At 41.2% G+C, this 144,179-nt stretch overlaps 1 protein-coding gene across 1 annotated transcript; it reads right to left on the reverse strand.

Moving 5' to 3' along the window:
- Window positions 1-26,129: 26,129 nt before the first annotated feature.
- CWC22 (CWC22 spliceosome associated protein homolog) lies at window positions 26,130-74,750 on the reverse strand. The gene is made up of 20 exons (XM_065413156.1): window positions 74,693-74,750; window positions 69,980-70,100; window positions 67,009-67,076; window positions 63,829-63,942; window positions 63,387-63,638; window positions 62,129-62,257; window positions 54,223-54,391; window positions 53,614-53,667; window positions 52,644-52,779; window positions 52,337-52,543; window positions 52,152-52,214; window positions 51,069-51,161; window positions 48,689-48,770; window positions 46,125-46,185; window positions 35,711-35,788; window positions 34,255-34,407; window positions 33,808-33,935; window positions 32,768-32,869; window positions 32,470-32,666; window positions 26,130-27,383 (listed from the first exon to the last, which is right to left on the reverse strand). Exons 2-20 carry the CDS (start codon window positions 70,004-70,006, stop codon window positions 26,791-26,793), a joined length of 2,706 nt encoding a protein of 901 aa, XP_065269228.1. The 5' UTR covers window positions 70,007-70,100; window positions 74,693-74,750; the 3' UTR covers window positions 26,130-26,790.
- Between the last annotated feature and the right edge of the window lie 69,429 nt (window positions 74,751-144,179).

Here is a 144,179-nt window from a genome sequence, read left to right on the forward strand (position 1 = left end):
AAAGCAGACACACAGAGCTCTTGGTTGGACCAGCCACTAGAGGGGAACAATGAGTCACATGATCATAGCGTAGGTTTCATCAGTCTGTAACATAATGAGAAAAAAGCTGTGATGTAGTAAAACCAGTGTAAAAATGTGATGGGTTTAGCTCAGCATAGAAATCGGTTACCTTCAGTTTTAGGGTGTGAATTGAAAATAGGTTACAGATAATGGGACTAAACTTGCATTCCTTGCACACCCCAAACAGCCATTGGAAGTATGGTCTGACTGTTAAAACAGAAGACTTGGTGTCAGGAGATCTAGATTCTATTGCTGGCTCTACAGATTAGTTATGTGACCTTGGGCAAATCACTTAACTTCTCTATAAAATGGAGATAAAAATACTTAGCACTTTGTTAAAGTTCTTTGAAATCCTTGGATGAAAGTGGAAAGTACTGATAATTATTATTAGGCCTTCAGTGAGATTTTTGGGTGCACAAGGTATATAGGATCTGAATCAGACTGTGTACCAGGGACTATAGACACTGTAAGTGAAGTCAGTTTTGTAGATATCCATCTAACTTAAAAATGTAATGATTTGCCATCACATAATGCAAATACCCTACTTTGCTGCTTTTAAGAGATTTATTGCAATGAACTACTTCACTTAAGGACCTTCACTCCAGTACCTGTACTATTTCATTCCATTATTACTAGTGGAAAACCCTGATATATCTGGCAATGCATTTTGCTAGATGTACAGTACCTAGCACATTCAAGAAGAGCAAAATGAACAAGGTCCTGGAGCTCAAGCCAGAAATAAATAGAACTGTAGATTGTATGGGGAGGTTTCTGTATGGCTCATTGGAGTTGCTAGCTTAATTAGCTTTAATTGTACCATGGCTTATTCCAAGGAGGTGGGTTATGTATAGCCCTTAAATATCCAGGGCTTGATCTGCTGTGAGCTATATTAGCTTTATACCTAATGGGTCGTAAGTATGTGAGAAGGGAAGATACAGATCTTGAGATTACAAGGCAATCCCGCCAAGCACACGTATAATCAATTACTTGGTCTTACTTGCATTTATATGTGTCCAGGAATGATGAATTCTCAATTAATCTAAGGGCTTGTCTACCCACCATGTTTGTGCAACCCCTGATGTGGACACAGTTATATATACATAAAGATACTGGTATCACTTATTTCAGTAACTTGTGTGTAGAGAAGCCCTACAATTGGCTTGTCAGAGGATCTTATCCTCACCCTCTTTTGCTTCCCAGAATGATGCATAAGGCATGTGAAAAGGGAGAACAAAGACTACCACATGCATTTTAACACAGACCCTAAATGCCCACTAGTCCTGAACAAAGCAGAAATTCAGACAGGCAGAAAAGAATGGCATAATGCTTTCAAAACTGAACTTGAATTAATTATGTTTCTTAGTCTTCCTGTATTGCAGTGATATCCATCTGATCAAGTAAATCAGCCTAATGACAATTTACTTCAACATTTCAATATAGTTCCAAAGTGTGTTTTCTGAAGTGAATTTGTCATGCAGTTAGTGTTCAATGAATGCTGTTGTTAAAGATCTTTGGTTGTCTAATTTAAAGGCGGATGCTCTCATTGCATATTTCGTAAACATGGAGGAAATAGGGGTACTGCTCAATAACAGCCCACATCTGTTCCCACTCAGTGAGAATAGGCTCTGTCCCTAAGTGCAGATGTGGCGGTATCCTGAATGGAACTACTAGTAAGGGTTTGTCTACACACAACATTTGTACTGCTTACTATAATCAAAATGGTTGAAGCTCTCTAATGTGGATGCAGTTATATCAGTATAAAGGTGCTTTATATTGATATAGCTATTTCCATACATAGGGGAATAAGCTATAATTGTATAAGTTACCTTTATATGAACATAACTGTGTCCACACTGTAAGCTGTATAGGTATAACTATTGGTTAAAAAAAAAAAATCTCACTCCTAACTGAAAAAAGTTATCCCAGTACAAAAACTGGTTTGTAGAGCCAGCCTAAGAATATTTAGAATACAGCCTGCAGCTGTGCTTGTCTCATTTCAAGACAAGCTGGGGTGACCGCATCACAGGGGTGGTGTCCTTGAGAGAGTCAGGCTGAGTCATATGAATCAGAGCCTCTGGGGCATGGTAACTGGACACATGTGAAAGAAGTTTGTAACATACACTAAGAACGCTACACTGTATGCAGCATGAAAGTAAATCAAGAGCAAGTTTTATATGGACCTGATTCTCTTCAATTTCACTAATTTTACACCTGCATAAATTCACTAAGTTTAGTGAAGTTATTTCTGATTTATAGCAGTGTGAGAGAGGTATCAGACATTATATATATATATATTTAAAATTCGTGAAACTTTACTGGGTATTGCTCTAATCAGATTTTAATATTAACTAAAAGTCATATTTTAACTACTGAATTTCAGACATATGTAGTAAAATCATGGAAAACATATAACCTTAATGCACTGAAAAAGCATTCCTTGTTTTAAATGTTCATTTTAATACATATGCATGTAATCACCTTGTAAATTTAAAAACCTACACAACAATCTACAGCAGAAATATTTATATAACTTCCTCCCCCCACCAAAAAAACATTATACCATTATAACTACATTATCACCTTGCCAATAAACCCCAACAACATTTTAATAAAAGATTAATTCCTTTGAAGGGTGTTAGTTTAGTAGAGGTAATATTTGTACAGATAAAAATAAAAAATGTGTCAGCGTTTCGATTTTAGAGCTTGTTTTTCCAGTGTTTGTAACTTAGCCAAAAAAGTACATTTCCAAAAGAAAGTATGCACACTAAATCTCGCAGAGCAAGTTTTATTCTTTCATTCAGTTTTAGTGTAATTAATTAATGTAATTTATTTTTGTAACTCAGGTCAGTGACAGAGACAACTGAAGCATACACTTCAGCATTATATAAATCAAAAAATGCCTACATGTGATGACCTTTATCAAAACAAAAACAGCCACCAAAATGGTATGAGATGAACCAAACAGCATCTGGTGTAACCACAAAAAAACAAAGCAAGTATCACATACAAGAGGCATAACATGAACAGAAGGTGTAGGCACTCTGCACCCAGATGAGTTTCACCCAAAATAACTAAAGCAGGAGAATTTGAGGATCTGAAATAGCAGGGAGGAAGCCAGAACTGAACTGGCTAGTGCCAACATAGGGCCAATTTTCCACTTCCCCCAGGGTCTCCCAGTGGAGAGGAGTATGTGTGTGTAGGGGGATTGTCCACACATGGGTATCCCCAAGCTAGCAAAGAAGTTGTGGGACCAGGAAGGAATGCTGTCTTTGTGACCCCATCCCTTCTGCTACCCTGGACCTACTGCTGAGCCCTCCTTGGGGTCAGGGTCCTCTGCATGGGAAGTGGAAAGGCCAGAAGCCCTTGTGTGCTACATGCATAGTTCTCTCTGGTAACTAGTGGGGAATCTACTATGAAGTTAATACCACCTGAAGCTAAATTAATTTTTGAGTGAAGCCTCTCTGGGCTGTGGAACAAATCCCTTTCATGGTGTTCAGGGAGCTGCTGACAGTGTACAGGGAAGTACAGCGGGTGACCAGGGAACAACAATGGCATACAGAGCCTCTGGTAGATCCTTAAGATCTGTTTGGGTTTCAGAGGGTCTGAGGGTTCTGCCACCAAACCTACTGCCCATGACATGGAAGGGAAACAAATTCCTTCTGGGCTCCCAAAACAATGGTTTGATGAAAACTCTGAGGGAACATTGCTGAATATTCTGTCCCCTACTTGTATTTCTCTGCATAAGGGAAAGCTCTGGCCCATGGTTATGAAATTATAATTTGTTATACCCTCTGTCAGGATTAGAAAACGTGCTTTATAGTAATAGATTCAAGGCAATTGACCTATTTAGCTTAACAAAGAGAAGATGAGGGGGTGACTTGATTACAGTTTATAATGACCTACAGCAGGAACAAACATTGATAAAGGGCTCTTCAGTCTAGCAGAGGAAGATATAATGTGGTTGAAGTTGAATGTAGACAAATTCAGACTGGAAATAAGGCATGCATTTGAAAAGAATTAAAGGTGTGTATTGTAATTAATGCAAATCAACCTGAGTTTATGGGAAATAGATCCTGTCTCACTAACTTGGTATTTTTTATGAAGTTATAAGTTTGGTTGTTAATGGTAATAGTGTTGACATAATATACTTAGACTTCTGTAAGGCATTTGACTTGGTACCGCACAACATTTTGATTAAAAAACTAGAATGATATATAAATTAATATGACACATTAAATGGATTAAAAACTGGCTGACTGATAGGTCTCGCAATGTAATTGTAAACAGTGAATTATCATCAAGCACATGTGTTTCCAGTGGGGTTGTGCAGGGACCAGTTCTTGGCCCTATGCTATTTAACATTTTTATCAATGACCTGGAAGAACAGAAAGTCATCATTGGTGAAGTTTACAGATGACACAAAAATTTAAGGAGTGGTAAATAATGAAGAGGGCAGGTCACTGATTCAGCACAATACAGATTGCGTGGTAAACTGGGTGTAAGCAAACAATATGCATTTTAATATGGCTAAATGTAAATGTACACATGCAGGAACAAAGAATGTAGGCCATACTTACAAGCCAGGGGGCTCTGTCCTGGGAAGCAGTGACTCTGATTAAGATTTGGGGGTCATGATAGGTAATCTGCTGAACATGAGCTCCCAGTGTGACACTGTGGCCATGCGATCCTGGGAAGCGTAAACAGGGGAATCTCAGGTAGGAGTAGAGATTTACCTCTGTATTTGGCACTGGTGGAACTGCTGCTGGAATACAGTGTCTAGTTCTGTTGGCCACAATTCAAGAAGGATGCTGATAAACTGAAGAGGGTTCAGAGAAGAACCACAAGAATGATTAAAGGATTAGAAAGCATACCTTATAGCTGTGGTTTTCAACTGCAGGTTGCGACCCGGTACTGGGTCGCGGAATGAAAGGCACTGTGTTGCGTTGGCTCTGGTCAGCACCGCCGACCGGGCCATTAAAAGTCCCGTCAGCGGTGCTGCCTGGCTAAGGCAGGCTAGTCCCTACCTGTTCTGACCAGCAGCAGGTCAGGCTCCTAGGCGGGGGGGGCCCTGGGCTCTGCGCGCTGCCCCCATACTGAGCACCAGCTCTGCGCTCCCATTGGCCAATGGGAGCTGAGGTGGGGCAGTACCCCCTAGGAGCTGCACCCCAATCCCGTGCCCCAATACCCTGCCCCAGCCCTGAGGCCCCCCAAACCTGGAGCCCCTTCCTGCACCCCAAACCCCTCATCCCCCACCCCACCCCAGAGCCTGCACCCTCAGCCCAGAGCCCAAAGCTCTGACCCCTCTGGGAATGCCTTCCTGGCATAGTCCCTCTGCAGCACAAAATACAGGTCTGCCTCTCTCCACCCACCATCCTGCTGGGCTGAAGAGCCTCCCTTTTAAGTCCCTCCTCCAACTGGAGCCTGCCTAGCAGACCTATGGGGGTGAGGCTTCCCAGGCCCAGAGTTGTTCCTGCACCCTTAACTCTCTAGTGTGGGGTTTATCCACCCTATCACAATGCCCTAGGCAGGGCCGGCTCCAGATTTTCTGCCACCCCAAGCGGGGGAAAAAAGAAAAAGACGAGCAGCGGCACTTCGGTGGCAGCTCAACGGCGAGTCCTTCCTCTCTTCCTCTTCAGCAGCAATTCGGCGGCAGCTCAAAGAGGAAGAGAGGGAATGAGGGACCCGCCGCCGAATTTCCGCCAAAGACCCGGACATGCCGCCCCGATACCGGACGGAGTGCCGCCCCTTTGAATTGGCCGCCCCAAGCACCTGCTTGCTAAGCTGGTGCCTGGAGCCGGCCCTGGCCCTAGGAATTATTTTGGGAAGTTATATAGCCTGTATTATACAAGATGATCATAATGTTCCTTTCTGTCCTTGGAATCTATCAGTCATGTTTATGGGGCACACTGCACATTGGATCCCTTTAGTCCTTTCCTTTAGTGACAGGCCTGGCTCCCTGCAACTCGCTCTGGGAGGAACCACAGTGTCCAACCACTTTGGGACTGGGTCTCTGGGAACTTCCCAGCTGTGTTAACACAACAGGCTTAACTATGTTTGGCTTTTATACTGCAGGGACCTGTGACAGCAGATGATTAAAGCAACTCAAAAACAGTGTCTTCAGAACAAAGCACTATTTACTCATTCCCCGAAAGATACGAAGCTTAAAGGGTAAAAACACCAAAAGTTTTAACAGGCATGGGTCTGTCTTACAAAAGCTGCCAAGGAATGAGTATGGTGTAAGGTCCCCTCAGCCCGGCTAACCTTCTTCTCTAGCTGAGGAAGCAAGCTATCCTGCTCACAGCATGCTGTCTCTGAGCTCCCTTGCCAGCCTGTCAGTTCTTGCTGGTGCTCCCTGGGCAATCTCTGTCCATTTACTCAATTCCCACCTTTTTCTAGGCCTTGATATCCTCTAATATTTAGCATCCGCCTTTTGATCTGAAATTTAGCCTTGGGATGAGTACATAGTTCTTAGCCTGGTTGGAGCCAATAAAGAGCTTCCCCATTGTTTCCTCAAGGACGTATCTGTCTCACTGTTTTACTTTCCCTGCTTGGTTCATTTAACAAACTCCATTTGCTCTAACTCCAAAGTAAAGCATCATAAACACAAAAAGGCATCAAATTCATAAAAATAGCTACTTCCCAGTTCATCACACCCTCTTCAAACTATTTCTAGTCTTGTGTGGGGTAGGTGAATTGCATGAAAGTTGGTCTTTCTGTCCATTACATGAGGAAATACAGTTTAATAATTTGTTTCCCCACTTGGGGGATGACCATAAGTGAGTGGGCTTCCAACTAGCAATGCGGGATTTCTTATGAACTTCTCCCATGCTCTCTCTCCCTTCCCACAGAGGCAAAAGGACACACATATTACTGGTGAGGAAGCCAATCTCCTTTGCTGCTGTAGTGTTCACTGCCGCTATCCTCAGCACAGAACAATCCCAGAACACATGGAAGCAAGAGCCTTGTGCCTCTGCACAGCAAAAATAACTGGGGAGGAACCAAGTACCATATTAGAAAATTTTGTGCTTACCTGTAAATTTGTCTTTCACAATAGGAAATCTATGGCTGCAGTGTACATTTCTTAGAGAATGAGAGGATGAAGCTTTATCAGCTTGAGGAAAAAGCCCAGCTGACAAATTCTGCTCTGATTTACATTCATGCAAAGTCTCTGTCCAATACCATTTTTAGATCCTTCAGCAATAGCTTTTCAGATTTATCTTTTCCCTTTAGGCATATTTTTCTCCTGAAAATATTTGACAGTTTAGCAGTGGCATGGCACAGACTGCTTGTCATGTCACAGCTGATGAGACAGTAAGTGACACGTCCATCACTTCACTGACACGCATCATGCAACATGCCACAACATGCTAAAAATCCTACTGATTTCTTTTGGAACTTAACCACTCGATGCCAGTAAACTTTACTTGATGACGGGCTAAGCATAGGAGCCTCAATCCAGTCTATGTTTGGCAAGTGGATCAAGGCATCTTAAATCACCAGAAAAAAAATATATTTTACTTGTCTCCAGAAGTAGGTTTGTAGCTGTTGATCTGACACTGACCATACGTAGAAATTGCCATACTGGATGGTAGTACAGCAATTCCTGCCTGTGATCTGTGTCAGATTTTCTTCTCACTTACACTTAGCAAATCAGGCAGTAGACTCATTGAAGTCAGTGGAGTTTCACTTGTATAAGTGAGACTAAAATCATCTAGCCCCATCTGCATGAATAGTGCATATCTGGAAAAATACTCTATAGCCAGCCCCACAGAGCAAGATGCAGGCAAAGAAAGATTCAGAATAATGTCCACTATCCTGCTTGCCTAAGGAGAATCACCAACACTTGGGAAATTTGCCCACATATCCTACTGAAAGTAGGATTTATTCCTTTGGCCCAGTACTTCTCTTTTGGGGTTATGGATATGTGTCCCTGAGTTAAACACAAACAATATCCCTCAGATCCCAGGCTGCTTAAATTATATGGTATTTTCCTATATGGTGTAGTAAAGTGCAACCCAATTTAAGACCATATAGGAGGAGATTAGGTCAGGGCATATTTTATGAAAAAACCTAAATATAGTCAAGGAGGAATACCTGTTGTATATTGCATGGAGAGGGGTGAAAAATATCCCAGGGCTAGACCATGACCGCTCTGAGTGAGAGGCAGCTCATGGAACAGTGTATTCTGTGCTAGGTGCAGACCCAACACAGTGTGCTCTCCTGTAGCAGGCCAAGAAGGAGACATCTAACCTCCCTGTTCCCCTGCTGCTTCCAGGAGGGTGTAAGTGGGGGGGGGGGGGGGGAAGAGGGGGAGGGTTCTACTTGGTGTACAATAAACTGCCCAATATGCTGGCATGGTTATGTAATGGAGCGTTTTTCCCCACCCACCTGCACACTGGCTTTGTGGAGCCTGCTTCTCTTCCCACCCTTCTACTCAAGATTTGAGTAGCTGACTCAAGGAAGTAAGAGGGCACTTTGGGCCCCCTTACAGCCCTTTGCCATATGCCATAATTTGGTCCCCAGTAAGTACAATATTTTACTCAGATTTTTATTCTGCCTCTTGGTATGAAACAAAAATCAAACGCTGTTTCCCAAACGGTTTTAAAGGAAGTTCTTAAAACACAAAGGAGCCAAAGAAAGTGAGGAAATTTTTCTGGAGCCAATTTATTTTTAATTCATTTTTACTGCCTTGGCATTTGGGATTAAAAAAAAAATCTATTTGAATTTAAAGTCCTTGAATTAACCCCTTGGAAACACTGGCATTTTGTTTCCAATATCTTTCAAGTTCTCAGTAGTTTAGATTGCATTCAATGGTTTTGGGGGGATTATAATGCATATTCTTGATTATACAATATATACATGTATCAAATACTAACTTAATTGTAATTAAAATGTAAGATCCTCCCAAAGATATACCAGTGCAAACTGTTCTGGATAAAAAGCCTTTGACAAAGTCCCTCACAAAAGGCTATTAGGAAACTAAGTAGTCATGGTGTGAGAGATAAAGTACTGTTGTGGATCAGAAACTGACAGAGGCAGAAAAACAGAGTAGGAATAAAGGGTCAATTTTCAGCATGGCAAAAGGTTAACAGGGGGATGTCTCCCAGGATCTGTATTAGTCCAGTACTGATTAATAGGATTATTAATGATCCGGAAAGGGGTGAACTATGAGGTGAAAACATTTGTAGATAATTAAAACATTTAGGTTACTGAAAACTGAAAACCAGAGAAGACTATGAGGAACTTTTGACAAACCTAACCAAGTTAGTTGAACAGGCAACACGATGGCAAATGAAATTCACTGTTGTCAAGTGGAAGGTAATGCACATTTGAAAAAATAATATGAACCACTCATACACATTGCAGGGTTCTATATTAATGGTAACCACTGCAGAAAAAAGACACAGACACCATTGTGGACAGCTCAGCAAAAACCTCTGCTCATTATGCCCTGGTAGACAAAAAAGCAAACCAATTATAAAGAAGGAGAGAGAAAATAATACTGAAAATATTATAATGCCAGCCTATAAATCAGTGGTATGCCATCGACTGAAAAAAACAAGTTTAGTTCTGGTCACCCTATGTCTAAAAAGATACAGTAGAAATAGAAAGACCAGAGAGAGGTTGGGATGAGGGCCAATAAAAATGATTATAGCTATGGAAAGTTTTTTCTCTGAAGAGAAATTGAAAAGATTGGAATTGTTTAGAGAAGTGATGAATAAGGAGGAACATGACAGGGATGTAAGCAATGATGAATGGTATAAAGAAGGTAAAACAGGCATTTATGTTTGAGGTGTTGAGATACCACGGTGATGATGAGCACCACAGAAAAGCCGGTATATAAATGAAATAAATATTTTAATATTGTAAAAAAAAATCTGTTCCAATAAACTACCTTAAAGCACACCTAACCCTAAATTATCAGATACAAAGAGAATGACAACTGAATATAAGATGTATGTATAAGGAACTAAAATATGAAAAAACAGAGATGGAAGATCCACATTGCAAAACAAAAGGATAAATTAATCTTTGGTGTAAACTTGGCCCAATGTTTTTAGGCCTTTGTCTGTACAAGAAAAGTGGCAGTAGTTTAACTAAATTGATCTAGTTAAACCAGTGCAAGTTAAACTACATCAGTCTAAAGGATTTAAGTTAGTTTAGGTGTATTTACATAATTCACTTGATTTTAAATCAGGTTAGTTAAACCGGTGTAACTTTGGGATATCAACGAGGCCTCACTGAAAGAAGTGGGAAAAGCATAAAACCAGACTATTTAACAAAACTCAGCCAAATATTCAAATGAACACAGATGGAAACGAAGCAGAAAATCAGAAGCCTATTATACCATTACTAACTTGGCTCTTCCTTTTTGTAGACTAAGGCCCCAATCCTGCAGCTTGTTCCAGGCCAGACCCTGAGTCCAGTGGAACGCCAGTGATGTGAACAATGCTCTATGGAGCATGCTCATATTGAACAAATTGCAGGATTGGGGCCATTGTGCCTGCCACATTGGTTGCTTGCTTGGGAGGTGGAAGACCTGGGTGAAAATCTCTGCTCCACATCAGGCAGAATGGGGACCTGAACCCATCCTAGCAGGCTGCTCTATCCACTGTCTATGAATCCCTTTTTCAGTCATCTAAACTCTCCACATGCACTGCACAGCAAGCCTAGCTGTGCACCTACCTGGGGTTGTGAATTCCACTAGGCAGCAGGGCATCTAAAAGGCACGGCAATGTGTAGACAAAGCCTATGAGCACCATTAAAGCTTCTTAGGGTATGTCTACACTATGAGAGTAGTTCGATTTTACTTAAATCGAATATGTGGAATCGATATTACAAAGTCAAACGTGTGTGTCCACACTAAGGACAGTAATTCGACTTTGTGAGTCCACACTAACGGGGCAAGCGTCGACATTGGAAGCGGTGCACTGTGGGCAGCTATCCCACAGTTCCCGCAGTCCCCGCTGCCCATTGGAATTCTGGGTCGAGCCCCCAATGCCTTCTGGGTAAAAAAATGTGTCGAGGGTGCTTTTGGGTAACTGTCGTCATACAACCGTCACTCCCGCCCTCCCTCCCTGAAAGCGCCGGCGGGAAATCAGTTCGCGCACTTTTCTGGTCAGTGACAGCGCGGACGCCACAGCCCTGCGAGCATGGAGCCCGCTGCGACCATCGCTGCAGTTATGGCCGTTGTCAACACCTCGCACCTTATCATCCACCTTTCCCAGAGGCAGATGCTGAGAAATCGGGCGAGGAGGCTACGGCAGCGCGGTGAGGACCTGAAGTCTGAGAGTAGCACAGACCTGTCACAAAGCACGGGACCCCGCGCCGAGGACATCATGGTGGCAATGGGTCATGTTGATGTTGTGGAACGGCGATTCTGGGCCCGGGAAACAAGCACGGACTGGTGGGACCGCATAGTGCTGCAGGTCTGGGATGAATCACAGTGGCTGCGAAACTTTCGCATGCGGAAGGGGATTTTCATGGAACTTTGTGGGTTGCTGTCCCCTGCCCTGAAGCGCAATGACACCCGGATGCGAGCAGCCCTGAGTGTCCAGAAGCGAGTGGCCATAGCCCTCTGGAAGCTTGCAACGCCGGACAGCTACCGGTCAGTCGCGAACCACTTTGGCGTGGGCAAATCTACCGTGGGGGTTGTTGTCATGCAAGTAGCCAACGCAATCGTTGAGCTACTGCTCTCAAAGGTAGTGACCCTGGGAAATGTGCAGGTCATCATAGATGGCTTCGCCGCGATGGGATTCCCAAACTGCGGTGGGGCTATAGATGGAACTCACATCCCTATCCTGGGACCGGACCGCCAGGCCAGCTAGTACATTAACCGAAAGGGCTACTTTTCAATGGTGCTGCAAGCACTGGTGGACCATAGGGGACGTTTTACAAACATCAACGTCGGATGGCCGGGCAAGGTTCATGACGCTCGTGTTTTCAGGAACTCTGGTCTGTTTAGACGGCTGCAGGAAGGTATTTACTTCCCGGACCACAAAATAACTCTTGGGGATGTGGAGATGCCTATAGTCATCCTCGGGGACCCAGCCTACCCGCTAATGCCCTGGCTCATGAAGCCCTATACTGGCGCCCTGGACACTGAAAAAGAACTCTTCAACTACCGGCTGAGCAAGTGCAGAATGGTGGTGGAGTGTGCTTTTGGACGTCTCAAGGGGAGATGGAGAAGCTTACTGACTCGCTCTGATCTCAGCGAAACCAATATCCCCATTGTTATTGCAGCTTGCTGTGTGCTCCATAATCTGTGTGAGCACAAGGGGGAGACCTTTATGGCGGGGTGGGAGGTTGAGGCAAATAGCCTGGCTGCTGATTACGCCCAGCCAGACAGCCGGGCGATTAGAAGAGCCCAGCGGGACGCGCTGTGCATCCGGGAGGCTTTGAAAGCTAGGTTCCTGAGTGAGCAGGGTAACCTGTGACTATTAAGTTTGTTTACAGAGAAGCTGAACCTGCCCCCGTTTCTTTACCCAGTAAATGTTCACTATCCTCTCCAGTTACATACCCCGTTCACCCCGTTCCCCCCCTTCCAATACACGTTTAAAAATAAAATCACTTGAATTTTGTTAAGGAACACCGTTTTCTTTATGACTGTTTTCTCGGTAAAGTGTTGAAACTGGGACGCAGACTGTGGTGGGGAGCGGGTGTAGTGTAGTGATGCAAAGGACGCTTCTAAACTCCAGGAATGACAGGCTCCGCAGTGGTGGACTGGTTGTTTCAACGGAGCCTGCCACCCCTCCTGTTCGGGACTCTGTGTGTGGGGGCTATGTGACTTTGTGGCGGGGGAGGACGGTTACAGATCCCCTGCTGCGTGGCTCTGTGATCCAGGATAAGGACCGCTGCATAAGATCTCTAACCGCCCTCCCCCACCACAAAGTCACAGAGCAACGCCCCCCCCCCCTCCAGAACATGAAAACCACCTCCCAGACTGACCAGGGTAACTAGTGACTGCAATGTGTGTGTGCCGTGCTGCTGAACCTGCCCCCGCCTCTGTACCCTGGTAAAGGTGACTGTCCTGTCCAATTACCAACCCCCTTCCCCCCACTTCAGACAGACTCTCCTCTAAAAGAACATGATGGAAACAGTAATTAACAGAAATGTATTTTTTATTAGCAACTACACATGAAACTGGGGGATGAAACTGGGACGGAGGCTTGGGTGAGGCGGGAAGGAAAGGACTTATCAAATTTTGGGGAATGAGAGCCTTCTGGTACTTGAGCAGTCTGCAGGGGTGGAGTGAGAGTTTTCACGGACTCTGCCGCCCCTCCTTCTTGGGACTTTGGGTGAGGGGGGTATGGGACTTTGTGGCGGGGGAGGGCGGTTAGAGATAGACTGCAGCGGGGCTCTGTCCTCCTGCCTCCGGTCCTGCAGAACATCCACAAGGCGCTGGAGCGTGTCCGTTTGCTCCCTCATTAGTCCAAGCAGCGTTTGAGTCGCCTGCTGGTCTTCCTGCCGCCACCTCTCCTCCCGTTCCATGTGTGATCGGTGCATTTGGGACAAGTTCTCCCTCCACTGGGTCTGCTGGGCTCGGGAGCAGCCCATAAGTTCCGAGAACATGTCCTCCCGTGTCCTCTTCTTCCTACGCCTAATCTGCGCTAGCCTCTGGGAGTGTGATGCCAGGCTAGGTCGGGAGACAGTCGCAGCTGTGGGATGGGAAAAAGGGAGTGAATTCCTCAGAAAGATAAATTTAGTTGTGAACAAAGAACATAGTCTTTCTCTGTGAACAAGACCATGCACAGCACCTATCACATGCGCACTCAGGACAAGGTCGAATTTTCGGCCTTCGCATTCAGTGCCTGGGGTCTTGCAGTGCAGATCAGAGAAGCGGGGCAGGACAGCGGAATTTGTGTAGCAGGCAGACATGGTAAGCCGTAGACTTGTGGCTGCTTAAAACTTTAATAATAGCACTGGCCTCCTTTCACGTTCAAAGCAATGCCAGTCCCTGCTGCCAGCAATCCGGCAAGCATGAACTCTGCCCCTGTCCCACCCCCTCGCGGCTGTCCCAGGGAAAGATCCCTGTATGCTGCCCCTCTCCCGCCTCCACCGCGTGGCTGTAAACCGTCGGTTACAGTTCTGTAAAGGAACAGGCAAGCAGTCCCAATACTAACATTCCCCTACCTAATTCAAAGCAGGTCACCATGAGCGACATCACTCTGATGAGGATTTCAGAGACCGAGAAAGAAAGGATGCTTCGGGAAAGCATGCAAAGACCAGGGCCGTATGCCGCCATGCTCTGCAAGGCAATGATCCCGGAGTACTTGCTTGTCTCCTGGCGTGGAAATGTTTCGTACCACGAAGGACCCAATAAGGCCGCTCTCCCCAGGAACCTGATGCAAAGGCTTTCCAATTACCTCCAGGAGAGCTTCGTGGAGATGTCCCAGGAGGATTTCTGCTCTATCCCCGGACATATAGACCGGATTTTACTGTAGCTGCACTGGCAGGGACTAAACAGTAGAGCGCCTAGGGCAAAACAATCATGCTAAACCGGACATTGTTAGATTTTTTTTTCAGTAGTTGCACTGCCAAGGACTGAAATGTTAAGCGCCTAGGGCAAACTAATCATGAAAAACCCATTGTTAATATTGTTAATATTCCTGTTCTGTTAAAAATAAATGTGTACATGTTTAAAACACTTACTGACTGATCCTTCCCCTGATTCTGTGTCCGGGTTAACGCCTAGGGACGGTTGGTAGGGGATCTCTGTAAGGGTGATGAAGAGATCCTGGCTGTCGGGGAAATCAGCGTTGTAAGCGCTGTCGACTGCTTCGTCCTCCTCATCTCCTTCCTCATCTTCCCCGTCCGCTAACATGTCCGAGGAAGCGGCCGTCGACAATATCCCATCCTCAGAGTCCACGGTCAGTGGTGGGGTAGTGGTGGCGGCCGCACCTAGGATGGAATGCAGTGCCTCGTAGAAACGGGATGTCTGGGGCTGGGATCCGGAGCGTCCGTTTGCCTCTTTGGTCTTCTGGTAGCCTTGTCTCAGCTCCTTGATTTTCACGCGGCACTGCGTTGCATCCCGGCTGTATCCTCTCTCTGCCATGGCTTTAGAGATCTTCTCGTAGATCTTTGCATTCCGTCTTTTCGATCGCAGCTCGGAAAGCACGGACTCATCGCCCCACACAGTGATCAGATCCAAGACTTCCCGATCAGTCCATGCTGGGGCCCTCTTGCTATTCTGAGATTGCATGGCCATCTCTGCTGGAGAGCTCTGCATCGTTGCCAGTGCTGCTGAGCTCGCCACGCTGTCCAAACAGGAAATGAGATTCAAACTGCCCAGACAGGAAAAGGAATTCAAATTTTCCCGGGGCTTTTCCTGTGTGGCTGGTCAGAGCATCCGAGCTCGGACTGCTGTCCAGAGCGTCAACAGAGTGGTGCACTGTGGGATAGCTCCCGGAGCTATTACCGTCGATTTCCATCCACACGTAGCCTAATTCGACATGGCCATGTCGAATTTAGCACTACTCCCCTCGTTGGGGAGGAGTACAGAAGTCGAATTTAAGAGACCTCTATGTCGAACTAAATAGCTTCGTGGTGTGGACGGGTGCAGAGTTAATTCGATGTAACGGTGCTAAATTCGACATAAACTCCTAGTGTAGACCAGGCCTTAGTGTCTTGTAACCCAACTAAAGTGTGTGTGGTGGTGGGGAAGTAAGGCAACTATATGGCACTATAGGCCAACTCTCCCTTATCCAAACTATTCTTAATATATACTTTTCAGGATGCATTTTGCTGGGTGTGCACACACCTAGGTGGAATACATGGCTGCATCTACTTGAAGAAGAATATACTTTTCAGGATGTATTTTGCAAGTGTATTTTTGGTATATGTTTTTCTTCCCCATCTTTTGAATGGTTAGCACACTGCATGTGGCAGAGAAAGAACAAAATAGTAGCTCTAAAAATAGGTCACTAAAATGACAGAATAAACTATAACTGGAGCAGGAGCAACAGTCTAATGAGAGTGGGAATGCTGAACAACCCAAATATAAGGGAGGCAGGAATAGCAAAGTGGCCATAACCACACAGATCAAAGGCCTGATCCAGCTCCCATTTAAGTCAATGGGAGACTTTTCAATTAACTTTAGTGAGATTTGAATCAGGCTCTAAGGCAGAGAGGGAAGCATGCACATTTCCAGCTATGTGGGGCAGGGAAAAAAGCTTACCATGGGTCTTAAAAGTAGGCGGCTATTTTTCAAATTAAACCATGTTTTAGGAAAAACAGTAAAGGTTCTATTACCCAAAAAGTTAAGAGAACCAGAATCTGGTCTTTAACTAGGATTCAAAAGTACCTTTCTCTGATTTCATTGCAATGACTTACAGTCAGATCATTCAGGAAGTAAAATACTACTCAGTGTAAGGATGGCAGAATTTGTCCTTAGATGTTTTATTTTTAAAAAATATTGTAGTTATTTTGCTGATGCACATACACATCAAGAGCAGAAAAGATCTTTTAATATTAAAATTACCAAACCAGAATGGTTCCTTTAAAATATAATACTGGGATTATTAATTTGTGTAATGGGTGCCCAATGTACAGGATGGGCACCTATTTAGACTTTTAGTTTTTTTCAGCTCTATAAAATATTTAATTTAAAATGGGTTTTTTACCAGATAGGCCCAAATGTGTGTCTTCAACTGGGTATCTCAAAATGTCAATTGGCAGCTGTTTAAGTATTAATGCAAAATAGTACACCTCTACCTCGATATAACGCTGTCCTCGGGAGCCAAAAAATCTTACCGCGTTATAGGTGAAACCGTGTCATATTGAACTTGCTTTGATCCACCGGAGTGCGCAGTCCTGTTCCCCCGGAGCACTGCTTTACCGCATTATATCCGAATTCGTGTTATATCAGGTAGTGTTATATCGAGGTAGAGGTGTAGTTTATAAGGCTATGTTTCAAAAAACCTATCCTTTAGAATGGGAAAGTCTATTCTAAAACAAAAATAATTACTAGTAATAATTCAAAGTGTTGAAATCAACTACCAAAAATCAAAGTGGTGGTTGAGGCATAAAGCACCTCCAAAGGCAGTAAACTACTGAAAAAAAGCCAAAGGCACAAAAATTATAAAGGAAAAATGCACATTTCAATTAAGCAAGTAAGCAGCAATTATAGCAGTCAAGTGAGCTAAAAATCTATTAGCATTTCACCTACATGCCTCTGTCAATGGTATCTCAAGTGGGAAAAACTTGTGAGCGTTCACTTTGCTTACCTGCCATGTGCACTTCTTAATTAAAAGGTGAGTTCTCTCTCTGTATTCTTGTAGTGTTGGGGTTTGTTTGTTTGTTTGTTTTAAATGTGGTGGTTTATTTTCTCCCCTCGGAGAGGTGGATGATCATCGTTTTAATTTTTTACAAAGATATTCAAAAGGAAAACAGATGAAATAGACATTAAAGGTTTTTAGAGTTAGACTCAAGATGTGGCAATTTTTTTAATGGCTTCAGTTATTTTAGCCTTTGAGAAACAGGTTTTACCAATGCATACCAAGGGTTCAATTTGCTTTTTTTAGCAGTTTGTAGAAAATGCATGATGATAGTCATAAGGAGCAAACAGGAAAATAAATTCCCTGACTCCACTCACAGCCAAATTACAGACTTGCTTAGGGAAAATATATAAAAGAAAACTAAATATAAGGCAGAATACCTAGGAAGTTACTTTAACTTTTCTAGTTCACAAAGTAATACATTGGTCATATCACTTTCAACCTAGTGAACAGTCCAAAGCATTTATTTAATCTAGAGTTAGTTTATATTACCATGATGCTTTTGCATTGGAAATCAAAAGTAATTTTTAACTATTAAGAATATATTTTAAAAAATCCTAATTAACTTAATCCTCCAAAAGGAAAACTATGGTGATTGAAAATACATGGAAGGAAAAGTTTCCCTGTTTTCTGTAAGTTACTAGATAATAACAGGAGTCAGTTACCTTTACTGATAAAATAACACCACTAAATGACTTATATCAGATTTATGCTTTAAAATTCTTTGCTGCATTATGGTTTGTTTCAAATCTTTTTCTGTTCTAAGAAAATGTATCAGTTTGAGAGTTGTAAATAAAGTTCTAACTGTTGACTTCCTTTATATTTATAAAGGTGCACAAGGAAACTTAATGATAGGGATGCACTTAAATCTTTTTTGGAGTTATGAAAAAATACTCCATGCTAACCAACATTTTTTTGTTTTGTTTTGGTGGTGGGGTCAGATGTATAATTAACTATTTTAGAAGGTTCATTGCATTCAAATGTTGAGAAAGGGATCATTCTCAAATCCAAAATGAATTAAATAGGACACTTTCAGGTTCAAAATCATGCTTTGGCATACCGATCTCCTGTAATATTAACAATTCTTTGTTGCAAGAGAGACTTTTCAAAATCCAATTTACTTTGAAATACATATGCAGTATGTTTATTTTATGCAATGCAGTGTAGTTATAGCTGTGCAAGTCCCAAAATTTTAGAAAGACAAGGTGGATGAAGTAATATATTTTATTGGACCAACTTCTGTTAGTGAAAGAGACAAGCTTTCGAGCCACACAGAACTGACTTGAAGAGCTGTGTGGCTCAAAAGCTTCCCTCTCTCACCAACAGAAGTTGGCCCAATAAAAGATACTACCTCACCCACCTTGTTTCTCTATTTGCACAATTTATTGAGCTTGGAATGGAACTAGAAAAGCCCTCTAGTCAATTTCACTTTTCCATGCAATAGCACAGTGATGCAATGTTTGTTGTTCAAACAATACAGGAATTACTTCAATATTAACCTGAACAGTTCTGAGTAAAATTAAAAAAAATTATTGATACATATTATATATATATTAGGTTTCTGAATTATTTTTAACAAAGTCTAAAGTATGGGCCTAAATTACCAGTCAGTTAAGTACTCGGATATCTTGATATGATAGTGATTTGCATAGTATGATAGCCTAAATAGAATGGAAGTGTCCCAGTATTTCAACAATGGTTTCCAGACTTGAAGATGGGGATCAATAACAGTACCAACAAGGCAGATCTACCCAAAACAGTGACACAAATTATGTTTAGAGGGCAGAACAGTGATCGTCATGGTAGCCATGAATTCCAGAGACAATCCAGGAAGAATTATCATCTGTATGAACATTGAATTGATTGGGTACTTTAAACTGAGGCACCTCTACTGTCACCACAGTGAGCAACAGGAGAAACTCAGCAAGGGCTTTTGGGGTAAAGATGTGCAGTCTATACCCCAGTGTTGAACCCATGTACTATCCTGGGACAAAACATTCAATTACAACCATTTTTGGAAGGTAACTTATTGCATGTAAGTTTAGATACAAAAGAGATGGTCAACACCTTCTACCTGATCCTCTTGGTTCATGCCCATTCAAAACCATCTGGGTCAGACTCAGTCCTGCAGCCTCATCCAAGTATTCTGTGCTTTGACATGTAAAGATTATCAGCCTTGATCCAGGCATGTGTAAAAATAATTAATGACCATGTATTAAATAGCATGAAGGATCATTGAGAGCCAACATCCAGCATGCCTCATAATTTTGACAAACTATGCAGAAGACCTTCCTGCAAAGGCTGATGGGATGGTTGAATAGGCATATACAAGTAGGCATCCAGGGCTGTATACAGGTAATCTTGGGAGTAGAGCTCCTGAATGAGAAAAGACACACATCATCCTGATGTGTCTGTTGAAAGTGGAGAACTCCATTGTAGTTAAGACTCCACTGCATCTTAATATCACTCCAACTACTTCATGATGTCTACGTTCCATTCCACAACAGGAATTGGGGAATGAGCCTGGATAAGTTGTGCATTGTTTCCACAAAAACATGTTTTCTTTGGCTGGATGGAAAGGAGGGTAAATGGAGAGATCTGAGGGGAGAAGACAAATTGTATTGGCCCTAGATCAGGGGTCGGCAACGTTTGGCATGTGGCTCGCCAGGGTAAGCACCCTAGCGGGCCGGGCCAGTTTATTTACCTGCTGACGCGGCAGGTTCGGCCGATCGCGGCCCCCACTGGCCAATGGGGGCGGCGGGAAGCGGCGCGGGCCGAGGAATGTGCTGGCCGCGGCTTCCCGCCACCCCCATTGGCCCGGGACGGCGAACCGCGGCCAGTGGGGGCCGCGATCGGCCGAACCTGCCGCGTCAGCAGGTAAATAAACTGGCCCGGCCCACTAGGGTGCTTACCCTGGCGAGCCACGTGCCAAACGTTGCCGACTCCTGCCCTAGATCCTCTAAGGCTCACTGATGGGGGTGGGGGAAACAAAATACCCAAGTCCCACACTAAGGCCAAGATTGGGCTGAGATTTCATGGGTATTTGGAAAGCTAGGCAAATACCACTGACTTACCCATGGTTCTCTGAATGGATAAGTTGCTACTGCAACAACAAATATATTTGGAAGAACTGAAACTGTTGTTTGTATCTCCAAATCAAGTTAGCAGTGGTTGATGAAACTCCAGAATAACTTCTCTTTCTTCTGCCATTTGGGTTTCTATACTTTCCTCCAGTTGGTGGCTTATTGATTGCTGTACTGAGTTCCACTGAGCAGCCAAAGGCTGCCAAAGTTATTGTTAGACCAGATGCCCTGCCTCCCCACCATGGCACATAGGAGAATCAAGAGAAAATAGTTACAAGAACCATCATTTACAAATAATAAAAAAAAAAACCACCCAAGAAAGCCATCAGGTTCTGATATCCCGTTTGTTAGATGTGATCAGAGCAGCATGATAGACCTAGATGTTATTACACAGACCACTGAGAGTTGAAACAGGTATCTCCTAATATTTTTGTAGGGACTGTGTAAGTGTTGTAACATATGCCAGAAGAACAACCTGTTTCTTGATGTGTTTGTCCTTCTGGATTTTTTATTATTTGTGGCCCATCCTGCTATTGGAATGTTTACACTATGGAATGATCCAATTCGACTTGTGGAGGGGCAGATTCTCATTTGGATTTATGCATTTTGAGAGGGTCCCTTTTCTGAACTGCAATATTTAGGATTAATAAGGAAATAAAAAGAGAATAAAAAATGAGGGAGCAGAAGCTCTGCTGGAGACAGAACATGGAGGAAAACAGGCACCAACGGTGACAGTGCCTAAAGAAAAAAATTTGCACGCATTAGCTCAAGCTGAAAGTGGGCTGACCCAATCAGCATGTGAATCAAATTGGCAGATGGATGCTCACCTGAGAAAGGCCTTGCTAAACAAATGTCATTGTTCTGAAAATGAACAGCTCCTTTGTTTACAGTTAAGCAAAGAACCAATACTGGCTGCATCTGAGCTAGAAAACTGGCCCACAAACACAGACCACTGGCTTTAGTGTTAATGCAATAGAAGTAAATCAGTGTATACCGTTGAATATTTAAATGTTTGATTAACCTTTGCCTTCCTTTTTATATCTTACACATCACCCAATTATCACCATTATTATATCATTTGAATAAATCTTGATGCATAGCCAGAAATCATCATAACCTGTGTAAGGTGATCTGAAAGTATACACTGAATACAAGTTTTATTAATATAGGCATTTCAGTTTCCCTGACAAAGAACCAGAACTATTGTACTATTACATAGGGTGTATTAGTTACAGTTAAACGCATAAACACTTAAAACTACAACACTTCTGCAAATGATCATCATTATTTTGAATTTAGGCCTGGAACTTCTAAGCCCACAGAAAATCACAAGAATAACTCTGTGATCCACTAACAGGGCTGGATTAACGCAGGAGCTTTAGGGGCTACAGCCCAGGGCCTCAGGCTAAGGGGGGCCCTGCAGGCTGGATGCGGCCCGCTGCTTCTTTTCATCCGGCCCACAGCAAGTCTCCGTGCCACGGGCTGGACACTGGTTCCCGAGCCTCGGCGCCCCTCCAGCCCCCACGGGCTGGAGTTGCGAGCGCCGGCTCACCGGCATGCCCCTGCAGCTCCTAGGCAAGAGGCATTGAGGGAATCTCTGCACACTGCTCCCCACCCCCAGTGCCGGCTCTGCAGCTCCTATTGGCTGGGAACCTTGGCCAATGGGAGCTACAGGGACAGTGCCTGTGGGCATAGGCAGCCTGCACTGTGAAGAGGTGCCTGGCTCCTCCACCTAGCGGCTGGACATGCCGGCCATCTTGGTGAGCAGAGCAGCGCAGAACCAGGGTAGGCAGGGATCCTGCCTTAGACCCACAGACCAGGAGCCTCCTGAGGTAAGCGCCTCCGGGCCAGAGCCAGCACCCCAACCCCCTACCCCAGCCCAGAGCCCCCTCCTGCACCCAAACTCCCTTCCAGACCCCGCACCTCCACCTGCACCCCAACCCTGTCCCAGCCCTGAGCCCCCTCCCGCACCCAATCTCCCACCCAGAGCTCACACCCCAAACCTCCTGCTGCACCCCAACCCTGTCCCATCCCTGGCCCTAACCCCCCAGCTGGAGCTGCACCACCACCTGCACCCCAATCCCCTGCCCAGTCCTGAGCCTACTCCCGCACTCCAAACCCCCAGAAGCCCCACAAAAATCTAATAGCCCCGGGCCCACAGGAGAGTGAATCCGGCCCTGTTCACAAAGCCTGAGTTAGGCACCTTGGCTCCCTAAACAATGAATGGGGAGAGACAGATGCCTCAGAATTTGATCCACAAAAGCCAGCATACTAGGTGGGGAGCCGCCAAAGCTAGCCAATGGGAGATCTTGATAAAAAGGAGTGAATCCCCAGCCCTGCCTCACCCCTGAAGAAGATGGGTAACAAAGTTTGGGTTGTAGGGAGGCACCTAATAGCCTATCTCTGCTAGCGATCCACAGCTGGAAACCTGTCTCCTGGAGTCAGGCAACTTAGGCACCTAAATTGTTTCCTGTGAGTATCAGTTGGATGCCTGATTCACTCCATACAAAGCAGGGGTGAGTGGGAGGATGGCCACCTTATTTTTTGCCCCAGTTAGAGCACTCACTTGGGATGTGGGAAAACCCAATTCAATTCCCCCCTCTGCTTGGGGAGCAGGGGGAAGAAGGATTTGAACAGGGGTCTCCACCTCTTACAAGGGTGCTCTAACCACTAAGCTATGGGATACTCTGATGTTGGGCTCTCAATCTTTCCTGTTGAAGGTATTCCTCTTTGGATAGAGTCCTTGGAGTTCAGGGACTCCCACCTCTCTGTGGGTGCCCTAACTACTGGACTAGTCTCTTTTTCTCTGGCGCAATTATTCTCATTTTTTGTACACAGTGGAACTTCAATAGGGGAGACTGAGGCAGTCCCACATCAGAGTATCTTATAGCTAAGAGATTAGAGCATGCTCCTGAGAGGTGGGAAACACCTATTCAAATCCTCTCTCCCATTCTGTTCAAAAGGGGAATCGAACCTGCATCTCACATCACAGGTGAGTGCTCTAACCACGGGGCTAAAATTTATAAGGTAGGCCCCACCACCAGCCAGATTTTGAATGAGACCCAAAGCCGTAAGCAGTCTCTGATGAGGCCCCATATGCGAGTTAGGTGGACAAACCCCTATCTTCCCCAGGTTCCTGGATCGCTCTGGGGCTTCAGCAGGAGATATGTGCCCAGATACCTAAAGCAGAGCAGCAGTTCACATGCCTACAGGCAGAAAACTTAGGTGCCCAAGGAACTTTATGGATCTGAGCCCTTGTGCCTAATAAGTGAATCACTAAATATATATCTTACACTACCTTTAATGGCAAAAAAAGCATAATGTACATATTGTTTCCTCTCTCTCCATGCATTGTAATGTATTAATAAGTTTTTACCCCACTCCACTTCAAGGTCTGGAAAACCAGCCATACTGTGAGAAAGTAAAAATGCTCAATCTATTCAGTTTATTCAAGAGAAGGTTAATAGGTGATTTGATCATGGCCTATATGTACCTCCCTGGGGAGATTTCTGATATCAGAGGGCTCTTTAATTTAGAAGAGAAAGTCATAATCAGATCCAAGGGCAGGAAGCTGAAGCTAAACTAATTCAGATTACAAGTAAGGGGCACATTTTAAGTAACCATAATTAACCATTGGAACAACTTACTTAGGGACATGAGTGGTACATTCTCTCTGTTGCCTGAAGTCTTAAAGCAAGACTGGATGTTTTTCTAAAAAATATGCTCAAACTCAACCAGAAGTTATGGGCTTGGTGCAGGAATCGCTTGGTAAAATATTATATTGGAACAGACATGTATTGGTTATGTTTTATTGTTTTTAACAGTATTAACCTCCCAATACTGAAATAAGGGCTGAATTTTAACAGTAAGATTGGTATCCTGCTTAAAGTTGCAGTTAACACAATTCCTTATCTAGTGAAATGGAAATAGCCATCTTTGATTCAAGGCCAGCAACAAAATGGTGACACCAAAGAGCTGACACATGAGTTATGCTCCAGCTCGCCCGTGAACCAGCTGCACTCCTCCACAAAATGGGAACACTTTTTTGTTTAATAAAAGCTGCTTGTTTATTTTAAAAGTAGAGAGAAATGATTTATGAAAAACACTCCCATAAAAAGAAACTGGAACAAAACTGAAGCCAAAGGGTCTTCTTAAAAAAACACATCTTTTGCGAGAGAGACTGTAAAATGTTCACATTTATGTTAAACAGCAATGAATTTCTCTTTGTAAAAGCCATCTTTATTTCAGATACAGACTGTATGTAACCACAACCATAGCTAATGTTACTCTAGCAAATTATTTTGCCGATAGCAAAAACAGTCAAAAAAAATTATAGCAATACCAGAATTTAGGCTGGCACTTCTTGAAATATGCCAGAAAGAGAGTTGTTAAAAAAAAAAAAAAAAAAAAAAAGAGTAAATTTGTTTTATGTATTAACCTTTATTCAAGTGCCTTTTCAAGGCGCTATTAACTGATACACAGTATGTAAAAGTTTATAATGTGAATGTTAGCAGACCCGTAACATAGTGGAGTAAGCGTTATTGCAAAATTTGGAAAAATATGGTGTGGTAGTAAATAAGCTTGTACAACACAACTATAATCAAAGGCTATTATGACTCAACAGCATACTGTGGAGAGTTGATGATGTAAAGAAAATCAATGGACAACCACCAATTGGAATTCTTCTGTCACAAGCATTCTTTCAGAATTAACCTTTTCAGTGGGATTCTTAGTTCAAGGCATTACAGGGAATAAAACAGAAAAGTTGAGACTGAATACTGAAAAATGAAAGTTTTCAGATTCTCAGCAATTTGCATTTTAGTTCATTCTGTAAAAAAGTTCAGGGAGAAAAGTCAGTCTTATATAGCAGTGAGGGCAAGCTATAGAACTGACTCAACTGTTACTTTTGTAAAAATCTCCCATTGTATATACCTACACTATTTCTTTATACACCTTATATCAAAGGACCCTCTATTTCTTTAGGTATTACTCATTACCCAGCCATATTTACCAGGTTATTTTGATTTCTCAGGTGACTAATAATATATTTATCTAACTGCCTCAGCTATTTTGGGTCTGTCAGATTTATACTAACTGTTTCTACAACTACTTTTTCTGGTCTGGTATAACATTTTGTGAACTTAATTATTCTCCTGTTGGCACTTCTGGAAGGAATTTTGGAGCATCTTCTGTACCATAACCCACTTCTTCACATAGTCCCGTGCCTACTGAGTAAGGTCCTGCTAAGGCTTGGTAGTTATAGTGACAGAGAGCAGAGCTGTATGACCTTCAATCAAATTCACTGGTTGAAAAAAATAATTGAGTGGGGGTGGGGGATATCTTTATAAGCAAGCTAAGACAGGCTGGTCCAAGAAACTAAAATCTTCCGGAAGATTAAAAAGTAATATAAAAACAAGTTTCTAAAACTTCAAACTGTGATGTTTACAGGTGCAACTTTTTAATGTCTTACGAAAAAAACCCAATAATTTATATTATATCAGATTACTAAGAGACCTGTGCTCACATCTGCCTCCAAGTTTAACTGAGAATCTAAATTGAAGAACATGCACTACAGGTCTCTATTGTTGGTTATGTACTTATACAGTCTGCACTGCCTGCGCTGATATGTTTATAAAAAGACTGAAGAAAATAGATTCTCACATAACACTTATCTGAGCCTTGCCTCTTAGGTTTGAAGTTCACTGAGAAGACGCATCACCGAAATAGGAAGACATCACTCATAGTTCCAGTTGACATTTTAAACTGTACTCATAGCATAACATTTTACAATATTTCAGCTCAGCTTTTTGAAAGTGTCATGTTTTTATACCGAATGGTAATCTGCAAATACTTGAGACTCCTTAATTTGTTTAGTCTGTTTTCACCTGAAGAGCATAAACTATGCAGGATGTCCATATGTTCTATATATAAAGGAATATGAAATTTCACACCTCTGTACAATAATCTGACTGCTCTGCTTGTCAACTACTAAACAAAACTAAAAAGTAGCATTTTCAGATACTATAACTCAAACACAATATTTACGAAACATCTGAAGTTAAATTGGTAAAAACATTCATTTCAGTGAGATCTTAACTATTTTATTCACAAAATATAAGCAAGCTTCTGTTTTTCTCTCTCTCAAATGTAAATGCTCTTCCAAGGAAGAAATTTAACAGAAGGGTTCTTCACATACAGTGATTATAAAAGATTCAATACTGAAAACCTTAAGAAGGCCAATGAACCTTACAAATACAAACTTGCACTTTGTACAAAAGCTCCTTTTTTAAAAGAAAGTTCAGTAATAGAGTTAAAAATACACAGTTTTAGCTGCACAGAAAAGCATTTATTTCAAACTCAGTGGCATAGTGTTATTTTCGCCTACGTGGAGAATTCTCCCTTCGTCTGTCCTCATTTTTCCTGGATTCTCTACATTGGTCAGAATATCTGCTATACTTCTCTGGGCATTTCTCTGCACCATTCCGATATCGATTCTGCTCCTCTTCCTCTCTGGGACTTGAATTATTACGGTTTCTTTCTCTAGATTTTGACCTCTCTTTTCTCCTATTGTGATGTACACTGTCTTTAGTGCAGTGTTTGTCCTTTTCATTATCAGAAAAAGAAGAAGTTCTCTCTGCTTTCTTCTTTTTGGAATTACCGTGTTTATTTTCTAAATCCATATTTCTTTCATGATACCTGTCCTTTCCACTCCGGTAACTGTTCCTGTCAGCGGCATCATCTCTGTCATAGGGATATTTAGATAGATCATCTCTCCTATTTGGATCTCTCAAATTTCTGTCAGCATTTCTTTCTGAATTTCTCTCAATATCATATCTATCTTCCTGCTGTCTCCTTTCTATTTTCTTTTCAAGTAGTTTCTTTTTACTCCCTTGTTTTTTCCTGGCAACTTTATCCAGTGCTTTATTTTTCTTTTGCATCTTCTTCCTTTTTACTTTAGCAGCATCTGAAAGTACAGCATACATGAGAGTTAACTATTTTTTAATTTATTCAGTGTCATTAATTATGCATAATTAGAATGTTATATTATATAGAAAGTTTTGAGAGAAATGTTTTGCCAAAATTTTATATTCTTAAATGCTTATCTTGCCACAGGGTTCAAAATAATGAGCTTAAGAGTTTTGTATTTCTTTCCCTCATGTGAGTCTCTCCAAAACATGCTGGGAAAATCTGCCCATGCTCTATTAATTGAAGAGAAATGACTTATTTTTAAATGGCAGTCTAAAACAGGTTTTTTGTTTAATTAATAAATAAATAAATAAATTCTCTAAAGGAAATCTAAGGAAAAAGAAATTTGGTAAACTGGCTATCACTCCCAAGATTTCTCCATATTTTATTCCTCATTTTCTAGGTTTTGTTGCTGGCCTATACGTCCACTTGTTTTATTAATACAACAACAACAACAACAACTTCATTTAGTGACAGTAAGATTGCATCTTGACACGCTGCATCCACCCACAATTTTAAAAGCTTGGAAATAAAGGGAGTCTTCTGCATTCCTTCCCATTTTATATTGCCTAAGTGCTGTCAATACCACACTCCATCCAACATAAGGCTTCCATTTGCATCTCCAACAGATAACAAAAAGAAATACATATTCCAACTTCATGAAATGCTCACTCTAACACAACCTTACGAGAAACCTCAGCATTGTTAAGGCAAAGTAACTTCCCAAATACAGGGAATTCAACAGTCAGATCTGCCAATCTGTTGATTCAAGAAATGTAAGTGTCACAATTAGTTTCCCTTAGCATCATATTTCCCTTATTTTAAGTTTACGAGTGTGATGGGAATGTTCTGATGAAACCTTACCAATCATTAAACAAAATTGTGTGCGTTAAATGGCTAAGGAACATAGGAGAAGCAAGAGTACAGAGTTATAGCCAAAACTGTGCAGATGTGGCTGCCACCCACAGAGAGGATAAACGCCTTGATGACATACCATGATTCTCCTTCGCCTCCCTGTATTAAAGGCTTGCATTTTTGGAGCTGACAGATCTGGGTTCCATCTCTGTTGGGGACCCCACTGTGCCCATACGTACAGCACGAGGATTTATTACAATGGTTAGAGCAATGCAAGCTGTCAGGGTGACTGGAGAGAGCAGGACCATTGCACAGATCCCCAGGTTCATACACAGAGTCAGTGGCAGAGACAGATATAGAATCCAGGAATCCTGACTCCCAGCTCACTATTCTAACATGCTAGATCACACTTCCTACCCAGAACTGGGAAGAGAACTCAGGAGGAGTCCCAACTCCTTATCCTTAATTAGATCGTCCATCTTCCATAAGCATACTCCTCCCACAAAATTCTCTCAGTCCAAAAGGGGCTGAGGTCCCTGCAGTAGTCTGCTCAAGTTATCCTGAGGGAAAGAGAAGGGATACTGGAGAAAGACATGACAGAGCTATGGGATAGTATTGCAGCAACATGATAGCTACTCCGAGACCCATTTCCACGATGTAACAGTGGTTGCAGCTGGTGGGCAACAGCACCTTGGCACAGGCTACAGCCACCAAATGACCCTAGGCACCAGCTTCAGCCTACCATAGAGAATGACCAGTCCCAGAAACTTTTCCAGTGATTCCCCCAGTCACTGCTCCTCCTCCATGCACAAGAGAGGGCAAGTTCATCAAACTCTCACTTTCATGCAGAAAATCTTAAGTGACCTCATATGCTCTTGTATCAACAGTTCAGCTCCCCTGCATATATTATTCTGTTATTCTGCATTAACATTGCTGGGGCTTTGCATCAGAGTGAGAGTTTTAAGAAGTGAGGATATCGCACTTTTAGTATCATTTGTGCTATAATTACTTAAGGGCAGCAAAGACAATACAGCTAAAAAAGTAAATTATGTTGCTAACTTAGAAGGGGTAGTTTTTTTCTCTGCATCCCACCCAAAAAATAGGTATCCAGGTTCTACATTTACCTCACAGAGAAGCTAAGCTTTAAATAACATCTAGATTTCCAAACAGACTAGTGTGGAACAAGTTTTATTTCCCCAACCTACTAATATCTGTCAATACAGAACCTATTTAGTATTCAATTGGGGTAACCAGACAGCAAGTGTGAAAAATTGGGACGGGGGTGGGGTGGGGGTAATAGGAGCCCATATAAAAAAAGCCCCAAATATCGGGACTGTCCCTATAAAATCGGGACATCTGGTCACCCTATATTCCATGGAATGAACAGACATGGTAGACGTTTCCAAAATCATGGATAGTGTCATTATGTTGATTGGTCACTAAAAGAAGGGCTTAAAGGATGAGCTCCAAATAAAATACAAACATTACATCAACAATATATGCTGAACATCCCCTAGAGTAAAAACCACCATAAAGAACACAGCTAAAAAACAACCTTCATTTCTTTTTACTCTAAGCATTGCGATGTCACATTGGCCAGCTCTATCTCTGCTTAATTGCCTTTAGAAAGCATCACAACTACCAAGGAGACACTAATACATTTTATTTTAGATCATATAACTGAATTTTACAGCAGCTGCCTAACCTCTGATGTGGAGAGAGAGGTTGCTGGTGCTTCTCTGATAAGATGTTTAAAACCAGCCCATAGGGAGTCACTTAAGTCAGATTTTACAATAGGTTTTTTTTTTTTTTAATACAGTTTCTTTTTCATTATTATAGCTCTACTGGAAAGTAAAAATAAGAGACTTTGTAAAGTAGTTTAATGGATAAAAAAATAACTGACTTATTTGACTATGAGCAAGCTTAGTGCTCCAACAGACAACACGGAGTCACAGCTGAGCTGGCAGGGGAGACATTGGGGGACACAGTAAAAGACAAGTTCAGTATTTGTTATGTGCTCAGTGCCCTCTTTCTCTGTTCCCTTTCTATGTTCAGAACATATTGCTGAAGCAATTTTAAATTTTCTTTTAAAGTTCACCCTGGAAATTTACCTAAAGACCAAGAACACCCTTTCCAGAATAAATGTTTTTAAATCTGGTTCACTTCCTTTCTGTTCTAAGAAACATGGAATTTCTTTAATTCCTGGCCCATATCCCATTATATATGCACAGAGCTTCCATCAGCACAGGAATCACAAATTCTTAGATTGTTCCTTAGCAAGAAATTTTCACCTAGCAACATTTATGTGCCAGGTTTAATTGCTAGACCAGTACTACACTGGTAAGAGAGTTGACAATGCATTCCTCTGGGAAATGCTTTTCAGAATACTACTAGGAAGTCCTCATTATAATCTATGGAAAGATGCAAAAATGTGAAGAACCTGAGTTACAACCAACAATTAGCCTTTGCTTTCTAGCAAAACTGTGACGTTTAAACTACTAGGGAATACAAAGTTACAAAAAAGAAACCTGATTATCTCACAGAATTATTATAGTTAACACTGTATTTAATTATTTTTGCCACATTCCTGCTTCTAGTGTACATAATCAAAGCATACTGCAGAGATTATCAAAATGCATATATTTATCTGTTTCTGAATGGAAAAAGGACAAAATAGTAGAAGAGTGTCCTTTTACAAAAAAGCATGCTCACATTGACAGACTGCAGAATCAGTTGGTTTTTCCACTAAGGACTTACCTCTCTGGTTCCTATCAAGCAGCTCAGCCAAGCTGCAGCTGTCTATGCAGAAGCCATCTGGCTCTTTGCTGAACTTACGCCTCTCTGACCCGGTTAAACTGTGCCCTCCACTAGTGCTTTGTCGTCATTAATGCAATAGCTTTATAGTGATAAACAATCAATTCAGACTTTGTAAAGTAAGCTTGCAACAGAAAACAAATGCATTTCTAATGCATGTGTAATTCATACTGCTTGTGTATTTATTTTATTAGTATTTTTTGCTACTAAAATCATAATAAATCAAATTAACTTTGAATCAGCAAGCTTCCTAACTACAGCAGTTCATGCTGTGCTATCATCTGCTCTCCCTCCACACTATATAAAAGACTAAATGCTCTAAATTAGAATAGCAGATATATTTTAGGTTAACAATGTTTATTATACTTCATGTCAAAAAGCAGATTTTACATCAGCAAGATAATCTTATTAAAAATACTAATTATAATACATGAAATTCTTGCATAACAAATTGTCAGCCAAAGTTTCATCTTTCTTGGAGAATTCTCAAGGGACAGGAGCCTTGGTTATTATAACAGCGCACCATACTGCTTCTGAGCAATAGGAATGGGAAGTGGATTCAGGAACCCAGACCTGCATAAGAAGCTAAATGAATTGCAGAAAACTGAGCAATCCCTTGTTTGACACATGAAATAGCACAACTGTGGCTACAGGGAAGTCAGAAGAAGAAAAAAAAAAAAAAAAAAGAGGATTGGAATCCAATGGACAGATCAAGAAGAGCCATGAGACAGGCCTGTACTAAAATAATAATAATAATAATAATAATAAAAAATCAGGTGTGTTAACCTTTACAGTTCACTGATAATCCTACCAAAAATGACACTGGTGCTTGGCCATTATTTATAAACAAGTATCAGGAAGTCTTAGATTAAATCTGAATATTAACTTTATGCAATGGACGCATCAGTTTAAGGAAACAGCACCCAATATAATACGTTCCTCAAAAACACATCTTTCACTCTCTGGAAACAGGACTCTCAACAGTTATAACTTCTATAATTAAAATTACTATGGATCTAAAAAACAACGAGGAGTCCTTATGGCACCTTAGAGACTAACAAAGGTATTTGGGCATAAGCTTTCGTGGGCTAAAACCCACTTCTCAGGTTTAGCCTACACAATCTTATGCCCAAATAAATTTGTTAGTCTCTAAGGTGCCACAAGGACTCCTTGTTGTTTTGGCTGATACAGACTAATATGGCTACCACTCTGAAACCTGTCACCATGTATGGACTGAAAGCAATTTCTTTTCTTCTAAGATTTCCAGAATTTTATCAAAATTACGGATAGGAATTTTTAAAGTACAGATTTAGCAATAAATAATTAAATATCAACTATTGCTATTTCCTCGTGGTAAGTGTATCAGTGCACACAGTAAAGAGAGAATGAGATAAATGAGAGATGTTGTTTAATACCTGAGTCACTGCTATGGCCACTGCTAGAAGAGAAGTCACTGCCACTAGATGATCCCGAGCTACTATTACTGCTGCCAGAATTGGAATCTGAGGAGTCAGACTCTGAGGAAGATGATGAGCTATCTGATGACTCAACATCTTGTTTCTGTGTCATGATCATCTTTGGTGCATTTTTCAGATGTTCCCGTAATTCATCCCTAATTAGCAACAAAAAACAAACAATGTCAATCCTTAAACAGAAAGTCAAGCAATGTCAAATCAGGATTAAGACCAAAAAAAAAAAAAAAAGATTTCTTACGTTAGTCCTCCAAGACCAATGGAAGTGAAAAAATTGATGGCAAATCGAGTGTTTCTTGGGTTGTCCCGAGGCAATAATCCTTCAAAAAAAGGTTGCAGTGTTCTGATAAAAACAAAACATTGAAGTTAAACCTCACGCAGCAGACTACTCTTAATTTCTACATGCATTTGTTGAAAAATACATCATAGGAATCCCACAGGACAAAAACAGTCTTTGTTCATGCATTGCTTTTTGTGGACACTGCAATGGATGAAAAAAACAATGCTTTTGTGGGCCTGGCAAAGTAAGAGTTCATTTAGCAGAATTTTAAAATGTCTTCATAAACCTGTGGTGGTTTTATAAAAAAAAGACAGCCTTTCCCTGTCAGATTATGATAACTTTAAGAGCCTGATTCTGTAGCAGCTCTCCATGTAGAAATTCCATTGAATTGGGTCCTAAAGTAGGTCAAAGTTTGGGCTTCAATGAGTTTTGAGTGCCTGTTTAATTTACCATCATACAGGATAATAGCTCCTGAAAAGGAGTAAGCCTTAGATCCTCAAGAAATAACCTGAACAATTGGAAGGATCCTCACTGTTGTGTAAGTACTGGAACACACACATAAGAGAATGTTTTACTTTTGTTGTGCTTAAAATTAATCTTATAAAAATACAAAGTTAATATTTTTGAGGTCTCTTTCACGCTCTGCACCCCCCCCCCCCAAAAGACTATTCTGCCCCACACCCTTCAGGAATGATGCTGATGTATACAAATAAATATGCTTCAGCTCGGGAAGTTACTATTCAAGTTGAAACAGCAGTGGAACAAAAACCAAAAAGATACAGGCCCTGATCCTGCAAATATTTATGCATGTTTAACTTTGACTAGTCACAGCACGTACACCGACATCAATGTGCACACACTCGTCTTTACAGAATTGGGGCCATAATTCGTTATGTATTTTCATTTAGTAAAAACTTTCACTTGAAAATGGAGAGTCTGTATGTACTCTTACAGGGTGAAAGCATTCAAAGGACAACGCTCAGAGTAAAAATTCAACTTACTCATCCTTTAATCTTGCATTAAGATTAGGAAGTCCCATATATTCACTAAGTTCCTGGAAGAATATTTTGACAAAAATTCTACTGGACGATGTAGTAGTTTCTTCACTCAATATTATACATTCAAGGACCTGAAAATGTTAAGAAAAAACACAGGTTAAATACACACACCCGGTTCTATTTTTATTTTTAGAAGATCAAGCTCATCCTTTGGCCCCTATATAAAATAGCATCTTTCCTCCCAACACTATAGCAATATAATTCGTAAGAATATCAATTAAAATAACACATTTTGCTTTTTTTTTTAAATCAGACAGTCTTAGTAGGCTTTAAAAACCTAGACTTAAAAAGGTATCCCTGACACAAAGCATGATATATTGTAATTTATTTCTGAGCACCACAGACTAACTATTGAAGAAAGAAGCTAGGACAAAGCCCTTTTCTACTTACACTCCAGGGAAGTGAATCTGTGTACAGAAGATGAGCAAACATCTTGGCTACATTTCTCAATTTATTTGTTTCCAAACGGTGGATAGTATCATACTGTTCTTTGAAAATAGCTTCAAAGGATTCCATGTATTCTTTTTTTAACATGCAGAAACGCTGAAATAACCAGATTAAATAGAACATTAAACAAAAATACATTTAGAACTAAACATTTTATACAAGTCTTTCCTTTTAAAAGGAAAGGAAAAAATACCTTTAAATGGAATATAAAGATCAATTTATTACCTTCAGCAGTTTCCCAGAGGAAACTAATCTTGCATTATGAAACAATAATTACCAATTTTGACATGTTACTAGATAAGGTAATTTCTTCTACCTTGCAACATCTTGTTTCTAATATTCTCACCTGGGGGGACCCCTTAATACAATACCACAGGACATAATATTTTTAATTGCATCATTGCAAGTTTATTTGAAACTAGAGAAGTAGAAAGGAGCATAGTTAGTGTCAAGACATTTCAGGCAGAAACAGCAATTCCAAGAAATATAAAGAACACACTTGGTTCCATAATAATCCTGAACGTTGAAATATTTTTCAGTGACGATCTGTAATAAAGTGCTGTAAATTTACTCTGTAAATTTCAACATCCAGGATTATTATGGAACCAAGTGCTTTCTTATAACCGGTTACTAGCAAATTATAAGGTAATTGTTAGTACTAGGTGAATAATAGAAAAAGGAAATATGGTCCTTTGTGCACAGCTACATCAGCTGTAACATTTTCTGAAATCTGATAGTCTAGAAATTAATGAAACTTCTGTACTGTAAGTAACCTTGAAAGAACATGAAAAGTTTTACTTATGTAATCTTTATTAGAGTCAGCTATACTGAGATTACAGGTGGAGTAAAAGAAAAACTGCTACTTAATAAATAATTGTAACAAATTACATACACACAGACAAGAAGAAGAAGAAGAAGAAAACCAGATGTTTCTTTTAGTGAGAGAGTGGCGCAGGAATGAGTCAAGTCATCCTAATTTGCTAAATTAACTAAGCAACCGTAATGAAGTGGAGAAACAACGGAAAACTCCAAAATACCATCTTTCCTGCTCCTGCAAGAAAATTGTTTATAACAAAGCATAGTACTTTGCACTTATGTAGTGCCATTACTGTTACTGCTATGCATTGGCCACTGGACCATCCTTCTACAAGATAGGAACATTAAAGAAAAAACAGGGAAAATGTGTGCTCCCATTCTGCATTTACTGTGAATGCTTATTACCATCTAATAGATAATCCAACCACCTCAGCTCATATAACCAACTTCAAAACAAAAGAGCCACACGTAATTGACGTATTTATCGTAAAATATCAGATGCTTATATGAAAACTTTTACTGCCATATTAAACGAAGCGTATGTTTCTTGCTGTAAAATTTGAAGTCTGAAAGTGGAACTCACCCCTGCCAGTAAACCAAAGAATTTCTCATATGTTCTTTGTTGAGCACAGCAGTCAAGGATCATGTTGCAGAGTTCTTTCTGTTTTAAGATAACACAAAAATTCCTCAACATAAATTCTCTGTAGTAGTAGAAATCAACTCCATAAATGCAAAAATATTAAAGAATGATTTTCACATGGATGCCATCTTTGAAACAAGAACTTAAATTTTTTCTAAAGAAAGGTCGGAGGGGTCAATTTCAGTAGTTTTCTGTATTTCCACTATTTTGGAAGGTATTTGGGGCTTGGCTATTAACTTTCTCTATCCAAACTTCTCCACCTGCCCAGATCTGTAGGGAAATTATAATCCTGTAGTTTTACTAAAGAAATGTCACCACAAATTCAACATTATGATTTAACTGCAAGATTAAAAAGACAATGCGCTGTAAAAAGGGAAACCACTTTTAAAGCACTGATACCTTTATGCAATAAGAAAAGGGTCATAGAAAGTGAATGATAAAGCCAAGCGTAAATGTGAAATTCCTTGAGTAAATGGCAGTTGAGAGTGCTCTGTGGTCTCAAGATCAGAACTTAAGGTGTTGATTCTACAGAGAGACTTATGCATGTGCTTAACTTTACATTTGTGAGTAGTGACTTCTTTAGGACTAGTCCTGTGCAAAGTTAAGCATAAGTGAATGGGTACATTTACACTACAGAGACGACACTAGCAGAGTTATGCTGGCATAACCCCATAACATAGATGCAGCCTAACTGACAAAAGGGTTTTTTCTGCCAGTGTAGGAAGACCACCTCCACAAACTACATTAGCTACATTGGCAGAAGCACTCTTCTGTTGATATAGCTACATCTATGGGGGGGAGGGGGATGGAAGGGAGAGAAACATTCATATCAGCACAGCTATGTTAGTCAGGGGTGTGTTTTTTTTCACACCCCGATGCTGCTGCTATAACTTTCAAATGTAGACCATGCCAAAAATCTCTGCAGGATTGGGGCCTAAATTACTCTCTCATTCACATTCATGTCTACTCTAAACCACAAAAATCTAATCCAAATAATGGCTAAAATTATTCCCTTTTTGTATTACAATCAAGGGACTGTTCAGTAATTCAGATACTAAACCCTAAATTTTGTAAGGCCCAATAGGAACATAAATCAAAAAGAACTAAAAAAACCCCAACAATTAAAATAGGTTTGGGATTTTTTTTTTTTTTTTTTTTTTTTTTGCTTTTGTTAAGTTTCTTTTCAATGCCAGAAAACCAAATATAAGATCTGGGCTAGTTCATTAAAACTAAAAAGACACCACATAAATGTTGAAAAGTACATTTGTTTCTCTAATTCTTTTATGTTTAACTGTCAAAATATAGTATAAGGCTTTTTTTTAAATGACACTTTACTTGACAGTTCCAGTTTAGATATTTTTATGCACATTCTATTCTGGTATGTAGAGAACTTTCTGGCATCATTGAAAGATGAAGTTCTTGAAGAATTTTACAAGTAAAATAATTTAGAAGAATAATTGATTAACAAGTGTAAGTTAAGTTACCTTACAGATAAAATCACTTTGAAACATACAATTTTTTTATCTGGACTTCCCTCACCTCAAATCAGAAATTTCTTACATTTTAATTACTGTACACCAAGAAAAGCTATATCAAATGATAAGGCTCAATCATGAATTTGCCACAAGCCCTAACAAGGGGAGCACCTTGTTGCATTGCCCCTTGGAGCAGACCAGGAGATCATGACTCTGAGACTGTGTCTATGCTAGAGAGCTTTCAGCTGTGCAGCTCTAAGATTTCTAGTGTAGCTGCTCTAGGCCGACGGGAGAGAGCTCTCCTGCCAACATAATTAGTCCACCCCAACGAGCAGCAGTAGCTATGTTGGTAGGAGAAGCTCTCCCGTAGACACAGTGCTGTCCACGCCGGCGCTTATGTCAGCGTAATTTATGTTGAGCTGACATAGGTGCCCCTGAGCGACATAAATTATACCAACAGAAGTGATAGTGTAGACAGCCTAGAGTCACAATCTGCTTTCCAGTTTCCCTCTGCTCCACTGGGGAAGGTACACTTGTGCAGAAGTGAGATGGGGGAATGGGATATAGCTTCTTTCCTCTCTGCATTGCTATCTGGGTAGCTGTCATACAGGCGTATGGGGACACCTTATACCTCCTTACTCCCTTGCACAATTGTGTAAACGGGTCCACAATCTGCCCCTGTAGCAGCAACTTAAAAACCATTTATAAAGAATAATTAATATTAAGACAACAGAAGCAAACATTTTCATATAAATGGACAGTGCATTTAACAACACTGCACTTCGTTCAATTTAGTTGACGCAATTTAGTTTTATTTTCCCATAAGATTTAGTTCATTAACAAAACAAAACAAAACAAAACAACAACAAAATAATGATAGTAGTTCCCAAATACAATATGTTTTAAAATGCCAACTTTGTAGACTTTTTCAGATGTCTGATCTAAATCTTGTTATGAAGGATCTCTCTAGCTGTTTAGATCATAGCATTTTAATAAGATGACTTGTCAGACTTGTTAAAACACAAAAAAAGAGATTGCACGCTAAAAGTAACAATTAGACTGTCAGTCATACCTCTTTAGCAATTAGTTTAAATATATTTGCCTCTTTAGACTAATTAGAAATCTTAGGAAAAATGGAACACACACATTTATAGTTATTTTCTCAAAACTGAGAAGTCAGAACAAAAATTTCCCCCAATCAATAGAGAATAAATATATTTAATACCACTGCAATTAAAAAAAAAGTCTAAACACATTTATACTTTAAATTTGGTAAGTCTTATATTAAATGTGTTGTAATATACTCCCATTTGTACCATTCCTTCTATCATGAAATCCTAAAAGAAACATTTTTGCCCATTACACAGCTCAAATACACAAAACAAACTAACAAAAATAAATAAAATAAAATTAATAAAGGCATCTATTCAGTGTTAAACAAATAACATTCAGCAAATACTGTACCAAAAAAGCTAACTTACAAATCTGTTTAAGGCCATTCTTTTCAACGTAGTCACATTGTGTTAGCTTGATATATTAAAATGCATATTAACTTTTTTATATTACCCTGTTTTACAGTAATGCTGTAATCAGTTTTCAAACAATAAAACAGAGCAAAGTGCTGATGCTATTGCTAATAAAGTCAGCACGACTTGCAAAACCAATTACTTTTTCCTCATATTAAATGCAATTACAACATTGATATCCCTTGTGGTTTACAGTAATTAAATATTTTAACATTTTAATTAAATATTACAATGATTTCTAGGAGAATATCTTGAATAACCACATGCATGAAAATAGATTTACCCACAAAGACATTCTTGCTAGTGTTATCAAAACAAGCTGAGGTTAGGTCTAGAGTAACTGTCTTCTAGATTAAAAATTAACAAACTCTGAAATGATTTAATTAATTTTTAGAGAGATGTGACAAGTTCACATAGCAATTTTAACTTCAATTATAGCTTTAAAGGTTACTTCACTTCTGATAATGCCTATGACACCAACAGTCTGCACTTTAAGTCCATCATTTGCTTTAAAAAGCCAGTAAATTTTAATCTTTATAGACAATTTATATACCATATAGCTCAAAGGTTTTTACATACTAATGCACAAATTGCATGCAAAAGTGACTGTCATCAACATTTAAATGACAGAATACACACACCTTTCCAATCATGATGTAACCAAGTATTTCAAAAGTATTATAGAGTTCTCAAGTCCCACACGTGAAGTGAATCACTTATTTTTGTGAAGACCTTTAGCTCCAGATGTGGTTTTGTATCATGGAAAAGTCACTCTACTTGGAAGTGTCCCTGTGTCTAGGTGGTTGAAAGATAAGTTAGAAAACTCAAAAAAAAGTGCACTCTCCAAAATGCCTGCTCCATTTTGGTTCCTACAGAACAGCGTTTCTTAGCCAGGGGTCCACGAGCAGGTTTCAGGGGGGCCACCAAAATACGTCGGAGAGTAGGGCTGCGTTAGACAGGCTGGGGCCCAGGGCAGAAAGCCATAGCTCAAGCCCCGCCGGGGCTGAAGCTGAAGCCTGAGCAACTTAGCTTTGCAGGGCCCTGAGCAATTGCCCTGCTTGCTACTCCCTAACACCGGCCCTGGCTTTTAGTTTACTGGATATGCAGAAAAACAGCTGCTGTGGGCTCTGAAGTTTTTATACCATATGGGGGGTGGAGGGGACTCAGAAAGAAAAAGGCTGCTGAGAACCCTTGCTATAGAAAAACCAACCAGAAAAGGACAACTGGGGCTAAGGAGAAAAAGACAGTTACCCTGTTCCATAACTGGTGTTTTTCAAGATGTGTTGCTCATGTCCATTCCATATTAGGTGTGTGCACTAGCCACATGCACCGATGCCAGAAGTTTTCCCCTCAGTGGTATCCGTAGAGGACCGGCTCTGGAGTGGCGGCCACATGCTGTGGTATAAGGGGTGCTGCCAACTCCCCGCACCCTCAGTTCCTTCTTGCCGGAAACTGACAGTGGGGAAGGAGGGCGAGTCATGGAATAGACATAAGCAACACATCTCGAAGAACACCAGTTATGGAACAGGTAACTGTCTTTTCTTCTTTGAGTGCTTGCTCATGTCCATTCCATATTAAGTGACTCCCAAGCAGTACCAATGGAGGCGGGTAGGAGTTCAAGGATGTGTAGATTGCAACACGACTCTGCTAAACCCAGCGTCATCTCTGGCCTGCTGCGTGAGGGCATAATGCGCCGTGAACGTGTGAACCAAAGACCACTTCGTGGCTCTGCAAATGTCCTGGATGGGAACGTGCGCCAGGAAGGCTGCCGAGGACACCGGAGCTCTGGTCAAATGGGCCCTCACGATTGGCGGCAGTAGGACCTGTGCCAGCTTGTAACAGGTCCAGATGCAAGAGGTGATCCAGTTGGAAATACTCTGTGAGGACACCGGAAGGCCCTTCATCCTGTCTGCTATTGGGTTGACCTGCGGAAGGGCTTGGTACACTGCAGGTAAAATGCCAGGGCACGTCTGACGTCCAGGGTATGTAGCCTCCTTTCCTCACTTTGCGGCTTGGGACAAAACACCATGAGGAAGATGTCCTGGTTGACATGGAAGGAAGACACCACTTTCGGCAGAAAGGCTGGATGGGGACGCAGTTGAACTTTGTCCTTGTAGAACACTGTATATGGTGGCTCCGATGTCAGGGCTTTAATCTCCGACACTGGTCTCACCGATGTTACCGCCACAAGGAAAGCGACCTTCCGTGACAGGTGGGAAAGGGAGCAGGAGGCCATAGGCTCAAAGGGCAGGCCCGTGAGCCTAGAAAGAACCAAGTTAAGATCCCACTGTGGGATAGGAGCCTGGACTAGCGGGAAGAGTCTCTTGAGCCCTCTCAGGAATCTGACCAACATATTGTGTGAGAACACTGTCTGACCTGGGATTGGTGGGTGGAAAGCGGAGATGGCTGCAAGGTGCATCCTGATGGAAGAGAGGGTCAGGCCCTGGTTCTTAAGATGAAGCAGGTAATCTAAGATAGATTGTAAGGAGGAGCACAACGGAGAGATGCTACCCTCAGATGCCCAGTGGGAGAACCTCGTCCACTTGGCCAGGTAGGTTGCTCTAGTGGAAGGCTTTCTGCTTTCCAGGACGATTTGCTGGACCTCGTTAAGAGCAGGTCCGCTCCTCCGGGTTCAACCACGCAGCATCCACACCATGATGTGGAGGGAGGAGAGGTTGGGGTGCAGGAGGCTCCCGTGATCTTGCGAAATCAGATCCGGTCAGTTGGGAAGGAGCCAGCAAGAACAAAGACTGTTTTTGTCCTGTGGGATTTTTCAGCCTACTAGCCTTGGTTTAAAATTCAAACATGCAAACACCACTTGTCCCATGAGGCTCCCCGAAAAGGTCACTGTTCCAAAGCCACTCCCCCCACAGTGAAAAGCATAAACAAGTTGTGTACTGTTATATTGTATCCCATACTGAACTGTAAAATAAATCAATTCTACCAGTACTAATCTAAATACATTTTTTCTGAGTAGTATTTGACCAACTATAGAGCTGGTTGAAAACCACAAAAAAAGGAGTAACTGAATAAGTTATTTAACTCATACCAGTAAAATTGATTGAATAATATATTTGCCAAGTACTATTCAACCAACTCCACTTATTACAGATCTTTTTTCCTTTGCTGTCTTAACTCTTTCTATATTATTTCTATTGTAAATCATGGCAGATCTTTTTCCAATTTGTCTTCAGTGTGTTTTTTCTTATTTAATCTCTCACCTTCATCTTTCTTTCACTTTCCGTGCATTGTGCTCTCCACCTCACCATGTATTTTCTGTCTCACTTTTGTTCTCTTAAAACCAATCTCTAAGGGTATGTCTACACAGCTACTAGACACCCATGGCTGGCCTGTGTTAGCCAACTTGGGCTCATGGGGCTCAGGCTGCAGTGCTGTTTCACTGCTGTGTAGACTTCTGGGCTCAGGCTGGAGCCTGGCCTCTAGGACCCTGTGGGGTGGGAGGGTCCCAGAGTCATGGGGATTTTCTTTGCTGTGTAGACATGCATTAAAAGAAAGTCAAGTACAATTTAGGGTAATTCATCAATCTCTCTCTTCCCCCCTTCATACCTACAGCGTTTGGAAATTTTACCAGACATCCCATAGCTAAAAGATTAAACCTACTAACCACTTAATGAAACAAACAAAACAATCAGGGAGCGATATTGTTTGGGAGCAATATGCAGGGAAACCAAATGCTGTCCCATTCCAGCGGCAGGAAAAGGGGAACATTTGGGATTCCTAACAAGGTGTTGCTCCCTGGGTCTTGCTTGGGAACTGCAACCGGAACGTCTGTTAGCCCAGTGTTTCCCAAATGGTGGGAAGATTCTAGATTGCCCGCCAGATCCAGGGCCAGATTAACACATAACAGGTCCTGGCCTAGCCAAACATACACTTTTCCCAGCCTGGTGCGGAGGGGAGGGTCCAGAGTGGGGGACCTTGAGAGTGAGCCCCGCCCGACATTCACCCTGCAGCCGCAGCTCCTGTCCTATAGGGCTGGACCTGACTTCCCACTCCGGGCATTGCAACCTGCTGTATGAGGTCACTGCGCCATTCAAATTTTGCCCAGCCATCCCTACTAGCCAAATATGAGTGGTGCTGCAATCCTATATACCCGGTTGCAATGCCCAGAGTGGGGAGCCAGATCCAGCCCCAAAGGATAAGAACTGCTGCTGCAGGGTGAGTGCTGGGTGGGCTCACTATCCAAACCCAACCACCATCCTCCAGGCAGGGGTTAGGGTTGTAATCCCAGGGCAGAGTGTGATGTGTGCGTGTGTATATGATGGTCATAAAAAAGATGAAATGCATTTGGTGGGTCACTTTAATAAAAAGTTTGGGAACCACTGTACTAGCCAGAGCCTGATATGAAAAATGGAGTCTCGTCAAACAACAAGTCTGGCTTCTGGGATGGAGAAGGGGTATTCTCCTTTAGTCTTCCTCCCCACACTTCAGAACTTCCTGGCCACTGTGGGGATATGGACTTCTCCTCTTTCCCATCTTTCTGGATGCTGAATGGGGAGCATTTTCCACTATTGTACCCTTCTCCCATCATTCATATTTTGAGTTGTCTTCCCCAGTAAACAGTTTCCGAGCCGCCTTCTGCTATTACTCAAAGCTTCCCCAAACTTCAGCAGAATGAACCTGACTTGACTCTCTTCAGCTTTACTGTTGCTGCAGGAGTCTGAAAAACAGCAAAAACTGACAAAATTTGTCAGCTTTTGCTTTGTTTCAGGCTGTGGAAGCTCAGGGCAGGAGCAAAGGCACTGACGCTGCCTACTGATTTGGGAATTCAGCACTGTGATGATTTCAACTCAAAAGATAACCTTCACATCAATGCAGGCTAGGACAGGTGCTTTTTAAAAAGATGAAATCTTAGATTCTGAATTTGCTCAGTGAAGTTTTCTACTCACCTGGCCATCATACACATATTGCATCTTTGGCAATTTAGGAGTAGGGTTAGGGAAGTCAGGATGCCCTGATGCACAGTATCCTCAGTGTCCTTATGTGGAGGAGATGGTATGGGTGCTTTGGATACCCAATACACAAATGTGATTTAAACAAGCAGCTGCTATGCCTGAACAACATCCTCAGTAGCCATGCTGCAAGGCCTTATGAGTGTGGTAGGGTTTTTTTGTAAATAGACTCTTATGAGAGGGTGCTGCTGGTGCCTGGACCATTTGCAGGTGGTTGATGGTTGTATGGAGTTGTTTGGTGATGCATTAAAGTTGGATAAATGGTTGTGAACCTTGGGGCAGTCACCTAATGAGAGTGGTATAAAAGTACACACTGTACTGTAAACTGTATTTTCTGGATTTGTTCTTAATAACTAAACAGATTTGCCTGACAACAAGATTTTTTTCTGTTCAGAATTTTCTGGTTATGCCTCTGGAAATCCCTGGAAATCATAATCCTCTACTGCTTAACATCACATTTATTCACTGCTGAATCATTTCCTACAAAATGACTTAGAGCTTCAGATAGGGAAATACACAGCAGGATCAGATAACCTCTTAGTCTCCTATTTATCTGCAAATAGCCTTAATAAGAAAACATAGTAAACAGCAAAAATAATTTCTAATGATAATATTTATCCAAGTTTTCCAAAAGGGCGTCAACAGTTCCTTTTTGTCCAGAGAAAAGATATTTATAGCATATCAACTTCACCTGCACTAATTGTTGCATTGATAAAAATGAGCTTCATGCATCTCTGGATCATATTTTGTTTCAAATAAAAGAGACTGTCAATAATCAACAGATAAGTGAGCTCTAGCTTAGGTATCGGAATTGCGACTTTGAAGTTCAATGCATGAAAGAGGTACAATCTCACCTTTGACTAAATACCGGTCTTGGAAATTACATGGCTATTTAGATCCTGCCCACCGCTTCAGGATCTGGTTTAAGTCATAGTCAAACAGCAATTTCCTTTTCAGAAAACATAGCAGTCAAATGGATTTTAGATGTACTATCTGCACACAAACAGTTAGACACTCTTCAAGCTTCCATCGAAACAGCCATACTTGGAGATGATTGCTTAATACAGTACATATTGTTCAAACAAGACTGTGAAAGCAACAAAACCTTTTTGTAAAGCATCCCCATAAAAACAGGATACAAATCCATCTTTTGAAGCTATTGTGTTGAATTTCTAGCTGAACAGATAAAATCAACAGCTATCCAGAAACCTACTAAAAAATCTTCCTTCAGAGACATTCTCTGGCCTCTAAGTTGTAGCTGTTCTATAGTAGTAGTTTTGTCATTGGTGGCAAATGACAACATTTCAACAGTTTGTATAACAAACATTTTTATAAATAGAATGACATCACTTTATAGTTAAAAATGTATATTGAAAAGAAGGAATTTCACCCAACTATCTAAACTGCTAACCAGTGTTCCCTCTAATTTTTTCTATTAATGAGCGGAATGAATTTTGTTATGTGCACCATATCAAGGTAATGTGCGGATGTGCATCACCAGTAGAAACAAAAAACCTAGATACAATATATATTTTTAAAAAGCTACCATAGGGATAATTACTCCAGCCAGGACAGGTTAGGGATTTTAGAACTCACTACTCAAAAGAATTACATTTAAGTATAATAGAGAAATAAAAATTATGAAATGCAGTCAAAAACTAAAACACTTTGAAAGAAGTACCACCACCACCACAAGTATGTGTTAGAAGGGGAGTGTGACAGAGAGAGAGAGAGACAGTGCGTGTGCGTGACAGAGAGAGACACACGCTGCTCCTTGAAGTAGATCGGCACTCAGCAGTCTGAAGCCCGCTTGTTGAGACACAGCAACAGCTGCCAGCAAGCTCCTTCCAGCCTGAGCCCTGTTCCCTCCACACACTATGTGGAGATGGGGTACTGGGTGGGGGACACCCTGACATCAGCATCCCCCCTCTTCCCTCCCTCTCCTACTCCACACAGCAAGCGGGAGGCTCCCGGGAGCAGCTGGCCAGGGGCTCCAAGGCAGAGGGCAAGAGCAGCACTCAGTGGGGGGAGGGACACCTGAAGTGCACAGCACTTGATAGCTGGCTGGGCGGCCACCCAGCCATGCAGCTTAGAGGGAACTTAGCTGGTAACTGCTAAATGAGAAAGAAAAAACAAAAACAAAAACAAAAAACAAACAAAAAAAAATCAAATGTCATGGTATTTGTCATAAAGATTACATAATGATCATTTTGAGAAATAATAGCTGTAATAGCAGTTAATTCCATTTTATAAGTAACATGATTGCATTGTAGGTGTATATCACGTGAATATTAATTTTGTTAAAATGTTAATGATCAAATTATACTCCCTCTCCCCCTCATCCACCCGAGAATCAGAAAGGGAATAAAAAGCAAGGCTTACTTACAGTTTGACTGTCAGGAAAGTCCATCTTCAGCAATTTGTGAGCACATTCTTCAAAGTCTAAGCTGCAAAGAAAATAGTTTTGTATTCCCCTTGAGTACACATTATGTTAAAAACACATACAGAATTATGCTGATATCAATGATGTTAAGCGTACAAACCAAAGTGTTTTAGCATGATAAAAGTATGATGTAATTGAACTTATTGCTGTTAAAATGCCCTAACAATGCTAGTTTCAGCTCCTTCCAAACATAAGGGTGGTTGAGAAAATCAGTATTTGAAGTATGATGACAAATGAAACAATAGGGGGAAAGCTGTCTAAATCAAGACTATGATCTGCATTTTAAAGAAGACTGAATAAATTCTCCTTTCACCACACTTTAATTACTCCTCAAAAGCACTGTGTTCAACAGCTTTCCTTAAAAAGTTCTCAAGCTTAAACTAAAATATTTCCAAACAGCATTCTATTTAACAATTTTGTATCTGAAAGTGAATCCAAAACCAATAAATGTGCAGACAGACTAAAAACAAGATGACTCTCTTATGAGACATTGCTATTACATCATACTAAGTGGAAATACACAAAGTCTAGTAACAAACTAATATGTTAGTTCATTCTGACTAACTCCTGTAAAATACCAAAATGTAACCTCTGTACCCATGCCCATATACTTTTCTGAAGTTGCTATCTGATCTTTAGCATCTCAGTTTTCATTTAAAAAATGCTGTTACTGTTATGCTGTTATGGTTGCAGCTGTTATGTTGTGAAGAAATTCTAAAACTGTTGACTAAGTAACTGACAATGAGGCTATATCTATGCTACAAAGATAAGCTGCCTACATTAGGTCGACTTACAGCCACCGCATTAATTATAGTAGTGGCTGATGTCCACACCACCCTCTTTCTGTCGATGTGTGTCCTCACCAGTAGCACTTCCACCAACTGAAGAGTGGCAGTGTGGGGACTGAGAGCCAGGGCTCTCAACTCCACGCAGTTCCCCACCGGGAGCCCCGCTGCCCCCCAGGCCTTCTTGCCTTTCCGCACCCGGCTCAGAGCGGGGGGAAGTCGCCTGGGCCTTCTCGCCTCCGTTGGGGAGATTCGCACCCGGAGTCTGGTAGACTGCTGTGCTCCCAGTGGGGGCATCAGGGCTCCCTGTGGCAGCCCAGCTTGGAGCAGAGACCAGGTAGAAGCCCAGTTCTGGAGCCAGCTATCAATTTCATGGCTCTGCTGACTTTTGTCAATTAAACTGTGTATCGTAGACAAGTCCTGAGGAGAGTCTGAAGAGAGCTTGGAACAATAGTTCTGAGAGGTATGAACTGCCTCCATTCATCTCTGTAAGGTGTTAACTCAGCTGCCCAGTAATAAATTACTGTTCACTATTTCATTCCTCATGTAGGAAAGGAGAAAGAGGATCACACATCTGTACAATTTACTTTGAGCGATGACTCATTTTGGTACCACAAGAGGCTAGTATTTGGCAGATACTACCAGTTATTTTTTAATTCTCATGAAAAAGCCAAGCCCAAGGAGCCTATCAGAGTTCATGGCATGTTCAAGAAACAACAAAAGGGAGCCAAGCAACACATGCTATTATATTTTGCATATTTACACAATTTGCTGTAAGACTGGAGATTCACATGGGTGAAGCTTCTTATGTGGGCAGAGTCTGAAAAAGTACTGCTTCCCCGTACCCCCAATCTGCCGTGACTGTACCAGTGCTCCATAAAACAGAAGCATGATCTAGTGTAACATTTTAAAAGTCTTCACCCAAAAAGGAAGTTTAGAAATGTAATGTACTAAATCATCTCTAAATTAAGAATTTAAGAATGGCCATTCTGGGTCAGACCAATGGTTCATCTAGCCCAGGGGTGGGCAAACTATGGCCCGGGGGCCACATCCGGCCCTTCAGATGTTTTAATCCAGTCCTCAAGTTCCCACCAGGAAGTGGGGGCTGGGGCTTGCCCGGTTTCATGCTGTGGCTCTGCGTGGCTCACGGAAGCAGCAGCATGTCCCCCCTCCGGCTCCTACGAATAGGGGCAGCCAGGAGGCTCCGCACGCTGCCCCTGCCCCAAGCACCGCCCCCACTGACCCCCGCCCAGAGCCTGCTCCCTTGACCCTCTCCTGAGCCCCAACCCCCTGCCCTAATCCCCACCCCCCACCCTATGAGCCCCTCGGTCCCAGCCCAGAGCACCTCCTGCACCCCTAACCCCACATCCTCAGCCCCACCCCAGAGCCCTCACCCTGTCCCTGCACCCCAACCGTCGGAGCCCCTTCCCACACCCTAAACTCCTAATTTCTGGCCCCACCCCAGAGCCCTCACCCCCTTCCACACTCCAACCCCCAATTTCATGAACATTCATGGCCCGCCATACAATTTCCATACCCAGATGTGGCCCTTGGGCCAAAAAGTTTGCCCACCCCACTCTAAAACATCTCTTCAATTTGTTTATAAGACTGTAATATAATGATAAAGCTATTAACAACCCTGTATTCAACAGATTCAATACAAATGCATTAATTTCTAGAGGACCACACACTTTTTTCAGTATGAATTATATTGCATTTTACCTTGACTGAATAGCAAGATAAATTGTACGACGAAAGGAGACCAGGTTAATTTCGGTTTGGTCATGGATAGTCACCTTTTGTCCTTGAAGAAAAAAAATTGGATATTTAGAAATTAAAGCAGAGACATACATTCTAAGAAAGTAGAGGTGTATGCATCTTCAGTAAGCCTTCAGTCCATTATGTAATATTGTGTATAAATACATTTAGGAGCATTTAGTAGGTGCTGTAAACTTTTACAAAACACTGGTACTTGCATGATATGAGACTACAACTTAAAAAAAAAATTGATCAAATTCACAAGTTATTCACAATTTTCAATGATACATGTATTAACGTCCTGATTTTGCAAAGGGCAGAAACCATATGCCTGTGCAGAATACAGACACCTGTTTATGATCTGGGGCTAACTGAGTGAACATTTTCTTTTCGTATCCTGGCTGGCTGACGTTTAGCGATCCAGAACTTGAACAGGGACTACAAAATTTATTAAAACAAAATGTTTAAACCAAAGTTTAATAAAGGCAATTACTTACACAATTGTGTGTATTTAGAACAAGACCCAGCTCCCATTGACATAAACAGGAACCTTTCCATTTACATCAATGGTAGTTGGATCAGGCCCATAGTGGATATTTGATGTCCACCAAAGGATATTTGATGTCATGCACTGGAACAGAATTAAAAAGGACTAAAATATCTAAACAGCTGCTCTGAAGGAAATTAACATCTATTTCATATGGGAGTTTTCAAATATGCAGCAGAAGTGATAACAGGCTTCTGTGAATTACCATCTTTTTCTTCAGCCTGCTACTTAAGTACATTTCTGTGTTTATTTTTTTTGTTGTACACTACTATAACAAGCTGGTGAAGAAACGATTCCCACTGCTCTACAAACAGAATAGAGCTTTCCTTCTAGATTTTGCAGACCTACAAAGTAAACATCTAAACTTATTCTCATCCATCCTATCTTTTTCAGTAATTACATAAGACATTCTACAAAATGCACAGACACCAATACGATTGTTTATTTGGAGTAAATAACTTGTAACAATGGTCTGTACAATAAATTATCCTGTCTTGAAACTCCTTTTTTAAAAAACGTTAGTTGAAAGGTAATTGCAAACTTGAATTTTGAAATTGACCTTAAAACATTCAGACAGAACACAAATAGTACAGTGAAACCCCACTATAACGCGATAATTGGGGTCCAAAACATTCGATCGCGATAAATGCAGGGTCGCGGTATAGCGGGGTTACGAAAATTTTACCATTTAAAGCCGGTCAGTTTCAAGCCGGTCAATTTCTCTTGGGCAGAGAGCAGGGGAGCTGTGCAAGGGGCAGAGGAAGAGTGAGGAGCAGCTGGGGAGGAGAATGGCTCTTCCCACCAAAAGGAGAAGCAGGGGTAGGGGGGAAGAGGCAGTGGGGAAGGCACGTTCCTTTTTTTGTTTTGTGCTTCGGCGGTGCTCCGGACGGGTTTTTTTTTTTTTTTTGTGCTTCGGTGGCGCTCTGGCCATTTTATTTATTTATTTATTTTTTGTGTGTGCGCTTCGGCGGCGCTCTGGCCACTTTTTTGTTTGTTTGTTTGCAGAGAGCAGGGGAGATGTGCAAGGGGCAGAGGAAGAGTGAGGAGCAGCTGGGGAGGAGAATGGCTCTTCCCACCAAAAGGAGAAGCAGGGGTAGGGGGAAGAGGCAGTGGGGAAGGCACGTTCCTTTTTTTTTTTTTTTTTTTTTTTTTTTTGGTGCTTCAGCGGCGCTCCGGCCAGTGGTGGTGTTTTTTTTTTTTTTTTTTTGCGCGCTTGGTGCCGCGGGAGCCACCTTATGATCGCGCTATATTCGAATTCGCATTATCGCGGGGCGCGTTATAGCGGGATTTCCCTGTATGTCCTGAACTGTTCTTAAAAATTCTTTCAGAAAAATCACAATTTTTCTACTCCCTGGTTTATATTTATAGGGATCTTTCGGGAATGCAACTGACACAATCAAACATACAAAGCCACAAATTCCTCCCTACTCCTGTTTCGCCTTCTATGGACCCGTACCCACTTCCTCCCACCTCTTCAGTTTTAGCCTTGCTGCTGCTATAATTGGTAAACACCCTCTTGCAGAGCCAGTGGGAGGACATGCACCATCAACAAAAATGAAACTTAATATGCACAAAGTGCTGTCAAAGACAAAATAAACAAATTGAAAAAAGAAAAATAAGCATATTTAATCTTGTAACAGTAAAAACAAATTTTAAATAGAAATGTGATTTTTGTTGACTGCACACTTTAAATCTCAATTGCTTCAGATAGCACATAGCAAGTTACATTCTGAGATTTTCTTTTCTTGATCTACCACAAAAAAGATCAATAGTAAATGTCTATAATCATACACCTACCTTCTTCATCCTCTTCATCCTCTTCTTCATCCTCTTCACTGCTTCCAGCATCTTGATCTGTTTCTGAGTCACTGTCGCCTTCATCAAGAATTTCTAGAAGCAAAATTCCAAAGTAAATATATGCCTAGGACTATATGCCTAGTGATGCAGAGATGTGGCCCAAATACCTCGGGGTATGTTTAGTCCTAAGGGAGGGAGAGCCTGACAAAGCTGGAGCATGAAGACATGCTGCAACCGAGCTTCAACAAAAGGAAAGTCATTCTGACACAGGGCTTAGAAAAATGGGACTCCAGAGGGCCTAGATACCATAGTAACAGGTATATTAAAATATACAGCAGATAGACAAATAAAAGGATCCCCCCAAAAATAGGGATGCCAAACTCAATTCAGGCATACAAGGATGAGAAACTGGTGGAGAGGGAAACTTGTTGGTACTTTTCCAAAAACCTATTTTAAAAAATTCCTTTCACAGACTGATTAGGCATGGGCAAGCAACGGAGGGCTCTGTGTTGAAACTCAACTCTGGGCAGAGGAAAAATAATTGTGACGAAGGCTCAGGAGGAAAAGCAATGTACTCAGTGCTCTCAGGAGATGTAGAGATCCCTGTTCTTGGGGAGAAAAAGCTGCCTTACATTTACTTTACAACCAATATTACTTTTAAAATAATAGATTTCATATTTGAAAGCAGGATTGTCATTTGGAAACACAGAAGTGTTGCCAAAGAACACACAGTAGAAAAATCTTTATTACACGTGTATTAAACTATTACTATACAAATCTTTGGGACACAAATGGCAGATTTAAAATTGTGCAACTACAACAAAGATGTAAGTAACTGACAATATTTATGGAGCATTGTAATAAAAAAAAGTGTTGTCTCTCTCATTGTGCATATGTGCAGTCTACATCATTATTTCAATAAGAAAAATCAGCTAAAATTAAAATCAGCTTTTACCTCACTAAATATTGTTGGAAATTTTTTTCTGCCACTACCCCCTACAAAACACTATCTATAAACTTGCTAGAATGCTATCATATGCTTCCTAGTTTTATACCCGACTTAAATGAACCTGATATACATACCCTTCTTAAGGGTTTTGTACTTCTCTTCATTTTCCATGAAGTCAGGATCCATCTTGAAAACATCTTTAAAATAAAAGAAAATCTTATTTAAACTAAGAAAAAGAACAAAATTATTGCATGTTTCATCTTAAATTTGTTTTTATACAGAATGAAATTGTAAAGTTAAATTTTTACTTCTCACTTACTAAGAACATCTTCTGGGTTATAATCATCTTCTAAAGGTAGCATATGAGTAAACTGATCCTCTTCTTCTACTAGGTCTAGTCCCTCTGGAATGATTGGGTGATCCTTGAATCCATCCTTACGTACAGCAAACATAACTTCTATCATGTACTGAACGCGCATGTCAATTTTAGATTCGTGAAGAACGTGGCGAAGGCGGTCAAAGATTGCTTTAGATTAAAGAGAAAAACTAATTCTAATCTGAAGTGATCAGATACTAATAAAAAGACTACAAATTTAAAGGTAATTATACCAACTAATTATACTCACCATTAATACCTCTAGGAGAAACTTCAGTTAATTTGAGTCCACATTCCTTCAGAAATCCAATTGCTACTTCAATACTGTCATCTGTTGGTCTTTCAAGAAGCAACGTGAGCATCTCCAAACATAAAACCTCATGAGCCTTCAGGGAGAAAGGGGTTTTATAAAAGCAAGAACCTCTGACTTCCAAAATTACAATCCATTTTATTGCACTATTGTTATAAAATACTAGTTGACCAAGAACTATGCTTTTTGTGACTGGTACACCTAATTTCAGTGTGGGAAGTTATATTGCCACTTCCACATAAACTAAAGTCAGCATTTCAAATAAGGGTTCAATTCTTATATTTGCACATTATTTGTACTGGACACCACTCTACTACTCAAATATGGCTGTCCTCATTCAGTCAAGCAATGCAAGAAAATCTTTGCCATCATGAAGGTAATGGAACACATTTTGAAGGAACACGAATATCAAACATCATTTAGGGAAATAAAATTCGGCATCTTCCTTTCATGCTCCTCTCCTTTACATTTAATGCTAAAGCTTATTTAGACGGGAGAAAAGGAAACAACTGCTGGACACCAATTTGTTTTTAGGTGCAATTAAAGAGGTTGATATTGATCTATAAAGCCCTACATTGTTTAGGTGCTGACTATTTTAGGCAATGATCCTGCAACTGTCTTTGCATGAACAGTGTCTTGTGCCTGTATAGAAGCTCCACTGCAGGCACTGGGGCTTTTTGTGAGCACTAGGATCTGCTTACGTAGTCTTAAGTGCAGAGCTAGACCTTAAGAGATCCCTGGTTTCCCTAAGCAAATATTATTTGTTTGTGGTCTTAGTTCCTTTTTTAAATAAACCTTTCTTTATTAAAAAAGTAATAAATTAAGCATCTTACTGTTCAAACATTGCTATAAGTGTAACCTGTAGTACAACCATAACGTGTGAAACCATAACAAATACAAAATTACGTACCACATTCTGATTGATTAGATGTGCAACAAACTTTGAAGCTGTCAGACAAAGTTGCTGAAAAATGAATAAAAAACGGTTAAATATTCTTCAGTTTCTTCACATATTGAAAGAGCTCTCAACTAAAAAACAGACCCCACAAACTGTGTATTTATGTAAATCACAATTTAAAATTCACCGGGAAGTCCTATGGCTTGTGCGATACAGGAGGTCAGACTAGACGATCACAATGCTCCCCCCTTATAGCCTTGCAGTCTATGAATCTATTAAAGCACTGCTGCAGGATACCGAAGCATTTATTTTAAGATTATTAAAAGGATTGTACACTTTAAAATAAAAGCCACTGTTGTTGCATTAACTGAAGTTAAAAAGATTTTCAATCTTCAAACTGCAGGGCATAAGATGTGGTCAGTTTAATAAAAAGACCACCATGATATACTACCACTACTACAACTACGATTAATATAGTGCATTATGCCAGGTTCTGGGAAGTCAGACACATTCCTTTGAAACATACATTATTGACCACTCGGTAATAGGATAAGACACTAGTGGGATCACTGGTTACAGTGTGGCACTGTTTAAGTTCTTACATAAGCTTTTCTTACTTACCTTATCATTTCTGCGATATCCTTTGCGAAAATTTAGAATTAGCCTCTTGAGAATCAGTTCTCCAATATTTGGAAACTTTGAATTGATAATTGCTACAACTGCTGCATAAACGTGTGTAAAGATTGGAGAGGCACTTTGTGCTTGCAAAATTGATCTAGACAGCAGTCCCCTGTAAATAAGAGTACACACAAAAGTATAAGTGCCAATCATGAAAATATGAAATGATTTCATTCACCATCTACATTGTAACAGAAGCATATTCTGTGTTCCAGATAGTTAAAAGGTAATTCCAAACAGTGGTTATTTTCATACTAAAACTATGGATTATGTTTGGAGTATCGATTCTAAACCATATTCATGTTAACAACAGGATTACAATTTACTTACATAAGATTTTTAAATCAGTGATTAATTGTATGATCTGAGAACTAGTATAGTTTGTCTTTGAAAAAAATTAATCTTTCTAGTTCTCTCTTTCTGCACCTCTATCTTCCTCTTAACTTAGCCCTAAGTTACAAAAGCCATTCACTTGCAGGTAGGCCACTTTAGAAAGGGACAAGTGTAAATATACAAAACACAATGGTTACTGTATATTGAGACCTCTCAATTGAAGATTAAACCTAGTTAAATTTCCTAGACATTATTTCAATGCTATTTCTACTATCTACTAAAAAACTAACTTTTTACTAAAGATTAGGAATGATTTACACTTCCAATTAGTCTTTAAAAAAAAAAAAAAAAATGAAGATTAAACGTGAAATCCTTTCGGAAGCCCCTCTTGATAACATTCTGGGAAAAAAGCCATTACAAGAAGAAAAAACTCTGCTTTTAATTTTTCAACTTAATTTAGAAAAAGTAAAATAAGAGGCAAGAAACTCACTTTATCCTTTTTATTAAAAAGTGAAAGATTAAAGCCGGTTTGGGAAAACGGGGGGGAGGGGGGGGGGCGGGGGAGGCGGGGAGGAGAGGGAATCTATAGTTAAAGAAAGTACAAAAAAATTACCCCAAATACAAATACAAATTCTAGCTAACAACATGATCTGAAAGCTTGTGGTAGGTATATAATGTAATTGAAAAAATATGAGAGCAGAAAATGTCACTAAAATTAGATGAGAATTATTTAATCACTACTTTTTATCTTACCATAAATTGGTTTTTTTTGTGTGTAATGGTTGATATTCAAAAGACCATTAACACCTTATAAAAATAATTCTGCTGCTACTGTTTTTTTTAATTACAGTAAATAAGAAATGTTTATGAAAACAGCATCTTTGTGGCTTAAGAGTTCATCTGATCTTGTTCCTTACTCCTCAACTGAATTAATAATATTTATTTGTGACAGAATAGCCATCTCCACAGCAGTTAATTATGATAAACACAGAATTATGACTTTTTAAATAATGAGTATAATCAAAAGCAAATGAACTTCTCAGGAACAGAAATCTTGCAATGTCATCAACCCAAAAAAAAAAAAAAAAAAAAACAACCCACAACCCAGTTTAAGACTAAGAAAATAGGATGTTCAGCAAGACCAGAACAGTCTTCAAATTGTAATGCTATGAATTTTCCCCACATGCACCAGCAAACTTTTAAACACCGTAATTATGCTTTGAACTGACAGCTGGGGACAGAAACATTACTTCTGAGAACATAAACAGTGAGACAGGGAGGAGATGATCAAGTGGTTATATTAACTACTTTCCTACCCACTAAAGACTACTACTGTTAACAACTTGGCCCAGTTCAGCATAATTGGCAGACTCAGATCAAAAGAAACCCAACACGTTAATTGGGGTACTGTTGCATGTCCGGATTTAAGTGCACTGGCAAAGCTTTGAGGAAGCTAGCAAAATGCCTGCCACTACCTAATTCTATGAGTTCCTCATTTTCAGGGACTCCAACTTCACCCAAATCATTAAATGACTAAATTAAGGTTTTGACATGAATCTAAAAGTTTAAGGCACTCCATCCCTTGCCACTTCACTAAATTATGGTGTCAAACAAATGCATTTATCAAATGCAGCACAATATTATTAGTACATGCTACTCATCTGAACAAATTACATAAAAAAAACTATCACGATTCATATATGCTGGACTGTAATAAAAGAGTTAATTTGTCTCACAGGACACATGGTGAGTACAATAGAATCTGTGTGTGTCCAAAGAATGCAACATCAGACCTTAAACATTTATTTCCAGGCTAGAATTTTGCATGCCAATTTTTATCCTAAATTTGCAGTTTTGTTGGAGCCGTGCTGGTCTCAGGATATTAGGGAGAGACTTTTATCCTGTGAATTGGTCTAATCATAAACCCCCAAAGATCAGGAGTAGCTGATTCAACCTAAACTGAAGTATAACTGGCAGATTATAATTTGTGTATAGTGGAGATATTACCTAATTAAATAATTATATAAAACTGGGCTCAATGCACCACATTTTCATTTTAAAATCTCCTTCCAGGTAGAACTGGCTGAAAATTATCTGATTTTTTTTCTGCTGGAAAATGTCAATTCACCAAAATTAAAATGTGATGGGGAGGAAATATGCTGATTTTAACAATATTGTCTCAAAAAAAAAATCTGAAATGATCCTATTGGAATGGAACATGTACATATTTAGTTTTTAAATGACTGTTTAGAAATTTATTTTAGAATATAAAATTTAAAATTGAAATTAAAAAAAAAACCATGTTGGCAGAGCCCAAACAAGATTTTTTTCATAAATTTCATTCTGCAGGAAATTTCAAAAATTATGTTTTTGTTCCTATTCAGAATGAAAACAAATTTCAAAATTGAAGAATTTTGCATGAAACTGAAATTCTGGTTCCCACACAGTTCTAGTTCCAGAAAATTAATGGAGTGGCAGAAGATTGTGCATTCTAGTCTCCTGGCTAGCCTAAGTAACACAGAAACAAAAGAATTCTTATTAATATTTACTCATTCTCTGTAGTATGTGGGACGTGGAACCTAAAAATAATGTAAAAAATTCCTTTATCTATATTATTACAAACGTAACACACAAAACTGATTTGCCCTCTAAGACCTAGATCTTGAAACCTGATCTATGCACCCACATGGAGCTCTCCACTCAATTGAGCTCTGACTGCTTGCATTTCAACAGAACTCTCCATGAGTGCAAGAGTTCACTTGGCATAAAGATTAGTCTTATGCTTTTTCTGGAACCATCTTAAATAGACACAAAGATAACTATCATGACTGTATGTTAACAGCTGAATAAAAAAAATTGGCTTTCCAATTTTGCATTCGCCTTTAAAAACTTGTGGGGGGTTTTTGTGCCAGTTTAGGAGTTACAATTTAATTAAATGAGATAAAGCCAAATGGTGCTGTCTTTAGATCTAAAATTTGTGCATGCAACTTACTAAAACGACATACAAAATCTTTATCACAAGCACACAAAGAACTCCCAGAGACTAGACAACTATTTTAATAAGTTATGTAACCCATATTTTAAAAATAATCACTGCCTGTAAGAAAGAAATACAGTTTTTCAGATATAAAATGCATAGAGAGGAAAGTGCTACAATAAAAACTGTTCTACAATAGGCTGTCAAAGACTTTACTGTCACCTCCTGCTAGAAGTGATGCCTGGGAGCTAGATAGTTATTTCTTCTTTTTAGATTCTTTGCAACAGTTGGATCCCTCCCCCACTTCAGATTAAAAAAAAAAAAATAGCATACCCAATACATCCCTCTTCTCTAAAGGTACATCTACACAGGGATAAAATCCCCACAGCATGGCATGGCTGGCCCAGGTCAGCTGATTTGGGCTTTAGGGCTAAAAAAAAAAAAATCACTTTGTAGACATTCAGACTCAGGTTGGAGCCTGAGCTCTGGGACCCTCCAACCGCGCAGGGTCCCAGAGCCCGAACATCTATACAGCAAATTTTCAGCCCTGTGAACCCAAGTTAGCTGACCCAGCCCAGCTGCGAGTATTTTATCCCTGTGTAGATATACCCTAACACAGGGGTGGAGAACCTTTTTTCTAAAGCGGCCACTGACCCACATTAAAAAAATCAGTCACAGACTGCACACAGCCCCATGGCAGGTGGGGGGGAGGGGACGGGACGGAGGCTCGGAGCTTCCCCCTGCAGCGGGGTAAGCTGGCGCTTGTGGCTCCAGCCCCACAGGGGTGTGTGTGTGTGGAGGCTCAGGGCTTCCACTAGGCTTCAGGCCAGAAATGAGGGGTTCAGGGTTTGGGAGAAAGAACGGGAGTACTTGTGGCTGGGACAGGAGTTTGGGGTGTAGGAGGTGAGGACTCCGGCTGGGGGTGCGGGCTCTGGGGTGGGGCTGGGATGAGTGGTTTAGGGTGCAGGAGGGAGCTCTGGGCTGGGGCCAAAGGGTTAGGAGTGCAGGAGCAGGCTCAGGGCTAGGACGGGGGTTAGGGTGTGGGAGGGGGTGCGGGGTCTGGGAGGGAATTAGAGTGTGGGAGGAGGTTCCGACCTGAGGGGCAGGTGGCTCAGGGTGTGGACTCCAGCTGGGCAGTGCTTACCTCAGGCGACTCCTGTTGCGTGGTGCAACGGGGCTAAGGCAGGCTCCCTGCCTGCCCTGGCTTCATACTGCTCCTGGAAGTGGCCAGCATATCCGGCCCCTAGGTGGAGGTGTGGCCAGGCGGTGCTGCACAGTGTGCACTGCCTGCGCCCGCAGGCGCCACCCCTGCAAGTGCCACCCCAGAAGAGGTGGCGCATAGGGCAGGGGTAGTGTGCTGAACTTCCCTGATCGCACCTGCGGGTACAGGCAGCAGGGACATGCCAGATGTTTCCAGGAGCTGTCGGGAGCCGACCGGACTTTTAATGGCCTGGGAACCCTAGCTTCCCCCCGCAGCGGGGCGAGCTGGCGCTCGCGGCTCTAGCCCCGCACGGGGGGGAGGGGTGGGGGGTGGGGGAGAAGGGTTGGGGGGGGGAGAGAGAGAACCGAGGCTCAGGGCTTCTGGCCTGAGGCGCGGAGGCTTGCTGTGGGCTGGATGAAATTAGGTAGCAGGCCAAATCCTGCCCATGGGCCGTAGGTTTCCCACCCCTGCCCTAACAGTACCATAACTGTAACATTTACATTATAGCAGGTGTTATAGTCTGCCTAGAGCAACAACAAAATATGTATTTCCAGGTATTTTTAAAATTATTCGTTCTAGACATAAAATAATTGCCTTTGTTCAAGGCAGAATGTGTTGCTCTTGGTTTTTCTGCTTCTCTTTCTCACCAACCTTAGTAGAAGACCAAAAGGCTTTTTTACTTCTCACATTAAAAACAAAGAGGGCATCTATTTTTCTGGATTAGCAGTTCTGATATCAATATATCTTTATTAATTTTAAGACTGCTGACTAGTTTAATATCTAATGTTTATACCAATCTGTAATAACTATTGCATGAGATTAATACTAGAAAACTGAGATTAACAATTTTTCTCCTTTCTCAAAAAGTTTTTGAGGACTTATCTTTCTAGACACAGAGGAATAAACACAGAGGAATAAACTGAGGGAGCTGAAGTGGGGGGGGGGGGGAGGTGGGGAGAGAGAAAAAAAAGAGGACATGAGCCATCTAACAGCAGCTGTTAGGTCAGAGATATTCTGCCCTGTCTATATGTCAGAGAGAAATGGACAAGTAGAACAGAGAGGAAAGATGGTTCAGCAATTACAGCACTACCCTAGAATTTGGAAGTCATGGGTTCAAATCCCTGCTCTGCCACAGACTTCCTATTTAACCTTGTCCAAGTCACTTCGCCTTTCTGTGCCCGTGGGAATAACAGTACTTCCCTACCTCACAGGGGTATCGTAAAGATAAATGCATTAAAGATTATGAGACACTCAGATGATTGGGGTCATAGAAATACTATTGATAGACAGGATGTGATTTTTGCTTCCTGCACTGTAAACAACCCAAAATCAGCACCTTATCTAAATTAACTTTTGTAAGGTGCAGATGTCATACATGCTAGATCTTTTGTTTTCATATGACATGCACTACTTTTACTCAATCTTGTTTTACTGGGAAGGTCATGCCTGCTGTCCTGACATATGAAACAACCTTCAACTTTTAAGTGGAAGCAGTGAAGATAGAGTATGTGGAGCCTATGCTGCTTGGGAAACTCAGTCAAATAGGCGTAGACTAAGGAATTCTTTCCCATTAGGTCTGCTACTTTTAGGCTGTGGTCTTCCAGATGCATGGGAAATGCCTAGTGATCAGGGATGAGAAATGAATTTGAAGATCTATTCTAATGCTTGAGATGAAATCATTTCTACTCAATAGGTTCTCCCATCCTGTTCCCTAAACTTCTCTAACAACAGTAGGACAACTATTATTTAACAGTGTAAAACTCAGATCCCGAGAAGCCCGCCCTTCCTGCCTCAGATGATGTTACTGCTACAGTGTGTGTAATCACAAGTATCATAATATTAATTTAGATTTTCTTGTTCTGCTTAGTAGAATTAATCGAAGTTGGGAAAGTAACAATGCTGAATATTTCTTCTCAACTGTACTACCGCCAGGTTTGTGTCTGCAGCAACATTTTTAGTCTTGGACAAAATCCCCTTTTAATCCTCACCAATTTTTATTAGACTCCTCTAAAAACTCACTGAGCAAGAATTCCATCATCCTCATGTTAGAGTATCCTCCTACAATATATGTACTTACTTCTTTTGATTCTGTAACTATACCTGCTCCCAACTATTCAGTGTGGTTTTCCCTTTTTATATTATGTTCAACTACACCTCTACCCCGATATAACGCTGTCCTCGGGAGCCAAAAAAATCTTACCGCGTTATAGGTGAAACCGCGTTATATGGAACTTGCTTTGATCCGCCGGAGTGCACAGCACCGCCCCTCCGGAGCACTGTTTTACCGTGTTATATTCGAATTTGTGTTATATCGGGTCACGTTATATCGGGGTAGAGGTGTATTTAAATCAAAAAAAGCAGATACTATATTAAGTGAGGTATAAAGGGTCAGCGAAGATATTACCTACAAACTGACCTTTCAGAATTGCTTTCAAGATTTTAACTCAATTTTTCAGTTTTTAAAACCATTTAACCATGAAAGAACTTTTGATGCTGTACAAAATACAAATAACCTGTTGAATAAAACAAGTGTTAAAAGTTATTTAAAACCTCTGTACAAATATAAATATATAACCATTAGCAGGCAAAAGACAGAAAGAAGAGATGGCTGTCGCAAGTTCCCTGGAAAGTCAGCAGAATCTGATGTTGGCAGATCAAGGGCCTTCCTTCATTTAAATTTGGAGAGTGTTAGCAAAAACACCCCAGATGACCTTAGGGGCAGGAATATTCTCATAACTAAAACCCAAACTATAAATAGCTTCATAGATCAACATATTGAACTATACCTGAAAACTAGGAACAAATCTAGTCTTTGAAAAACTGGTATACTATGCTACCAACAGCATCACAAGCTATGCATTATATATCAGCTATAGTTTCCATATGGCCTGGGAACACACTGCAGTAGTCCATTCAACAGGTTACAAAGGCAAGGATAATTATGGCACAGCACATACACATCAGACAGTAGTGATCACAAGCACACTACTAGATACGGATTTTTTTGAAAAAGTGCTTTTCTCCACTGATACACCTGGATTTACAGCCTGTAATTAGGGATAAAAAAAAAAAAAAAGTATTCCTAAAATGAAAACCACTTAGGCAAAGAGTGGGTAACCCCTTACTCTGGTCTCTCCAACCTACCAGCAGCAAATGTTTTTTCTCTGCAAACAAACCATTCTTATTTTCCATGCAGGTTCTTTTTATAGCATAGAAGAGTTTCAGAGCTATTTAAAAAACTGACTATTCTTAGTTTGTCTTAGTGTTAGTATTCTTTACATATTATAAATAGAAAAACTAAAGAATTATTTATTATGAAACAATCATTTGACACTTACCTTCCTCTGACAATATTTTCTTGAAGAAGTTCATGGATGATATTTTCTATATTAGAAACATTCACCTTATTGACAAGACCGTTGATTGACTTCTTCAGGGCTTCCCAACTCATCCTTTGATATGCTAAGCTATTATGAAAATATTACATTATTAATACAGGTATATCTAGGGACACCATAAATACACTTTAATATACCAAAAATGTGAAATTAATTTGTAGTCAATAGGAGCCCCAAGGTGCAATGCTTACAATATATTTTGCTGCCTTTTTCAGTTTTGGTTTTATGATTATGGTATACTGACTGTAACTCACTACTACTAAACCAATCTGATTTATAAAAACTCTCTCTCTCCAAACCCAATAAAAACTGTAAAGTTAATGCTGAAGTATGGTTTTCTACGGAGAAGAAAAGAAAATAAAACTTTATCCCACAAATCTCTCTGCTAATAGCAAGTACAGGAAATGAACCAGAACAAAAGAACAACATACAGGAATGTTAAACAGTATTATACTAAAATATTATACTTAAAAAAAAATTACCACAATATAGTTAAGACTTATCTGCAATATTCAATAATAGATTTTTGAACGACTTCCTAGGGAATTGTGAAAAACAATTGTTTGCAAAAAAAGGCATTTGATTTTGGCATATTTACAGTTCCTGCCATAACTAATTTGTAACACAGAAAAATGTCACAAATTATACAGACTCATACCCCTTTCTATGTAATTGTGTTTCTTATTTATGAATACGTATGATTAACATTTAGTGAGTGTAGATATGAATTAATTCCTCATTCTTAGTGACTAAAAAAAAAATTTCAGTAGTAGTGTAAGTACTTATAAATGAAAGGAACCCCCCCCCTTTTTTTTAAAAAAAGCAAAATTGGAAAATATATGTATTCCTACCCCTTTTTGCTGTGTATGTCCACCGTACTATAACTGTCACCTTTCTCAAAATATTTTGATATATTTTAATTAAAGAAGAAGATATTCCAAAGCTATTTTACAGGATAAAATATCAACATACACATTTATGATGCATATTTATACACTACTTTTTACTATTTACATTTCAAAGGTAGGTCACAATCCCAAAAATTACAGTACATGGCATCGCTGTTTCTGCATTTCATGGGTTCTGAACAACTTTCATGTTTGATCAGCCAATCAAAAATATTTTACACTTTTGTTTTACAGCGCTCTACTATGCCAGTAAATCTTGTTAATTGTGAAATTTGTTAACTTTGACTTACCTATTTTTATCAGTAATTTGTTCCTGCATCATCCTGAGCTTTGCTGGAGGAATGTATGCGCCACCTGTGCGGGTGAGAATTGGATCCAGCTCTTCTTTTCTCTTCTTTGAAAGGGGTTCATCATGAGCAAGTGAGCTCTGGGGTACTGATCTTTCTGGACTTTTTCTATCAGGTGAAGGGAATTTTTTTTGTTTCCTTCTATCAGATTCCTTCTCTCGCCCCTTCTCTTGGGGAGTCTCTCTCCCCCACCCCCTATCAGACAAAAGTTGGGAAGTAAACGTTAAAGAATTCCCATCTTATGGAGATGAAGGCTGAACATATTGTCAAGAATTCAGACCAAAGCAAGTGTAATGGTTTTACTTTTAACCAAAATACTAATTGTTGAAAACTATATTAAGCAGAATGAACACTATTTTTCATTTTCAAAATACTTAATATTCACCTGGCTTCCACAGTTTTGTCATCACGCCCCTTTCCTGAATATTCTTGATCATACTTGCTGTGATCAGAGTAGCTTCTGTCTCTAGGGGACCAAGACCTCTCACGCTCTGCATACCTACTCCCATCCCCAAACAAAAAACTTTTTAGTATCGCTTTAATAAACTTCTGGTTTATAGGAATTGTACTCTCTTGGGTTTGTTTTTCAGTCATGGGTTGATGCACACATACCAATGTTTTAAAAACCAGTAGGCCCCACTTTTGTACCAATGAACTGAGCCTCACTATTAATATACAATTCAGGACGGAAAGATGCACACTTTAATAAATCATATAGTCCTAGTGATAAACACAAATTAATCTGATAGGGGTGTGACCTTTAAAAGAAGCATTATAAAAGAAAACTCAGCACTCAGAGTTTGAAGTTAAATATTGAGTGTACTCAGCACTATGCAAGTCACAAGACAGCCCACTGAATGTATCCAGTCACTATATTTGTCACCTTTGTTTACTTGTGCAGAGCTAAGTATACCATATGTTCTGGCATAAAAGAAAACATACTTTATGTTTTAGTACCACAGAATGTTTCACTGTAAGTGAAATGGAAATTAAAAGAAAGTTACCCTGAAAGAATTCAGTTCATGCCTTATGTCTGGTAGACAGCACAAGAAATGGCATTTTTGAGTCTCCAGCCGACATCCATAACCTTGCTATAAAGTGACAATTGTGGTTAACAGCACTGGAGCCATGCAAGAAACTAGAATCCAATTTCCATTTTAAAGCTGTTCAGTATTCAAAATGAACATTGAAGAGTTTTAAAATCTTACTGGTTACGTCTATAACTATATTTTGCATGTTCACTTATTAGCGTAAGTGAAAAATATGGAACAAAAATGTGTTTTGTTGTACAGTGAAACCCCGTTATACCGCGATAATTGGGGTCCAAAAAATTCAATCGTGATAAATGCGGGGTCGCTTTATAGCGGGGTTACGAAAATTTACCATTTCAAGCCGGTCAGTTTAAGTCTTGTAAAAAAAAACCAACGGTTATCCCAGCGTGTTTTAAACACAAAAGTAGTAATTTAATTACATGTACATGAAAGAAACATGTGAAATTGACTATACTAATCATTGCGCAGAGTGCAAAGTCAATCTGGTTCATGACTCCATAATTTTAAATTTCATCACTTCTTAAAAAAAAAAAGCTATCTAGTGTGGTCTGCTTATTTGCGGCGGACTGTTGGCGTCTAGCAAAGTCAAGAATGCTTCTGAGTTGGAGGATTTTGATGCTGTCCACGTCTTGAGTTTCCAGCCACCTCCAACTGGCTTCTAGGTGCTTTACTGCCTCGGACACTTTTGGTGGGGGAGTTGAGGTGCCATCATCGTCGTCATCATTAGTGCCACTAGTTTCAGGCTCTGATGGTACAGCTTCATTCTTTCCGCTGACATTTGCAACAATTTTGTCATCTGAGATGTGTTCATATATGGGGCAGATGTCATCTGCTGAAAACCAGTTGAGGATATCATGATGACCGTGCTCATATTCTCTGAGTGCTTCTTCGGCTAAACGTACGTCATCTTCAATGAATCTTGTAAATTCAGGCTCGTCGTTGTTACCATCATCGTGTGTAGATGACGGAAAAGCTGGACCAAGATCCTTTATCCAGCATCGTTCAATGCAACGTGCAGAGATAGCATCCCAGGCTTTCCAGCCAAGGTGACAGACTTCTTTCAAGTTGAGTGACGACAGTGATGTGTCGACGGAGGAGTTGTTATCTGCTACCATCCGCTTGATCATTTCGCGACGATAGTTTTGCTTAAATACCGACATGATGCCTTGGTCCAGTGGCTGGATTTCTGATGTAGTGTTTTTCAGGAGATAAGAGACTTTAATCTTGCCGTCATGACTGGCAAGACTTTCCGCTGGGGGGTGGGCAGGGCAATTATCCAGCAGGAGGAGAACTTTTTCCTCCTCCTTGAGTTTTCGCAAATGAGCCCGAACGGCTGGCACGAAAGTTTTATGGAACCAGTCTTTAAATATGGAGCTATTCATCCATGCATTCTTGCTGTTGGTGTATTCAAAGGGAAGGGTCTTCATATTAACATGATGAAAACATCTGGGAGACCTCGCTTTTCCGATCATCAGAGGTCTGACTTTGTGGCTGCCAGACTTGTTGACACAAAACAAGAGAGTGACTCGGTCCTTCCTCGGCTTAAAGCCTTCTTGTTTGTGACTATCCGTCCCGGTTGGAGGGTGTGATCGGGTAACATTTTAAAGCATAAACCAGTCTCGTCGCAGTTGTAAACTTGACCAGCTGTGTAGCAACCTTCCTCCAGCAACTTTTTAAGCTCAACTGGGTAGGAATCGGCAGCCTCTTTATCAGCTGAGCGGATTTCCCCAGACACAAGAACTTGGCTTATAGTGTGCCTTTTCTTGAATCTGTCCAGCCAGCCATTACTCTCGCCTTAAATTTGGATTCATTTCCATTGATAAGGCGATCAAATTTTTCTGCTTGAGCTTTCAGAATAGGGCCAGACATGGGAACTCCTTCTGAGCGAGCCTGGACAAACCATTGGTACAAGGCTGAATCTAGGCTTTCGTCATTAGCAAACTTGACCTTTTTACGCTGTAAACCAGTTTCCGCTTCAAGAATGCAGGGTAGGCTACGGAGCTTTTCTTCTTTTTTCCACCCTCGCAGAGTGGACTTGCTAATTCCTAGATCTCTAGCAAGCTGAGTTTGTTGTTTGCCCTTCTTTAGTTGATCCAGGGCGTACAATTTCTCTTGGGCAGAAAACGACTTGCGTTTGTGAACTGGCGTATCCATATGGTAAAATATTATTAAAAATATAGGAAATCAATAACAAGTTCATAGGCAAACACCAGACACACGTACAACCCGAGAACTAAGTGCAATAGGCTTGCAATGGCCAGAAGTCACTTTATCCTATAAGACCGGAAGAATGCGGTTTATTTATAAATGTTGTAAAAAAAGTATTCTGGCAAAACGCAAACAGTATTACGGCCTTAAAGGGGAGCCAACTTATGATTGCATTATATCCGAATTTGCGTTATCGCGGGGAGCGTTATTGCGAGGTTTGACTGTACTTATCTGATTCACTCTGGATGAAGATTATACACAATTTTAATTACTATTAAAGGCAATTAAAACAAATACTTGTTTACCTGTCTTCTGGAGAGGAACTCCTCCGGCGAGAGCTGTGGCTCTCTTTTCTTTCATAACTGGAGCCATGCTTTAAAACAAAGTATTAAATTATTTTAAACCACAGTACATTTTATATAATAGTATATTTACTAAGCATATCTATCTTCTTATATGAAGGATTATTTTATGTCCTTCTCCCACTCTGAAATTTTACACCTGCTGTCATGCCACCCCCTATACTTTGAACAGACTCCTACTATACCCATTGTTTAACAAAGCTCTCCCTTTCTTTCTCCTCCAAATTCCTCTTTATAATACACTTTTCCCATAATGTCCTCCTAGCTCTCTCCTAAATTTCTATGCAGTTGCCTCATTTATCATATCTGTCCAAGTTACATTGTACCCTTTGTTTTACATTTTCTAAATTATACATTTATCATTTAAACTATTCTATAAATGTACTTTTCAAAGGTTAAAATTGCAATCATTTTACAAATCTGTCATGTAACAAAGATTTAACTGTAAAGTTAATACTTCTGTTCACAAAATGAACCAGAGCCACGCACAGTGATTCAGAATTATGAGAAGTACACTTACAATAAATCTACAAAAGAAGTTATAAATAGGTTCCTACAACTTACCAAGCCCTTTCACAATTAATTTGACTATGCTTAGCAACCATCTCTGTTGAGTTCTGCCCTTTCATTGTAACATTTAACTCCTCCCTCTGAAAAATATTATTCCTGATTCACCAGAACCACAAACTGATACCATCTGGCAAAAAAAAAAAAAAAAACCTATGAAGTAGAGTATCCCATCACCTTGATGCACAGACACTATACCAAGAGCTGTTTACAACATTCCTGGACTGAAATTCTGTCACCAATACTCATATAGAATATATATTGACCCTAACTCCATCTATAAGGATGGCAGTGTGCCCACTAACAAGCTGACATACTAGTTTCTATATCACCTTGGAGCCAGTCAAATATAAGTTTAGAAAGCTAGGCAGTTTAATAACGAGTCCTCCTGATGGACAGCAATACCAAATGATGTTTGAATATTCAAACAAAGGAAATTATATTTTTTATTACTTGGAGCAGGGTCTATTTGTGCTAGATGCTGTACAGAGTACAACTAGATCCTGATTCTGATTGAGGCTTCTAGGAGAAATAGTAATACCTGCACAAATTAAGACTGAAATATCCTCCCATCCAGGGTCCAACTGGGCTGACTCATGCTGGCTCAGTGAGCCAATACTTTGGTTTTTTAAGCTGCCATCATGTGTTCCAGAATCTCAACTTATTTTAAAAAGGCACATTTCTAGCCCTTAGGGTTGAGAGATGCCCCCCACTTCATTCTATAGAAAAATCTGCAATGGTGCAAAATGGGCCAGTTGCACCTGTGCAGCACATCTACAATGGGGTTTGCACTGAAAAAAAATCCCAGCATAGACAAGTCCTTAATATGATCAATGCATGAGTTTGCAGGGAATCTGAAACAACAGCTCTGAGATACATGAACTGCCACAAGCATCTCAATAGGTGTTAACATTAAAAATGTTAACTATTTTACTGCTAATCAAATCAGGTAAGAAAGCAGAGGGACGATCATATCATGAACATCTAGTTTACTGAGTGCTTTTTCCCTTTCTAATCTAATCGATGGAGCTGAGCCCTTTGGGGAGCCAAGCTCAGCAGAATATCCATGATCATATTTTGAACAGCTGCATGATCTACTGTGAGTGGTGTCTGACTTTTGCATCTCAAGCGGAAAGAGCATGGAAGAGACTATTCAGCTTTCCCCAACGCCCCATATATAATACCTGCTCCTAGCCCTAAAACCCTGTCCTTCCAGACCAGTGTTCAAACACATTAACAGAGCTGCATAAAGGTGTTTGCATTATTGATGCTTGTGCTGTGCTTGTTCTGAAGATAAATGCAGGATTTTTGTCTCCTGCAGACTTCAAGCTAATGATCAAGCACCTTTCATTAATAAATGAGAAAAAATACTCCTTGATATAATCTCTAAGCATAACATGCATTTCACGGTAGTCATGACTATGTGATCACCAGAAGACAAAACTCTAAAGTGAGCACTTCTATACTATAAATTAATTTCTAAAAATTCCATCCACTAATTACTTAATTATTAACATCTCATGCAAGAAACACTCCAAGATCTGGAAAGTAATAAAAAAATCTATTATTTCTGCAAATATTTAGCTTTTAGAGTATATTAGCTGGATCTCAACTGTATTGGTAACATTTCTCTACTTTGTTATCTGAAGGGAAGTTTTTATATACATTGTGTGTGAATGAAATTACATAAAAAATATTTAACTTCATAGAGATAGCACCATGAAGCCAATACACCAGAAGAAAGTCTATATTTTCAAACAGAAGTTTTGCTTGCTGCTACATTCCTAACAGTACTGCAACTGTCCCTTCTGAAACATACAACATTCAGAATCTGAAAGAGCAGGACCCTTCACTGTAAGAAATAAGTCTCTCAGAATTGTAGGAATCCAAATACCATACTTGCAATCTTGATTGCATGATAGTAAAACGAATAACTAATATCATAATCCAGAGAAAGATGCAATCAATTTCTCCTCCCCACCATTCTCATAACCCTCCATTATGCCTCAACTCACTCATGCTTTCTACTGAACTGTTTCCATCTTTTACCAACTTTTCTTCACACTTCATTCCCTTTTCACATTGCTGCCAGGAGCACTTGGGACATCTGTTGCTAAGAATATCTGTACATCAACCAGCTGCAGTTTGCTGGTTTAAGTAATAATACTTCTTGTTCTTAATTATGATATATGTATTCTCTCCCCAATATATGCTATAACTCCTGTTGAAGTTAAGGGAATTTGTATTCATATATGAAGTGGAAATAGGCCCCTACATACTAAACTCACACAAAAATCCCCAAACAATGTTGTACTTCTCCCAAAAAATTAAACTTCACAATACTTACGTTTATCTGTGCCACTCTACTCTTCATTTTTTTCTGTAGCTCACTTAAAGTTCTGAACTTGCAGAAATAATGATAATGTACTCAACTCAAATGTGAGGTCTCTTATGAAAAAATGTTTCACCTACAAAAGATAAGCAACACATTCTATAACTGATGAAACAATATTTAGATTTATTTTTAAAGGTAAAACAATCACTGGAGAAATGAGTTGTGATCTTTACAAAACTTTAAAAGAATCCATTTTAGGAATCATCTCACCAAGACATTAACTTGAATATTTCTTATTGCTTCACATAACTAAAGTTACATTATATTATATTTATGTTTTAATCTGCTAAAAACAGAAAAACAAGGATAACACCTACCAAAATTCTCTTAAATAAAAGAGAAATGTTATTCTATCAGAACATAAAAGCAAGTCTGTCTGAATTCAGTATTTTCTGACGGTCTGAGACTGAAATCAGGTGTGCATCCGTGTAAGACAAGATTCTAATTAAAATATAAAATAAAATTTTAGAATAATCAAGATGATCATAAAGATATCAAATCCACTTCCAAACAAAGGCAGTATTAATTTCCATTCTGTGAACTGGATATCGTTCATCGCAAAGACAAAATTAAGAGAGCTTTGTTTGCCAAAGCCTGCTTCCGGCTGCAATCTTGTCATCCTGTTGATTATACTTTTCAGTAAGACATTCCCTCAAACTCTCATCGGGGAAGGAAGGTTTAACCTCTTAACATAAAATCCACATTGGCAATGCTGAAAAGCAGCAGAAGGCCAAAGACTGTACCAGTTGCTTTTCATCTCAGTATTTTAACAGCATTTCAATTGCAAGATAACATTTGGCAAATCTGGGGTGAAAACTGGATGTTAGAGCCAGAAGAAAATCACTCTCTCTTATTGCCTTTTGTCTTTTCTAATTTCCTGATTTAAAGATCTTTCCCTTCTATATAAAGTTTATAGGACTAGTAACTGGGGAAAAAAAATCGGTGAACAAAAACAAACAAACAAACAAAAAAGAGACAAAGGAAAAGGAGTACCATCCATAACTTACCAAACACAGAATATACTGAATTCAGTCAGGTTAAGTATATTTTTATGTTCGGAGTAATTTTTATCTTACTTAAAAGAATTTTGTCAGACATTATTCTAGATTCCCTGATTTTAGAAATGTAAGCACAAATAGCTGTATTGCAAATGCAGATAGTCAAGTTCTGAAACTTGGCAGTTATGGGAGAGAGCAACGATTGTGGGGAAAAAAGGAGTTTACCAAATACACTTGTCTTTGAAATTAGGTGTTTTTTTGTTTTGTTTTTTTGAGTACTCTGGAAAAGGAAGTGCATCCTAAACAAAATAAAGGACTCTTGCTGGTGGCCACTCTCCCACTTTTTCCTAAAATACTTAATTAGCTTTAGGAAAAACAAAGAAACATGCATATATACACATCCAAATCGTAATTTATTTATTGCTAGCTAGTAAGTCCCTCGTGAAAAGGGATATTAACAAACATACAAGTATCTGGCGCCCGAAGCCCCGCGGCCAGAGCCTGTCAGCCCACCATCCCAGGGCTGAATCCCGAAGCCTGAGCCCCACCGCCCTGGGAAGATGGGGAGCTCATGGGGTGCCTGCTCCTCCAGCATTGTGCCCCAGGTGACTCCAGAGGGGAGCAGGACCCAACCCCTGCTGGCAGCCCGAGCAACCAATAGCAAGGCAGGGAATCCAGGAGCAACAGGGAGGGTGAGGGGCTGCTACTCTTCCTCTTTCCCCCCAGCCCAGGAGGCTGTGGCCTCAATAAAAGTCCCCGGTGGTTGCATTCAATAGGGACAAATGCAAAGTACTCCACATAGAAAGGAACAATCAGTTGCGCACATACAAAATGGGGAATGACTGCCTAGGAAAAAATACTGCGGAAAGGGATCTAGGGGGTCATAGTGGATAACAAGCTAACTATGAGTCAACAGTGTAACACTGTTGCAAAAAACGCGATCATCATTCTGGAATTATTAGCAAGAGTGTTGTAAGCAAGACATGAGACGCAATTCTTCCGCTCTACTCCGTGCTGATTAGGCCTCAACTGGAGTATTGTGTCCAGGTCTGGGCACCACATTTCAGGAAAGATGTGGACAAATTGGAGAAAGTCCAGAGAAGAGCAACAAAAATGATTAAAGGTCTAGAAAACATGATTTATGGGGGAAGACTGAAAAAAATGGGTTTGTTTAGTCTGGAAAAGAGAAGGCTGAGAGGGGACATAACAGTTTTCAAGTACATAAAAAGTTGTTACATGGAGGAGGGAGAAAAAATGTTGTTCTTAACCGCTGGGGATAGGACAAGAAGCAATGGGCTTAAATTGCAGCAAGGGAGGTTTAGGTTGGACATTAGGAAAAACTTAACTGTCAAGATGGTTAAGCACTGGAATAAATTGCCTACGATGGTTGTGGAATCTCCATTATTGGAGATTTTTAAGAGCAGGTTAGACAAACACCTGTTAGGAATGATCTAGATCAACGTTTCTCAAATGTGGCCACCGTGGCCAAATGCAGCCACCAGGGGCTTCTCTTACGGCCACAGCCTGCTGGTCAGTGATTGGGGGCAAAGCAGCTGTCCCTCCCTGTTCCTTCTGGATGTGCCACCTTGGTGTTGGTGGCTGGGGCTGCAGGCAGGGGTTGGGCCCTGCCCCCCTCTGGAGACACCTGGGGCACAACCATGGAGGAGCAGGCAGCCTGTGAGTTCCCCACCTTCCTGGGGGTTGTGGGGCTCAGGCTTCAGCCCTGGGCTGGTGAGATGGCAGGCTCCAGCCACAGGGCTTCAGGCTCTGGCCCTGTCTCCTGGCCACAAGGCCCCATATCGGGCTTCAGGCTTCAAGCTCCTTCCTGGGTTCCATCCCTCAGGCTTCAGGCTCCCCACTGCCTCCTCCACCCCTCATCGCCGATGGCCCCTGCTGCCTGTCCATCCACCTCCCCATCCAGGGCTTAATCTGTCCCCAGGCTTGCCAGGGCTGAGTAAATCTACTGTGAAAAGTGTTACTATCCCTTTTCACAGCAGAGACTTGTTAGCTAGCTGGGAGGTTGACTGTGCGTTGTGTGAAAAAATACTTCCTTTTGTTTGTTTTAAACCTGCAGCCTATTAATTAGCTCTAGTGTTATGAGTAAATAAAAACTTCCTTATTTACTTTTTCAACACAGTCATGATTTTATCGACCTCTATCATAGCCCCCATTAGTCACAGTCTTATTAATCTCTCCTCATACAGAAGCTGTTCCATGCCCCCTAATCATTTTTGTTACTGTTTTCTGAACCTTTTCCAATTCCAATATATCTTTTTTTAGATGGGGCGACCACATCTGCACACAGTATTCAAGATGTGGGCGTACCATGGATTCATATAGCAGCAATATTATATTTTCTGTCTTATTATCTCTCTCTCTTGATTCCAACATTCTGCTCACTTTTTTGACTGCCGCTGCGCACTGAGTGGATGTTTTCAGAGAACTATCCACAATGACTCCAAGATCTCTTTCATGAGTGATAATAGCTAATTTGGACCTCATCATTTTATATGTATAGTTGGGATGTTTTCCAATGTGCATTACTTTGCATTTATCAACACTGAATTTCATCGGCCATTTTGTTGCCCAGTCACCCAGTTTTGAGAGATCCTATTGCAGCTCTTCGCAGTCTGCCTGGGACTTAACTATCTTGAGTAATTTTGATTCATCTCCAAATTTTGCCACCTCACTGTCTACCCCCTTTTCCAGATCATTTATGAACATATTAAATATGACTGGGCCCAGAACAGACCCCTAGGGGACACTACTATTTACCTCTCTCCATTCTTAAAACTGACAATTTATTCCTACCTTTTGTTTCCTATCTTTTAACCAGTTACCAATCCATGAGAGAACTCTTATCCCATCACTGCTTATGTTGCTGAAGCAGCTTAAACTATGGAAGTGAAAATTGACACAGTGATTTGTGAAGCCTGAAAACAACCAGCAAACTCCAGGGCCTCTATTGTTCCTGCAGTTTTACTAGCTTTTTTAGGCTATGTCTACACTACTAGCACCACAGCAGCATAGCTACATAGGGACTGAAGGGTTTTTCCTTCGAGGTCATTAATGCACCTCTCTGAGAGGTGGGAGTCAGTTTGATGGGAAAAAATCCTTCCCTCCACGTAGCCGTGCCTATACCGTGGGTGAGGTCGAGGAAACTACGGTGCTTAGGGCACGACACCGTTCACAGCCCTGGGCGCGGTAGCTCGGTCGCTGCGATTTCGAAGTGTAGAGCAGCTTTTTAGTGACCGAGAGGCGCCAGTTCCCATCTCTGACACTCCCGGGCCGTGAGGAGCCAATTCCGCAGAGGCGGGTGCTGCAGCGTGGACCCAAAGACAGACTCGCGAAGGACCGACCTAGCAGCCGGTGCATTAACGTGGGCGGGCCACTGCGATGGCAGCGCCCTTTCAGGAAACGGGGGAGGGGGACTCAATGGGCGCCGAGTCTGTGCGGATACCGGGGAGATGGGGGGAAGGGATGGGCGGCTAGCGTCCGCCCCGACCGCTCGTACCAAGGCAGCCCCGCGTCAGAGCCCGCGCCATCCCCCGCCCCCATCGTGCTCCACACGCAAAGTGACAGAGAGGCCCCAGCAGGGGATAGCAGCCTCCGCGGGAAGTAGGAGTGGAAAAGAAGACAGTGAGGTTCCCCCGCGGTCGGAACTTACCTCAGTCTCCCAGACGCCGCCATCTTACCGGAAGTACCTTTACTTCCGGTGAGACGCGGGGGGGGGGTTCCTGCCGGAAGTGGAGTAACACCTCGTTGATGTTAATAATTTTAACGGTATTTATTTGGTGTTTAACCGAGTTAATAATAGCGAAAAAGAAATGCAGAAAATAACCCAACCCTCACCGATCCCCAAAGCAGGCGGGTGCTACGTCAGCAACATGGCGGCCACGGAGCCTCAAACGGCCGAAACGACGGCTCCCAGCGTCCAGTGCGACCTAGGCGGAGGAGGTGTTGCGCGCGAGCGGTTTCCCGAGGTGCTGTTGGGGGGCGGTCCGGGGACGCACTTGTAGCTCTAGGCGCCCTGCAGTGTCCCCACCACGCGAGGTCTATCACCGCCCCGGGCAGCAGCCCACGCCGAGAGGCGCGCTGTTCCCGGCCTGGGTCTCAGGAGCCCGCTGCTCTGGAAGGCTGATCACGTTTGACGCCACTCAAAGGCTGCAGGCCACGTGCCGACCTGGGCGTCACTGGCTCAGCATCAGGGAGGGGGAGTTTAAAAGCTGACCCCATTTTTGGATTATAATGATCCGCCTCCTTAAAAGTAGTAAGTAGGAGTATTTTAAGAATCAAAGGAAGACACGTCCTAGGTAAATCTACCCCGGGTAGCCGTGGCCCAGGATTTACTTTGAACTTTGGATGAAGGGTTATTGAAAGTTAGGCTTTTCATGAAAAACTAATTTCAACCTTAACTATGGAACAACTACTGCTATGCCACAGCAAAGCATGCTGGTGATTCAGTCTGTGCTACCGTTAGGTCACAAAATGCAAAAGTGGTGACTATATAGTCCAGTGGTTCCCAAACTTTAACAACCTGTGAACCCCTTTCACTAAAATGTCAAGTCTCGTGAACCCCCTCCTAAAAATGAATATTTCCAGGGATTTTCTCCTTTACCTGAGTATAAATTATAAAAGCAGCAATCTTGGCAATATCAAATTTGTTTTTATGACAATCTTATTACACACTTTATTAATTGTTTATCATTACAGTATTTTTATTACATTATGAAAACAGCAACACTCTTCCAAGATCTCACTTTCGTAGCTTGTATCACTTTGAATAAGCCTGTTATAAGACAATGCGCCTATGTTTCATCAAGGAGTATCAGATGTGAAACAGCATGAAGGTATTTAAGAAGCCAACTCAAAGAGTTCCTCCTACACAAGCATTCAGGTCTTGAGCAGTCCAGGCAAACAACATACATTACAACAAAGCTTAAACTTGTTCTTCATAATTTTAAAAATACTAGCTGCCTATTTAATTTTAAAAACAGCAAAAAATATCCACCTCCCTTTCCATTTCTTATAAGGAGTCTTGAAGTTTAAATCTCCTCAGTGTGATAGATATGCTTGCTTTGATCTGCTTAGCTCTTGGAAGTCCAGGGGCTCCAGGCTGCTGGCCCCGTGCTGCCCAGAGTCCCTAGGGACAGCTCTGTCCGCCATTAGGGAATTTTTTCCTGAGAACCCCCCTGTAACGTTTCACAAATCCCAGTTTAGGAATCACTGATATAGTCATACATAGTATGGTAAGAAAAGCAGCTGCCTCTCTAACATCCCCCAAAAGAAACCAATTCTGCTGACAATTCCTATGCTGCTTCCCAGGCCCAGGAGCAGAGTGGAGGGGAATCAGAAAAGATATTTGAAGGTATTTTAAAAATTTCCCTGCCATGTTTTTTTAAAGTTTAGTTTTATTTTATTGGTTCATTATAAATCACATATAAGTCTTTTGAGGTGGCTGACCTTCTGGGGGAGAATTGATGTTTAGGGCTTGTCTACCCCTGGAAGTTGATCAGAATAGCTATTGCTCATACATTACGCACATATCTATTCCAGAATAGCCCTAATAGCTTGCCATGTGGATACTTTATTCCAGAATCAAAGTAACTGATTATTCAGGAATAATTAGTGCACTTCCAAAGTGGAGGAATTATTCTGGAATAAAATCATTTTTATTTTGTAATAGCAAGCTATTGCAGAATAGCTTGTTCACAATAGCTCTTCTGATCACAATAGAATTACAAACAGCTGATTTTCTTTGTACATAGCACAACTTGAAAATAAAAGATTTAACATAAAAACATATTATAAATGGACTTGTTGCTGCGTCCAGGCACTACAGCTAGACTGAGCCAGAAAATATATGTGTGTATTGTGAAGTGGGGAGGGAGGCCGGGATGTGGGATTAGTAGGAGATGAGGAGGGGAAAGGAATAAGAAGAGACATGGATGGGTGGTATGTAGTGATGTGCTCTTGGATCTCCTTGGAGGGTGGCTCTGGGGGGGAAGGAGCACAGGAAGGGAAGCAAAAAGTAGACTGAGGAGGTGGTGGTGGTGGGATAAAGGTGAAGTAAGTAAATCATGCATGGACATGGTACATAGAGGAGAAAAAGGGCAGGGAACTGGGTGGGGCACAGAGGAGGGTGTAGAAGGGGGTGAAGGAGACTGAAGCAGGCATAAGAAGAAAGAGGAGAGCATGAGAAAGACTAGAAGAGGTTCATGGATGAGGCTTTGCACAGTTTTCAGGTACACAAGGAAAGGCATGGACAGACTCGACAGAGGTGTGCCGGGAACCAGGAAGAGGCAAAGTAAAAGCTACCAGGAACCAAAGGTGGCTTGGAAGGATGTAGGTGACAGTGGGAGCATGGGAGTGAAGGTCTGGACAGGCACAAAAGGAGAAAAGGAAAGGTGGAGATTTTATTCACGTTAAGGAATTTAAACACCATGGGCCGAATTTTTCTGAAGCTCATTACTCTGTCCCATTTCAATGGTGCAAAGCAGTCACAACTGACTTCAATTAACTTAAGGGGAATCCTTTTGTGGCACACAGCTCTGTAGTTGAATGGTGTTTAAATGAAAGAGTCATTAGCTTCACCAAAATTAATATAGACAAATATGTCTAGCTAGACTCAGAATAAGATAAAATTAAAGCTATCTTACATACCTATATGGCTCCCATTAGCATAATATCTGTGCCTCTTAATCATTTAATGTATTCATCCTCACAACAACTCTGTAAAGTAGATGGGGGAATTGAGGCACAGAGATCATACAAAGTATGAAGTGGTGCAGGGAACTGAAACTGGGTCTTAGTCTCATACCCTATCCACTGGATCATATTACCTTATCTTCCTACCTCTGTTTGTAAAATTTAGAAACTTTTGTTGAATACAATAGCTAAAAAGTTCTCTTAGCACTCAACAACCACAAAGCTGATCTGCAAAACTCTAGCATCCAAAGTCTGGCCTGGATAACACACCCAGAGGAGCCAAAACATATAAAGGCAAAATACCAACTTTACCTGTTTCACAGTAATCTCTTCCCTGAAAGCTCAATCTTATTGATATTCTGTGTTGGTAATTTGTACTTTCAATTGAACTCAGTCAGATGTACTTGTGACACCCTGTACCCCATGTTCACCACTTTTATATGGTTATGCTATATTTTGTACAAAGTATGCCTTGTGAGGTATCATTTGAAAACTCAATCTGCTGATTATTATACTGTTCAAATGTGTAAAAACATGGCATGTGAAATTATGATATTTTGCTGTATGATTGTTTCTGAAATATGTTGTAGTTCTGGGTAACACCCATGAGCCAATTCCTCAGAGACAAAGGCACACTGGCATGCCAGCAAAGTGCTAACAATCTATTACAGGGGAATTGTAAACAAGAAATTTACAAAAAGAACAGGAGTACTTGTGGCAAATTTACAATTCATCTGAAAGACAGTTTAGAGCTCACAGAGGCAATGGAACTGCCTACCCACATGACGGACCCAGCAAGGATTTTTCCAGCACACAAGAGTTTGGGATATAAAAAGGGGAGCAGGGGAGGGAGAAATGCCTCTAAACCACCTCACCTTTCCCTCTTATATCTCTGCTCATAACATCAATGAGTACCTGAAAAACAGTGAAGTAAGGGGAGTGGTCCAGGCTGAAAGGAAATCCAGCCTGAGACCTGTAAACTGAGAATGTTGCCTGCTGCAACTGGTGTGGTGAGAATGTTTGCTTCAAATCTTTATCTTAGTAAAGTTTAGTAATTGGCTTGCGGTTTTATCTTATTTCTTTTGTAACAAATCCTGACTTTTATGCCTTACCACTTAAAACCTCTCTTTAGTTAATAAACTTGTTATATTGTTTTATCTAAACCAGTGTGCTCGATTGAAGTGTTTGGGAAACCTCCACTTGAGACAACAAGGCTGGTGCATAATTGTTCCCATTGGTGGAATGACGGACTATTAATGAGCTTGTACTGTCCAGTGGGCTACTGAACAGTACAAGGTGCACATTTCTAGGGACAAGGCTGGGACTGAGGGATATGCGGGTGTTGCCCTATAGGTGATGCATGGATGTCTGGGCATAGCATTAATGTATTCAGCTGGTAGTGACTTTACATGCTAGTGGCTGTGAGTGAGGAGAGCCTGGAGGCATTGCTGTTCGCTAGCAAAGCACACAGTGTAAGAGGCCTCCCAGGCTGTAGTGCTACAGGGACGCAGCAGGTCAGGTTGCACCCTGGGGAATGTCAGAGTACTTCAATTGCTGTAATTCAGAATGCCTGCAGAAGCACTAAATAAATGGGAATCACAACACCTATCCCACGAGAAAAGATGATGCATTTTGCTGATAAACTAATGTGCACGTTTACAGCAAGAATGTATTGCACTTTGTTTCCTGTGATGTATGTCATCTGATGTAGTCACCTTAGAAATACAGTATTTTAACATAATTACATACAAAATAACTAAGTATGGTCAAATATTTTCAGTACATGAGCCTCTCACCTCATGTACACCTCTTGGGTGTAGGTGTGTCTGTGTGAGCTGCTTGCTCTGGGTGGTCATTTTAGGTAGCTCCCCTGTGCCCCAGGATCATGGTGCCAGGCTACCTTGTTTATGCCTGAGGGGGCACTTGGGTGGTGAGTGTCCCAACCCAGCCTCTGTGAGGGAGGATGGGAGGCAGCAGCAGTCTGAAAATGTCTGTGCAGCAGCTGGCTCTGATGGAGGCAGGCCAGGATTCAGGATCCATTGCTGGACATGGATTCACAATCCATGGTTCCCAGAAGGTCTGTAGGGAAAGAGGCCTGGGGAAAAGCCAACAGCCCTATGAAACAGGCTTAGCAACATAGGTTGAAGTTCCAGGGGAGAGGGCCAGGTTAGGTTTAGCATGTTGAACTAGAAAGACTGCCTCTCAGTGAGACTGATGGCTCTGACAGACCAGAATCTCAGCTCCAAGAAGCATCCATTCTTGGAAGAACTGGAGACATAGGCAGAAGAATAACATGGAAAAGAGGGATTTAGGCTACCCTGCATCTTCCTTAGCTGCTGTTGTCTTCTGTGGGTATGCAGAGTAGGGCACATATATCCAGTGCTATGTGCTATCCCTGCAGCAAGGATGCATTACCATGCACTGTTTCACTGCCGGGGGGGGGGGGGTGTTGTAGCAAATGCAGCACATCTATGTTACAGTGAAAGCTTATGGATCACCTTGGCCATGCTGCACAGCCTGTGGTCTTGCTGAGTCCAGAATCCCATTGTAACAAGTGGTGTTATAAGGGTAAATAATGACGAGGACAAGGAAGTTATGGCCAGCAATCAGGATCAGTTGGTAAACTAACTCTATTCAAACAAAATGCATTTTAAGACAACCAAGTGCAACATGATATATCTAGGAACAAGGAGTGCAGGCCATACCTCCAGAATGGGGGACAGTATCCTGGAGAGAAGTGACATGGAAAAAAATTAGGGTTCTTAGTGGACAGCTCAGCATGAGCTCCCGGTGCAATGCTGGGGCAAAAAGGGCCAATGCAATCCTTGGATGTATAAACATAGGAGTAGAGAGGTGATTTAAGCTCTGTTTATGGCATTGGAGAAATCAATACAGGTCTGTCTCATCTTACGCTGGGGTTACGTTCCGCGGTCAGCGCGTAAAGCGAAAACCGCGTATAGTCAAAATGACCCTTGAAAATCCCTTAAATCACCCATAAAGTACAATTTTGTGTATACAACCCTGTACAGTACTATGTATTGTATACAACAATGTACAGTACAGTATATAATAAAGACTACATATGCAAAATATAATTTTACAGTATTTTTAATAACATAACAGAGAGACAGAAGAATGAAAGAATAAAAAATGAAAACAGTACAGTGCAGTACTGTAAACCTGAACAGTCACCAGTCATCCTGGATATTCTTGCTAGTCTTGTACTGTACACACTCCAATGATTAGTCTTCCTCTTCCCCTGACAACACTATTATTGAGTCGTCAGGGCTTGATGTCGATCCAGGAGACGATGGGCCAGGCTTGGGTGACGGAGAGCGAGTCGTAGACGAAGTGGTTGGCTCTGGTTCAGCTCAAGAAGTTGATTGTGTAGGCTCTGCTGCTGCTGGTTGTTTTTTCTTTAAAAACATGGTGATTGGCAACTGTCGCTGTTGTCTCTTGAGCTCCTCAAACATTTCTTGGTACGGTCTCAAATCATCCGTAATACTATGTGTGATTTTGCGGCTTCGTTCCATAGAAGGATCATATTCAGAAATTAAATCATTCAAGTGTTTCACTGCTTGGAACACTTCAGAAAATTTATGAAGATTCCAAGTTGCTGGCTCTTCCTGTTCGTCATCATCTTTGACTTCTGTAGACGATTTTATCAGTTCCTCTAACTCTTCGTTAGTCAATGTTTCTCTGTGGCCCTCAATTAATTCCTCAATTTCTTCCTCGAGGATGTCGACGAAGCCATCACCACCCACTTGCCTAGCCACCTGAACAATGAGTTGCACTTCTTTGTCAATGGTCGGGAAACCCTTAAAATCATTCACACAGTCTTCCCATAGGTTTCGCCAACATGCATTGACTGTTTCAGGCTTGATTGCATCCATTGCCTGTTTAATATAAGTGATGCAATCAGCAATCTGCATGTTTTTGAGGTTGAAGCGGTTCCTAAAACTGTTAAGCCAACCTTGGCTGGCTTTGAATTCCTTCTTAGCAGAAGGCTGTCCCTCTTCGGCGGGAGGTTTGAACAGCGCATAGATGCTAAGAGCCTTTTCTTGCAACATGTTGCCATTGATAGGCACACATTTACGGTTCATGTCTTCCAGCCATAAGTTTAATGCCTTTTCAGTCTTCACTAAAGTCTTATCACGCACTTGGCTCGTCACCTTAGCAGTTACTGGAGCACTTGATGCCACGGCTTGACAAATTTCTGTCTCTCGAATCTTGATGGCACGGATGCTAGATTCGTTGTGGCCGTATTTACGCACCACGTTGGCGATGGACATACCGTCTCTCAATAAGTCCAACACAGCCAGTTTTTCCTCCAGCGTTGGAACACATTGCTGAGCACCAGATGAAGTAGGTGCCTTGCGTTTAGGGGCCATGTTATACAGTATGAAAAATACGTACTGTCTCTTTAAACAGTACAGGCACAGTAGAATCTCACTCAGCGCGGCGAGATGCGCACAGTATGAAAGGCACAGGGGGACTGAGTACTGTAGTGGGAACAGCTGTACTGTAGTGGGAACAGCAGATTCGCTTCTCCCATCTCACACTCACTCCGGGGCAGACACACTATTTAAACTGTTTTTTTGGTTTTTTTTGCCAACCCTCCAGGGTTATTATAGGGGAGAACCTTATCACAGGCCTAAAGACATGCTGTTGCTGTCAAGTTCCCCCAAAAATATATTTTAGTGGGAACAGCAGATTCACGTCTCACGCTGGTAGAATCACCCGCACTTCTCCCCCCCGACCGCGCAAAGCTGAAATCATGCATGTTAAATGCGCATAAGATGTGACAGACCTGTACTGCATACAGTTCTGGTGTCTACATTTTAAAAAGGATGTTGAAAAATTGGAGAGACTACAGAAAAGAACCACAAAAATTCGAAGGCTGGAGAAAATGCCTTACAGTGAGAGGCTTAAAGAGCTGACTCTGTTCAGCTGATCAAAGAGAAGATTGAGAAGTTACTTGATTACAGTGTATAAGTCCCTTCATAGGGTGAAAATACTTGGTGCTAAAGAGCTCTTTAATCTAGTGGAGAATAGCAAAACAAGAACCAATGGCCAGAAGCTGATGCTGAGCGGTAGTTTGGCTAAGCAAAGGACTATCTTCTTGTTCTGTATTTGTACAACACCTAATACAATGGAGTCCTGCTCCGAGACTAGGTCTCCTAGGCACTATGGTAATACAAAATAATAAGTGGATAAAACTTGGATCTACCCCTTTATGAAGAGATTTGGCTTCTATTTCCAGTTATGCCAGAAATGGCTTTGTGCAGACTCACTGATCTTCACTTATCACATCTGTAAGATGTGGGGAGTAATATTTGCCTGTCTGCTAAGGTAGGGCCATGAGGCTTTGTTCAGTAATAAAGGTTATGAAGTGCCCAGAATTATTAACGAGTGAGAGAGATGGGACTAACAGACATGATCTCTACACCTAGACCAATGCATCTTTCCCTAGGCTAGAGGGTATTTGGATGGGCTTTTAAAAATTGCACCACAGAGTAACTACCCTAGGGTGGCCATGTTAGCAGCTGAAAATAGGGCCTCTCTAACAGGGTCTCCCAAAACCCATCTGTCTTGCCCCCTGCCTCAGTTTCCCCACTGATGTAAGTCATAAGGCCTACTCCCTAGCCAGTTGCATCAGTTAAGTTCCCACCAGCATCAGTATTTCATTCCTTTTTTCCTAGGGATAGATTTATTGCACAAACACTGCTCATCATTAATCAAAACAGATAAACATTTCCTGCCAGCTGGCCCCACCTAAGGCCTCTGCTTCAGAGGGCTGTAATTACCACTGCTAGCTACACAGTAGTATTCTTAACCAGGATTTTTAGCTGTCTGCTATGACTAGGGCCCTACCAAATTCACAGCCATGCAAAACGCGTCACGGACCATGAAATCTGCCCCTCCCCCAATGAAATCTGGTCTTTTGTGTACTTTTACCCTGGACTATACAGAATTCACAGAGGGAGGCCAGCGTTTCTCAAACTGGGGGTCTCAACCCAAAAGGTGGTTGTGGGGAGCTCACAAGGCTATTGTAGTGGGGTTGCATTGTCACCTTTACTTCTATGCTGCCGTCAGAGCTGGGCGGCTGGAGAGTGTTGGACCCTGGCTGGCCGCCCAGCTCTGAAGGCAGTGCTGCAGCCAGCAGCAGCGCAGAAGTAAAGGTGGCAATTCCTGCAGCCAGGGGAGGTTCCTGGAGGTGGGTCTGACCCAGGAGTGGCCCCTATGTGGAAGAGGAAGTCCTGTCCCTCACCAGCCCATCCAGGACCAGCAGCTGGAGCCCAGCGTATGGTAGGAGCCTTTGGCCAGGGCACCCCCAGCCCTGATTCTCCCCAGCTACAGGCCCAGCATCCTGGCACTTGGGGGTTAAAAGGGCCTTGGGCTGGCTGGGGTGGGTGCGGGCACCCAGCTCTGAAGGCAGCTCAGCCACCAGCAACAGTGCAGAAGTAAGGGTGGCAATACCACAACCCCCCTACAATAGCCTTGTAATCCCCTGCATAGCCCCATTTTAGCTTGGGACTCCCCTGGTTATAACACCCTGAAATTTCAGATTTAAGTATCTGAAACTGTGAAATTTACACATTTTAAAATCCTGTGATCATGAAATTGACCAAAATTGACTGTGAATTTGGTAGGGCCCTAGATCTGCCATATTCTTCCATATCCATCCCTTAACCCAGCACCTCCTGCCCCCCAGGGCCGGCGCTTCCACTAGGCGACCCTAGGCGGTCGCCTAGGGCGGCAGGATTTGGGGCGGCGGCATTTTGCCGTCCTCGGCGGAAATTCGGCGTCTGGGGGTCCTTCCGCTCTGGGTCTTCGGCGACAATTTGGTGGCGGGTCCTTCACTCGCTCCGGGACCCGCCGCCGAAGTGCCCCGAAGATGCAGAGCAGAAGGACCCCCGCCGCCGAATGCTCAGAGGAGGAGCGCTGCCGCCTAGGGCGGCAAAAACCCTGGTGCCGCTCCTGCCTGCCCCATTCTTTCTTTGCCTTCAAATTGCCTTTATATCCCAGCAGGCTTGACTTTGAGTCACAGTCTTCTATCATGTGACCTCAGGACTTATTCTCTTCACCTGGGAAGTTAGGCTAAGCCTGGAACAGGATGCTGCTTAAAGGCCTTCTTACCCTGCCCTAAGAGGTGTGCACTGCCCACTAATTCAGTAAAGGCCCTTCTCTAACTTAACAGAAACTGCGGATTATGTCCTCTTGTTTAGTAATATTTGTGTGGTAGAGAGAGTCATTATTTGGGATGGAGGATTGTGGGAAGGTGTTATTAAAATATTGGTGGCCTAAAAGGAGGTTGTGTCTTTGAAAAGTTTGGGAACCACTGCCCTAGCCATGCTGCCTCTTCAGTATTTACATCACTCCTGAATTTGGTCCCCAGTTTTCTATGGGAATGTCACCTGCGTAATTGGGTGGAATCTGTCCCAAAGCCTAGAATTCCATTGGCTTTAAAACAATCTATTGAAAGAGGTCAGATGAAAAAATACATTACCTGGGAGAGGCCCCACAAGGACCTGCAAAAATGCTGAGAATTTGGTCTAATTTTCCCTCAAATTAAATCTGCAGTTAGAATGTGGGTGGGTGGGTGGGGGGAGGAGGTAGCATACATTTCTGTTGCTTAAATTAGGTCACTAGTTAAGCATGAATACAGCTAAGCAAATTTTCAGGACTTACGGTGATTATTATAATGCTAAATTTAACACACAACACATCATACTATAAATTCCTATTGAACATTAGGAGCCTTGTTAGGAGACCTGATGACTATTTAACAGGGCTTTTTTCAAACCTTACCAGTGGTGTAAATTGGTATAATGCAGGGGTGGGCAAACTGCAGCCCGGGGGCCACATCTGGCCCTTCAGATGTTTTCATCTGGCCCTCAAGCTCCTGCTGGGGAGTGGGGTCTGGGCTTGCCCGGCTCCATGCCATGGCTCTGCGTGGCTCCCAGAAGCAGCAGCATGTCCCCCCTCTGGCTCCTATGGGTAGGGGCAGTCAGGGGGCTTCGCACGCTGCCCCTACCCCAAGTGCTGCCCCCGCAGCGCCCATTGGTCAGGAACCGCGGCCAATGGGAGCTGCAGGGGCGGCACCTGCAGACAGGGTAGCGTGTGGAGGCTCCTGGCTGCCCCTACACGTAGGAGCCAGAGGGGGGACATGCTGCTGCTTCCGTGAGCTGCTTCAGGTAAGCACTGCCTGGAGCCTGCACTCCTGCCCCCCCTCCTGCGCCCCAACCCCCTGCCCTAGCCCTGATCCCCCTCCTACCCTCTGAGCTCCTCGGTCCCAGGCCAGAGCACCCTCCTGCACCCCTAACCTCTCATCCTCAGCCCCTCCCCAGAGCCCGCACCCCCAGCTGGAGCTCTCACCCACCCCCGCACTCCAACCCGCTGCCCCAGTTTGGAGCCCCTTACCACACCCTGAACTCCTAATTTCTGGTCCCACCCCAGAGCCCTCAGCCCCTCCTACACCCCAACCTCCAATTTCACGAGCTTTCATGGCCCGCCATACAATTTCCATACTCAGATGTGGCCCTTTGGCCAAAAAGTTTGCCCAGCCCAGCATAATGCTATTGAAGTAAATGGAGCTTCCTCAATTTACACTAGCAGAGAAGCTGGCTCACAGCATATAAAAGTTTAATGGGACCGTGAAAGATAATATAAAGCATGTTACTAACCACTTAGGTCAAAAAATAAAGAAACATGCTTCGTAAGGTCTTAAAATGCTTACATCTATTTTAAAGTTTGTAGAATAATGAAAATAATAAACTATTGGAGGGCACAGTATATCAGGGTCAGAAAAGCATTAATTCAGCAAAGAGCCAGATGGTTTTTTGCTGGGACATCTGCAGTTCTGAGCTGCTTTATAGGAACCAGAGAGGTAAGACCTTTGTGACAGCTCAGCTGATTCTGCAGTCTGCTAGCACCAGTGTGTGTACGTGCATGTGCAGTGGCATAGGATTTGTGTTGGGGGAGGTTTAGGGGGCAAAATGGTAGGAGGAATGTTAGAAGAATTCTAACAATTTGTCCTTTTTAACAGAGGGAAGAAACAGATCTAAACCAGAATAATTTTGATGCTCTTAGAATACTTTTGCATTATACTTATTCACAGCAAAACACGCCGTAATGACGATATTCATCTAACTAGCTCATTTGCATAGTTTCCCACAATAATTTAAATATACTTGAATGTACTGTATTTACAACACAATATACTAGATCATCACCCCAGGAGCTGTATGCGGAGGGGTCTGCTGTGTGCAGATCTCCCTGTGACTCTTTTGTGGTAACATCTGCTCTTCCTTTCTATTGGAGTTCAAGGAGTGGAACAGGGCATCAGAGAGGGTGAACCATCTCCCAGAATCCATGGATTTCCACATGAAAATTCTGGCAGGAAGTAATACAGCTAAAGCTGTATTCTCTTCCTATTAGTCCACTCCATGGCAGCTCTGCAGATGCAGCAAGACTCAAATCAATGATACTTTGTGTTTTTGGCCCTCTGGGGCACTGCAGTCAGATATATATTAGAGCAGCTGGCTGCCTCACCAGCTCAGAAAAGAACCAGTTCCACACCTAAGTCCATTTCAGGCTTTGCCTTAAGGCATAATTTATTGTTCAAACATAAAAATTCATGAACAAACCAATTCCTTTGCCCAACATGGGCTGCAGTCCGCAGAGGCTCTCAGCCTGCACACCCCTTGCTGGGTCATATGACAGGCAGTAGTTCTTTGCCCTTTCCTGGCTCTTTTACTCTATCACAGCTGGTCACAGTGAGACACTCTTCCATAGATATTACGTATTTGCCTTTTAACTTGAACTAAATAAGGATAGTTTAAACTGACACTACATGCTTTGCTCTTTTTATATGGAGAATAAAGAAATCTTGAGTACAATTATCTTCTATCCATGCCAAAAATCTAGGTGGTCTCATGTATATTTGTAAACATACTTTGAAAGGTCTTAAAATGTTTACATCTCATTTTAAAGTGGAACAATGAAAATAATAAACTATTGATTTTGTAAAGGAAGGGCATTTCAAAGCTGAAGGACAGTGGTGCAACAAAACAAGCACACTGAGAAAAACAACTTGACAGTAAAATGTATTACAGATTTTTGCAACACAACCAGTGAAAAAAATTATGGTAGGAAAAAAATGCTACATGACCAAAGTGTGGTAACTACCTCCTGAACTATGACAGGAAATATGCAATTTCTTTTGAAATGGACAGAAATAAAAATGCTGATGCTAAAAAAAGCAAAATGATAAAAGTAGTTATAGAACCAGGACAATGAATGTTCAAGTTGGTGAGAAAGTAGAGGTGCAGAGTTGTGGACTATAAAAATCAAATGTAATGATGCAAGTTTCTGAAATGACATAGTAAAAGATTATTGAAATGGTGCAGAAAAGCAAGTTAGAAAATACAAGATAGAGGTACTAAACCCACAGTGCAATCAAAGTGGTCAAGGGAGGAAAGTAAAAGGAGGGAGTTTCATAAGTAGCTCAACATATTTTTTGAAGTGAAACAACTGAGGATGTTGAAATGAAAATGCTTTTTAAAATAGGGATTATAAAAAATTAAGGGCCCCAGTGAGTGCTCTTTAGGAAGAGAAAAGTCCTACTGAAGTCCCTTTGAACATGAAGAATGGTGCAGTATGAAAGTAATTCTCTAATATTTATGGTTTTATGTTACATTTTATTTCTCATAATCAACAGACTGTTTCTAATGGGTCTTGTTACTTTCTATAAATAAATTATTCTTAAAAGCTTTTGAAATGTTTGAGTATTTTGTGATAAGCTGATCATTCTTGGTTACTGGAATATTTAACAATCTCTCATGATAATTTCAGTACATTAATTTACTTCCTTCATTGATTCAGTAGATCTACAGTTTTGAGTCTTGGGCTTGAAGCATAACTAAGGCTGCTAGTCTGTCCGGGAGGTCACAGATTCTGTGACTTTCCGGGACTTCTGCAACAGTGGTGCAGCTGATCCTAGGGCTGCCCAACTGGGGCAGCCCCAGGGCCTGTCGCACCTGCTGCTGCTCAGGCGGCCCCAGACAGCTTGACTTGGGGGATGCCGGAACAGCAGCGGTCCTGGAAGCTGCCCCAGAGCAGCCACCATGCCCTGGGCTGCCCCCTTCTTGGAGCACCAGCGGTGCCCTGGAGCCCCTCCCCCCCCCCCAAAACAGCAGCAGCGCCCTGGAGGCCCCCAGAGCACCTAAGATTTAGTCAGGGGCAGGGGTGAAAGTAAGGTAAATTAGTTACCAGTACGGGGGCCCTGCCTCGGGCGGAAGGGGCGGGGCGGGGGTTCAGCCTCCGCCAGCCAGCCCTTCCACGCTACCCAGCCTGCGCCGCCTGGGGCTCCAGCTGTGATATAAAGGGCCTGGGGCTCTGGCTGCTGCCGCTTTAACGTGGGCTGTGTACGGGCCAGTAGCGGTGGCCACTTCTTACCAGTACTCCATACCGGCCCACTTTCACCTCTGGTCAGGGGTATTTATAGTACAAGTCATGGACAGGTCACAGGGTTGTGAATTTTTGTTTATCGTCAGTGACTTGTCCATGACTTGTACTAAAAATACCCGTGATCAAAACATAGCCTTATGCATAACCATAGAAGTCACTGGAAAACTGTCCATTGATGGAGGTCCATTCCGGGCATGCTGTGGGGCCTCTGGTTTCTGAGGACATTGGTGAAATAGAGGCTAGGTTAGTGCTAAGCAAGGCAGGCATATTTGTTAATCTTAATAATGAGGAGGAGAGCTTGTAATTTGTAACTGCTTTATTTGTGAGATCTGTTGTCGATATATATGTACCCAGAGCAGTGGGGGGGCACATTTTAAAAAAAATCCAAAGATATAAATAGAATTAAATTTACACTTTAAATTTTGTTTATGTTTGTACATTTGGAAATGTAGAGTTGTAGATTGTCAGAGTTCTTCTATGACTAGACTACTTAGATATGTCTCTTAGAAAACAGAATGCACTTAAACCCAGATCCTACAAACAGTTGGTCCCCAGACAAAGTGAGCCACATTTTGTCTATATTGATTGCTTTGCAAGATCAGTGCTATAATGGAACTTATGTCCAATGGGACTATTTACCTGATTGAAGTTAAGCATGTGCATGTGTGTTTGCCAGGTTGGGGCTTTAGTAATTATGGGATTGGTTGGGGTCTTACTGCTTACTTTTTCCATGAAAATTTTGCTTTGTTATTGGATTATCACATTTTTCAAGGGTAATGGAGATGCTTGATTATATGGTTTACAAATGTTAACATAATTATATCATGTCACATTAAGCTGGGTTTGATTCTACCACCTGGTGCTGTGTCATGTCACATAAACTGCAGTGACATGACAATGTTATATCATATAACCAGATGTTTTGAAACACAATGAACTGTAAGTAACTCCCCCTCTCGCATTTTTTTATGCACACTGTCAAAATCTATTAGGAGGTTCAAAATCTGTGTCTTTATAATATTGGTAAAAAGCAACAGAGGGTCCTGTGGCACCTTTAAGACTAACAGAAGTATTGGGAGCATAAGCTTTCGTGGGTAAGAACCTCACTTCTTCAGATGCAAGAAGTGAGGTTCTTACCCACGAAAGCTTATGCTCCCAATACTTCTGTTAGTCTTAAAGGTGCCACAGGACCCTCTGTTGCTTTTTACAGATTCAGACTAACACGGCTACCCCTCTGATACTATAATATTGGTGTTTGCTGGTTCAAATTTGGGGCAGCATTTTAATCACACTCACCCACAAATAGTGCCAAGCTACAAAATTCATATCTGAATTTTGAACCTCCCTCTCACCTAAAGTTTGAGGAGTGTTTGGATTCAGGTTTTTGGTTTGACCATTACAGATAGATTAATCATACTATTTTAATACAATGTCCCAAAGCGTGGTACTAGAGACATAGAATGAGAGAGACTTGGTTCCATCCTGCCTCAAAGATTTCTACAAACTAAGGCCCAGAATCTGGCAATTCATTCTGTACAGGTGGATTCATGCTCCTGTGTGGAGCCCCATTGTCTTTAGTTGTGCTCTGTGCAGGAGCAAGAATCTGCATGTACAGTATGACTTTTGGGATTGGGGCCTTAAAAGACAAAAGACATAACAAGAATGTGGGGAAGAGATGCAGCATAAAACAAGGTGGTTTGAAGGGTATGGTCCACACATATCTTGTTCGTGCCACAATTTTTGTCGTCATTTTTCTGTCTTCACTTATTTTTAGCATTTATATTATAATGTAGCCTCTGCCATATCCCATATACATAAACCCTCTACTGGGGTCTCTAGCAGTAACAAGAAACACATTCAATGCGTCTGTGGGTCCCCTTTTAAAATAAAAAAAGTATTTAGCTCAACCGCCCATCTAAAACCTAATCCACTCCTAGGGTTCAGGAATTTACAATCTAAATACCCTGCTCACTTTTACAGGTGTTGCTTTCCCACTTGCAAAGCACTTGGGAGTATGAAAGCACAAATCCCATTTATCTGGGAAACAGCTGAACAGCTATTCACATAATAAAATATGGCAGGCCAGCACAAGTGGGTGACCTATATATGGTCACCTTTTCCCATTAGTATTTCTCTCACAATCGCTGTTCTTTTTTCAGTGTGTGTTTTTTACTTTTTCCCCACTCCTTTTTTTCCACACAGTCTCTTCTAAGCAAAACACATAGGGCCTGATTCTCTGTGTGGCTTATGAATAGGGGTGCAGTGTGTGCTGGGGGAACAACAGTGGTGTTAAGTCACCTGCAGGTTTGCACTACTCTAGGGGCCAGTGGTGGAGACTATGCCGCTGTGTGGCACTGCCAGCTGAGAATATCAGGAGTGCAGCAGTACGCGGGGGAAAGGGCATGGTCAGTATGCCCACTACACCGGGGGCTGACAGAGGGGCTGGCATAAATCCTTTCTGATAGCATATCACCATGGAACCTCCTTGCCCCACAGGTATTCTCCAGGGACCAGTTCAGCTATCTCTACAACCTTTATGCTGCCAAAGCATAACGTAAGACAGAATTGGGCTCTTATTTTCTTGACTAATATTTAAGCCACAATGTTTCAAGCATGCCTGAAATTAGACAAAATGACTTTGCCTGTCCTTAATGGACTTCTAACTTATTTCTATAGGGAACTGAACAGTGATCAGATGGTAACAACTATTAGTGACAGCTAACATGGCCTAGATTTGAAATAGTGGCCTACAACTGAAAGTTTCTGCCTCATTATCAATTCTCTGAGTCAGCTAATCCTCGTTATACATCTGGGCCTGATTCTGACCTTGCTTACACTTGTTTTACCCCCACAGTGAATCCATTGACTTTAATGGAATTACTCTTGATTTACACTGGTGTAACTGAGGACAGAATCAGGTTGTGTCTTAATAAAAGGCACACTAAAAATGTATTGATTAAAAAACCTAGCTAAACTTGTTAGTTGTCCTCAATAAGACTAGATGCAGCAGCTGTAATATGCCTAGTGCATTACATGCACAGCGCTGTCTCTGTGGTCTAGTAATGTTATATATTTTAACAAGTCTATTTTCTGTGTTCATTCAACTGGGAAAAAGTAGGTTTGATAGGACACACTAAGGTATATGAACTAATTTCTTCAGTAACTGCTTGCCTTGTTATATTCACCCTTCAAAGAAGAGATGTGTAGGGTGAAGTAAATAGCAGCAGTGAAGGTGACCTTTAGTTATTTCCCCCCTCACTTTTGACCTTCAGTGAATGACCTTTGATTTTAGATGTAATGAAATACCATTTAATTATTCTTCAGCCATCATAGCAGCATGCCTCACATTGCAGTGCTGCCGAGGGAAATCTGTCCTACTGAGAGCACCTCACAGAACTGACTTGGGTCCCTGCTCAAGTCCAATTTTAAAAAAAACACTTCTATTGACATATTAGCTGACAACTATATAATTATAACTGGAAGTAGTTAAGTTGCACCAGTTGCGAGGGGATTTTGCCTAAACTCTGGCCTCTATTACAAGCCAGGTTCCATAAAGTTTTCCTGCAGATTAGCAACCATGCAATTGCAGCCAATGGTATATTAAATCAGACATTTAAAAGGTTCTTCCAACTTTGATTTCTTGATTAAATAATTCAAGAAACAAAGATCTTATCAGAAAGTTGACTGATGAGAGATAACTCATTATCATGCTTCAGACATCATATTGCAGTGTAAGAAGCCCATTTACATTACTGATGCACATTTTTGGCCAAACTTTCAAACTGCACAAGCAAAAATGGAGGCCACATTTTAATCTGGTCCATAGCTCATAAAAAAGGTCCATATTTTGATTCACAGGCAAACAGCAAAAGAAAAATAAACATTTGCATAATGCTCCCTCTGAATCTACAACACTTCTACCAGGCATATTTCTTTCATTCATAAGAACTGGTAGCCAGCTGCAGCAGTGAGAGTAACTGACAAACCAAAACCACACAGGTTAACACTTGGGGCTGCTTACTGTCGACATCAGTTTTCCATCTTTATTTTTTTAACATTACCCAGGATTGTCCAGTAAGCAAGCTGAAGCTTGCCTCAAACTGAAAATATAATCACCAAAGTGGAGGAATACTAGTTTGTTTGTTTTTCTTATATGCTAAAGAAAATATAAGCATTCCTGTTACATTGTGACCACACAGAGCTCTTGCACATATACAAAACTATAAACTAGACTGAAAATATATAATTAAAATTAGTTTCATGTTACAGATTACGCTATGTAAAAAGAAGCTTTAAACAGATACTCTTGGGCTGCTTTACATTATTTATTAGAGCTGGGAGAATAATAAAAAATACACAAATATTTGTTCCAACTTTTGCACATGTTCCCTTTGGCCATGTTTGCTTTTCTTTGAATTCAAACTAGCTAATAACACAATTGTTCGCAGTGTAGGAATTGGAGGAAATTGCTAGGGTGACTTAAATGGTGTTCTTACTAAAAGATTTAAAGCAGCGAGTAGTTACATACACTTCACCCTCCATAATTAATATGCTCTGTGCTCCAGGGTTGGCTCCCCCCCTGTTATGGTCTCATCTTACACCTGCATCATTGTTTTAGAATACCTGGTATTCCATATTCCCTCTCTTCTTTTTTTTAAAAGTCATTGTGTGGCATCAGGATCCTCAGGTTTTCACTAGACTGGGGAAGTAGTGTGGTCTAGATCAGAGATTCTTAAACTTTTCCAAAGGGTTGATCACATTTTCAGAGAGAGTCTCCTTTGTGAATGCCTGGATCACGTGCCTCCTTTTTGTGATCTTACAGCCTCCTCGCAGAAACTACAATATTTGCTTATATGGAAAAGTGAAAGTGTACATTGTTAAATGTCTTTCAGGTGCTAAGTTTTTTTTCCCCTTCTTTAAAAAAAAAAAAGTAATCCCAACATTCTACCTTGGATCTTTATTCCATCTTTCCCCCAATCCTTCTGTTCTTCTCTCTCTGCTCTGGATATGCTTCTCTGCTACCTCAACCCTTTCTTTGCTTCTCATCATGCCCATTTAATTCTACTGTTCCCCTGGACTTAACTGCCTGGTTGCCTTTGTCTCTTCTCCCCTAGACTCCTGATCAGTTGCAGCCTCTGCAGGTAGCTCCAGTTTCCTCTCCTTTTACGTAACAGCAGCTACTAGGTGAGCCAACAAGGTTAGCTCCTCTTCCTTGTTTCTGGTTGCCTTTAGTTTGGTTAGAAAGAAGAGGATCAATAGACTATGAAGAGTTGAAAAAATGGGAGGGTGACATTATGGACAATTTCCTTGTGTTTCTTCTTTGTTTACATTTTGTCTTTTACATAGGTTTATGCCAATTATTGTTTATCTGCACCTGGAAGCTTCTGTATGACTCATATGGGTTGTTCAGCCTGGGTGGTATGAAAAAGCTTTGAATTACTTACAGCTGAATCTCTTGTGGAGCACTGGTTGTGATAATTGCACACTACAGGGCAAAAACTCATTTAAAGCTCATGAGCTAGAGCACATTGGACTCCATGTCAGCAGGGAATGGTGTGCAGGTGTTGTAATATCAAAATATGTATTGATATTACCTGCTGATGGTCATATAAACTGGTATATGATGAAAGAAAGATGTATGTTTGAATGAACCAAGTTTGGTAAGTTGTCCAGGAATCCTTGCTTTAGATCTCCAAAGGAGGAAATGGTGCGAGAAAGATCAGGTTTATAGATAGATATAGGGTTGCCAGTTTTGGTTGGACATATTCCTGGAGATTTCATCACATAACAATCTTTAGTTAATCTTTAATTCCTAGAGACTCCAGGACAATCCCAGAGGGATGGCAATCTTAAGTAGATAACTAAGGCTGAGAAAAAAGATACACTTTGATGAAGTGGCCATAAAAGGAAAGGTGCTGATTGACTTTAAACAGTGACTGTAAAAATGGTACAGAGGGAAACATGTTTATTGTGTTTCAATGACTCGAACTCAAGTTTTCTTAGTTTACAGGCTATAACATCATTATTTTATGGGCCAGCCCTACAAACTCAAGCCTGAAAGCCCAATAGTATTTGTCAAGCTGTCTGAAGTGGCTCAGGAACGTGAGTACCACCCTCAGGAAAGACTGTTAAGAAGAAGCAGGGCACACACCCCAACATTGGTTGAGAGTTCTATCCTTAGATTTCACCAATTAAGTATCAACTGTGAACTCCTGAGGCACTACAACAACTCAATGACTCAACATGGAGTCACAGACAGTCCCCTTAGGTACTCCAATCCATCTTTCCACCTAGGCAAGCTTGCCTTTGTGACACATGGTCACTTACACCAAAAATCATAATAATATTCAGGTTACTCCCAGTCGCAAAGGACTGGTCACTTACCCCAGCTCAGTTGCACCTCAGATCTCACACCAAAGAAAATGCTTGTCACCAATTCTTTATAATAAATTAACTAGGGAAAAGAAATAAGCTATTTCCAAGGTTAAAGCAGGTAAACACACACACGAATTACAGTTTTAGGTTCCAAAAGGTAATAGAGGCTGCTGTAATATGCAAGCTCTATATGTCCTCTAGGGCTAACTCGGGCTAAACAGCTGGGGATCCCTTGCTTATGCTGAGAAATCTTGACCTCCCAAAGTCCAAGCAGCATAGAAATATAGTTTCTTCCTGACAGGGATTTTAATTTCCTTCCCCCAGAGTTCAAGCTGATGGGATGAGCATCAATGCACATCTCCTTTTCATGGGTGTGTGTGGGGGCAATTAAAGTCTTTTGTCCTTTGATGTTCCACAATGGTTTGTCTGGTGTCTATGGGCTTTCTTTTGTTGGGCAGGAGATGCCACCTCCTATGGCAAACTAATATTTCACATTTGATAATGGTTCTCTCCTGACTGTGGGGGTTACAGTTTCAGAGCATACACTGTTACAGAGCAAACACTTAATATTACCTTATAATGTAGATATGATGTGAGATTAATGCATATAGCAACTTACAAGCATTTCATAAAGTTTAAACACTGAACAAATTTTAAAAAATCTAATACCTATTTTACCAATAGTAACAGACAGGTGAGCCAGACTGTTTTCCAGCTCTGCCTCTGTCAGTGTTCAGTTGAGCCCTAGGGGCCCTGGCATGAACTGGTACCTGGTCTGCCACCAGCACCACAGTATTATCTCCAGCTTGCCCATCATGACCAGTAATAAATATTCAAAATATAGTTAATTCTGCTGTTGATGCATACATCAGAATAGAATCTTGCTCATTCTATTATGGCTTTGCAGTGCTAACAATTGTAAATAATATTCTTTATTTTTGTCACTGAAGCAAAGAGCTCTTATTCCAAAAACACACAGGCAGCAGATCTAGTGGATAAGATGCCATTTTATGTGGATGCTTTTCTGCCCATAACCAAATTTGACCTGCAGAATTCCTTTTCCTTAGTTTTAGTCAGATTTGTAACTGCAAGTGCTTAAGTGGGTGATTATCCTGCCAACATGCAGTCCATTTTTAGTTATATACATTTTGACAATACAAGTGGTTATGTGTTTTACTAGATGCTCCATGAACCCACTGCAATACAACATTGGCTGCTGGCAGCCACAAATGCCTGTGAACTCCTCTAAGCTTTCACTCTCTGCTGTGCAAGTAATCTTTTTCCTGACACTCACTGTGTGAACAGGTGTCAAATAAAGAGGCATATGGCATCAACGCTGCAGTGCCATCTCAGAAGAAGGGCTTCCTGCAGCTGAATTGCCCATGAAGTGTTATACAGCCTGTCTATTTCAATATACTGTAAGATAGTGAGCAGAGAGATGGGACATTTTTTGGCGGAAACAATCTTGAGAAAAAGAAAAGGAAACAATCATTCTTCATTGTTTCTAAAATAGATATTTATATTTCACATGGGACATACCTCTGAAAAATGAATGTCTGCTTTGAAAGCAACTGAATAACATGGACACGTAACATTCTCTGACAAGTTACAATACATCTCCAGCAGTCACTTTCTGTCTGATTGATGGAGGGTAGGGGGTTGGTTGGGGAAGGAGAGGCAGGGAAGGTAATTTTAATATTGACGGGTGACTCCTAAGGTATGTCTACATGGCAAAAAACCCACAACCCTGCAGCAGAGATTCTCAGACTCTGGGCCTACAGCCTGGGTTTTGTGTAATGGTGCTAAAAAATAGTCCTGTAGCTGTTTGGGCTTGGCCTGGCGCTCAGGGAAAAGGGTGGGTTTTAGAGCCCAAGCCAGAATGTCTGCATGGCTTAGACGGCTTTTTTTAGCACCACAGCATGAGCCCCAGAACCCCAAGTCTGTAGACTCAAGCTCTCAGACTTGCTGCCGTGTTTTGTTTTGTTTCTGTGTAGACATACACGTAGGAATGAGAATCTAAAGATCTTTAACTCTGTGTCCTGATGCTGTATTAATTTGTATTGTTACAAGATGGAAAGTTGCAGTGCATCAAAGAGATTATTTTCCATTGTGCATCCAGAGAAGAGTCACAACAGAAGTACAGAATACAGAACCAATAAGAAAAAATATACAAACTTGCTGATCACCCAGTAAGAGATAGAGATATTGCAACCACGTGCAGTATTAAGCTTATGAATCACTATGGGCCAGGGACTATATGCAACTCTGAGGCTTGCAACAGCTCCAACAACTAAAAACAGTGTGTTGAGGGATGATTAGGAGGTAAAGACCTCCAGAGAGGTACCACATCTGGTTCAGATGGGATTTTCCAGAGACCTGCAGACAAAGAAAAGGCTTTGGGCATTCAAAAGGCTGTGTATAAATGACACACTGGGTCTTCTTTTGATTCAGTGAACGGACAGGACTCTCTATCCAAGGCGGAGCTTGGAAGGGTTGGAAAGGTTTCGGCTTACTAGGGCTCCATAAGACTGATGGGTAGCCTCTGGGAAGCTTTTAGTATGCATATAGGAACTTTTTTTGTTTTATGTTTTCTCTGTAAAGCTTTTACCCTAAAAATAACTGTATTTTGCTTTGTGAAGGCTGGCTGGTAACTGGTATACACTGTTGAAGCCCCTGGAGAAAGGTTAACCACAGGTGCCATACCTTGGTCAGACCTGCTGGGGAAATCACAGTGAGGTGCAGAGGGACTGCAAGCCTAAACCTCTGGTCTGGAGGGAGAGACACCCAGGTCTCAGCCTGAGAGAGATAATGGCTGGGAACCTGAAACCTTAAGTGGGTGCCCTTGAGGTAAACCGGAGAGGGGGCAGCGGTCAAAGATTCAGTTAACCCTAAAACCGTGACATAATTATTTGTTTTTAAACCCAAAGTAGGATTAGATTCTTGTTTTATAGTAGACTCCAAATCTCATTTAAAACAATTTAAACCATAACACTGCCAACAAGTCCTAAGCTTCCCCCTCCCACTGCAGTCTGTTTGAATCCATGACAAGACCAACTTGGTGGTTCAGTTCTAGTTCTACTGTGGGTCAAGACAGAGCACCTCCCAAATTTTGGGGAAATTCAGATTCTGATTCAAACTTCACAGCTTGGCACCATCTCCAATTGAAAAGCATTTTAAGTGTCTCATACAACAGTAACACCAAACAGTATTATAGCAGCTGTGCTGGGTCTAGGCTTCTGCAGATCCCAGGACTATGGAAGAACTACAAATAATGGGGCCTGAATAAGTACAGGAGGCAATCTTTCTCATCTCATGAAGGGCTCCAGTGTGTTAGGGCACTAGGTCCAATGAATACTCCTCAAAAATATCAGTGCTTTGACACACTATTTGATAGAGATAAGTAAATCATATATAAATTATCTGTCTCTGTGACAGGTGCTCTACTCACCACTAGGATGGTGCCTTCTCCTGGTCACTCTGGGGAATAGCTCGCCAGGTCAACTTCCCTTCCTCACAGTTGCACACCAGCTCTCTGCCTCTCTCTCTGGGTCTGCAGCATCTCTCTCGCTGCTTGAGCTGCAGCCCCATCTTAATGATTTGGCCCTCCAGGCAAGTGACTGTACATGTTTTCCCCTTCCAAGGTACCAAAGTCTTCCTTCAGTAATCCTGGGCAGTCTTTCCATTCACTGCTGCATAGCATCACTTCCTTGGTGGCTGACAGAGGAACCCAGGCCCACCTTCTATTCTGGGTTCTGGCTCAAGGACCTTCTAGTCAGCAGTCAAGGTCTGTTCCCTTTTAGACCTTACTGCCTTTCCCTGAGCCCTTTCCTCACCAAGTGGCACTATCCCATCTCTGGGTTTGCTAGCCTCACAACTCCTTCCTCCCAGGGAGTAACTTTAGGCTACGGGTCTCTACAGCCCCCAAACACTTCTCCCAGCGAGTGACTGCAGATTTTCTCAGCAGCCCTTTCTGCTTCCAATGTCCTGGCTTTATAAACCCAACCCAGCTTGTTCCTGTTCAGTGGGGCTCCCTCTCTCAGTCGCGGGATTACTTAGCCACCTGATTCCTGTCAGATGTAGCCTGTCAGGTTAATTAACCCCCTTTCTCAATCTACATTAACCCCTTCAGGGCACGTGTGAGGTGAACACCCCATCACACTCTCGCTATATATAATGTGTCTATATTGGAAGGCACTTTTAAGACGCTAAATCCAGTTTACATGCTAGAGCTCTGTTCTTTAAAAAGCTGCTTAATATTAACAGGAAAGAGCATTGCATATCGCGGCTATGTTCGCTATATCCTTCTAAAAGTATCACTCACTAACCCTTTGTTTACAGGGTTAGCACTCACTCTGCAGTGTATTTGGTGGTTAGGTTTATTGTGTCATTATCTTGGTGGCATCCAACTGGACAGATTTATGGCCTGGGGCCTAATTCTGCTCTCAGTTACAGCACAGATAAATCTGAAGTAATGTACTACCGATTCCAGTCTGTCTAGCTGAGAACTTAGTCAACAGCACTGGATAAAATATCACCAGATATATTGAAAGCCAAAATCCTGTGAATGCAAAATTCTCATTTGTGAAATTTTAGTCAATGTTTTAAAAAATACACCATCACAATTGGAAATCATGATGGTGGCAAGGAAATGGAAATGAACTACCTTCTGTTACCTCCTATTATTTCCTCATTTATTTACATAAGTGAAATGCTCCCTGAGCTCACAAAGCCGGTGCACTAAATATAAAAGCAAATTTGCTCATCAGGTTATTTCCCCTGAACTCAAGTAGATCTAGAGAAAAAACAAAACAATTACTAGATTGCACATTACTAGAAACTATTTCTTTAGCAGTACTGATGCACTTTATATGAAAAAAAGCCATGACACCAACTCAATCTAATGCAAGTTCTTATAGTTGATCTTGAGGATGAATATCTGAAATTTGTTAGTGGTTTGATCTCTCATTGTACATAGATTCACACTCATTTCACTTTACTCACCTTTGACTTCCATGGATCTACTCACATGTGCAAAGTGGAGCACAGAGCAGACAATGGAGTGACAGCACTTTCAACCAATGAAACACAAGATAGAAGCATTATCAAAACACACACTGACTGAATGTAGTGAGACAAGAACACATATCTAGCTGTAATTCAAATCTAGGTCATAGGATGAATATTGCCATACAACACTAGCTAGTGTCCTAATTTTATTCTGTTAAAAAACTTATGCTACAGCTTCTCCAAGTCTCTACGTTATTACTGGTGATTGCCCACGTGCAACCAGAAAGGTGTCTGCTTGAAACAGAATTTAATTACAACATATGGCTTTTTTGACAGGCCCATCAATTATTGTGAAAGGTGGCCTCTGGAATACTATAACCTGACCCACAACTCCACTAAAATGAATAAAGCAACAGTTACTTGCATGCTTTAAAAATAAATACAAATGTGCATTGTAAGAAATTGCATGTTTGTTGTGGCTAGATGGTGTTTTAGGATGATTTCATATTCTTATGGGATTGTGTGTATTTGTGAGTTATCTGAGAGATTGACTCATCCATAGGAACAAAATTTTAAAGTAATCACAAGCTGGTATACTGTACTCTCAATTGACAACTGACAGCTTGAGACATGCACAAGGGTTAAGGACACTAAATATCATGAACTGCAAATGTGGTGCTTCAACGTCACCATATGTTACACACACATGGTCTGTTTTCACCACAATAATAGACTCGGACCTAAAATACAAGAAGATCCAATTCATGGGTAATCAAAATTAGAGATCATATTTTCAGATCAGGCAAATTTAGAACAATGTTCTATGCACTGAAAACATTGAGAACAACAACAATTCAACCGAGACTAATAGTAATTAAACCAAATCTAGAGAATCTCCCATTATAATCTGGGAGACTTTCAGAAGGAGAGAAAGGATAATGTGGCTAGCACAAATTCAAATTCAACAATTCAATGCAACACACAATTACATGTACTCCCATTAGTGAGCCATAAGAAAAACAGTCTTAGAGGCCATATTGTTTTCCCATGACAGTTTTTGTCTTGATGCTTGAAATGATACAAAGTAAAGAATCAACTGTATCGAACTAACTAGACTGGCTCCTCAGCTGTAAATTGGCATAGCTCCATTAACTGCTACTACAACTGAATAATAGGGGCTTCCCTCTCAGAAACACATTAGAAATAAACAATACTACTAAAAAAGCAACTATTGCAACACTAAATCAGTGTATTACCCTGGTAGCAAAAAGCTTAATACAAATCACGCATACAGTTAATACAGGTCTGTCTCATCTTACGCTGGGGTTACGTTCCGCAGTCAGCGCCTAAAGCGAAAATCGTGTATAGTCAAAATTATATTGAGTGTAATGGTGGGCAGAATCGCCCGCACTACAGAAACAGTATTTAAAATTTTATTTTTCTCTTTTTTTGTTTTTTGTTTTTGCCGACCGTGTAAAGCTGAAATCGCGCATGTTAAATGCGCCTAAAATGTGACAGACCTGTATTGCTTCATTAATCAATCACATAATGACAGACTTAGGACTCTATTTCCTGATTGTGCATAGTTAGGAAGGAGAATGTATACACATACTAACTCCCATTAACGTTCATTGATAGACATAGTAGAAATAAGAGTTGTAGGCAGGACTCAAACAGCTGGTATCTGACCATATGCTATAATCCATGGCACATCCCTGAAGCTATTTTATTGTGTAGAATTTCAGCTTTCATTTTGTAAAAAAGTCTCTAGTTGTTTTTGTAGTGAAGAAAATCTCAAAAGTATGAACACAGTGTAACTGATGCAGAGATATCGCTATGATAAATGAATAACCTATTGTTCAGATTCTCTAAGTAAGGTGTTAACTCAGATGCCCAGGGATGATTAGTTAAATGTCAACATTGTTTACTATTTCATTCCCCATGTAAGAAAGGAGCAGGAGGATCTCAGATCTGCAGAATTTACTATGATTGGTACCTCAGTTTGGTACTATAAATAGGTGGCATTTGGAAGACACCACCACTTACTTTTTGTGCAAGGAACGAAACCAAAGGAGCCTATCAGAGCCCCATGGCACACTGAAGCTCCACAAAGGGGGTCCAAGGAGCTCAATGAGCCCATATGATCATATTTTGAAAATTTGCACAATCTATGGGAGCAGCAGCTCATTTTAGTGACTTGTGGGTGGAATTGTGAAGAATGCCACTAACTTTTTTCCTCCAGTCGGATCCCTATTTGTATGTTTCAGTCAGCAGTGTCAGTGGCAAAACATCCATCTCAGGTTTAAAAGGACCATACATCTTGTGATGTTGCACTCCATATGTTTATAGAAATATGCTTATGAGCGTGAATATAATGCAACTGGAATATGCTTTATGCAAAAGGTCTCTTGTAAGGTATCATTGCAAAGCTTATAATCTACTGAGTGTGTTAAACCTATTTGTATGAATATATCGTTCTTGTATTTGAAACTAGAAATATGAAGTATTACTCTGAAGTCCTATTGTAATTATGCAAAGTGTAGGCCATTAATGGTGGCTTGGAATCTTGATGGCTCCCATTTATTAGGACAATTGGTTGTGAATGGCTCTATTTACTTGCAAACCTTCCTGGGGACGTGCAGGCCAGCCCTGGAAGAATGAAGGCTGGGGTCTCACAGGACATGTGACCAGGTCATATGATACTGGAATCCATCTGGTGTTTTTCCATTTAGAAGGAAGGGTGGGGACCCAGAGAGAGATAAAAGATTCCCACCTTGTGCCAAAGATATAAAAGGGGGTGGAACAGAACAAAAGAGGCTGCCAATAATGAGAAATCCCCTAGTTACCACCTGAGCTGGAACTAACAAGGACTGTAGCAGGGGAAAGGATTGGGCCTAGACTAGGAAGGTGTCTAGTCTGTGAAAGAAGCTTATTGGAACATCTGAGGGTGAGATTTACCTGTATTCAGGTTCTTAATGTATTAGGCTTAGACTTGTGTGTTTTGTTTTATTTTGCTTGGTGACTTACTTTGTTCTGCCTGTTATTACTTGAAACCACTTAAATCCTACTTTTTATACTTAATAAAATCACTTTTGTTTATTAGTAAACCCAAAGTAAGTGATTAATACCTGGGGGGAGCAAACAGCTGTGCATCTCTCTCTATCAGTGTTATAGAGGGCAGACAATTTATGAGTTTACCATATATAAGCTTTATACAGAGTAAAACAGATTTATTTGGGGTTTGGATCCCATTGGGAGGTGGATGTCTGGGTGCTGGAGATAGATAACCTGCTCAGCAGTTTTGGGGTAAAACCTGCAGCTTTGAGGGTGTGGACCAGACCTGGGTCTGTGTTGCAGCAGACTAGCATGTCTGGCTCAATAAGACAGGGTTCTGGAGTCCCAAGCTGCCAGGGAAAATGGGCTCAGAGGTAATTCCAGCACGTCAGGTGACAGTTCCAAGGGGGTCTCTGTGACCGAACCCGTCACACATCTATCATACTGTCTGGAGTGGTTTATGACCATGAGTGCCAACCTCAGGGCAAACTGTTCAAGAAGTGGGGCCAAGACCCCAAGCTGGTTGTATGTTCTATAATTTGATTTCACCATCCAGTAACAAATATGAACTCCTGAAGCACGGTAAGTCTTACCATGGAGTCACAGACAGTCCCCTTGGGCGTTCCAGTCTACCTTGCCATCCAGGCAAGCTGGATTTACTGTTATTGGTTGCCATACACCAGAAATCACAAAAGATTCAGGTTGCTTTCATTTCCAAGAGAGCAGTCACTTACCCCAGGTCAATTTGTGCCTCAGATCTCACGCCAAACACAGTGCTTGTAGCCAATCCTTTAGTAATCTAACTAAAGATTTATTAACTAGGAAAAAGAAATGAGAGAGTTATTCACAGGTTAAAGCAGGCAAACATATATACACAAATGAGTTACAGTTTATGGTTCCAAAAGGTGACAGAGTTGCAGTCATCTGTCAGCACTGAATGTCTTTTAGGGCTAACCCAGGTTGACTCAGGGGATCTCTCGTTCTGTTTCATAGCTCCAGCCCTGGAGCTGGATTTTATTTTTGGTCAGCTCTCTTTGTTTCCTTCTTCCAGAATTTGAGCTAATGGAACGAGCCCTTTTACATGTAACGTCTTCCTGGGTGTGCAGGGACAATTAGCAAAGTCTTTGTAATGTGATGTCCCACATTGGCCCATTTAGTTTTGATAGTCCTTCCTGATGAGCAAGAGGTAATACCTTTCATAGGGATTTTGCACTAGATAAAGATTTTTCTTGTTTGGCTAGTTACACAGTTCAGAACAAATATTTTCCAGCTATATAGCAAACAATTATTACCTTGTAGCATGGGATACAGACATTATAAGTAGGATTAATACATGTAGCAACTTACAAACATTTCGTAAAGTCTAAACATGTCGTAACTCCAACACCCATCTTAACTATACTAACAAACTGGTGAAACAAAGTGATTTCCTGCAATGAATTTGTCAGTTCTCATCTAAGGCCTAAAGCCTTGGCAAGAGCTGGCACTGGGTTTCCAGTGTCCCAACATCTAGTGGGGGAAATGTCCTTCATGTTGCAAAACTAATCACTACCTTTTTCATGTGGATGCCTCATGTTGTAACCCTTATTCTTCCTTGCCTATCCCCTTGTTATTCATCTACCCCACTTGCGTCACATCTCATAGATAAATTGTAAACTCTTTGTGATAGGGCCATGTCTATCTTTGACTTCTGTGAAGTGTTAGCATATCTTTGGGTGCCAGAAATTACTTAGTGTAAAATACCAATTTGATCTGTTTTCTGATATCTGCAGTGACATTATGTCAGCTGCTTCTCAGAGTAGTCTAAGTCTGCACAGTTGCTGTTGAGAACAGTTTCTTATTACATAACCTTGAGATTTTCTCCCCCACCCCCCATTTCTTTTTTTAAACTTCAGGACATTGATCTTGTCCTGCCATCTTCTTGGACTGTGAATAATTCCCTTCCTTCATTTATATTGTTCACTTGAAGTTCTCTAGACTGAACATGTACTCCCTGTGCCTTCTTTTTCCAGGCAACATAAATCTAGGGTCTTCATTCTCTTTTTATGTTTCTCATCCTCCAATTCTGGTTCCATTTTGGTTCTCCATTGTATCTCTAAGCTTCAGGGACTGGAGCCACACAGAGTATTCCAGGTGAAGCCCTATCAGTGATATATAGAGTGACAGTATTACTTTCCTAATTTTACTTGCTCTATGTAATTCTAGAGTAACAGTAATTCTTTTTCACAAAGGCACCAGACTACGTACTTATGATACAATCCAAGATTTTCACCCTAAAACCAAGGAAAATGAAGACTGGAGGAAAATGCTATATACCAGAATTAATTTGTATGAACTCTGGAGGTGAACTTAAGTATACAGTTGTTTGGGAGTTTTAGCTTATTTGTTTTTTTTATTTCCACGTAATGAAGTTTTTTCTTGCTGAACTTTTTTATGTATCTCTAAAAAGCCCCTTTGTAAAATCTTATTTTGTCATCTCTTAATTTTTAAGGTAAAAATTAACTTTTAACAATGACCATTAAAGTTGCAACACTTTACTTTATTCATATATATGTATGTACACACACACAAAATGAAGTTCCATCTGGTCTCTCAGTTGCAAAAAATATTCTCCAAGGCCTAGAAAATGCCCCTGAAATTTTGTTCTAAATTAAGTAACAACTGTTCCATAGAGTCCAGTGGGATTGGTACATGCTTCTGTAAACAGGGCTAGACCTGGCAATTTTTGCTGTTCTAAAAATTGGAAATATATACCTCTCTCACAGTTGTTACTCACACTAGTAACCAAAATTAGCTACCCCTAATCTTTTACGATATATTAATGACCATTCTCTCAATATGGTGCAGTCACTCAAATCTTTTACTGAATGAGACACCACAAAGATTTCTAAACCAGTGTCATTGGAATTTTGAATATTGTTTAATAATGGTCCTGTCAATAACAGATCAATGGTATTAAACTGGAGGGATTTCAGAGAAGAGCAACTGGAATTCTTAAGGACTAGAAGGATTAATTTATGATAAAAGAATAGAAATACATTGCTAGGCCAAATGATTACGTGGATGGCAGTTTAAATATTTGTAAAGACTAGCTCTGTAACAATCACATAACTTAGCTTCCATCCATACGGACAAGATCTAACATGGTCCATTTAAAAAAAAAAAAAAAAGCAAGGCCTAGATCCCTGAACCTGCAGGGAGACCCATTGACTTGAGAGGGGCTTTGTACAGGTGCAGGGGACTGCTCACACAAAATCAGTTGCCAGATTCGGACCTAGATGCTTTAATGTAGTGTATGTCACCAACTTTGGTGGGAGGGACTTATCATTACATGATTTACACTGTGTTCAGTGATACTAAGAATGCTGGCAAACTCTTTGGTAATTATCTCTAACATCAAGAAACTGAAGCAAGTTATATCTTGTGGGGCTACTATCTTGCCAGATAAGACATAGGGAGCAGACTACCTGGCCTACTGTGGAGCTCAGAAACACTGCAGTTATTGGAAGGGAATATATAGGAATTGGTCAGTCTCCTCTCTTCTCAGTCTGTATAATTTAATTCTGTAGTTTGATTATAGCTAAAATTCAAGCACCTTTCCCTTAATGCTCTATTTGAGATTCAAGGCCTTGATTATGTTTTTGATCAGAGGTTATACAACTTTCAATTTCTGGGTAGGTTATTTTTTTTTTGTAAGCACTAATCCCTCAGGGTTTAAAACACAGCAAAACTGGAAGTTCAGCAATAAAAAATAAAAAAGGGGTTTCTTTAAAAGCCCCTACAGTCATAGGCACTGACTCCGTGGGTGCTCTGGGGCTGGCGCACCCCGGGGGGAAAAATGGTGGGTGCTGAGCACCCACAAGCAACCCTCTATCAGTTCTCCCCTTCCCCCAGCACCTCCTGCCTGCCAGCGACCCCACCGATCAGCGCCTCCCCTGTGCCTCCTGTGCGCCACGATCATCTGTTTTGCGGTGTGCAGGAGGCTCTGGGGAGGAGCGAGGGTGCGGCACACTTGGGGGAGGCAGCGGCAGAATGGGGCAGGGCAAGGGTGGGAAGAGGCGGAGGCGGGATCTTGGGGGGGAGGAGTGAAGTGGGGGCGTTGCCTGGGGCAGAGCTGGAGATTGAGCACCCCCGCCCGGCACATTGGAATGTCGACGCCTGTGCCTATAGTACTCCACATTGCATATTACCATTCATAAAGCAGCCGTGCAATTAAGAGAAAGCCAGGAAATTAAATCAAGAAAACCAGTACTAAGTTCTAAAATTTAACCTAGCTTTACTAAAATGTTAGATTCCTCTACAACAGCCAGTCAGTATTCCAAGATGTTTGTTGGTTAGTGCCATCTTTTCCTTATGCATCTTAATTTTTACACTTTTTAAAGCTTACTTGTTGAATTCCAGGAGAGTTTCAAATAACTGGACTACATTAGTCCAACAGTGAGGTCAGTATTATTTTCTTGTTGGTAGAATGTGTTTATTTTATGGAGGAACTCATCCCATTACAGGATCAGGTTACATGTTCAGTGTGGCAGTTGTAGAAAGTATTAATAGATTCATGGATTCCTAAACCAGAAGAGATAATTGTAATCATCTAGTCTGACCTCCTGTAAAACACGAAGGGAAGGGAAAAAAAGGTGGTGGGTCAGGGGAAGCAACAGAGCTCACAATGAAGGGGAAAGGCAAATCTGGGATCAAGGCAGACACAGCAAGGCCTTGGAACAAGAGACGTGTATAGTGGTCTACAAGTAAAGAGAGAAAGATATCCCTTAGGAAAGGGAAGACATGCCTACAGATAATGCCTGCATGTGTATTCTCAGGACAGGACCCTTTGGCCTTCGCAATATGTGTTTATTTTTAATTTGACAAAGAATTATGAATGAAAGAACACAGGTGAAAGAGTTAGTAATTATTTTTGTGGGCAACAAGATTGGCTTCCTATAATTAATTCAGTGGACTGGGAATAATTTATTGCTAAAACTTTGTTTTATAGTTTATCATAAAATTTAAAAAAATTGTTATTGAAGTATCTTAAAGTCTCTGCACCGAGTAGTCCTTTTCATAGGAGACTTTCATCTTGGGTCAGCGATGAAGTGGATAAATCCCCTAAAGATTTTCTCTAGTTATTTTTGGAGGCTCAGAAATAATCAATTGGAACAGTCTACTGAAAAAAAATATGGCTTAAATCTTTCATCTGTTTTTCTACAATCAGATCCTTAGAATACTATTGTCAAATCTGGAGGTGATTCGTAAAGTGGAGTGAATTGCACATTTCAAGCTACGCCAATTTAGACTCTTACAAATACTTAAAGCGAGAAGACAAAAAGGGAGGATGTAGAGGAGAATCAAATTTCAGAAGCATGCAAGAGTATGTGAATTAAAACATTGCCCTCATTACATTAATTTACACATTCCAGCTCCAGAGTGTGTTTTATGCCAGATTAAACTTTTCTAGATCCATTTACAGAGGTGCAGTTTAACTCCACTTTACACATCACCACTAAATCTAGCCCTGTGTTTGAATTTCAAGGATTATGCATTCCACGTGTGTTCCATTTTAGATTACTACTAATGCTGTTTTAGACAGCTTTGGGTATTAGCAGTGAGCATTCTCCCTTTTGATTATCACAAAAAAAATTTAAGCTTATTAGTTCTAACATGAGTGACAAGACTTTCAAGCGAAGATTCATTATTATTGATGGTCCATGCAATTTGTAAAAGGCCCTAAAAGAGATGCAATTTGATCAAGCATATATCACTTGGATTTCATCTAAAACATTTTATTTTGCTTAGTCTGTGAGGCTTCTTACAAGTCTTTGTGAAACCATTCATGTTTAAATAACTTAGTTTTAGAACACTGTGCTAGAGAGGATATTAGACATCTTTTATTATTTCACTTGACCCATTAAACCCTACAATAACTAATGCCATAAACTCAGGGATTAAAAAGATGCTTAAAGATTGTGCTCTAGACATATCACTCTTTAAACATCATTTTGATAGATAAGTTTAATCAACCCAGGATCATTAATAGATATATATATATATAAAGGTAAGCTTTGTTGTGAGATAGTCTGATTCAGAAACTATGCCTAACCATTATAGGTGTCAGTCAAAGAACATTAGTTGCACAAGGCCTCAATGATTTCATCCTGGTACCAAGATGTATAATATTTAGAGATGTACCAAAATCTCTGGATTTTCAGTTCACAGGGGTCCTTTTGTCAAACAAATTATAAATTTAGGGTAACAAACTAATACTGGTTATTAGAGTTATGAAGGTTGTATTTCTAATTCACATGTACATACAGTATTTCTGTAAAGTAGTAATTGTCACAGTTACTGGGATAACTGCATCACTGACCCCTCCTGGTCCTGTTGAGTGCATCCTCTTTCAGGTCTCAGAGCTCTAGCCATCATCTGGCTTGGGGTGGAATCACACAATTCTCCTATGTTCAGACTGGGCCCTGGCCTGCAGTTCTCTCAATCATGATTGCCTCAGCAGGTCTGAATTAGGCTCAGACCCCACAGTTCTGTTCCCTCCAGGGGAATGACAGTGGTAAAGGGTGACCAATCAGCTTCCTTAATACAAAATATCATTTCTTTAGAACAAAAGCATTGAAAAGAAAACATATTAAAAATCATAAAGCAGACTATATGCATGCCTGCTTAGCAGGTACCTAACAAACTTCCACATGAGGACCACAGTGGAACTAACTCCCTATAGAGTCCTCCAGAAAGCCTCTCTGCATGTCAGATTCTCTCCCTGTTAGAGCTCACGTCAACTCACAGCCCGTTTTTTTCATCACCCTTGCCCTCTTTGCAGGAATCAAGTTATTTTTAACTGTTTATAGACCTTTGGTCTGGTAACTCCCAGCTTTGGCAAAACAAGGTTTGCAGCTTGTTGGAAACAGGATCCTTAAAAGCTAATAGCTTGTCCCATTGTCTTTCAAGTGTGTGCTTAGGTATTCTTCTCTGTGATGCCTTCATGCACAGATCTATTGATTTCAAGCATTATAGGCATATAATGAACATTCCATTACCCCCAATGGAAGTGAAAACAATGCAGTCATACAGGACATTCCAATAACCCAGTGTACCAGAACTTCCGCTCACATACAGGGTTCATAAAATTGTTACTTCTTAATATTCATAACATCATTACATATCAGCGCTACATCTGTCTTAGTAATATCATCTCAGAGTCTTTAGGTTTTGCAGGGACCAACCTGTGTATATGCAGCTGTGTGAATTTCCTGTGAAATTCCTCTGACTGTGTGAAACTCTTTCACCACATCCCAGGGTCTGAGAGGCTCTGAAGTCGCTGGTGCCCTCCAACATCCAGGTGCAGGAAGTAGAACCAAACCAGAACTTTCAAAGTTGGGAAGCAGAGGAAGATGGATAAGGAACACAATCTCTGCATCATGCTGCTGGCACCAGAGGTAGGAGTAGCTATGGGAAATAGGGGCTTGGGTAGTGCAGATTCTTTTCCTGGAGAAGATTAAAAAAAATGTAGAATATCTTGTTCCTTGCCTGGGTTTGACCACTGTATGTGTGATCTTTTACACAGGATTTGAAGAAAATGAATGTGCATACAAGATACGATTTATTGTAAGTAGGTATGTAAGGCAGAAACACCTGACACAGGTTTCAAGGATCAATTACCATATGCATAAGCACTGACTCCATGGGTGGTCCAGAGCTAGAGCACCCACAGGAAAAAAATAGTGGGTTCTCAGCACCCACCAACCACCTGCTAATCAGCTGTTTGGCAGCAGGCAGGAGGCGCTGGGGAGAGGGGGCAGAGCAGGGGTGGGAAGAGGCAGAGTGAGGGTAGGGCCTTAAGGGAAGGGGTGGAGCCCCCACCCAGAAAAATGAATGTCAGTTCCCGTAACCATATGGCAGAGTTCACTGCCGACAGAACAGCAAAGGCCAACATTTAAAAAGTGACTAGTTATGGTGCCCAACTTGATACACCTTAAAGGAGCCTGATTTTCGGAATGTGTCAGATACCCATCCTCTGAAAATCAGCCCCCTTCAAGCTGTCTCAAGTTGGGCACCCAAAAATCAAGGTATCCAAATCACTAGTCATTTCTAAATTTTGGCCAAGATGTCTAGCTTTGCACAAGGCTGCTATGAGTGCCATTCTTTGGACTGGTATGCAGGTATTATACAAGACCTGGTGACTTGTGCATGCTGTCTGGAGTGGCTCACGACTGTGAGTGGCTACATCAGGGCAGACTTTCAGAAAACACAAAGTTAATATTTTTTAAATCAAACTAATAAGTTCTCAGGTAGCATTGTTTTCTTACTTTGCCAATCTGTACATTTTGATTGTCCATCGAAATATTGTTTGTGGGTTCGTCTATTTATGTAGGGTGAAATAGACTTTTACCAACATTTACTGATTAAAAATCGAATCCTTCCAAGCCTAGATATACAGTTTTATTTGGATCAATTTTATCCAGAAGGAGTCACTATAGTGAACCCCTTTGGAAAAAAGTTTGTGATGTAATGACATGATACATTTGTTAATTATCTTTTCTTCACATTATAACAGATCTTAAAACTCATAGCTATTGAGTACTGCAGGCAAACAGTAGATGCCTTACTGAATTAATTCTGACTCTATATGATGTGATGTATATCTCTGCAGTGCTGTTTTAAAAAGAAAATAGACATCAGTCTCACTAAGAGGAAAACATAGCTCTATTTTCCAAAGGGGCATGCTATAGTAACAGTAATGGCTGGTAGACCAGGTGCCAGCTCTTGCCAAGTCTGTAGGCATCAGCTGAGCACTGACAAATTCATAGATGGAAACCAGACCAGCTTACCTGTATGTTAGTATTGTTCAAGATGACCAGTATAAAGCTATTTAATACCTTTAATTGGCAATAAAAGGATAGATGTACTCTACAAACCATATTGAACTGATTTTTCCAAGATATATTGAATAAAAACATATGAAGGTAAATAAAAAAAAAACCCAAATAAGCTACCTACACTCTCTCCCAAACTAAACTTTATATGAAGTTCAGTGCCTGAGCACATAACAGGATTGTATTTCTTTACTGACTCATGCTTCTATGTATGCTTATAATTAGCTTGCACTTTAATCCCTCATAATGGCCCCTATTCAGGAAAGCAATTTAAGCACGTGTTTTCCTGAATTAGGACCAATATACCCTGGGTGAAATTTAGGACTGTACAGAGCACCACAAAAAAAGCCTATGCATCACTTAACACCCTCCTAAGTCTTCAAAATAGGCCCAAAGTGGTTATATAGGCCTTTTGCTGGGCCTTTCTAAAAGGGTAAATTTCACCCTCACTGTAGACATCATTTGGGGAATGACAGCTTGGATTTATTAAAGGCAATGTTAACTATGAAGGATACTCAGGGTAACAACTGTCTACTAAAGTTTATATGAATGGACCTCCCCATTGCAGAAATGCCACCCACCCGCATCAATAGGTTGGGAAACTTGATGGGGCTGGCTAGGGTGACCAGATAGCAAGTGTGAAAAATCGGGACGGGGGTGGGGGGTAATAGGAGCCCATATAAAAAAAGCCCCAAATATCGGGATTGTCCCTATAAAATCGGGACATCTGGTCACCCTAGGGCCGGCGATGAAAGGGGGATGGTCCCAGCAACAAGGGCGACAAAACACTTGCTAAGGGCCAATAGGTAGCTCCTCCCCCTGGGAGTCTCTGGCACCTATTGGCCAGCTAGGGGAGAGGAGTGCTGATGGGGAATGCTGACCACCCTCCTAGGATTTAACTCAGTGCAGGGGCCATGTGGAGCCTCTTGCAGTTTCATTCTAGCATCCCACTCCGTCCAGCTGAACAAGGAATGGAAACCCGGCCTGACAGATGCTGTGGGTCACCTGTTTAGGGGGTCAGGAAGGAATTTTTTTCCTCCCATGGGCCAATTGGCAGAGGACCAGGGAGTTTTGGGTTTTTTTGCCTTCCTTGCAGCATCTTCAAGCTACAGTAGGTTAAACAGGAACACGCTTACTACCTAACAGAGATACTGGGGATGGATTTTTCATCCATTTTCCAGCACAGTTGAGAGAATAAAATGAACAGTTCCCAGGAGTAGAAAATCTGGGATTTTGGTGATGGACTTTGGGCTCATATGATAGGGTGAGATCCTGTGGCCTTCACAGGGTGAGGCCATGCCATGCCATGTGGCCCTTGGAAGCAGAGGTCCCCACCCTGCTGTACCCTCTGTCCCCCTCATGGTGGGGAGGTTGCTAGGACTCAGAGACAGCAGAGTCTGGGGGGCAGACTGAGGAGACCCTACCCTGCATTATGGGTTATATGGTAAGGATCTCTGCAACCCTTGTGCTAGTTACAGGTATTATGGTAACCCCTGCACTGTAACCAATTAAATGCCTGATATAGGAGAGTATTGGTGATAGGCAGGTAGTGCCTCTTGTGTGTTAAAGTTTAATAAAAGTTGCAGCCTGTCACTTAATTCCATGCATGTATCTGTCCTCATTTGCCACTGTGTCCACATCAAGGTATTCCATGATGCAGAAGCATATTTGAATTTCTTATACAATATTCAATACAGTGGATTATATATGTTTAAAAATGGACTATAAATGTCATTTTTGTTCATAAAGGGACAAATGCAGCATCATTTGTGGCACAAAAAACATTTTTCACACACAACAGTGAGAAACTGCACATACACAAATAGTAATTTGCTTAAATATATTACCTCAAAATGTGTCAAGTTCAATATACTGGCTCATTTTATTTTAAATAGTTAAATAAGTAGCTAAGAATTTTTCTATATTAAAAAAAAAATCAGAACATCTGAAAGATATCAGTTATCTAGTAGTTGTGCCAGATTTTCTTATCTGATCAGTAAAGAAAACATTTCTTGCTTTTTAATGTACTCTCCAATTAAGTGATTTGTTTGAATTGAGGTATACACATCTCACAATTCTTTTCTATTTTGAGTTGAGCCCTTAGTGTTTTTGCAGAGGGGAAAAAAAAAAAAAAAAAAAAGCTGTTCATATACATGATGAGGATGATTTCCAAGTAAGCCTTTGGCAACATATCTGAATGAAGTGGGACCAGGGTAGAAATAAACTGGCTTCATGTCTCAAATCTCTATGGAGCTTAACAATGACTTCAACAGAGAAACTAGGTTAAGGGAAGGACAGCCCGTTTCCTCAATTGATAGACAGGCTTGAGAGCAAAAAACACAAACAAAAAATCCAATCATTCTAAGAATGAGTGCAGGCCTAGGAAAATAAAATTATTAATCCATAAGAACCTAATGCCTACAACTCTTACTTATATGAGGAGCCCTCTGCAGGACTTGTGTGAGTTAAACCTTAAAGGAGGTTATCTCTTAAACAAATTAACCCATCTTAAAGCTGAATTGACATTATAAGCATCCACAGACTTAATGTTAAAAGCCAGTGTCATTTGATAAAAGTCAATAAAAACTCACCTGTTTTCTAACATGGGACTCTTATTTCCTTTTTTTAGCCTGAATTGTTCATAGGTTTCTTTATTTAGTGTGTGTGTTGGACATTTTGTTTTTGAGTCAGAAGAAGTTGTCTTGTTTGCTGGTATAAGATTTGGCTAGGACATGGTGCCTTTTTATTCAAAGTTATTTTTAGGTATTCAGACACCTCCAGGCATGGATGTCCTATAAATTCACATGTATTATTATTTCCTGCCAAATATCTATTATATAGTTACTATTCCAATTGCAATTGTTAGCAATGATATAGATTTTCATTATCCATATCCCTAGCTGTAGCTATAATTAGCTGCTTGTTTTTGGAAGTATTCTCATGGGCTTCTTATAGTTCTGTATCACAGTTGCCCAGGTCACAGTTATGAATAATCTTAAACCTAGATACTTTGCTAATGTAGTAGTTTTGAACATGGAATACTTTTCATTGCTGCAGAACTTACTGAAACTGTTCCCTATCATTTAAATGTAATTCTCTGCAACACTGCTGTATCTCTAGTGTTGGTAACAGAGGTCATTACTTCTGACAACATAAGCACTTGATTTTTTAAAAGTGAAACACTGCCCCCCTGTGCTTCAGTATAAAAAGGGGAAGTTTAAGCAAGTTAATTTAAGCCTTTCACCCTCCAAAAATCAGGTCTATGAAAATATGATTCTGATAAACATTCTTGCTAGAGGGATTGGTTTAAACAGAACAGATGGAAATAGGCAGTCAGTTTCCACTGTTTTGCTGCCTTTGGGTGTCTTATAATAGGGATTTACATAAATATAATATAATTAATGGATGAATTTTACTAGTGTTTCTAAGCTTTTAGCAGTTGACTTTGCTGGTAGTTTGAAAGAGAGGGAGATAGATGACTACCTGCCAAGTCTGCAATATACTTTTTTTGCAGTTGGAAATATCAGCAGGTTATTATTGTTTTTATTACTGCACAGGTTTTGTTGTTTGCCAATTGCCATTGTGAGTGTTGGTAGCAATCCAGTAGAGATCAGGAAGAAATGTTTATCAGAAAGTGTGCATTAAATGAGGAAAGGGAAAGAGCAAACAAGGAACAATGTTGGTTAAACATAGCTAACAAGACAAATTTAGAAACCCCATTGAAGTGGAGCTCTCTACTAAAAAAAAAAAAAAAAAAACACACCAAAAAACTACAGGAGAAATATTGTAGAATAGAAATGAACAACAAAGTTGTGCTTTATATATTCCCTTGATTCCTGTCCCCGCTACTGGACAAACCCACAGGCTAGGAACTAGCAGAAAGCCAAAATGATGCTGAGGAGCATTCTGGGAGGACAACTATTCGTGGTAAGAATATTAGAGAGACCAATACAGTAGCTATGTGGCTGCTAAAAACTGGACAGAAATTACAGGTGAACTGGAGGAAACAGGACAAGATCACACAGGTAAATTCTAGAAAGGAAACAGTATCAGACAAAGGAGTTAAATACAAAGATGTAGGAAAATGGTCAAAATGAAAACTGTATATGCAAACACATATACTTAACTTTACAGTAGCCCCATTGAAATCAATAAAACTTCTGATGGCAGTAAAGCATATGTATAAATAGTTTGCATGATGGGGATCTGAGTGTCTAAATACCAGTATGAGAAGCTTAAGAGCAAAAATTTGTTAACTGAAATGCCTGGCAATAGAATAGGATCTTGACACAATAGGCATTTCTGAAATACAGCAGTATGACAGAAATCAATGCAATACTAATGATACCTGGTTATAAACCAAACAGATAAGGAGATGGAGCTGAAGGAGTAGCACTTCACCTAAAGAGGTTCCCTAGAATACAAGATAAAATTTCTGAGTGGAAAGGACCCTGCATTAAATTTTGCATGGATACATCTTAAACCAGTAAGTTTCTATTATCAGCTTCCTCATCAGGAAAGGGATAATGAGTGCATAACGTTAAGGGAGATCAGGGTGGTAAGTGAGTCTAACAAAACAGTAATAATGGGAGGTTTCCAACCACCATCAGATAAACTGAGGAAATGGAATAGAAGGACAAGGCATAGAGAAGCTATTTCTAAACCCCTTAAAGAATTGCTTCTTGGAACAACTAATTCAACAGCTGACTAGGGGAGAGGGGATTCACAACTTTGCCTAAACACCACACAGGTGTTGGTTCATGACATAACTATAGCTGACCCATTGAGGAATAGTGACCACTATATAAGTTGATCATCCTCAGGGGGAGAATTCATAGCAAAAAACTAGCAATGAGACATTGCATTTTGGAAGGGATAGGGGGTTAAAAAATTAAGGAAACTAGTAAAAGAAATCCCTAAATTAAAATCCTCACATATCATGGAGACTACTTAAACATTTCTTAATGGCATCTTAGAGAAGATATGCCTAGGCCTAAACAAAAAAAGAAATTAAAAAAGAAAAAGCAGGAAGACAAGAAAACAACCCCAAAACAGTATGGTTAAATGGCAAGATACATGAGACTATGAAGTGACATGTATCCTTCAAAAAGTGGAAGTAATGAAATGTACAAAATGAGAGCTGGCCTTGTGCTGTAGAGAAAGTAAGTGTGCATGATAACGCCAAAGGTTTGCCTAATCAAAGCTTGTACCATATTTTCAAAAAGGATTTCTTCACTATCCCCTCAGAGGATACCCAAAATTCAGTAGAAATTGAATGCATGCATCTGAAGAGAATTTTACTGTTAGTTTTCACCAAAAAACCCAAACCTGCTTTGTATCTGACATTAGCTGCACAGTTTATGTGGAAAAGTAGTTACTGGGTCTAGTTGCAGATGAGAGTGGTGCGTGTATTTAGTAATAAGAAGAAGCTGTTTGCAGATTACCTACAGTAAACATGCAGGACAGTTTGAACTGCAGATCTTCCTGGAAATGATGAGCCGCAATCTAATCTGACCTTCTGAGAGGACAATCACTTTGTAGTCGCAATCTAATCTGACCTTCTGAGAGGACAATCACTTTGTAGTTATTTGATGAGATGGGTACACAGTTAGCATTTTTTATGGTTCAGAACACTGAATTATTCAATACAGTGACACAAGAAGTTTATAAATACTCTGTATATTGTTTAGAACTGACCAAATTGATTTTTTTTAAGTTTGGCATCTGAACTGAAAAATCCAAAGATTTTTGGTTGCTCCAAAATGGAATTTTTTTAGTTATTTTCTCACAAAAAATCATGTTGGGTATCACAAAGCATTTGTTTGACCTGGTGTAAAATTTGGTGGTTCTTCTACCCCTCCTCATTTTTGGAGTATTTTGCCTTTTAAAATATAAAAGGAGGTAAATTTCAAAATGAAATGTTTCAAAAATGAAAAGCTGAAATATTTATTTTAAAAAACTCTTGAAATGAAATGTTAAAACTTTTGAAAAAAAAAAACAACAACTTTGAAAAAGCTCCCTCCTCCCCCTTGGCCAATACTACTTGCCAAATTTGACCCGAATTGTTAAGTTTCAGTTGACCCCACACTGCAGTTGTCAGAAAATAACCTGTTATTTTCCCACCTCAGCTCTAGTATAGTATATCTATATGGAAGGTATCAATGGCTGGAGACCCCATTACAGCTGATGGCTAAATGGAAGAACAATTAAGTGTCCCTTTACCTAGATATCCCTGAAACAATAAAAAAATACTTCCCAAGGGGCTGACCTGCAGGTCAAGGTTAGAGTAGAGTTAAACTGCATGGCCCAAGGGGTTTCCCCAGGCTACGTCTTCACTACAGGGGGGGGGGGTCGATTTAAGATACGCAAATTCAAATTCAGCTACGCGAATAGCGTAGCTGAATTCGACGTATTGCAGCCGACTTACCCCGCTGTAGGGACGGTGGCAAAATTGACCTCTGCGGCTTCCTGTCGACGGCGCTTACTCCCACCTTTGCTGGTGGAGTAAGAGCGTCGATTCAGTGATCGATTGTCGCGTCCCAATGGGACGCGATAAATCGATCCCCGAGAGGTTGATTTCTACCCGCCGATTCAAGCGGGTAGTGTAGACCTACCCTGGGACTGACTGTGAAACACAGGGGAGTCAAAGTGCGAGCCTCTTCTGCACAGTCCCTTGTGGCCCTCCCGGTGTACTTTCAATCCCTCTGTGACCCCTAGGTCCTTTTCTGCAGAACTGCTACCTAGCCATTCGGTCCCTAGTCTGTAGCTGTGCATGGGATTCTTCCGTCCTAAGTGCAGGACTCTGCACTTGTCCTTGTTGAACCTCATCAGGTTTCTTTTGGCCCAATCCTCTAATTTGTCTAGGTCCCTCTGTATCCGATCCCTACCCTCTAATGTATCTACCATGCCTCCTAGTTTAGTGTCATTGGCAAACTTGCTGAGAGTGCAGTCCACACCATCCTCCAGATCATTAATAAAGATATTAAACAAAACCGGCCCCAGGACCGACCCTTGGGGCACTCCGCTTGAAACTGGCTGCCAACTAGACATGGAGCCATTGATCACTACCCGTTGAGCCCGACGATCTAGCCAGCTTTCTATCCACCTTACAGTTCATTCATCCAGCCCATACTTCTTTAACTTGGCAGCAAGAATACTGTGGGAGACCGTATCAAAAGCTTTGCTAAAGTCAAGGAATAACACATCCACTGCTTTCCCCTCATCCACAGAGCCAGTTACCTCATCATAGAAGGCAATTAGGTTAGTCAGGCACGACTTCCCCTTGGTGAATCCATGCTGACTGTTCCTGATCACGTTCCTCTCCTCTAAGTGTTTCATAATTGATTCCTTGAGGACCTGCTCCATGATTTTTCCAGGGACTGAGGTGAGGCTGACTGGCCTGTAGTTCCCCGGATCCTCCTTCTTCCCTTTTTTAAAGATGGGCACTAAATTAGCCTTTTTCCAGTCATCCAGGACCTCCCCCGATCGCCATGAGTTTTCAAAAATAATGGCTAATGGCTCTGCAATCTCATCCGCCAACTCCTTTAGCACCCTCGGATGCAGCGCATCCGGCCCCATGGACTTGTGCACGTCCAGTTGTTCTAAATAGTCCCGAACCACTTCTTTCTCCACAGAGGGCTGGTCACCTTCTCCCCATATTGTGCTGCCCAGTGCAGCAGTCTGGGAGCTGACCTTGTTTGTGAAGACAGAGGCAAAAAAATCATTGAGTACATTAGCTTTTTCCACATCCTCGGTCACTAGGTTGCCTCCCTCATTCAGTAAGGGGCCCACACTTTCCTTGACTTTCTTCTTGTTGCTAAACTACCTGAAGAAACCCTTCTTGTTACTCTTAACATCTCTTGCTAGCTGCAACTCCAAGTGTGATTTGGCCTTCCTGATTTCACTCCTGCATGCCTGAGCAATATTTTTATACTCCTCCCTGGTCATTTGTCCAATCTTCCACTTCTTGTAAGCTTCTTTTTTGCGTTTAAGATCAGCAAGGATTTCACTGTTTAGCCAAGCTGGTCGCCTGCCATATTTACTATTCTTTCTACACATCGGGATGGTTTGTTCCTGCAACCGCAATAAGGATTCTTTAAAATACAGCCAGCTCTCCTGGACCCCTTTGCCCTTCATGTTATTCTCCCAGGGGATCCTGCCCATCTGTTCCCTGAGGAGTCAAAGTCTGCTTTTCTGAAGTCCAGGGTCCGTATTCTGCTGCTCTCCTTTCTTCCTTGTGTCAGGATCCTGAACTCGACCATCTCATGGTCACTGCCTCCCAGGTTCCCATCCACTTTTGCTTCCCCTACTAATTCTTCCCTGTTTGTGAGCAGCAGGTCAAGAAAAGCTCTGCCCCTAGTTGGTTCCTCCAGCACTTGCACCAGGAAATTGTCCCCTACACTTTCCAAAAACTTCCTGGATTGTCTGTGCACCGCTGTATTGCTCTCCCAGCAGATATCAGGGTGATTAAAGTCTCCCATGAGAACCAGGGCCTGCGATCTAGCAACTTCTGCTAGTTGCCAGAAGAAAGCCTCGTCCACCTCATCCCCCTGGTCTGGTGGTCTATAGCAGACTCCGACCACGACATCACACTTGTTGCTCACACTTCTCAACTTTATCCAGAGACACTCAGGTTTTTCTGCAGTTTCATACCGGAGCTCTGAGCAGTCATACTCCTCTCTTACATACAACGCATCTCCCCCACCTTTTCTGCCCTGCCTGTCCTTCCTGAACAGTTTATATCCATCCATGATAGTACTCCAGTCATGTGAGTTATCCCACCAAGTCTCTGTTATTCCAATTGCATCATAGTTCCCTGACTGTGCCAGGACTTCCAGTTCTCCCTGCTTGTTTCCCAGGCTTCTTGCATTTGTGTATAGGCACTTAAGATAACTCACTGATCGTCCCTCTTTCTCAGTATGAGACAGGAGTCCTCCCCTCTTGCGCTCTCCTGCTTGTGCTTCCTCCCAGGATCCCATTTCCCCACTTACCTCAGGGCTTTGGTCTCCTTCCCCCTGTTCATTCCTGGGACTGCTAACTCTCTCTCCACATCCCCCTGGGGTCCTTATATTGAACCTTGTAAACCCTCAAGGGGGCATGGCACATAGTGGGGTGGGCTGACTACTAGAGACTACTGCCTTTAAGGGCTAGACTACCCCGCCACAAGGGGCTAGGGATCGATTGGTTGTAGCTGTGTGTGTTTTGGTATGAGAGACCAGCAGAAAGCAGGAGAAGCAGTCATGAGCACGATCCTGGGAGGAAGCCAAAAGATAGAACTCCTTTTGGGCACAGGACTCTCTGGAAAGGCAGACTTGGGGAACTGCTTGCTGTTGTTTGGGTTCAGGGAAGAGGACAGTGTGTACATTCTTGGTAAATAAATAGGATTGAAATAATTGACTCATATCATCAGTTTCTCCCCCTAACAGAAACAACTTGACATGGCCTTGACCATTGGCTAACCACTCAGGCCAAAAGGGGCAACACACACACACAAACAAGGTGTCTATCCCATGCACTACATGCCTTCGTATTATTTTTAAATAATTGTCAAACAAAGACACCACTCCCTCATCAGTAATAGCTAGTTACACCTTACAGCACAGAAAAAAATAACCACTCTCCTTAGAGACTGCCCCTCAATCGCCCCTTCACCTCACATAAAAAGATAACCTTTGACACACACCTTGAGGGTCAGCAAATACAGCTTCTTTCAGACCAAGAATGAGGAGATGGGGGTAGGACTGCCAAGTCTCACATCCAGCTGAGGTACTTCCTGGCAGTATATAAGCATTTGCCTGCTGTTGCAACTTCTGGCCACAGTAGGGTTCTGTGATAGAGGCTGCCTGCTCACCAGGTAGCCTCTTCACTCCTCTCAGGATTCCTCACCCACACAGCTACCACTCAAAATTCACCCAACCCAGTGTCCCAGGCACCTTCCAGCATCCAGCACACCTCCCTGAGACACCCCAGCACGAACCTAGCTGAATTTTGTGTAGCTCCATGTCCTGCCATCTTCTGGGGAAGGGTGTGTTGACTAAAAGTTAGTTGTAGCTATGCAAATAAGTTTATTAAATAATTTGCATAGAATGTCACATAGGAGCAGCACAGACCTTTGGGGGTGACTTCCAAGGCCAAGGGGCCCTCACAAAGAATACCCTACTAGCAGATCCTTCTTTCTATACTGCAAGAGTTCCAGCTTAAGTGTCTCCAGTCATCTCAGCTGCAGCAGTATAGCTAGAGGGAGAAGCGATTCCTACACTATTTTCGGCTTTGGCTCTGGGACAAATTTTTATGATTCCATGCATGCCCCAGTTTCCCTCTGCTTTGCATTACTGTGCACTGAACGTAAAGGGAAGCAATGAGATGTTGGCTAAGCAGCTTTGTTGGAAAGCAGGGTAATTAACCAATTGACTAAAGACTATAACTGTGAATAGAGGATCTAAACAAACAATGTGAACCCCACTATCTGGGGTATTCACACCTAGTGACCAACAGCCAAGAATGAAGGAGATTTCCCCCCCATTTCTCTTCAGGGAAGCAGAGCAAAGGTCCTAAGCAGAGAACAAAGGGGAAAGGTGTCAAGTGGCTGGGCTCGCAGAGGTACAGCACACATACACCTGGATAGGGTCGGCCTTAGGGAAAAAGGCGCCCTGGGCAAACTTGGATTTTGGCATTCCTGCCCCCCACTGCCTCCCCGGATTTCCCACCCATCCCTCTACCCATCCCCTGCTGGCCCCTGCTGCCTCCCGACCCTCCCCATTGCCCCTGGGCTCCACTACCTTCCCCCTCACCCCTGATTGCCCCATGCTCCCTTCCACAGCTTTGCACCCCAGGCCTGCCCCATTCCTTGCCTCTTGACCGTAGTGCCTCCCCAACCATGGCGCCCTGTGAGGTGCCCCACATCACCCACCCTCAAGGCCAGCCCTGCACCTGGAACCAAAGACAAAGGGACAGAGACAAAGAGAGCCAAGATGGCTCAAGGGACCCCTGACCTGGTGTTGGCCAGTCTGAACTCTGACAACCTTTGCCTCTCTATGCTAACCTAAGGCCTTTCAGATTCTGTATGCCAGGTGACAAATAAATTGTTACCTTGTTTGCAAATGCTCACTGGGAACATTGCACTCTAAAGACAAGTGCAAAGTACTACATTTAGGAAAGGGGGTGGGAATCAAATACATGACTACTAAATGAAGAATAATTGGCTGGGTGGTAGTACTGCTGAAAAGGATCTGGGGGTTATAGTTGTTGATTCATTCAATTTGTGATCACTGTGATGCAATTGCAAAAAAGGCCAATATTCTGGGGTATATTAACAGAAGTGTCATATGTAAAAGTGTACTAGGCACTGCTGAGGCCTCAACTGGAATAGTGTGTCCAATGCTGGGTCCCACACTTTAGGAAAGATGGGACAAATTGGAGAGAGTTCCGAGCTGAGCAACAAAAATGATATAAGGTTTAGAAAACCTGACCTATGAGGAAATGTTAAAAAAATTGACATGGTTTAGTCTTGAGTAAAAAAGACTGAGAGGGGACTGGATAACAGTCTTCAACTTTATTAAGGGTTGTTATGAAGAGGATGGGGATCAATCATTCTCCATGTCCACTGAAGGTAGGGCAAGCAGTAATGGGCTTAATCTGCAGCAAGGGAGATTTCGGTTAGATATTAGGAAAAAACCTCTAACCATAAACTCAGCATTTCGCCCTTTGGCAGTGGGGCACTTGGAGTAAATCAGTCCTACTCCAGAAGTTTAATTCTTAACATTGGTTTATTTATAGTATTTACAGGGCAGGCCCTAGGATTGCCCTGAGAAGTTTCTTTAAACAAACAAAAATAATAACTCCTAACTCCCACTGGAATACTGTCTCTTCTTATGCTGGCTACCAATCACTAGCCACCCTTTCCAACCCACTCTGGGCCCAGCTACACTCCCAACTACAAAAATAAACACAAGATTTCCCTTGTAGAGAAAAAAAAAAACAGATCTTTACCTCAGAAGACTTCCCCACTCCACTGTACACAACCCTTCCACAACTTCCTTGTCAACCCTCCTGACCTTCACTGGAAGAGGTTTTAAAGGTCACAGGTTGCCCTTAATTGGACTCAGGTATCCATAATTAACCTGAGGTAACCTCTTTCAGTTCATAGGAAAAAGGGCTTTAACCATTCCAAGACTGATATGTCCGACTTCAACCCCCACTCTTTTAGAACTGCCAGGCCTGACTTGGTCACCAAGGGTAGTTAAACTCTGGAATAGGCTTCCAAGGGATGTTGTGGAATCCTCATCATTGGAGGTTTTTAAGAACAGGTTGGACAAACACCAGTCAGGGATGGTCTAAGTTTACTTGGTCCTGCCTCAGCACACGGGACTGGACTTGATGACCTCTCGAGGTCCCTTCCAACCCTACATTTTTATGATTCTATGAAGGAGTAAAGACAGGTCTCCTACAGAAGTCTAGTTTGGCTGGATTCACAGGAGGGAGCTATGGCGAGAGACAGGGCTTGTGGGTGCCCTAAGATCTGTTTCAGACACTTGGAAGCTACAGGCCTGACTGTGGAATTGTGTGGGTCCTTGAGGCCTGGCACACTAAAGGGGCCACTCCCCAGGGACTGATTACAAGCTGGGGCATAGACCAGACCCTGTGGATCCAAGACAGGGTCCAAACTAAGACTTTAAGTTCCACCTGGACACTACCGCTAGCAATGCAGATTGAGAAGCTCCTGTGCGGTAGCCTCATGATGTGATATGATGCTGAACTCTGTGCCAGCTTCAGTTTCTAAATTAATTTAAGAAGTAAAGTAATTATGTTAGCACCTCCAATATTTACCTGTTGGATGTTTCTCTGTTCTTTGCTGCATGACTTGTCATTGAGCTGTCACGGAAGTCAGTGGGAATTTTGTCTTAGAATTCAACAGGAACAAGAGCAAGTCCTTAGTCCTGAAAATTAGGATTCAGTGCAGGAGGCTGATGTACTCATGAAATGTGTCATCCAAATGGATAAATATTAATACAAAGGCAAAAAATTTCTTCCTGTTCTTTGAGAAAAGGTTCACATTAAATTAAAAATGGTCCAGAGCTGAAGTAACACACAGACATAATTGTCAGACAATTCCCTCGGATTAGGTAGAAAAGGACATGAAAAGAGAAAGAGCCATGAGACACTTAAATGACAGAGATTTACATTTTTTTAAACAAAAGGCAAGAGAACACTGATAAAACAAAAGACCAAACTTCTTTTCCACCCAAGCCTCTCACCCCTAATATTTCATTAAGAAGTGTAAAAAAGTCATTTAAAATTGCAAATCCTAACCCAATTGACACATTTACTATAGAGTAGTTAAGTTATGGTGTACATCTTGAGTTGCACACCTTCATTCACACCTTTGTGGCAGAGATGTCCTTCAGAGTATGAACAGTATAACACAAGAGGAACTGAAGACTGAGCATATTAGGTACATCTTATGCTATGTCTATATTACGAATTGGGTATGTAATTCCCCTGCTCACATACATATACTCCCGCTAGCTCTCACTGAGTTAGCATGGATATATCTAGCAGTGTAAGCTGTGGTAGCCTGGGTAGCAGCAGTGTAGTCACAGCTGAGCCATACTGAGTACAAACCTGCCTGAAACCCGTGGCTACACTGCTATGTATACTCGCACTAGTTTGAAGAGAGCTTGTGCGAGTACGTATACATGAGCAGGGGAATCACACCCTTCTCTCATAATGTAGAGATAGCTTTAGCTGAGCTATGAGGTGCCCTTAATTGTCAGTCCTTGGCTTATCTCAGAGGGCTATTGCTCTATAAGAATAAAAACATACATAACTCGTCTCCCATATATTTTAATCACAAACAAATCTATATACAGCACAAATACTCCTAATATACTATAATTGTAGTCATTTCCACTATGAAGGGCAGAATACAACTGTACATAAAGTTAAGAAATGGTCTCCAAGAGTAAACAATAAAAAAGAAAATCACAAGTAAAGAAGAAATCACAATAAGGAATGTACTTTCTTCATTTTGACAATGGCAATTTAGTTTTAATTATGAATATGAATATTACTTCCTAGTATACTAGTAAGATTACTACAGTGCAACTCCAGTTTTCTAAACTGGAACTATCCAGAACGCTGGGTTAGCCAAAGATTGACAATGTTCCTCTGGGCTTGCACTGACCAAAGCTCCAGTCCAATAGGAGTTCATAAGTACCAGAGGTCAGCTTAGGAGCACCATAAGAATTTAGCTTCAATCTTTCTCTGCCTACAATAGATCTCTACTTTCTCTGTTTATGATATGCTTCCAGAATCTTTAAGTTACCTCAGGTCATCAGTAGCAGCTACACATTTGTAAAACCAGAGCAACGTGTGTTTGTGGACATTACAAACTCCATAGATTTCGTCTACAGAGCATGTCAGTTACTAGTCTCATTGATCTTAAAAGCTTCATTATCTTATCTTTTTTAGGTAGACAACAATGTTACTGTTGATTTAAGGGATTCTCTGACTCTTTTTGATGTTTCTTAGTTGGTTATTCACCTAGACCTTTATGTGGAAAAATAATTCTTCCTGATGTATCAGAAGCAGGGCTAACAGGATTTGTAATAAAATCGTTTATTTTATAATTCTGCTGTTGAACAGGCGTATGGGTGACAATCTCTTAAAGCTATTGTTGGATACTCACATAAAGGTAAACAAACTGTACCTGAATTACTCTGTTGAGCATTGCCTTCTGCTTTATGGAACTTAGTATCCATAATAGTTACAGATCTATCTGGTTCGGCCCCTTTACATGCATTAGGGATGGAAGAACGAGTTCTGTCAAAATAAGAACCTGCCAGAAACTTTGCACTGTCCTTTAATGAACCCCTTATAGTTATACAAGAGCTCTCTCTCTCACACACGCAGTAGCTTTGCTGTGAGTAGCTTGAGTATTGCACTTGAAGTAATTTAAAAGTAGGGCAACTGAGGTGCATAGAGCTGGATATTACATCAAGTATATACATGGGGGGGGGGGCTTTTATTTGCAATTAATTTAGTCACTGTAGTTTTATGACTGGATTATTATATATTCTTGAGCCATAAAACATTTAATCTACTTTTTTAAAGTAGTTTATTACAGTTGTTACACAATTTTTAATCATGTGCAAAACAGAGGAATCATTAACATCTATGAAAACAAATATATAAATAGTGGTGTAAAGGAAACAATGTCACCTTCCATTAGGAAAGTAAAGTATGTCACACTCCATTATATCAATGCCTGGAGGTTTGTTCTTTTTAGTATTAACACAAATCAACATTACTTTTAAACACGAGAAACTTCAATTGGTAGGTTAACAAGGTTAGTATTTGCTGTTTTTGTAGAGTAAACGATTGATTCTGGCTGTTCTTGAGATTTCTTTCACTTATATACTTTAATCTGCATTTGTCCATTGGATACTGGTAATATCTGGAAGTGGTGAAACACAGCAAATCAGTTGGCAGGGCTCAGAACTAAATCCATGAGCCCTGACCCCTAGTCCCCTGATCTAATGACTTAAAATATTTCATCATTGAAGTGAACATACATATTGTTGATCTATTGGTGGTGGTGGGGTGTTGGATGAATATACGAGTTGGGGAAATTTGATGGGAGGCCAGAAGCTAGGAATGAGCAGCAGGGAATGGATCGCTTGATGATTACCTGTTCTATTCTTTCACTCTGGGGCATTGGCCACGGTCGGAAGACAGGATACTGGGCTAGATGGACCTTTGGTCTGACCCAGTATGGCTGTTCTTATATTCTTATGAGGTGGTTAGTTTTCTACTGTCAGGTGCTCTGTTCTGGAATCAGTTTTTTCCCCTCTTGATTTGGCTTTTGGATATCAGTAAAGCTGCCAAAGAAGAAAAAGTTGCTGGTGCAAGAGAGATAATAGATGGTTTTATAACTGGGGTGGAGTGAATTTTCTAAGCTCTGGGGGGAAAAGGTGACCTCTGTTCACAAGACTCCCTGCTCATTAACAGATGGTTGTAGTTTAAGGATTCCACTGTGCTGGGGAGAAGGAATCAAATTAGATGTTGTGTGAAGCTGTCATTACACTGTGTTTTTCTCTGTATAGTTCCAGCTTAAAGCAAGTCATTCCTTTCATATCAGTTCTTCAGATTACTGAATCTCATTTTTTTCACATCAAAGCCCTGTCAGCACTTTCATATTATAAAAAGAGGATGCAGAGCTAATATTACAATACATTCCCTTCAAACAGCATTGACTTGTAGTACATTTTATTTGCAGGGTATCTTTTTTCCTTAGATTTGCAAAGGGAGATATGCCAAATGAGAAACATCTAAAAAATCCCTGTCAAAACCAGAACAAAGTAACTCTGTTGGGATGAATTTTTAAAATTAGATTCTTCTAAACTACAACTTTCAATATATATTGCTCAGAAATGTGGACAATTTAGAGGGTGGCAAATGTGATAGCTAATTTGTCCATTGACTGAAAAGTGTGGATGAGCTATTTGTTATTGGTACCTGAAGAAATAACTTGAAAAATGGCTGCATTGCAGCAAATATTGAGCCAGCTTCCACTCCCATTGTAGTGAACTTCAGTTGAATTCAGAAGGAGCAGAGTTGGACCTATTGTGTCAGTACTACTGCTGTAGCATGAAGGAAGAAAATATAAACAAATATACAAAGGAGAAGAAAGAAAAAACAGCAGAGAGAAGGAAAGGCTTCATAACTGTGCTCTCTAGAGTGGTCTTACTCTAACTCCACCATCAGGTTAGGAAGGTGCACGTTTCATAGATAAGTGAGCAGTAGAGGTGTGCATATCTTGGTATACTGGCATCACAGATTGTAATTACTAGCTAGTTGGCCACCCTACTTTGTGAAGGAGGTTGTCACACAACTGACAAATGGTGGCAAAAGGAATGAAATTGTGTAAATCAGCAATGCGTGAATCTCAAAAAGGTTGGCAGGCTGCATTTGGATAAGCATCTGAAAAATCTCTGGGTGAGGCCATGTCATCCTTTTCTCATTGCAAGTATTCTCTGAGATGGAGTTTGGAGTACACCAAGTACTACTTTGCCTCCTTCCTCTGGTGGAAATAAGTAGGTGCTGAGTTTCAGTAACCCTTCTGCTTGACCCCACTGTAGTCATGTTTTTCAAAATGAAAAGCATACTTTGATTTCCCTGGATTTTCCCTCCATTCTTTCATAAGCAAAAAAAGTTATTTCACTGATCTCAAAATGGTCTGGCATTTCAAGAACCTGCAATGCACAAGCTCTCAGGAAGCCCTTGAGCATTATGTAGTGTGAGAAGAGTGATTGCAGTATGGCCCAGAGCAAGGATTCTGGATACTGCATCTTAGCTGCTCCAGAGCAGGCTACCTGGCCTTTCCCGCTTGACGATGCCGGCGGTTAAGCTGGAGGTCAGACAGACTTACCAAGCCTTTCTTGAAATATATAAAAGGTTTAATCTTGAAATCCATGTGAATTAGACTAAGAGAAGAGTGCAGTAATTAGCTCTAAATATTGAAGTTCAGTTAGAGGGAGAGGTGAATGTTTGGGCAAATCTTATTTTCTCAGAACTGGATGAAAATAGAACGAACTGGTCTAACTCATGGAAGTCAGAGCTAAAGTGTATCTCAGTGAGACCCATCTCTGTCTCAGATGCTTTCAAAGGACTTTTATGCTAGAACTGCTTTCAGTCCTACAATGATCTTTCCTTATCACATGACCTTCTACTGCTTTACCTGCTGAATGTCTTTTGAACCTGTGCTGATCTGGGCTGGACAAGTAGCTCTCTGTGTCCTGGAACACAAATGAAGAGCACTTAAATTAAATGACTCTCCCTTACATTGGTGTAAATCTGGAGAAGCTCCTCTGAAATCAAGTTATTCTGGTGTAACAGAGATGGAATTCGGCCCACAGGCCCAATTCAGTTATTGACAACATGCAAACTGCAATTGAAGTGAATCTTTGAACATAAATTGGACGTCTGTGAGGGCACATAGTGTGAGTGGTAGTCATTGGTGTATGCTTGGGTGGAGAGTGGCCCGATCTGTATGATATAGCCATACTGGTAAGGCACATCCAGAGAGGTTTTCAAGGGGAGTCAGTTGTTATGCAGCCGAGCAAGATTAGGAACAAAACACTTTTAGAAAAATCAAAAGATGCATGATTATTGTCCTGGTAGCCTCAGCAGTTGGCATCCCTGGATAGATGCTGCTATTGTGGGCTCACTGGGACTGTTGCCAAGTTGCTTTAAGAATTATAATAATTTTTATATTGTTGAATGTTTCTGATGAGAGCTCCATGTTCTATTTTAGCATCCTGCAAACTTGTGCATTGAGCTGGGGCAGACTGTATGCTGCAACTTTAGCAAACTCAGGCAGTTTTTAGGTAAGATCCCTTGGGAAGCAAATCTAAAACAGTTCAAGAGAATAGGCAGCATTTCAAGGAGACATTATTAAGGGCACAAGAGCAAACTATCCCACTGCACAGGAAGTATGGCAAGAAACGACATTGGCTTAACCAGGAGATCTTCAATGATCTGAAACTAAAAAAAGAGTCCTACAAAAATGTGGAAATTAGGTCAAATTACAAAAGATGAATATAAACAAGCAAGCATGTAGGGACAAAATTAGGAAGGCCAGGGCACAAAATGATATTAAACTATCTAGAGACATGAAGGGTAACAAGAAAACATTCTACAAATACATTAGAAATCAGGAAGACCAAGGAAAGGTAGGCCTGTACTCAATGGGGGGAGGGGGAGAACAATAACAAGACAACATGGCAGAAGTGCTAAATGACTTTGTTTCAGTTTTCACCAAAAAGGTTAGTAACAGTTGTACATCTAACATAGTGACAGCCAGTGAAAACGAGGTAAGCTCTGAGGCTAAAATAAGGAAAGAACAAATTAAAAATTACTTTGACAAGTTGGATATCTTCAAGTCACCATGGCCTGATGAAATACATCCTACATACTCAAGGACCTAACAGAGGAGATATCTGAGCCATTACTAATTATCTTTGAAAACTCACAGAAAAAAGGGAATAACAACCACTCAGGGAATTATAGACCAGTCAGCTTAACTTTAGTACGCGGAAAGATAATGGAGCAAATAATCAAGCAATTTGCAAAAACCTAGATTATAAGGTGATAAGTAACAGTCAGCATGGATTTGTCAAGAACAAATCATGTCAAACCAACCTAATAGCTTTCTTCAACAGGGTAACAAGTCTTGTGGATGGGGGGAAGTGGTAGATGTGGTATATCTTGACTTTACTAAGGCTTTTGATGCTGCCTCTCAAGACCTTCTCATAAAACAAACCAGGGAAATACAGTCTAGATGGAACTACTATAAGGTGGGTGCATAGCTGGTTGGAAAACCGTTCCCAGAGAGTAGTTATCAGTAAGGCTGCATGTTTGTCACAGAGGTCATGGATTCCATGACTTTCTGTGACCTCCATGACTTTTGCAGTGGCCAGCAGCAGCAGTTTGGGTGTGTGTATGTGTGTGTGTGTGGGGGGGGAGGGCTCAGGGCTAAGGGCAGGTGGTTGGGGTGTGGGGTGGTGCTTACCTCAGGGTGGGGGGCTCCACAGCTCCCTCTGGCATATCCCTGTAGCTTCTAGGCATGGGGGCTCCATGCACTGCCAGCAGGCCCCACCCCCACAACTCCCATTGGCTGCGGAGACGGCGCTTGTGGCGGGAGCAGTGTGTGGAGAGCCGTTGGCTGCCCGCTCCCCACAGCATCAGCGGGGGTCCCGGGCCATGTGCTGCTGCCTGTCCGCCCCCCACAGCACCAGTGGAGGTCCCGGGCCACGCGCCCAGAGCACCCACACACCCCCAGACTGCCCCCCCCAATGCAGCTGCTGTACCAATGCAACTGCGATGCTGTTTGATCTCTTGTTTAGCCGCTCTATGCCAACGGGAGAGAGCTCTCTCATCAACATAATTAATCCACCCCCAATAAGCAGGGGTAGCTATGTCAGCGGGAGAACTTCTCGCGCTGTGTACACTACCACTTATGCCAGTGAAATGTATGGCGCTCAAGGGGGTGTTTTTTCACACTCCTGAGTGACATAAGTTTTGCCAACATAAGTGGTAGTGTAGACATCACCTAAGTCTGGAGAAGAGAAGACCCAGAGGGGACATAATTTACATGTATGTAAAAGGCTATTTCAAGGAAAATGACAAAAATTATTCTTTATAATCTCTGAGGATAGGACAAGAAACAGTAGTCTTAAATTGAAGCAAGGGAGGTTTAGGTTGGACATTAAGAAAAACTTCCTAACTGTCAGGGTAGTTAAGCACTGGAACAAATTGTGTAGGGAGGTTTTGGAATCTCCATCATTGGACATTTTAAAGAACAGGTTAGCCAATTACCTGATCTAGTTATTACGTAGTCCTGCCTTGAATGCAAGGGTCCAGACTAGATGACCTCTTCAGGTCTCTTCCAGTCCTACTCTTCCAGTTCTGCCTGAAGGCAGTGCTATGCTGGACAACTAGAGGGCTATGGCAGTTTTTAGAAATCAGGGTTAGTGAGGTTAGACAAGCTTATGCTTGCTCACACGATCACTGCATGAGCTTACTTGTCAGAATGGGCAAACACCCTCCATCCACAAAAACTGCACCCCTTTTCCTACCTACCTTCCCTCTCCACCTCCCAACCTCAACTAATAGGCTATTAAGATCATAGAGTAATATATTGCACCAGTGTAAAAATTATATGCCCCTCCCCCAGGTGAATATTTTGCCCATATATAAATTACATCAACTTTTACACAGTGAATTGAGATCCAGGTCTCATATGTCTGCTGTTAATGGCCCATCTAGTTTGACCGTCTCTATTGTCCTCACTCAAGTATTCCATTAACTAAACTAGATATTCCGGGGGATTTGAAGTGGCTTTTAACCCTTTCTGCAGGGAGCATCCTCCCCATCTCTCAATAGCATCTCATAATGAATCCACGAGTTTCAGAGTTTTGCCATATAGTCGTAAAGTGGCTATTACTTTATATAAGAGGAAATAAAATTGAAATAGAAAATCTATCCTTTCTCTCAGTGATTTTTTTCCTCTCCAAAAGGTGATGTAAATAAGAGTGAATCACAGCAATATTGATTATTTTTCAAAGGAAGATCTATAGAGAACATCAAATTTAATCGGCAGACTATTCCTTCCATTATTCTGACTCAGTTTTTATTTCTATTTTTTAGTACTTTTTATTTATTTTTATGCTTGCTCATTTTGCCATGTTTGTTAACCAATATGTAGATTAGCAATCTTAAAAAAAAAATCAATAAATTACCTGAAAAAGGGCTTACTCTATAACAAATTTAGGGTAAAACCTGATTTGGGGCATCAAAAATAAATACCAAAGAACATTTGGTGTGTTTGTTCATTTAAAATGAAACAAACAAAATTATTAACTCAATTATTTAAAAAAATTGAGCCAAATTCATCCCTTGAAGCCAATGGAATTACACCAAAGAAAAATTTAGCCCATTTTTGAGGTCAACAAACTTTTCTGTACTATATGAGTTTTGAAAAATCCAACAAATCAGAGAAAATTCCCAATTCTTTTTGTTCTCCTCGGAACATTAAAAACCCTTTTGAGAATTGTCTAGTCCTGCTACAAAACATACAAAAACTTATCACAAAGAGTTACTTGGACTGCACATCTTACAGATCTTTCAGCAGGTTGCTAGTAGCTGTGCATAATCACATCTCCAATCCTTAGCACAGGCTTAATCAGTAATATGAACATTATTGCTTATGCATGTTTGTTAGTGCTTAAATAAAAAAAAAGTTAAAGTTCTAAGGAGAAATCTGGCCATAGTTACTCCCGTACCTCCCACTTTCTATTAATCAGCAAGCCCTTCCAGAGTTGAGGTAGAAAGGTGCCAAACTAAAGACTATGTCTCAGCTGATGTTTTAGGCCCTGCTCAATCACATACTTAAGTGCCTTGCTTAAAGTTATGCACATGCTTCAGTACCTTGCTGAATGCAGGCCATAGAGCCAACAAGAATCACAGAAATGCTAACAGGTGCTAACATATGCTGGTCTTATTCCAGCCCAAATTATCTGAGACTCAATAAGGAGACACTGAGACACCGTTAAGGAGAAGTAGCTCAAGTTTGGGCCACACTTCCAATTTTAAGCTGTTTTAAGTAACAAACAGAGGTTTGCAGATTCCTGATGCAATTACTAACCATAATACAATAGTATGAAACACGGTGTTAATTCAGTAGGTTCCATCACCGTTCCACGGATCTGCTATATTTGTATTTGAAATCAGTCAGTCTGGAAAACAATTTTCCTTCACGAAGGTTAGTTGGGGAAGGGTAGGAGAGTAGTAGTTTAGGCTGAGCTACAAACCATGAACCTGTTAGGGAGGATCATTAACATTGTCCTTTAAAAATTCACAGATTGGTGGAACGGTGAGGTCAAAGGGAAGCTCCTCCATGCTCCCAACCTTCCCTTCTCTCCCTATCTTCAACACTCCTTCCTTCCCATCTTTTCCCTTTTGTCCTTTCCCACCTCAGTTCACATGCATACTGCAGCCTTACCGAATGAAATAAAATGAGTTAGCAAACATCACAGTGAGGGCACACAAAACAAATAGATAAGAATATTATTTCATATGTTGACACTAGATACAAGTGGATATAAACAACAGGCAATTATTTATCTGAAAACACTGAACACGATCTCCAAAATGACACTCATGCAGGCCTATTTAGCACATAGGGCTGTCTAGGAGACAGATCAGAGATATAGGGGCAATTTTGTAAGTGGGTATATTGGATCTTTTTCTTATACCAGGACCCAAGGTAAACACCCACGCCATTGAACTGTAGTCCAGGAACTGCTAGATGTGCAGCATTAACTTTTCCTTGCTAGCCAGGGATACTAGATGTATCTGAAAAACATATCCATGAATCAAACTCCTATAAACATCATCCATCATCCCTTTCAGGTAAGGACATTAAGCATAAGTCAAAGAAAAACCAATACTCATGCTCTGGATTCCCCACAGAGGAACTGTCACTTCTAGACTGGATCTTGCCAGCTTCATCCTAGACGTTATCACTCAATGACTGGCAGATTAGTTATTTATCAGAAGTTATCACTTACTGGCCAGAAGCCACCACATAAATAACTTATTTAAGGCCTGATCTTCCACAAGGTATTCTATTGAACTCAACAAGAAATAATGGAACAAAACCCTTCACAGAATGGAACCCTTAAAGAGTTACATTATCTTATGCCAGCCAGTGAACGTAAGTTCTAAAACTGTTGCATCAATTGTTGAGTCAATAACCATTATAAACCTGAAATAACTTCAATGAAGTTAATCAAATTATTTCATATTTACACTGGTATGTCAGAATAGAATTTCACCTATTGTTGTGTCCCAAGTTTCACCCTTGGATGCACTTCCTTAAATACAAGATATGACAAAAATATATAAAATACTTTCCTACTGTTATTTTTCCTATTCTTACTATTTAGATGGTAAGCTCTTTGGGGAAGGGGGTGTCTCCTGTGCTTTGTACATGTTAGCTCAGGTTTTGAAAGAGATGTAGATGTTGCTCTGCTCAGTGTTGCAATGCCTAACTAATTTAGGAGTCTAAATATAATTTTCAAAAGGGATTTAAGCACTTAGGTGCCAAAATGCATCCACTGTCAATGTAATTTTGGCATGTAAGTGCCCAAATCCCTTTTGAAAAGGGGATTTAGGCTCCTAAAATAGTTAGGCATTGCTACACCTAAGTCTCTCTAAAAATCTAGACCAGTGTGCCTAGCATAATGGGGCCACATTCTTTGTGGGTCATAATAAACAATGATTAATAATCATAATGTTTCCATGCAAGAAACTTCTGTAGTTGCCATAGGGATATTAAGTGATCGTGAATTGGAGGAGAAGTGTCTATTAGGATGTGGTACATGCTATGACAAAGTTGGAGGATGCCTGTTTTATAGAATTAAAACCAGTGCCATTAAAAAACAAACAACCTTGATGTTTGCTTTAGCTCAGTTGCCATGAGGAATAACTGAGAAGAGAATTTTGGCATTTTTTTTGTTTTAAATGGAGATGTGTTTGCAATGTTAAAAAGATGACTCTATGCAGGGGCTAACAATAAAGAGTTCTTGTGTGATCTTTAATATTGACCTCCATTTGAGAAGAATAGCTTTAACATAGCTCCCCAATTATAAATGGCAGCACTGCATTTGTAGTGCTGACTTGTATTCAGTGTGTGTTTAGCTAGTTGCAGCAGGTTTGGTACCTCTCTGCTTTAGACACTAGCATTTGAATATTTTTTCTTCCTCAAGAGGTAAATTATTTATATAGTACCAAGCTTTTTTAACCTAGCTTATGACAGGCTGGGATTTCTCCAGTCTCAGTTGAAACTGTCTAAATAATTTATCAACTGTTCCTTCAAAGTACAATACATTCTGAAGCCTAAGAAATGTTAAATGAGATTCTTTGCCCTTCTTCTGTGAAATGGGTCACTGAGGTTAAGCTATTTTCTTTGAACTTCTCAGACTCTTGTTTTCTCCCATGGTGTTAAATCCCTTTTTTCTTTCCTACTATGTCTTTTCATTTTTTTCTATTAATCAGGCTTTTCCTTTGTCTCCTTGTATCTCCTGCTAACTTTTCCCTTGCTGATGTCTTCCCACACTTTTTATTATTAGCCACCAATGAGAAAGTTGTCCCTTTTTATGGCCCTCTACATACAGAAATCTTTGGCTTCTAGATCCAAAGTTGTACTGGCAGTATCAGAAATCCACATGAGGTCCCAAGAACTGGAAGTTGCAATTCAGTCTCTGATTTAACTGGAACACACGTGAACAAACAAACTAGTGATGGGCAAACCTTAGAAGTCTGGAGCTTTGGCATAGATTAGGCCAAAAACGTAGGAAATAATCAAAACTCTTGGTTCTCCAATGAACAAGCTAATAAACTTGCAAGCAAGGGCTTCCTTGTGGGATGTCTGATGCCTCCTTTTTATAGTCAGATCAGAAATACTTTAAGGATATACTTTTCCATTGTTTTGGGGTAATTATGGCTGGTCTTGGACAGATCTGAAGCATGCACAAAAATAGAAAAATAGTAATACAATAACCTAGCTGAACTGTTCCAAACTTCACAACAGATATAATTCTTTGTGGGTTTTGGTAAATATTCAGGTGGGTTCATATTGTATTAAAATCAGCTCGCTCAGTTTTGTTTATATGGTGATCATGGCAAGGATCTTGGCATTTGACTCTCTAAGGGAAAATGTAATGAATGAATCTCACCAAATAGACTCTTATTTTGAAAAAGTGCTCATGGCTAAGCATTGTCTCCCTGATCCATTGATATTATGGGACCATGTTTCTAGCTATTCAGTCTTCTTACAATTACATGTAGCAGACAAGGGCTGGGAAAATACTAGGCAAGTTTATTCTTAAGTCTAAAACAACAGTATGATCTATGTATGTATATAATTGGGGCTGCATAGGTGTAACTGAGGGCAGAACCAGCCCCTATTATTTAGGAATGCAGAACATGGAAGATGTTTGCCTGACATCTCTGAAGCCACACACTGGTGAAAGTTCATTAGTATTCCCTTACTTTGTGTATGTCATTTATTGTAATTATAAAAGAAAAACAAAGATAAGTTAAGGAGGAAGAGAAGTGGCCTAACATGACCTCCCTCAAACACCATGACAGGATCAAAGAGACATTGTACAAATCAAACTGGGTTTATTTAGAGCAGGTGTCACAGAAGGGCTAGCTGCACCTCTGACCCCTTCTCTGGCCTCTCTTAGTGCCCCCCTCCCTCTCAGGTATGAGGCTTCATGCCTTTATCTTCCTAGGGTGGAATCACATGAGTCTCCCACTGTTAGACTGTCTCTCACACTACAGTACCCTGTGGACCAACTGTTCTTACCCAGCAGGTCCAATTGGGTTCAGGTACCAGCAGCTCTTCCCCTCAGGACTCTGTGACTAGTAGTGAAAACAGTTATCCCAAACAGGCTTTTTAAAACAAAGTATTGTTTAACCCAAAATGTAGGAACAAAGCAAAGCATGATAAATAGGACTTCAAAACAATGAAAGAGCTACAAGTATGTCTATCTTACCTAAAGTTTACCATTGCCCTGGAAGCTTAGGAAGGCCTAACTTCTTCAGAACATCAAACAGATGTCTGTGTCCCCAACAGTTTCTCTCTGTCCTTGAGAGCCCATCTTGAATCTGGGCAAAGTTCTTTGTTTCAATTTTCCTGGCCTTGGATCCCTGACTCCTGCCACACTGGTTACAAGTCTGGGACCCCACCCCTGCCAGACCTTTGCCAGACTGGTCAAGTGAACTCAGCAGGATGTTGGAGATGGCACTTCAAAGAAAATGACTTTGGTATTGTCCCGGAAATGTGGGGAGGTGGGTGGCTCTCTGAAGCCATTTTCCTCTTTCCTGTGTATACGCAGCCAACCTCTTTTTGATTTAACTCCTCATATTCATACAATAAACTCCACAGTCAGACAGAAAATATAGTATTAAATTATTACAGTGCAGTTCCAAATCTATCACACAAGATCATTCATGACAGGAATATGGCTTACTTTGAGAGTTTGTTCCTGATGAACATTATCCAGAGCCAAAAAGATTAATTTCTCCATATCTAATAACCTTTTGTATAATGTGGGACGCTGGCATATCATTGTACTTCCCTACTTTCCTGTGCCTAATATGGAAGCTGAATGTAGCCATTTCTTCTCATAAGTGCTATTAACCCTGTTAGGCGACCTGGTAAATGGTTACTGGATATGTTACATAACAGTCAGATGAAAGGGAAACGTCTGGTCACAAAAGCTCGATGCTGTCCCCAATGATCCTCAGCAGGACGATTTAAAAGCTGCTTTTGGAATAATTTAAACTTTGACTTGAATGGAAAATGAGATAAAGTATCACTGGATATTGTGTTTCAATGACCTCTAGCCAAAACTCAAAGGTGCATAGAAGGGAGGGTGCTATTCAATATCCTGCATAATGTGAGCTGTGCTCCTCATTTGCCTTGAACTCTTACCCTGCAAAGCATTTCTGTCTGGTTTTCCAGGGCACCAAGAAGTCCATCAGACATTTGCTTCTTCTCTAACAACATATTTGAGATGGAAAAGAAAACCTAGTGGGCCACAGAGTTTACACAGGAGGTTGAGAATGATGGTTGTAATCGATTCTGGGATGGCTGGGGGCTGTTTGCCAGGGACCCCAATGTCATTCCCTCATGGAAAAGTTTTAGCTAATTTAATAGAAGTGTTTACTACAGATTTTAATAGGATGGTTACAAAACTGATAGAATTTACTAGTGAAATATATCAATCTTTTTGTAAAAGCCTAAGGAAAGCAGTCTGTCTGCTCCAGTACTCCATTTCAGACTTAGAATCAGCAGGACTCGAAGAGCCTGCTCCAAAGCCCATTGAAATCAAGGAGAGTATTTTCACTGACTTCACTAGGCATGGGCTCAAGCCCTAAATGAAGGCAGGACAACTGTCACCACTCCTCTATCTGAGGACTATATATTAAATACATAATACTTTGCAACACTTCCTCATTCTGGGCCTGATCTAAAATCCATTGAAGACAAAGGGAATGTTTCCATTGATTTCAAAGGGCTTTGGATCAAGTCATCTAACTGGGTCGTCTTCTCCCCCTTATTATAATCATCCTCACCGATGCTCTGTTTCTGTGCTCTAGTGCAAACCACTAGTCAGTGTGTTATGCGGTGACCTCTTTGCCTGGTCTATCGAGCATGCGAGTCTTACAGACTCCAACCTCAGAGCTGGGCTCTTTAGCTCAAGGTGTAGAGACTGACTCTCTGCTAGATGCTGTTGCGCCTGTCCACAACAGAGGATAACCATTTACAAACGTCAGATGAGAAGAGAATGACGGCACCAGAGTCTGACGATGAATTTCAAACATAGCAGGATCTGCCAGTGTGGGCAGGGCTCAGATAGCTAACAGCCGGCATCATTTCTATGTTGCTGCTTCACACAGTGGCAGCCTGTAGTGTACTAACTATAATAGGTTCTTCAGTCTAGCAGAGAAAGGTATAGCATGATCCAATGGCTGGAAGCTGAAGCTAGTCAAATTCAGACTGGAAATAAGGCATAAATTTTTAAAGGTGAAAGGAATTAACCATTGGAACAATTTACCAAGGGCCGTGGTGGATTTTCCATCACTGACAACTGTTAACTCAAGATTGGAGAAGTTCTATTGGCTGTGTTATACAGGAGTCGGACTAGATTATCACAATGGTCCCTTCTGGCCTTGGAAGCAGCATTTTTCCAAATATTACTCTTAATGTCTGAAGTTTAAGAAGAGTTTAACTCAGATCTTCTTTTCCAAATTATTTAAATAAAAATTACCAAAGACCATAATTTTCAAGCCTGGTATTTAAATCCACATGTATGCACTTAAAACTGGTCTGAATTTCAAAGGGGGAATATATGGTAAGTTGTCAGCACTTCTGAGGGGAAACCCCCCACCCAAAACCCCCCCAAAAAGTCCCCCCAAGAAACAGGCTACTTTGATTTGCCATCTTGGATATAAAATTAGGTGCCTTCAGTTAGTCTGTCATGCTTCCAAATTGCCTATATTTATTCAATCTTATACTATTAGATTACTTATTTGACATTCAAATCTAAACGCAATATAAATTACAACATTCCATAACTATGCTTAAACATAACTCCCAAGATCTTGGGCAATCCTCGCTTACAGACAGCTTCCCAACCTGAAGCAAATACTCACCAGCAACCGCACACCATACAACATAAACACTAACCCAGGAACCTATCCTTGCAACAAAGCCCGATGCCAACTCTGTCCACATATCTATTCAACTGACACCATCATAGGACCTAATCACATCAGCCATGCCATCAGGGGCTCGTTCACCTGCACATCTACCAACGTGATATATGCCATCATGTGCCAGCCATGCCCCTCTGCCATGTACATTGGCCAAACCGGACAATCTCTACGTGAAAGAATAAATGGACACAAATCTGACATTAGGAATCATAACAGTCAAAAACCAGTGGGAGAACACTTCAACCTCTCTAACCACTCAGTGACAGGTTTGAAGGTGGCAATTTTGCAACAAAAAAACTTCAAAAACAGACTCCAAAGAGACTGCTGAACTTGAATTAATATGCAACTTAGATACAAGTAACTTAGGTTGAAACAGAGACTGGGAATGGTTGGGTCATTACACTAATTGAATCTATTTCCCCCATGTTAAGTATCCTCACACCTTCTATGGGTCATCTCGATTATCACTTCAAAAGTTTTTTTCCTCCTGCTGATGATAGCTCATCTCAACTGATTGGCCTCTTACAGTTGGTATGGCTACTTCCACCTTTTCATGTTCTCTGTATGTATAAATATCTTCTTTCTGTGTGTTCCATTCTATGCATCCGATGAAGTGGGCTGTAGCCCACGAAAGCTTATGCTCAAATAAATTTGTTAGTCTCTAAGGTGCCACAAGTACTCCTGTTCTTTTTGAGAATTTCAGGTATTTTTCAAATCACATTCTAGCTCTAAATCTTTAAGGTTTAGGTTTCCCTAAATGTTTTCTTAATTCATACTTTTGGGATTGTTATTTTGGATTTATTATATATTTAATACAAGAATCAGTCACACACGGTATTATCCTTAACTTGGAATGTTACAACACTGGTAGTGTCTCTACCTTAATACCATATAAACATTCCAATATTTAAAAGCGTATTATATGGAATTCTTATTTATAGGATATATGCAACAACCTTATTTTTATGTATAAATACCAAATTATGCAAATCCTTATTTTATTTAGTAAATAAGTCTATGTAAATTTCACAATCGTCTCTTGAACACACAGGATATTGTTTCATTTCTCATATTTGATGTATGCATAGAATAATCATATCCCAAACCTTCTAGATGGGTGAATCACTGGTAAACTACTCCCATTCCTCCCGCCAACCCCAAAATACTATTTTCTACATTATTTTGTTGTTTCTGGAAATAAGAAGTGTACACTCATTGTTCAGAATTTTCACTAGATGGTGCTCTAAGTATAGAAACATTTCTCATACCAAACCCTTTTTTGCTGTTATTCTTTAAAATTTGCAAAAATTATTACCAGTTCAAGTGTATAGGAAAGGTTTGATAATTCTTACAGTGTGCCAGCAGCTACATCTGATCAGATTATGTCTGTTCTCACAAGCTAAGCAGTGATCATTCAGTTTGGGTGGTGTGATAGGAAGTCGCTTTTGGAACAGGGGTGGGCGAACTCTTTGGCCTGAGGGCCACATCTGGGTATGGCAATTGTATGGCGGGCCATGAATGCCCAGTGCAGGAGAGGGACTCTATGGGGTGTAGAATAGGGGGGCTCTAGAAGGGATGTTACCGAGGTGCAGGAGGGGGGACTCATGGGGTGTGGTGCAGGGGGGCTCTACAGCAGTGCTACCGGGGACACCTAGAGCCCTGCCCACAGTGACAACAAGGTGGCCATACCAGGCACTGCCCTGGGCAGAGGCACGCTAGCTGGGATGGGTGCGGCCCCTTGGTGATTTTGAGGCTCTTGGGGGTGGAGTTGTAGGAGACTGGGAGGGGATTGGGCACGTTGCCGCGTGGGGAGTCTGCCACGTAGGGGTGGGGTTCCGATCCCAGAAACAGTGCGGTGCAGTCGTGCCCGCGCAGCGTGGCTCTGCGTGTCGGAAGATGGTGCTCATCAAGGGAATTGAGAGTCAGGGGCTGAGGAGCGCTGGGTGGGCAGAGCGTGGCAAGCACCCGACCTCACTCCCCGGTGGGAGCTTGAGGGCCAGATAAAAACGTCTGGCGGGCCAGAAGCGGCCCACGGGCCATAGTTTGCCCACCCCTGTTTTGGAAGAACTGTAAAACTGATATCCTGACCCCTTGTAATTAAAGATACATGGCACTTTTTGTACTCAAAGATCTTAGCCACAGCACTCTGGCCAAATTCTAACTGGGCAAAATTATATCCTCTGCAGTTTCAGTTAATACAATATCCACTACTTGCCCCAAACTGTTGCACAACAGTGTTGCTGCTAAGTGCCAATAGCTGCAGTGTTGCACTACAGTGGGATTAGTAATTTCCATCCATCCATGCACACTATTTTTATATATGAAAATAAAATCACTCTCACCCTGTCCTCCCACATCTATTTATAGTTACACACACACTGTGGAATACTCTATAGAAGTTATTATCACAGTACATTTATAAAGATCTTTAAGTGCACACTGTTGCTTTACAAAAGATGTAAGACAAAATTGTATGCTACAAAATTGTGCCCGGAGTATTTCCTGTGGATGATGTGCAATTGTCAGGTTTTCATAATTTGGCCCTATCAGAACAAATACCCAAGAGCAGTTCTCTTCATTGAGAATAATTTCCCTGCCAAATTTCTCCTTTCTACTCACAGCACTAGAATTTTCATGTTATTCATTTTAAATAATGAGGAGAATGTTTTTTTAAACTCTTCTCATAGAAAGAAGGCTGAATTGTTTTTTGCTCAAATTTAAAATAAAATCATAGGACTGGAGGGGACCTCGAGAGGTCATCTAGTCCAGTCCCCTGCACTCATGGCAGGACTAAGTATTATCTAGACGATC

Source organism: Emys orbicularis, chromosome 11 (assembly GCF_028017835.1).
Source record: "Emys orbicularis isolate rEmyOrb1 chromosome 11, rEmyOrb1.hap1, whole genome shotgun sequence".
NCBI lineage: Eukaryota > Metazoa > Chordata > Testudines > Emydidae > Emys > Emys orbicularis.

Excerpts from the sequence above, each read along its gene's own strand:
- CWC22 (XM_065413156.1), bottom strand. The coding sequence starts at position 70,006 with ATGAAGAGTAGAGTGGCACAGATAAAC. Across the intron at positions 67,077-69,979 it reads GTAGAGTGGCACAGATAAAC|CATGGCTCCAGTTATGAAAG; the intron begins GTAAGTATTGTG and ends TTTGTTTTAAAG. Across the intron at positions 51,162-52,151 it reads GTACAAAACCCTTAAGAAGG|AAATTCTTGATGAAGGCGAC; the intron begins GTATGTATATCA and ends TTTTGCTTCTAG.